The following is a 121,896-nucleotide window of genomic DNA, read 5'->3' on the forward strand; positions in this document are numbered from 1 at the left end:
AAAAGACCAGATTTCACAGGGGGAGACCAGATTTCATGGTCCGGGATGAGTTTTTCAAGGCTGTGAATTTACCTAGGGGGTGTGAGAACAGACAAGGCGCAGCCCCCGCTGGAGAGGTCAGAGCAGGGCCTTGACTGGGACGGACGCCTCGTTCTCCGGCAGGTTGGGAAGGCGAAGGCGAAGGCTCAGCCCCCCACACAGCCGGGGGAGCCAGTGGGCCTTGCCTCGGGCACACAGACTTGCTCCCACTCCACAGGACGTAGGCCGAGCTGAAACAGCCAAAGGGACGGGGGAGAGTCTGGGTAACGGGGCTGAAAGTTCCTTCTTGCCCCGTTTCTTCCCACCGCGGTAGAGATGGGACCGAATCGGCCCCCACCCGTGTAATACGGAGGTGACAGGAGGGGCCCTGTGTATTCGTGGCTGGGTCAGGTCCCACGCTGCAAACGGGGCTATTTTCCAGTCCCGGTCTGGATGCAGCTGCCCCTGCCAGACTGTGGCCCCAGGTGGCGGAATTGTCAAGAGCTTGGCTGTTTTGGGAACGTCTCCACCCCAGCGGATGGTGAGCTGGGCACATGCCATGGGATTTCCTGCGTTCTGTGGCCTTGAAAAAGAACTCGGGGAGTCCAGTGGGTCGGGGATTTCCCATCACAACGGTTTTCCACGTGGAAATTTTGCCAGAAGATTCCAAATGTCCATTGGGGAAGATTGAAAGGACGGCTCCCAGCTTGCAGGCAGAACGAGAAACCACCAAGAGCCTTCCGGGGGCTGCCAGAGGCTGAATTCCCAGGAGGCGGGGTGGAGGGGGGTCAGCCTCCAGCACCCCGCCTGGTAGCCTCTTGTCAATTTCAGTGACAGTAACCGGAAAATTCTGTGTTGGTTCTCCCAAAATGGAATGTTTCTTAGGATCCTTTTCTGTGAAAAATTTGGTGGTTTGGGGGTTTTGTCCCAATTTGGGACTGTCTTCACCCCCGCCCCCACGTGAACATTTTCCCAGGAAGGGACTTCCATGCTTTAGACAGCTCCACTCAGGAGCTTCCAGCAATGCGCGGCCCAAACACCGGATCCAAACTAGAACACCGAACCTAGGGGGACCCTGCTCTGACTCCAGTCTCAGCCCATCCCACTATTAAAGACGATCATTATTTATGCTTAAAGGACACTGGGTTTTTTAAATAATATTTTGGTGCTCTGAGGTTTATAAGCAACTTCTTGGCCCCTTAGTGGGTTGTTTTTGTAGGGTTGTCCAGGAGGACTGGTGTATTACAGCATTGTGCGTGAGCTCTGTGCTGCATACACTGAATTGTTATTGTAGGGATGCTCATAAATCATGGCCCGGTGCACGTTTGCTTCTTATCAGCATGGTTGTGCCGGACTGTGTAGCTGGGTTGTTATTGTAGGGTTGCTCAGAATAGTAGGGAGGGCACGTTGCAAGAGAGCTTGTGTTATCAGAGTCACTCATCAGCGCTGGAATTTGAGTTGGGGGGACAATTTGTGACCTAATAATTTATCCGGCCAATGTAGCAACCCTGCTTGCGAATGAGCCATGGACCAAACAGGACCGGACTGGGACTCAGGAGACCTGGTTCTATTTCTGCCTCTACCATTGGCCTACTGGATGACTTTGGGCAAGTCACACCTGCTCTCTGTGCCTCAGTTCCCCCATCTGTAAAACGGGGATAATGATACTGACTTCCTTTTTAAAGGGCTTGGGGGTCTACAGGGGAACAAGGTCTATATAAGAACTAGGTATTACTCTTATTAGGAGACTGCTCTCCTTTGCCAAGGGCTGTGAGATCTACTGCTGAGGAGGGATCTGCAGAGCTAGCCAGGTGCTGTTTTCCCAGAGTCTCTCTGTTCAGAACTGTTGGGCCAATGTTTTCTGTGCTGCAATCCCAGGCTCTGGGGGATCCAGGAGTATTCGATCTCTGGCCAAGCCCAGACATTCAAAAGTTGTGAGACTGACTGAAAAATCATGAGATTTTTTTTTTAAATGTTGAGTTCTTTTCCTTTGCATTCTCGTTTTCAGCCCTTTATGGTGCCTTTGCTTCATATTTCAGGCTTTTCTCTGCCACCGTGAGAGCTAGAAACTGGCTTTAATGGAAGCTGAAGCTTTTCTGCGATCTCCTGATTCCAGCAGCTGGAGCTTAAGAAAAACACCAACTATCCTGGGAGTCATGAGACAATTGGGAGAGATGGCAGTGTGGGATTGGTCAGCTGAGTCCCATGGTCTTGGTTCTGCTCCCTGATTGGAGGGCCTCACCCTTCTGACCGCCTGGTGCCCAAAACAAGGTTCAGCTCCGCACAAAAGAGAGTTCGTTTCCGAAGCTTCAGTGCGGGGCCCGGGATTCCCGCCACACCGACACTTGTGCAAGCAGAACTTTGCTCGTACCGATGCTTGTGACGAAGGGAGGGCGACCAGACGTCCCGATTTTATAGGGACAGTCCCGATATTTGGGGCTTTTTCTTATATAGGCTCCTATTACCCCCCACCCCACCCCCGTCCCGACTTTTCACACTTGCTCTCTGGTCACCCAGCTTGTGCAGTGGTCTCTTGCGCTTCCCCCAGTTCCAGTCAGGCTGCAACATGCTCCCTTATCAGTGTTGCACGTGCTAGTTTGTTATTGTAGGGTTGCACAGAAGAACCAGGCTGCACGCTTTGATTTATTTCGGGGCTCTCTTTCGGGGGCTAGGCAGCTGTTTCCAAAGACAACTCCCAGCCCCATCTCCCCACTGCTGCCCAGGGCAGTCAGGCGAGCTCCTCCATCAGCCCTGGGCAGAGCTGGGCTCAGCTGGCAGCTGCTTCTTACCGTACTTACCTGGCTCCATGGCCTTCCCCAAGACAGGGGCTAATGCCCCGCTGTGAATCAGCTGGCGACGGGCACCCAACACTGCAGCTCCTGCTGCCCTTGTCCCCCAACTGGGGGACTGATGATCCTCCCACCCACCTGCCCAATCAACAGTGGGTCCCCCCAGCTCCCCAAACTGCCTTCCTGATCTCCGACCTCCCCCTGCGGCACCTTGGAGGACAGAGTCCGTGTGCAGGATGGAGGCCAGAGTGCAGGGCCTGGAGCCCCCCTCCCCAGGCGTGGTGTCCCAGAGGGCCAGCCGATGTGCTGTGGGGCCACATCGTACAATGGGGTTTAGCAATCCAAGGTTTTAACCCTCTGAGCACCGCAGGCAAAGCCCCTCGTCCTCAGTCGCACTCACCTGCAGCTCCTGAGTTCTCCTCCTCCCCTCCCCACCCCCCACTCCTGAAGACTCCTGTTCCTCCAGGGAAATGACCCAGCCCCAAAAGCACCCTGCCCTGCCCAGCCCAGCTGTCCAGGCCTGCCTGCGAGCCCCACCCTGCCTCCCGGTCCCAGGTCCAGTTCCGGCTCCCGGTACCCACTCCCCAAATCCATCCCCCACCACCCCCACCCTCTGATCTGCCAGGAATCCAGCATCCCCCCAACACCCACCCCCAGGACGCTCACTCGGCAGGTGTCATTCCCCTGCACCAGGGCATGCCAGAAACCAGACTGCAGCTCCACCGCGCCCAGCAGGGGATTCCCTGCTCTGCTCACTCCCTCTGGGGCACCTGGCATTGGCCACTGTCGGCAGACAAGACACTGGGCTGGATGGACCTTTGGTCTGACCCAGTCTGGCCATTCTTATGCTCTTAGCAACAAAGAGGCCTGTGGCACCTTATAGACTAACAGACGTATTGGAGCATGAGTTTTCGTGGGTGAATACATGCATGCGTCTGACGAAGCGGATGTTCACCCACGAAAGCTCATGCTCCAATACGTCTGTTAGTCTATAAGGTGCCACAGGCCTCTGTCGCTTTTTAGAGATCCAGGCTAACACGGCTCCCCCTCTGATGGTCTTATAACCCAGGAGTAGGGTTGCCAACTCTCCAGGATTGTCATGTGCTGAAACCTTCAGGAACAGTCCAACCAAAACTGGCCAGCTGGGGACTGTTACAATCCTGGAGTGACTGGTTAGGCTGCCATCTAGTGGTGACTTGCTGTATAGCCAGTTTGGGCTGGGGGGTGTGTGTGTGTGTGTGTGTGTGTGTGTGTGTGTGTGTGTGTGTGTGTGTGTGTGTGTGTGTGTGTGTGTGTGTGTGTGTGTGTAAGCAGCAAAGAATCCTGTGGCATCTTATAGACTAACACGTTTTGCAGCATGAGCTTTCGTGGGTGAATACTGTGTGGCTCTGCCAGCTGTGCAGGTGTACAATCCATTGTCTGAGGGGGGGGTCTCTGCCAGCTGTGCAGGTGTACAATCCATTGTGTGGGGGGGGCTATGCCAGCTGTGCAGGTGTACAATCCATTGTGGGAGGGTCTCTGCCAGCTGTGCAGGTGTACAATCCATTGTCTGAGGGGGGGGTCTCTGCCAGCTGTGCAGGTGTACAATCCATTGTGAGTGGGGGGGGTCTCTGCCAGCTGTGCAGGTGTCCAATCCAATGTGTGAGGGGGGGTCTCTGCCAGCTGTGCAGGTGTACAATCCATTGTGTGAGGGGCTCTGCCAGCTGTGCAGGTGTACAATCCATTGTGTAAGGGGGGGGTCTCTGCCAGCTGTGCAGGTGTACAATCCATTGTGTGTGGGGGGGGCTCTGCCAGCTGTGCAGGTGTACAATCCATTGTGGGAGGGGGGCTCTGCCAGCTGTGCAGGTGTACAATCCATTGTGTGAGGGGCTCTGCCAGCTGTGCAGGTGTACAATCCATTGTGTGAGGGCTCTGCCAGCTGTGCAGGTGTACACGCCAGGGTGTGGGGGGGGGGCTCTGCCAGCTGTGCAGGTGTACAATCCATTGTGGGGCTCTGCCAGCTGTGCAGGTGTACAATCCATTGTGCTCTGCCAGCTGTGCAGGTGTACAATCCATTGTGGGAGGGGGGGCTCTGCTAGCTGTGCCGGTGTACAATCCATTGTGGGGGGGGGCTCTGCTAGCTGTGCCGGTGTACAATCCATTGTGGGGGGGGGCTCTGCTAGCTGTGCCGGTGTACAATCCATTGTGGGAGGGGGGCTCTGCCAGCTGTGCAGGTGTACAATCCATTGTGGGGGGGGGGCTCTGCCAGCTGTGCCGGTGTACAATCCATTGTGGGGGGGGGCTCTGCTAGCTGTGCCGGTGTACAATCCATTTTATTTTCAGACCATACAAGGTCTCAGGGCGGGAAGATGAGAGGCAACAGATCAACAGGGAATCTGCGCTGATCCCGCTGATCCTCCTCAGCATTGTGCTCAGAGCCCCAGGCAGGGCTGTTTTGCAGCCGGGTGGGGCGCCAGGACCCCTCTCTGTGGGCAGGCGGGTGGGTCTTTGATTTGGGCAGGAGGCTTCCTCTGAAAGCCTGGGGCCAGTTTACAAGGTGCCTCCTGGGTCCTCCTGCAACGTACCAGCTACGCGGGAGCCTTCGAGCAGCACCGGGGGGCCAGAGCCCTCTGCTCGGCCCATGAGCCATCGGAGCTGGTCACAGCGCGACTGGGGTCTCTGCTGTCACCCCAAGGGATAAATCTTTTGTTCCCCCCCACAGAGCGACAAGGCTGAGGCCTGCCCCCCTCCCCCCCCAGTTGCTGACCCTCGCCCAGCCGAGTTAGAGAAACACAAACACACACCCCGGCGGGAAGGGAGACGGGGGTAAAGGTGGCAGGTTCCTGCCTGGACGGGGCTGGACGCTAGGCCAGTACAAAGCACCTTTCTGCAGAGGTTTAACACGAAGGGCAGAACCAGGCTCTCGGTAACGCGTCGCCCACAGTCCCGCAAACGCTCTGCGTCCTTCCTCAGCCCTGCAGACCGGCTCCGCCACGCTCAGAGGCCAATAGAAGCGGGTCCAATAACCGCTCGTCACCCCCAGGATCGACACGGTACAGACACCGTGTGCAGCCTGCAGCCGAGCGCCACGCGGCACACCGCCCGTCACACCGAGCCTGGCAAACAAGATCCCTGCGGGACGGACTTTTTCAAACGGATGGGTGAGACTAGCACCCAACGGATGGGGCTGCGGGTCGGGAGTGAGGGGCACCGGCAGAGCCGCGTGGAGCCCAGGGATGGGCTAGCGGGGGGCTGCGCGTCAGGGATGAGGGACGTTGGCAGAGCTGGGGTGGGGGGATCCCAGCACCGGAGCAGCCGGGAACACACTGGAAGAGTCCCGGAGAGCCGCTGATCTCTGCCGTGTCCAGCTCTCCAGTCGTGGGACATTTAAAAAGTCTCACGCCAAAGGAAGCCAAGCAAGGAACCTGGTGCACTGGCCACTGGCAAATTGATGTCGAGCGATGGCTGCCAGGCTGAAGAAAGCCCAGCCGCTGCGCTGACCCTGGCAGGCCAGCCCCAGGCTGCCGGGACTGATAAAGGGCAGGTGGGCGCAGGGTGAGCGGGGCATCGCTGGGACGTGCTCCCAGGGACAAGCCACAGGGGCTAATCCCACCCGTTCCTGACCCGCCGTATCAAAATCCCTGCCCCACAACGGGCACTCACTGCCCCCCACTGGCAGCCTCGGGGTCCCACAGGCCTCGGAGACAGAGATCCCTTCACGCCCGTCCAGGAGATGGGCAGGGGCATAGGATGGGAAGGGAGCTGCTGGGTCCTGGAGAGCTGCCCCCTTCTATCGCAGGTGGGGGGCCCAGCACCCCCTGCCTGCCCCTGCCTGTGCTGGCTGCCCCCCAGGCATCAGCACATTGGGCTTTCGGGCTCCCAGCAGGGCACCTTCTTTTGGCCTGGCTGGAAGCAAAGAGCAAGGATTTCAAAGGTTCACGGGAAAGGGAAAGGCCGGGGAGGGGGGGTCCCCGATCAGGCTGCAGTGGCAGATTAATGAGCCTCGTTTAGGATAACGCATTAAGCCGCTGATCTGCCTGACGGATGGGCCCATCTGTGCCGGGCACTTAGGGGGCGTGACGCTCGCCAGCGCTGGGGGGTGGCACCGTGCCAGCGGGTGCCAGGTATCCAGGCAAAGTCAGACCCCACTCCTGCCTCCAGCCTCTGCCTCCTCGGACAGTAAAACTGCCCCCCCTCCCCCATATGATCTCAGGTGGGCAGGAGTGTGATTGGGGGAGGGCCAGGACTGTGCCATCCCCCGCGACGCCCGCCCCCCTCGCCACCACACAGGGGGCTGCCCATTATCTGGCGTCGTTAAAGAGCAATTAGATGGAAATTAAGCTGAGAACAAGTATTGATTAGCTCATTAAGGCTGGGGGAGCCGGCTCTGTCAATAGGCATTACCCGCCGCTCAGCCCATTATCTGCAAGGTTAAAGTCTGCGGTTGCGGCAGCTCATTAAAAATCCCAGGGCCGTATTGATCCCTCCCCACAAAAGGGGGCTCTTCTTTGGTGCTCGAAAGGGTCAGAGCCTGGCTGCCCCCTCTCAGCCCCGAAGCAGAGCAGAGATCCAGGAGGGGAGGGGAAGAACCAGTCCCCGGGCACTCAGCATCCCCTCTAGGGACACGTCTGTCATTCTACCCGCTTTACAGATGGCAAAACTGAGGCCAGGGCATTCCCCCGAGGGGAACAGAGCCCAGGTCTTGTGACTCCGCTCCCTGCGCTAACCACCGAGCTGCCATCCCACCTTTGCAACCCCGCTCTCAGAAGGCGGCGACCCAGCTGGAGGTGGGGGGAGGATGGGCCTGGTTTGGTTCTGATTCTGGGATGGCTCTCACCCAGATTTTTGCCCCGGGCATGTGCCCCAAGTCCTTCCCTGCTCCCGCTCAAGTTGCCATGCTCCTAGAGACTTTGATGGCACCAGGATCAGGGCCGGCGATCCGGAGTACCTGGGACTTCTGGCCGCAGCAAGCCACGGCACCGCGGTCTCCAGGCACCCGAGCTGGGCCAGCACCTCCAGATTTTGTCCACCGGCCCTGGCTGTGCATGTCCAGCTAGTGAAGCTATTCCAAGCCTCCCCCGGCTATGGGAACAGCAGGGAGCAATTAATAATGTAAGTGGCTCTAATGCAGCAGGGCCAGCTAGGGACCAGAGAAATCGCAGCTCAGACTCTAATCCCCGCCTCTGGGGAGCTTTCACCGCTGGGCCTGCCCTCTGTGTGAGGTTCTCTCTCCATCTGTGGGCTCTACGCTTCTTTCTAAGCATCACGCCCAACCCACCTCTGCCTCCTGGCTCCTGGCAAGGCTCATCTGCTCGGGGGACGCCCCACGGCCCCAGCGGAAATGCACTTAGAGAAAAAAACAGATTCCTGTGACCAAACCAGTGCAGCTGTCCCCAGGCTGGCCAATAAGGGTCTGTCTACACTGCCCACTAAACCGGGCCTAGCTCAGGGTCGAGGCCAAGGCCTGCTTCTGTCCACACACTAATCTGTCTGACTCGGGTCAGCAAGCCCACAGGGCCCTGCTCGGGGGGCTGGGTCAGAGCCCAAGTCCCGTTTGACTTAGGTCCAAGCCCTGTCAGTTTGCAGTGTGGACGCAGCTCGGGCTGCAGTGTGGGGTGGAGGCAGCAGCTGGCCTCACCTAGGAACAGCCACTCAGGGGATCTCTACACTGCGTGTAAACCAGCTCTGTGGGCACTCGGGGTTCCCCAACCTGCGCTTGGGCGTCCACACTGCATTTACAGCCGCTGGGCCCGGGTCCCACGACCATACCAAGGCCTGCACGCTGCACCACGCAGACCTTCTGGCTCGAGGGGAGCCAGACGCCCGCTCCCAAGGCCTGTCTGCGGTGGAGGGAGCCGGGCAGGGCGGACTCCAATTACAATCGCTCTCAGCAGTGACTGGGCAGATGCACGGTTCACCACGGGGAGGAAGCAGGGCCCAGTGGTTAGGGCATGAGCCTCTGGCTTGGGGAAACAGCAGGTCAGTTCCCAGCACTACCCCAGCCTTCCGGGGTGACCGTGAGCCTCTCCGGGGCTCAGTATTGGGGGTGCCTGATGAGAGACAAGGATCACAACGTGTAATGGTCAGAGGGGCTATGCAGGAGCCACCAAAAGACGCCCGGGGGCGGGGTGAACGAATGCCCACAGTGAAGGTGTTTGCCATTTTATTCCGCAGCCCCACCTGCTGCAGGAAATTTCACTTTTCCGTCAAAGCCTCTAGACATCCCCAGCCGGAGCCCTTCTGTGTCAGGCTAAGAGCCAGCTCTTCCTGAGCTCAGTTCCTGGGCTCTGATCTCAGCATACGGAGCCACTTGCTCGACATCCAGGGCGCAAGACACACACTGGGGGACCCGGGAACAGAATCCGGCCCAGCGCAGTTAGGAGAAGCTGATGGAGCGACCAGGATGACACAGCCCGAGGCGTTACCGTTTATCTGGCGCTGCCATGGATGGCGGCATGGTGCGGGCCATGCTAGCAGGAGGGCAGGCCCCTGCTGGTCTTAAATCTACGAATGAAACCCAGGGAAAGCTTTCCATTGAATTCGCTGGCTTGTGCATCTGCGCCTCAGCAAACAAGGTGCCCATAAAAGGCAAAATCCCACGTGCCAAAGATCTTACCGTCTGGTCCATCAGCTTTGACTCATATCACGCAGGGGGTAGATTCAAACTCACGAGCAAGAGGTGACAGGCCCGCGACATTCCCCGTCCCCTCCCCGATCATCTTTTACATTCATGTATCAAACCCCACCGTGGGTCGTCAGCAAAGCCGGAGCTCAGCAGAGCTGAAGGAGTATTTGGCTGGCGGCGGTAGTAGGCTGTTACCCTCCACAGGAACGGGCCACGAGCAGGGGCACTTCCCAAGCCCGTTCTGAAGGGGTCCAGGATCTAGCTCCCCACACTGTGCGTTTGAACTGGAGGGAGATTGCACGTTGCACCGCGGCTAGATCTGCCGTCTAACTCCAGACAGCGGAAGCCAGCGGGAAGAGGACAGGCTCCTTCTTGGTTTTTTCCCCGCCATGGTTTTTCCATCACAAGGGAGCAGCGACCGGGGTCAGCAGCAGCCGCCAGCCCCCTGCCAGCGCAGGAGCAGGCATTGGCAAACCTGAAGGCCCCGCCCAGCTTGGCTAGGAACTTCTAGCTCCAGCCTGCCTTCCGCAGCCCTCGTTTTCCCTGCCCCAGAGCGGTGCAACTATTAATCTTGGCTGACGGTTTCCAAAGTGCTAATTGAGAGGAAAGGTAGAAGCGGCTCCAGCCCTAAAGGTAAAAGCACTTTCCACTTAATGGCCTGCTTAATCATAGCCAAGCGCCAGGGGCCCTGGGAGCAGGAGGAAAGGGGATTGCATAGATTGCTGCAGGTGAGCCAGAGCCGGGCACTAATGAAGCTAGGAAGAGAAAAACACACTCCGGTGCCGGGCCGTCCGCAGCGTGGGGGAGAGCGGGAAAGGCTGGCTTGACCTGCCGACCCTTCAGTATACCTGTCAGGAGGCAGGAGAGGGAATTCTGGGAAATTCCCAGAGGCTCATGGGAGCTTGATGTCTCTTCCCAAAGTTCCCCTGGGCTTGGTGAGGTTGCCACGGAAGCTGTGCTAGGAAACCGGGCCCAGCTACCCAGCAGGCTCTGGGTGAGCAGAGCACCCGTGGGGGCCGAAAGGCCCAGGGTCCCGAGCAGGATTCTTCCCGGCCGGCGGGCGATGCTGGGCCCTTGTGCTTCGGCTCTGCAAAGGGGGCGGTTTCCTAGCGCAGACAAGGCCGGAGTGGGTCTGAGGCCATCTGCTCCCCCACAACACTGCAGCACCGGTGGGCTGGCAAAAGGCAAAATCCAGTCGGCTAGGGGGAGGTGACCTGGGTCTGTCAGGCCTGGAAATCCAGTGTCTCCCCTGCCTCAGTTTCTTTCACTGGGATTCGTTGGGCGGGTTTGGCTTCTTCTTTCTCCACAATAAATGCTTTGATGCTCTTTTGGTGTAGAAGACATCAATATCTAGAGCATGGGCAACCCTACAATAACAAAGCCCCGTGCTGAGCCCAACACCCACTAACAACCCTACAATAACAAAGCCCCGTGCTGAGCCCAACACACACTAACAACCCTACAGAAACAAACCCAGCTCTCCTGAGCAACCCTACAATAACAAACTATCATGTCCAGCCCAGACTCCTGGTCAACCCTACAACAACAAACCCAGCAGTCCTGGGCAACCCTACAATAACACACTAGCATGTGCAGCCCAGACTCCTGGTCAACCCTACAATAACAAACCCAGCACTCCTGGGCAACCCTACAATAACACACTAGCGTGTCCAGCCTGGACTCCTGGTCAACCCTACAATAACAAAGCCACGTGCTGAGCCCAACACCCACTAACAACCCTACAGAAACAAACCCAGCACTCCTGGTCAACCCTACAATAACACACTAGCATGTCCAGCCCGGACTCCAGGTCAACCCTACAATAACAAACCCAGCACTCCTGGGTAACCCTACAATAACACACTATCATGTCCAGTTCAACTCTCTTGAGCAACCCTACAATAACAACGCACTGTGCTGAGCCCAACGCCCACCACCACCACCAAACCAGTGTGTGTATGATGGGGAAATTACAATTCAATGAGGCCACATATCTCAGTTAGACCTTTGTAAGGGTTGTTGAATAAATAACTGCGAGTAAGAAGGAAATAAGTTTGAAGGAAGCTAGTTTGAAGGTGAGGCATCAAGAGCAGGTTAAAGGAGGCTCCTCTGCTGGCTGAGATGTCCCCTGGGCAGCACCACGGGCTTTCTCCTGGTCCCTCCTCAGCTCTGGCACCGCTGGGGGTCAGGCCCTGGCTCGTCCGCAGGGTGCTTCGGGGGTGGGGGTGTGCTACGGCGCTTTTCGTTTCTGGGCTCCCAGGCCACGCTGATCAAACTGCTGTCGTCTGGCGACTGCTTAGTCCTGAGAGATCAGTTGGTCCTAATGCGTCCAAATCGCCCCCCTGTTAGGCTCCAGTCAGCGTCCTCGCTGGGTGTCTCCGTGGCGAAGCGGGAACGGTCTGCAGTGGTTTTATGAGTGACGGGCACGGCAGTGACTTGCTCAGCTAGGCCTGGCTACCCAGCGGGTGCAGAGAGGTTAAATAGCTGCTCTTGGGGCAGACAAGGGGAGGGAGGGTCACGTAGCTGTCGGGGGTGGTACGGCCAGGTCATCTGTCTGAAACCGACCTGTAGCGATGGAGGAGCCAGAGAGACCATGGGAACCCCAGTGGCAGGAGCACGAAGCCAAGAAGGAGAAGATCCCACCCCCCCCACCACTTCTCTGCAGGGCAAGGCCCGAGCAGGAGAACAAAGGGGACAGGTGGGTGAGCTCCCGGAGATCTGGGGCACCCACCCGGGGAACAAAAGACAGCGCAAGGGAGAGAGACTAAGTGGATTGTGCAGCCGCGTGGCTGGGTGGAGCCCTGAGGCTGGCCAGGCTGAACGCTGCCTTCACCTTCGCTAACGTAGGCCCTGCTCCAAGGCACTCGCCAGCCCTGCTGGGCTTTGGGAAGGCGGCCTGGTGTCACCGCAAACACGGGCGGAGGTGCACTGAGCCCCGGCGGGTGGACAAGTCTCTGCCCCGGAGCCCTCGCTGGGCAGAGCTCATGGTGGTGAGCAGCACGCGGGCGCCCGGAGGCTCAGTCGCAAGGCCGTGTAGCCCCCTCAGAGACGAGTGGGATCCTGGGGGTGGGCGTCTGAACCAGGGCAGGGGGACCTCCAGGGGACTGAGTAAGAGCTGGGGCATAGCGCAGACCCCGTGGATCCGAGAGGCCCAGGATGGAACGGCCCATGGAGACTCCCCGGTCTGGAGCTGGTCCAGGTGACTTGTTGGCAGAGTCCCGAGGTGAAGTTTGTTCTGCCACTGCCTGCTCTGCACCATCCAATCCAACTCGGGGGCAGGCGTCTCCCTGTTGCTTTCTTACGGCTGCATCTTGCTTCTCCACCAGCCTCCCACCCCTGGGGTCTCATATAGGCCTTGATGGCCCCCATGGGTGTGTTTCCCCTTCCTCGCTGCTTGGACACGGTCCCCTCCTTCCTTGCGGGTGGGAATCCCGTGCCCAGGCTCCTGGTGCCCACGCGGGATCACACGCGCAAGTGTCCTGGGGGATCAGTGAATTCAAGAGCCAACTGCGTGACCCAGAACAACCCCCCCGCAGCAGACGATGGAGGGCAGACAACCGGGGGCATCATGTCCACCTGCAGAGCGGGCCAGTGAAATGCAGCCCTCACCCCAAAGCCCGTGCAGGCCTGGCTTGCTGCAGCGTGCTGCCGGCTCCCTGGGAAGCCCGCATCCTCCTTCCAGCAGCTCTGCCCGTCAGCCTGACAGCCAGCCCGAGAGAGAGTGGCTCAGTGCCGGCATATAGCCCGGCCCATGCCCAGCTGCTCCGCTTGCACTGCGCCCCGAGACCCCGCCAGCCTGCCGGCTCCCCCCCACCCCACCCGCCACTTGCTCCTCTGGGCAGGCCAGCCAAGGGCTCCTCTCCGCCCCCTGGCCCCACCCACCGGCTCCTCTCTGCCCCCTGGCCAGACCCCAGTGCACCTCCGGCTCCAGGCCGTCTCTGCTTCCCACCCCCTGTGGGGCCCCAGCTGTCCCCCCCGAGCTGAGCTGCCTGGGTGGTGCAGAAGCCTGGCCAGTCTCTGCCAGTTGCGGGGGCAGGGGGCTGACAATGTGGGGGGGGCGCTTGGCTGGGCCCCTCCAGGCAAGTGGGTCCTGAGGGGCCATCCTCATCCACCCCATCTAATCTATCTATCCCTGTACACTCCCTCTATCTATCTATCTATCTATCCCCATTGCCTCCCACTCTCTCTCTGATGGCCCCTAGTAGGATCCGACCCCTCTTCATCTCGCAATCACTCTGGCTCCAGCCCCTCCCCTGCGAGTTGGATAATTCGCCGGCGCTGCCCCCCCCCCCACGCCACACTTGTGGCCCTGCCGCCCAACAGACTCGGGGGCTGTTGTGTGTGCATGTGGATTGTTTTTTTACCTTGAGCTGCGTTCGAAATATATTGTATTCTCAGCTAATCCTGGTCAATTACAGCATAATAAAACACATAATAAAAACATAATTCATTTTTCCCGAGCGTTCCCTCTCCCCGCCGCTTGGCAAGCTATTAAAAATTTGTCTTCATTTTTCTGGCAAGAGCCTTGTACCTTTTCATCTTTCATTTATGAGAGCAGAACAGCAATTGACAAGTCTTATTGCGCAGCAGGCACCTGCATTATTTATCAGCCCCCGATTGATGGTAGGGCATTGAGATACGCAATATGCCAAGGTGGAGGTGGGAGGGGGGACGGGAGGCGAATGGTACCTGCCCCTCTCTCTGCTCCGGCCCTGATCCTGTTCCCAATGAAGTCAGGGGACGTTTTGCCATTGACATCAGGGAGAGGCGGAGTAAGCTAAGCCAAAGCCCATTAGGAGTTGGCCTTCACAAGGAAGCATGTGGCTGGGCAGTTAGGGAGCTAGACTGGGAGTCAGGCTCCGTGGAGGTTAGGTGCAGCTCTGCCACTGACTCACTTTTTAGCCTTGGGCAAGTCCCATTGTCTCTGTTTCTCCACCTGTGAAAAGGCGAGGGTGATATTTAGGGGAGGCTGAACTGCGGTGGATCTCCCAGGCTGTGCCCGGTGAAAGACACCGGTATCAGGGCTACTCGAGTTGCTCCTTGTCAATAATGCTCCTTCCGAATGCAGCCACTTCCTGGATCTCCAGTCTCCCCGGCCTGGCCCTGATTTGCGCCAGCGCAGCCCTTATGCATCAGCACGTGGCTGATAGTTTGAACGGACGGATGCCAGCGCGTCGGTCGCTTGCTGTCAGTTCCTGGCTACTTGTTACCCATTGGCCATGTCGGCCCCCCGGCTGGACGGCTCTCCGTGTGAACAAAGCAAAGTGGTGCAGGAAGGCGCCTTCGAGAGCGGGGACTGGTTTCACAACGCCTCGAAATCAGTGAATCGCGGGAACTCGGCCTGACCGCCGACCTTGTCCTGCAAAACTGCTCATTGGGGCGGGGCTGCACCTGGCCTGAACGGCCCCTCTTGCCTTGACCGGGGGCCCAGCTAGCCGGCTGGCCTGGATGTGTTAAACAATCCCCATGGGGGGGGCGTATTAAGCCTTTGTTTGACAGGGGGGTAATTAAGTCACAGCCACCCGGATGCTGCCTGTGTGAGCCGTGAGGGACAAGCACCCACCTCCCATAACATCCTCCAGCTCCTAGTCTCCTGGGGAACTAGAGACTGCAGCCCCAGGGGGGACGGGAGCAGGACCAGGAGGGGATTAGAACAGGTTGGAATGAGATCAGGACTGGAGTGACGTCAGGATCGGGATCAGCAATGGGATCAGAGCAGGACTGGCTCCAGCTTGGATTGGGATGAGAGCGGGATGAGGTCAGGTTTGGGAAGCGGAGCAGGAATAGGATCAGGAGCTGAAGGGGTCTGAGTGAGATCTAGGGAGGAGGAGAATATGCAGGGTCTTGGACCCTAGGAGGGTCAGGGCTGTCTCGGGGCGGGGGAGCCTGGGCTGAGGGGGGCGGGCTCAACAAGGACAAGTGCAGAGTCCTGCACTTAGGACGGAAGAATCCCAGGCACTGCTACAGACTAGGGACCGAATGGCTGGGCAGCAGTTCTGCAGAAAAGGACCTAGGGGTTACGGTGGACGAAAAGCTGAATATGAGTCAACAGTGTGAACCTTGTTGCCAAGAAGGCTAATGGCATTTGGGGTTGTATAAGTAGGGGCATTTCCAGCAGATCGAGGGACGTGATCATTCCCCTCTATTCAGCACTGGTGAGGCCTCATCTGGAGTACTGTGTCCAGTTTTGGGCCCCACACTACAAGAAGGATGTGGATAAATTGGAAAGAGTCCAGCGGAGGGCAACAAAAATGATTAGGGGGCTGGAGCACATGACTTATGAGGAGAGGCTGAGGGAACTGGGCTTGTTTAGCCTGCAGAAGAGAAGAATGAGAGGGGATTTGATAGCTGCTTTCAACTACCTGAAAGGCGGTTCCAAAGAGGATGGATCTAGACTGTTCTCAGTGGTAGCAGATGACAGAACAAGGAGCAATGGTCTCAAGTTGCAGTGGGGGAGGTTTAGGTTGGATATTAGGAAACACTATTTCACTAGGAGGGTGGTGAAGCACTGGAATGGGTTATCTAGGGAGGTGGTGGAATCTCCATCCTTAGAGGTTTTTAAGGTCAGGCTTGACAAAGCCCTGGCTGGGATGATTTAGTTGGGGTTGGTCCTGCTTTGAGCAGGGGTTGGACTAGATCCCTCCTGAGGTCCCTTCCAACCCTGAGATTCTGTGATTCTAGGATTCAGAGAGCTGTGGCCGCCAGGCAGCCAGGAACCCCTGCGTTCTGACACGGACTGGGCAGCCTAGGCCCTGTGACCTGCAGCAGCCCCCTGTGACTCACAAGGGCAGGGGAAGTTGTCAGCGCTTAGGCGGTCTAAAAGCAGGTCGTCCCTGCCTCAGTTTCCCTTTGTGCAGGAGGGATCACCCCGGCCTGGTGCCTGTGAGGATCAAGGAGTGACAGCTCCTCCCGACCCTCAGCCTGCAGAGGAGAGTCTGGTCGGGGGCAGGGCCTCGGTGCCGAGGGCTGTGGAGATCATAAAACAGAGCCGACAGCCGGCGCTCTGGGCTTTAATGCAGCGGGGAGGCCCAAGGGGACTACAGTTCCCAGCATGCAATGCTTCAGGATCCCTGCTGAGAGACAAGGGATAATGAACTAGCAGCCAGAGAGGCTGGCGGAATCCTCTGTTCCTCACTGGGATCCAGGATTTGGGGTCAGCCCATTGCAGAGTGGCGGGGGGCGGATTGAATGGCGGGTCTGGGTGGACACCTGCCCCCAGGGTCTGTGGCTATTAGCACTGGCGGGTTGGCTGCAGCCTTTTGCACCCTGAGTCATTTTCCCCCTCGAGAGACTGCTACTGCCTGACCCAAACCCCATGGAGAACAGGCGTTTCCCCACTGACTCCCCTGGGCGCTGTTCAGCACTGATCAGGCTGTTGGTGCTGCACGGAGAGAGAACCACCACCCCTGCTCCAAGTGCCGCCCGCTCGCTGGGTCAGCCCAGAACCTCCGGCAGGCTCTGCTGAGCATCCTCCTGCCTCTGGCAGGAATCGGGCCAGGAGGGGCTGCCCCAGATGATCTCTGCTGCCCCAGACCGTATGGGGAAAGTCAGGCCATCGGCCCATGGCTTCCACCAAGGCGGCCTCCAGCTGCTGCTGCTTTTGACACATGCCACCTCCTCACATGCTGTAGGACAGCACCTGGTCTGGCCCCAGCTATATTCCATGGGCTTCAGTCATTTGCGCTCAGCCCGGTTCTCTAAAGCTCTTCCCAGATCTTCTGGCCACAAAGGACCATTAGCTCGTCCAGTCTGAGTCCTGTAGCGCACCGGCCAGGGAACATCGCCCGCTTACTCCTGTCTTGAGCCCAGCGTCTTGTGTGAGCGTAAAAAGTAACATTCTGAAGCATGCCATGTGGCTACGCGTATCCCTGTGAAATGCAACGGGCATGCTTCTTAATCAAGCTGAGAACCCACTGGGGTTCGAGAGTCAAAACTCTAGAACTCTGCTCTAGAAAATTTCCAACTCAATCTGAGATGGAAAAGACTATGTCGGCCTCCCAGCCAGCGCTCCGGGGCTAATGCGAGGTTGTGTCCTTTGGCTTGTTTGCTCAGATTTGGTCCAGTCTAGTTTGAAATGTCTCCAGTCTAGCATCACTCTCTCTGGAGGCCATTCCGTGATCTAGTACAGCTGAAAGGAAGTGATTCCTGATAACAGCCTTGTGTTTTCCCTTCTGTTATGATTTATGGAGCCACAGGCCTTAAACATGAGGTCTTTATTACAGCAAGCCAGCAGCCACAACAGGCATAAACACAGTGTTGCCAGATGCTGTGATGTTCAGTGTGTTTCTTAGAACCCTAGATCCTGGAGTCCTGTGATGCGATGAGAATCTCACCTTTCACTTATTTAAAAAGTACGTTTCCAGCCCTCGTAGTCACAAAGAAAAGCTTGAAAAGGTGGCCCAAGTGCAATCTAACAGTCCAGAAACCGAAGGGCAAATAAAGAAGCCAATATTGATTTATTTTTAATCTCCTGATTTTTAAGACACACTCGTGATTTTTTTTGACCCAACTCGTAGAGTTGCCAATACAGCAAACAAGCTTCCACATGGCTCAAGTTCTACCTTTGTGTCTTTCGTTTACCAGCGTCCACACCCTGCCTGGCACTCCACCCGACCCAGGGAGCCATCGACTGCAAGTCAACATATCCTGCCACCTTCCTTCATTTCATCCCAGGGCTCCTAGTTAACACCCTTCATACCAACGTCCTTGGCTTTTACAACCATTCAAATATTCTCCTGTAGCTGGTTATCACGTCCCCTTCCTCCTTGCTTAGCCTAGCTAGACGCATTCAGGTCTTTGCTCATAAATCAATCCCTCCGGCTCCTTAATCATGGTTATTGCTCTTTGAATTCCTCCCGTCTCTCTGGTACGGAGGCGCGCAGGAAAGGCTACGACCAATTATGTTAACACCAGCTGATGGTAACAATAATCACCATTAAACTGGCAAGTGACGGCCCGTGAGTCCCGCTGGATCTGGAGGGAAACTCTAGTTCGGGCCTAGAGCCTGGAGATTCAAGTCCCAGTGTTCAGACATGTTTGGATCTGGGTTTCTGGGTCAAGCCCATCAGAAAACTCAGGCTCACACCGGTTCGATCCACGTCTGTTCTTTTCCAAAGCCCAGGGTGGCTCGGATCTCGGGTGACCAGATGTCCCGATTTTATAGGGACAGTCCCGATTTTTGGGTCTTTTTCTTATATAGGCTCCTATTACCCAGCACCCCCCTGTCCCGATTTTTTACACTTCCTGTCTGGTCACCCTACTCGGAACTCGGTGCCCTGCTGTGAACCCCTCAAGCTATTGGTGGAGTTCCAGACATGCAGTGGCTCCTGTGCTTCCGATACGGCCCTGAAAGCCTGGGCTGGAGCCCACCCTGGCAGGGGCATCTCCGAGCATGAGAGGGCAGGGGAGCTAAAAGGAAAGCAGACAAATGAAACATTCATATTCTAGTGCCCAGAGGACACAATATCCATTTGAATGCACCGAACGCAATCAGGAGAAGGTCATTAATAGCTATTGCTTTTGCAGCTGGCTAGGATAATAGTTTAAGTGGTCAGAGAAATTCTCATCCAGGGGCTGAAGATGCTTGCAAAACACAAGGAGAGAAAGGGGGTAGGGGGAGTCCGGAACCCGATGACTAAAGCCATCCGTCGCCTCTCCCCATGGCTCCGGCTGCTTTTCCCACCAGGCGGGCACGGCCCTGAAGAAGTGGTGCTGCCCATGGGTGACCTCGTGCGTCAAGCTCGCTCGATGGCTGTTCATTACTTTTTCATTAGGTCCCCGTTATGACACGCATTAGCCCCAAGATGAATGAGGAGGCGGCAGTAGGGTGGGGGGGTGAGTTATTGAACCTATCCGTCATTCACATGGCATCGTCATGCCGCTCTGGTCCTGCCCGGCTGGAAGCAGAACTTTTGGGAGGACGGCTTCAGTGAGAAGAAATCTCACAACGGGGAAACGGGTCAGAAATCACTTGCACCGGTTGCATCAAAGGGGCGCGTGTGAACACAAGGGAGCCCCCAGGCGGAGCAGGAAGCCCACCTTCCACCTGTCCCGGGTTACTTCCTCTCAGGACTTGTGGCTAAAGGCTGCAGCTGTTTCACGTCCATCAAAGAGCCAGAGCTGGATTAGGCGCCAGGGACCCAAACCCAACCGGACGAGCGGGGAAGAGGGTTCTTCCCTTTTCCCTGTCATGTAATGACTTTCCAACAAGCAAACTAGATCTGGGGCTTCCTGGGGATTCGTGTTCTCCTGGCCCTCAGCTCTGGCGTGTGATGGCTGGAACAAAAAGGAAGGGGGGGGGGAATCTAAAAGCAGGAGAGAGGCCCGGCCTGTGCCCAGCTGCGAGAGACCTTCGGTGAAAGACGCACTGCGTCACTGCCGGGCTAATGCGCTGAAATCCCAGCTGCCGGGCCCAGGAGTCGGCTGGGCTTAGCAGGGCCCAGCTGGGTGGGGATCCGTCAGAGCTGCTCTGCAACGTGCGGGATCCGAGGTGGCTGGATGCAGAATAGCGCGGGGTTAGAACTCACAACGAGGGGGGTCAGGAGCCGTTTCCAGTCCCAGGGGAGGCTGGGATTTGTTTGATGGGGTGGGGCTTTCCCCCGCTGCCCCTGCCCCTCCTTTACTCTCTTCCTGCCTCCACCTCTGGGTCTCTGGGCTTGGCCCATCTCCCAGGGGAGCTGGGGTTCGGGGCGAAGGTTCAGGCTGGCAGTGGTTACCGCCCAGCCAGACAGGCACTCGGCCTTGCTGCGATGGGCGCAGACCCCACGGGGATGGCTGGGCCATGGACCCTGTGGTGCTGGGTGGGCACATGGACCCACTGCGCTGGGAAACACCCAGGCCCTGCGGTGACGGGCACGGCACCCACCCTACAGCAACGGGCAGGGCGGAGACCCTGCCGCACCGGGCGAGTGGGGCCCAGACGCTGTGGTGATGGCCAGGCGGGGCGCAGACCCCCATCGAGATGGGCGCAGACCCCGCGGCGACAGGTGGCCGGGTTGTCCCCCTCCCTTGCACCGACTTCAGCGACGTGCCCGGCCAGATGGGGCCCCGTGTGACTGTTTGGTGCCAGGCTGGTGCTGGCACACAGCCCGAAACCCACCGGCACCGGCCCCACGGGTACTCCCACCCCACCCGGCTGGCCTGCACATGGGCGCACACCCCAGCAGGTGCATGTCAGGGCTGACACGCGGTCAGACCCACCAGCAGGAGCCAGCCAGGACATGGGACGCGCTGCCTGATTTCTCTGGGTGCAGCGCGCCCTCTTCTGGGGAGCCCAGCTCCCTGCAGGAGGGAGCGGGGAGGGGCAGAGCTAGGTGTGAGTTCAAGTCACGGTTACACACCCAGGGGTGAGCACTGGATTAGCCCAGGGAAAGCATCGGCCAGGTGGGAGCTCATCAGATAGGGGTGATCAGCCCCCAAGCCCCACACCGAGCCTCAGGCGGACCCAGGTTTGGATGCTGCATGTTGCCACTCGGCTCCTTCTCTCCGTTGTATTTTGCTTGTGGTTCCCGGGCCCTCCCCACTCTGAATTTTCCTTCACGTTTCTAGCTCAAACACCTCCTCCCTCCCCCCAATAAACACGCCAGAGGGTGATCAGGCTGCAGGTGCTGCATACCCAGGGATTTTGATGCAACATGAGGCCCCAAGGCAAATGCAGCGTGAAAGTGCCGCCCGCAGCAACCTCGCTGCCCTGGGACAGCATGTGAGCCTGTGGAACTCCCTGCTGCAGGACCGGGCTGGAGAAAAGCAGCATAGCGAGTTTCAAGCAAAGGGTGAGACTCTCGTGCACGCAGGAGAAGGCACTGGCAGCTTGACCAATAAACACTGCACGGACCACCCGTCCTCTGGCTTCGGGACATCAGCTGAGGCCAGGAAGAAACTTCCCGCTGCTCCTGCCCCAGGGCAAAGAATTAATAATTATTCCATCCTCCCAACCCCAGAGTAAGGGTGGGGAAACTGAGGCACGGCACAGTGCTGTGACTCACTGGAGGGCACCTGGCAGGCGTTCAGGTCTCCGAGCCTCAACTGCTAGACAGGCCAGCACGTGGGGCTGACCCCGTAATGCACAGTGCCTCGTATTCCTGGGATACGGTCTCCCACCCAGCCCAGGTCACTGCTGCGACCAGGACGCTGGGTTTCATAGACCGCTGGGGCTGTGTCAGGCCGAGATGAGCTTGGACCCACAGCCCAGACAGCCCATGCTGCGAGGCCGTTTGGATCTTTGATTCTGCCCATTATAAAAACCAGGGCCATTTGGGATCACATGCCCGGGCGTTGCTGCAGACCCGGCTCTGTAACGGCAATGCTGGAAAATTCATATGGCTGCCCAGCGCCCCCCTGGATTCTCGCCAGCCAGCCATACAGCCCCCAAGTGGCTGGGGAAGGGGGCTGGTGCTCCGCTGCCTCAGGCCGGGTTGAGCCCTGCCACCCCCGGTGTGGGGAACGCGAGCAGGGTCCCGTGACTAGGACCCAGGCCTGCTGGGCACTGCGAGGACAGCACGGACCCGTCGGGGGGAGATTCCAGGGAGGGCAGATCCGGGGGCACGTGCTCTCGGCTGGCAGCCTAGGAAGAGGCTGTGGGAAGCAGACAGGGCAGTTTGATTCAGCCCAGTTCTTTAAGGTACCAAGGCTCAGAGCTTATAGGATAAGGGTGTGACATTGCGCAGTCTACATGGTTTTATTAAAATATGGTGATGAGTGAATATAATGTAACTGGAATATGCTTCATGCAAAAGGTCTCTTGTAAGGTATCATTACAAAGCCTATAATCTACTGAGAGTGGTCATCCTATGTGTATAAACGTAACACGCTTGTGTCTGGGACTAGAAATATGAAATATAACCCCAAGGGCCTATTGTAATTAGGCAAAGTGTGGGCCATTAATGGTGGGTTGGAATCTTAATGGCTCCCATCAGCCAGGACAGTTGCCTGGGGCTCTGTTTGCAGGCAGCCTCCCTGTGAGTCCAGCTGGGAGGAATGAAGGCTTGGGGGCCTCACGGTGACATGTGATCATGTCACCTGAACTGGAATCCACCTTTAACCTGGTGCTTTTCCAGTGAGGGGGTGGGAACCCAGAGCGGGACAAAGGATTCCTGCCTTATGCAAAAGATATATAAAGGGGTGGAGCAGAACAAAGGGAGGAGAGGAGCCATCATGAAGAATCCCCCAGCTACCCCCTGAGCTGGGACAAGAGCTGTACCAGGGGCAAGAATTGTGCCCAGGCCTGGAAGGTCTCCAGTCTGACTTACTGAAGCATCTCTGAGGGTGAGATTATCTGTATTCAGTTTGATTAGACACAGATTTGCGCATTTTGTTTTATTTTGCTTGGTGACTTACTTTGTTCTGTCTGTTACTACTTGGAATCACTTAAATCCGACTTTCTGTATTTAATAAAATCACTTTTTACTTATTAATTAACTCAGAGTGTGTGTTAATGCCTGGGGGAGCAGGCAGCTGTGTATATCTCTCTATCAGTGTTACAGAGGGTGAACAATTTATGAGTTTACCCTGCATAAGCTTTATACAGCGTAAAACGATTTATTTGGGTTTAGACCCCGTTGGGAGTTGGGCATCTGAGTGCTAAAGACAGGAACACTTCTGTGAGCTGCTTTCAGGTAAACCTGCAGCTTTGGGGCAAGTAATTCAGCCCCTGGGTCTGTGTTGGAGCAGACGGGAGTGTCCGGCTCAGCAAGACAGGGTGCTGGGGTCCCAGGCTGGCAGGGAAGGCAGGGGCAGAGTTAGTCTGGGCACATCAGGTGGCAGCTCCCACGGGGGTTCTGTGATCCAACCCGTCACAGGGGGCTTCCCCCCATGCTGCCACCTTGTCAGGTACCAACATGGGGGAGGGGATGAAGGGAGTGAGTGGAGCCGGTGAGGGCCCAGCGGACCAGCCCGAAGAGAAGGGGCGAGCCTACCAAGTCTGGGGTGGAGGGGAGCTCTGGGTAGGGCTGACTTCGTGGTTGGGATTTGATGTAAACGCTGCCTTCCAGTGTGACCCGGGGGGGGGGGGGACGTCCTCTCAGTGATTAACCATGCTGGGAGCCAGAGACCCACTGGAAGGGAAACTGAGGCAGCAGATCGGCCTGAAGCCAGGCTAGATCTGTCCCTGCTTCTGTGAAAGCAGGAGCCAAGACTCCAGAATCATAGCCTGGAGGATGCACAGACGAGAGCTGGAGCAGGGCTAATCCCCGGCTCCAACACCCCAGGGAGCAGCTGCAGCACGGTGGCATGACTGAAGGTCACCACTCCTGTGCGGCGAGATGGGCTCTGAGGCAGCTTAGCTGCGTGAAAAGGGATTAACCGCTGAAGAACGCAGGTGCGCTGGGATTGGAGCTAGCCTCAGTCGGGAACGAGAGAAACAGCAGCAGCTGGTGTTTCTATGCTGCTTTCCGGCCCAAGGCACGTCACAGCCTGCGTCGCTCTGCAGCCACTTCTGGGGTGGAACACGGCCACTGTTCGACCACGTCCTGGTCCAAGAATCTGTGATCTGTATCCAAGTTCCACAGCTCAGTCCCCACTGTGACAAATCCCCGTGCAAGGGAGAAGCTAGCTCACTAACCCGCGCGCATAAAGGGGTCTGGGACGGCAACCCTCCAGAAGCCCAGCACTCTCCCCCTTGAGCTAAAGGAGCACTCCCGCTGCTAGCAGCTATAGTAGGTCTCTCAGCCTCTGTTTCGGCCAGCCACTAGAGGGAGACGTCACACCATTATTTGCACTGGAGAAGAACGCCAGATAGGAGCCAGAACATACCCATCTCATTTTGGACTGGACAAGGACACCAACGAAGCAGCAAAGCCACATGCAAGAGACAGAAAATATCACCTTTATTTTGGAACAATTGCCCTGTTTAAAGCGACAGTGGAGGTCAGCCAGGGGCTCAGTGTCCCGCCGAGAGGGGTCTGAGTTCAGGGTACAGACACCAGCCGAGCGAGCAGCACGCGCAGCGCCAGGCCTTCCACCAAGGGACCTGCGGCAGGAAGGGATCGGTCGTAGCCCTGTGCTGCGACTCGCGCCCTGCCCCTGGGGAAGGGGCGACGCCCACAGACACTGAGCGCCCGGGCCGTATTGCACAAGGATTGTTAAAGCTTTCTGCTCTCAAGCAGGTGCCTTTGATCGGCAGGAGGCCGGGCCCCCCCGGGAGAGCACCAGAACATCCTGCAGTTGGGGCAAACCCACCATCCTGCAGCGTCCCCCTGCCCCCAAATCCTTCCCCAAAGGCAAGAGCCAAAGCTCTTTGTGTACCACTCCCCCAGTTCCTCCTGCTCACGGGGCTCTCCCAGCCCCGCCGCGCCACACACCGCACCGAGATCCTTACAAAGCAACAGCGTTCGTTTCAGCGCCGCCGCCCGTCAGAGCCGCCGTCTCCTTATCTAAGCCCCGGCCTCAGAGACGTGCCCGCGCCCTTTCTGAGCAGACCTGGCTTACCAGGGAGGTTACAAACAGCACATAACAAGGGAATTTGCCAAACTCACTCCCACTGGAAGTCCATCCATCCTGTAGCACCTATTCCCACACGCTGCCAGCACAGGCCCCCTTTGTGTCACCAGAAAGCAACAACACACTTTTTGTAGGACCTACATATAAACGCTGCATTGCATAACACCCCTGCTGGGAGCGTCCAGGGTGCCCTTTTTTTTTTTTCTCCTTGGATTGTTTGATTTTAAACGTCCTGCCCTTCCAAAGATCTGATTTCTGTGCAGGCCCCTGCTGGAAATGAATCCAGCGCAGAGGAGAAATGACACCCAGTTACTTTTACAGACAAGAGTACCGGGATTTGCCTTGTTTCCTTGGCCCTGTCAAAACTTGGAGTTTCTCATATTTTCTTTCGTTTACACCCAGTTTCCATTGTTGTCCCCCCAGTGCTCAAGCCGAGTGACTCTTAGGGCTACACTTGGGGGGCATCGATCTAAGTTATAAAACTTCAGCTACACTATTCGCCTCACGGCGGCGAGTCGACCACCGCGGCTCCCCCGTCGCCTTCGCTTACTCCTCCTGCCGAGGTGGAGCACAGGCGTCCATTCGGGAATCCATTTATTGCGTCTAGACGATAGATTGATCCCCCGCTAGATCGATTACCACCCGCCGATCCGGCGGGTAGCGTAGACGTGGCCTTAGGTGGGGCTGAAGTGATCAGGGGCCACGGAAGCTCCTTGGCTGGAGGTTTTCGAAAGGAGACTGGAGCCATCTGTCTTGGATGATTTAGACCCAACAACTCCTGCTGCTCGGCCGGGGGTTAGACCAGACGACCTTCGCGCCCCCATTCCCCTCACCTGGGAAAAGCGAGGTGTGGCCGGGGGAAACGGCTTTCCCACAGGCACACAGCAAACCGATGGCCAAACCAAGACGGGGACCCAGGAGTCCTGACTCCCAGGGCCCTGCTCAAACCACTTGGACCAAGCTGCCTCCAGCCTCCCTCAAAACCGTTGGAAAGGATTGTCCCCCAGTGGACATGACGACTAAAGTCAGCCCGTCCCTGGAATCTGATGTCCCACCTAGCCCCGTGCAATGCCCGCTGCTGTACCACACACTTCAGAGGGAAGTGTGAAACCCCCACAGTGCACCGTTTCTGCCTGACTCCAGCTGCTGATCACTCTGTGCCCTGAAGCATGAGGATGGAGGGTCCTTATCACTGCCCTCCCAGCCAGTGCAATCTGGGCAAATTACAGACAAGCGCTGAGCCTGATTCTGTCAGGGCTATTCTAGGGGACGACTTGATCAGCTGGCAAGCGCAAACGGGCCAAATGCCCACTTTTGTCAAAAAAACGAGGTGCAGAGGAACATGCGATGGGGGGGGGCTGCGATGCCAGCCCTGCGCAGGGGGCAGGCAGGGCTCAGGCGAGCAGCAACCCCAGCCCTGTGCAGGGGGCAGGCAGGACTCAGGCGAGCAGCAATCCCAGCCCGTGCAGGGGGCAGGCAGGGATCGGGCAAACAACTCGGGCCAGCCCTGGGGGGGGGGGGAGGGGGCCTCAGGCCAGCCCTGCGCAGTGTCCTGTTTTCCCTTTGGGAACTAGAATCACCCCAGGCATCTGGGAGGAGCAACAAGCCACCTTCTGCAGCAGATCTGAACGCAGCAGATCTGAGCTCTCTCTGCGTCTCTTGTAGGATGGGGCTGATTCTCCCTCCAGGACACAATCAAAGGCCGCTCTTACTGGGACACCCGCTCCGGCTAGTTCTACTTTGCAATATCCAATTCCCTTTCTGCCCCAGAGCCGGGTTGTTTGCTCTGTGCCCCTCACTCAGCTGGGCCGGCAAACAGGGGGTCAGTTTCACCTCTTGAGTCTACTCAGTTTCCTTTCTGGCAGGAGCAGAGGGCCAGTCCCCAGCACAGCAGGGGAAGGTTTATATCCAGGCCAGGACTAAACGCGTTTTCATTAATGTCACAGAAACATTTCTGTCCGGTTTAGACGTTGTAAAACATCCAATTTTTATCTGTCTGTAGCTACACACCCACCCACGCCACAAAGCCCAGGGACCTTAAAGCAGTGTGACGCGATCCCTTCAAACGTCACCTGTTCAAAGGGCGTCTAGCAGCCCCAGGATGCGACTTGAGCCTGGAACAAAGGCGACATTAAATAACACCCCCCTCCCGGGCTGGTTTTCGGAGATTAGAATGTGTCATTTGCTCTGGAGATCAAAGCAGCGGAAAACCGGATTAAATTGCTGACCTGGAGTAGCCTTGGGCCCCTTGTGCTTAGCTGTGACATTCCCCAGCCCTTTCCATTAGAGCTCAGGCATTTCCGAGCCGTCAGATCTACGTTAGCTGCCTTGATTAGGCTAGTTTTAAAAAGATGCATTCAGACCCCTGCTCCTGCACCCACTGAAGCCAACGGTGCAGCTCCTGCAGATTTCAGCGGGGCAGGATCAGCCCTGAACGAGGATGATTTTGAGCTCGATGGTGCAGGCTGCGACAGAGCTGTGATTACTGGAAGAGTCTCCCTACCCCTGTAGCGTTGGTTCTTTCCGATCACAGAAGAGGGGCGGGTTTCCTCTTTTTGTGCTTTATTGATCAGTGATCTCTTGCGCCCAGCGATTGTCTTTCGCATCCTAAAACGATTGTGATGCATTTTCCCCTGCACCGTACGTGTATTGAGTCAATATTCACAATAAAACGGGGGGGCCCTGACTTTCCTTCACGCCTAGGGTGACCAGATGTACAGATTTTATAGGGACAGTCCCAATTTCTGGGTCTTTTTCTTATATAGGCTCCTGTTACCCCCCGACCCCTTCCTGATTTTTCACACTTGCTGTCCGGTCGCCCTACTCACACCTCCCAGAGTGCGTTTAAAAGGGGCAATGCAACGGGCAGCGGGTTAGATCTGTGCAGACAGGCAGGGGAATTTCCTCACGGACAGTTTAACTCTCCCCCATGGAAATTCCATTATTCTGCATGTGCAAGGTCTCAGAACTGGTCCCTGCAGAGACAACGGTTAGGAATGAGCCCGGACATGCACAGGCATTGAGCGTGCAAAAATACACACACACGAGTGAAAGCTGGTTCCAAACACCAGGTTCCAACAGCAGCGATCAGCCCAAGTGCAAAGCTGAGTTACAGATCTGGGTCCGGGCATTCAGACACTGCAGCTAATTCTCCTCTGGTAGGCAGAGAAACCCCAGATCAGGACACCCCAAAACACTCCGGAGTCCATCTCTGCACCAAGCTCCCTTGTATAGTCGTCTCTTTCCCCCCTCAATCTTTTTCTGAGCGACTCTGCTGTATAAGTACGTAGCTTTCCCCAGCAGTCAGTCCACCTCATCGCAATCGAGTGTCTAGAAAGACTGCAACCGCATCCCATGGAAGCATTACTCTCCAGACATGTGAGCCACTCTGGGACCACGCACAGCAGGAGGGTGGAGTGGAGGGAGGGTTACTGAGGGGCCCTGGCCGCTCTCGACCTGCCACCGGAGAGGATCAGCTCTGCCTGTTTCTGTTTTGTTCAGGAAAGACAATCTATACCACAGCAGCATATATCACTACCTATTGCTATGGGTCATCTGAGTGCAAGGAACCTACATCGTACACACAGGACCTACTGAGACATGACAGCCAGAAATAAAGCAGCAGCTCAAAGGCGTTATTCTAGTTCAACATTTAACATTCTCCCCGGACACCTGGGTTCCGATCCGTTCCCTGATCTCTTCTCCCGGCAGCTGGGGGGGTGGAGGAGAGCCTGGCTTAAAGCCCTTTGTTGAAGTAGACAGTCTCCACGTGGGGGTTCTTCTCCCGGACCAGAGCTTGGACTTCAGGCTCCAGGCGACTCACTCGCATCGAGCTGCGGAAGGGAGACAAACCCATTCAGAGAGGAGGCAGGGAGGGCAAGGAACGTGTGACTACCGGTTGGAGAGGTGTCAGGACGTCTCCCCTTCCGTACGGGTGGGAGAATGCTCCAGTCAATCCATCCTCACCCAGCGACTTTAGTCTGCACACAGATTCGGATTTGACTGGATCTCTCGGTTACGCAGAAGCTCCCGGTAAATGCACTATTACACAGCAAGTCTCAGCCTACGGGCTGGCTCGCAAGCTAGCTGCAGCCCGCGAGTGGCCGCCTCCGGCACGTGGGAGCGTTTCTGCCCTCCCAGGGGCTGGCTGAGCCGGTTATCAAGAAGAAGAGGCAGCAGCAGAGCAAAGAGAATCCAAGACGGTGGCACAAATGTTTCCTGTGCTAACGGCCCTGCAGAGACCAGCTGCCCAGAATGCCCTTCTGCCTCTCTTAGCAAGAACTGGGTCAAGCGCAGGATGGGGCTGTGCATCCAGAACCACAGGGACCCTGAGAGGTCCTCAAGCCCTGTGCGCTGAGGCAGGACCAAGTAAACCTAGACCGGCCCTGACAGGGGTTTGTCCAATCTGCTCTTAAAGAGTCATGGACGATCAGGGTTGGAAGGGAGCTCAGGAGGTATCTAGTCCCACTCCCTGCTCAAAACGGGACCAATCCCCAACTAAATCATCCAGTGACAACCCACAACCCGCCTTGGAAGCCTGTCCCACAGCTTAACTCCCCTAGGGTTAGCGAGATGTTCCCAAAATCCAACCTAAATCTCCCTCGCTGCAGATGAAGCCCGTTCCTTCTTGTCCTACCTTCAGTGAACATAAAGAATAAGTGATCACAGCTTCCCGCTTCTCTAACTGGTGCAAAAGTGTCTCCAGGGCTTGAGGGAGCAAAGATGTCTTAAGCCAGTGGTTCTCAACCAGGGGTACGCCTGGGACAATTTAGTTGGGGATTGGTCTTGCTTTGAGCAGGGGGTCCCTTCCAATCCTGATCTTCTATGATTCTAGGAGTACCCTGGGGGTACACAGAGGTCCTCCAGGGGGTGCAGCAATTTGCCTGGTTTCACAACAGGCTACAGAAAAAGCACCAGCGAAGTCAGTACGAACTAAAATTTCATCCAGACCATGACTTGTTTCTCCTACGCTGAAATGTAAGTACAATATTTACATTCCAATCGGTTTATTTGATAATTATATGGTAAAAAGGAGACAGTCGGCCATTTGTCAGTAATGGTGTGTGGGGCCACTTTTGGGTTTTTAGGTCTGATTTTGGAAGCAAGTCGTTTTTAAGTGAGGGGAAACTTGGAGAACACAAGACAAATCAGACCCCGAAAGGGGGACAGTCGTCTGGAAAGGTTGAGAGACACTGTCTTAAACCACCTTGGTGCATCCGTACACACACAAACCCCCACCCCAACTCCTAGGCCGTGTGGGACATCGCTCACAGCTGGGCCCAGGCGCACAGAGGGCCCGGCAAAGACCGGCCAACCCCTACCTTTTCTGTGGGAAGAGCGCGCAGCACAGCGGGGTCGCGAACACCAAGCTGCAAAAGGAGAGACACCGAGAGCAGAGCTGATTTCTAACGCCTCCACCCAGGGATTGCTGCAAAGGCCGAGAACGGCGGGAACGAAGCAGCATCCCATGGAACGAGAGGCTAGGACTGGGGAAGCACTGGCATGAGGGCCAGGAAGCCCCCCCTGCCCAAACACGCCCGCTGCAGGGAGGCAGGACGGACCAGTGGTCAGGGCTCCAGGCTGGTACTCAGAGTCCATCTGTAAGGCGGGGCTGTTACACCTCCTGCCTGGGGTGTCTCGAGGATAAACACCCCAACAAAAGCAAGATGCCAACGGACCCCCAGTAATTAGGGCTGGATGAGACAGAGAGAGACACTGCCCCAAAGGAAATTCCATTCATCTTCCTCTGCCTTCCCCAGATGAACCTCCCAGCCAGCTTCCCTTCCCCTCCCCAAATTACTCTAACAGGGCAGTTGGCTGCTGATCTGAACTATCCAGACCCCTTGTCTCTGCTCCGCTGAGCTGGAAACCTCACCAGACACACACACTCCGGTGAGTTTTATCCCTTCCTGCTGCCAGGAGGGTGGGAAATACAATCAGGGTCTCTTGGCACTCCTGCTTCTGGCCCGACCTAGGAAGCCTCATGCCTGACAACATCCTGCAGCAGGGAGTTCCGCAGGGTGTGTACACATCAGGCAACACAGCCAGGGCCGCCCAGAGGATTCAGGGGGCCTGGGGCAAAGCAATTTTGGGGGCCGCTTCCATTAAAAAAGATGCAATACTATAGAATTACTATATTTTTGTGGGGGCCCCTGCAGGGCCCGGGGCAAATTGCCCCACTTTGCCCCCATCCACCCCCCGGGTGGCCCTGAAAGCAGCAGTCTGACCACTGACTTGGTCTGAATTTCCTGGCCATGAATTTAACTGCAAAATGAACGACGACGGGGAGTGGGTGGGGAAGGAGCCTCCGAAGGGGCTGGCTTCACTTCGAAGGCTCACAGTGGTTCCAGTTTGATCCCACCCGGTTTGAAGCAAATGGTGCTTCCAACGCCGAGACCAGGCTAGTGAACCCTGGGGAAAGTTGCCCCCGAGTGGCCTCTTCCCTTCAGCTGGGCTGGGCGAGTTTCCCCGATTTGCAGCCATCACTTACCAGAACCCCACCAGTCCGACCTGCAAGGGAGCGTTCAGCCAGGGGTATCGCTACACGGAAAGACAAGGGGGCTTTGGATTAGCAAGAGGGTTATATTGGGGGGGGTCTCTTATACATCAAGGCCAAGGGGACAGGTCAGAGGGGTCGGCACTATACACTGCGGGGCACTAGCGGGTGATCCACGCAGAGCTGCCTGCTCCTTTCCCGGTTCCCAGCTGGCTCGGAAAGGCGCTAAAGGTCCTTCCTAGGGTTACCTCTCCCCAGCGGCACTGGCGGGAGTTGCCCGGGGGTTGGTGCCCCACCACGAACGGGGCGGGGGGGCCAGGAGACGATCACTGTCGGAACCCGGTCCAGACCGTGACAATCCCCGGATCTCTGTGCACACACGGGGCTCGGCCCTGCACACAGCTGGCAGGTAGGACCGGGGTCTGCCACTTCTCCCCAGAGCCACGGTCCATCTCCTGTCTCCGCTCAATCTCACACTTAAGGGTCTGTCTACACCGCGCCCCGACTCTGACTCAGGTTTGAGCCCTTTCCGTCCACACACAAATCAGCCTGATTCGGGTCAGCGAGCGCTCAGGGCCCGGGTCCTAGAACCCCGCTGGGAGTGTGGGTAAAAGCCACTCAGGTCCAAGCCCTGTCAGTGTGCAGTGTGGACGCAGCTCAAGCCACATCTCTGTGGATGCAGTAGCACGGCTGGGAGAGCCAGGCCCAGCAGTTGTAAGCCCAGGATTACAATGCAATGTGGATCCTTAAGCCCGGGTTTGAAAACACCAAGTGGACAAGCCAGGTCCCCCAGCCCTGGGTTTACAATGCAGTGCAGCCATATCCTCAGAGGAGCTTTATACCGTCCCCATCAGCCGGACCGACATTAACCCTCCTGCCCCACTGCACCGGCAGGGGCGGGCTGGAATCCTGATCCTCCCAGGGAGGTGGGCAGATCTCGGGGCGCTCCCATGAACCCCAGGGCACATGGAGAAATGATGCCCTGTGTGCACACAGGCGCCAGCCGTAATGAGAGGGGACCCCCCAAGCCACGTAGACGGGGTGTCATCCAGCCCCATGGAGAGGCTGCTGGGGTGTGGCTGGGCAGGGAAAGCCCCGGTGGCCCCGTGCCGGGGACTTACCTTCAGGAAGGCTCTCTTCTCCAGGGCGTTCATGATCACAGGAGGGATGGCTAGGAGGGGCGAAGGAGAAGGAAATTAACAGGCGCCGCTAACTGCAATGGGCGTCGCTGGCAGGAAGCGAGGCAGGAGTTTGTGGTGCCCGAGCACAGGGGGGGCCCCGGATCCGGCCCACGCGCAGTGCAGATCTGCCAGGGAAGTGACTCACCCATGGCGGGGGCAGCCATGCCGATCCGGGACACCACCACCTGAGCAATGGCTTGCTGGGCCGCTGCCCTCGACTCCCCCAGCCGGTTCCCGTCCTCATCCGTGACGGGGATCCCAAACTTCAGCTCCCTGCGAAAGAGACAGAGCGGGGTCCCTTACCGCTACCTGCGCGCCAGGACACAGATGGACTACAGTTAGGGAGCCTGCCTGGGGCAGAGGGCTGGGTAACGGGGCACAGAGCCATTGCCCTCCACGGGCTGTGTCTGCAAACCGTGTGAATGGGTGAGGGGGTTCTCAGCCCAGCTCCTAGGGGTCAGCTCCCTCGTTAGCGCTCTCAGCAGAGTGTCCAAGGACTGAATTCCGCCATGGCAGGCGTGAGGTTCAAACTGGCATGAGGCTCACCATGACGCCGCCTGTGCCATACTGGGTCTGTGGTTGGCGAGAGGCTTTCAGACCATGGCTAATCTCTGGGAAATGACCATCATTGCAGTTCTATAAACTAAAATGAATCTCATGCTTCAAGGCATGTGCTGACCAGCTGCGGGGGTCAGGAAGGAATTCCACCTGTCACAGCACTGCACTGCTGACCCAGTGCAGTATGAGGAGGGTCTCGCCCCCCCACAGCATCAGATTGTGGTTACTGCCCGAAGCAAGGTACCCGGCTAGACGGAGCCATGTCCTTCAACAGCATCTATTTCCCCCGTTTGCAGAGCTGCTCTGTTAGGGTGAAGGCCGCTTACCTCTGCCGCATTAAAGGAATGTTGATGCAGTTAGCAGCTGCCACGGCAGCAAAAGGCACGTAGCGGCCAATAATCGATGGTAAATGCTGCAGAGGGAGAGAAGGGAGAATCACACGCCCGGGAATGAGACTACAGGAGGGTAGAAGGAAGAACAGTCTAGTGGTTAGAGCACAAGGCTCCGTTCCATTCCTGGCTCTGCCTGGGCCGGTCATTTCATCTCTCTAGGCCTCATTTCCCCATCTGCAAAGCAGGAATAACGACTTGTCCTACCTCTGTCTTGTGTGGTTAGACTCCTAGCGTGTCAGGGCAGGGGCGATCTGTCACTGTGTGTCGATCAGTGCAGCACCTGGCGCCCTGATCTTGGCTGGGGCCCCGAGGGGGGTTGGAAGCAGCTGCTCCATTCTCCAGTGGATTCCAGTTGGATCCCGGGGCTCGTCTTAGAGCCGTCAGCCCTGCTCTCCCTAACCCTGCGGGGCACAACTCTGGGGAGGCTTGTGGACTTACACCCAGCAGGAGATCAGAATCGGGTCTGTTATTGTCTGCCTACGGCGCTGGGTCAGCTGGGGCAGACACACGACATGGGGCATTAAACACCCGACGCAGGGGGACGGGTGAGAGCAACATGCTTGGGCTTTCCCCAAGCAAAACCCCATCCTCCAACCCCAGAGCTCCTCCCAGGGCTAGGAGAGCCCCTGGGTCGCTCCTGGGGGGCCGGGCGTGGATGCAGAGCGGCCGGGACCCACTGTCTGTCCCTGCTGCCTGCCAGAGTACGAGTCCTGCAGCGTAGGGCCCGGGCGGCCCCTCTCCCTGGACCCCGGGCCAGGCGTGCTCCGACCCGAAGCGGGGCTGGGCCCCCTACCTTGGTGAGAGATTTGAGTCCCAGCGCCGTCACGACCGCCCCGGTGGTGGCGCTGACGTAGGCCGTCCCCAGCTGGCTGCAAAGGAAGCAGGCAAGTCCAGTGAGGCCGGGAACTCGCTGGGCAGCCTGGGCACAGGGCAGCAGGACGGGGCCTTGTCCTGCCAGGCTGCCTGTCCCGCGGTGAGCCTTTCCCTCCAGGCATGGAGGGCGCCCCCCGGTGGCCTGCCCCGGTTCTGTGTAGCCGGGGACCAGCCCATCACCCCAGCAGGGAGCCCGCAGCGCTGCCTTCCAGCCCGACCGGCCCGGGCAGGCAGCCAGGGTGAAGGCAGCTCAAGCTACAGGCCGAGGCTGTTCTTAAAGCAGCCGCCTTCGCGCAGCACACGGCAGTGCCAGGGGGAAGGCACCGGCCCTGCCCTGTGGCATCAGTGCCCCGTACTGTGCGGCTCCGGCTCTGCCGCTCCCTTACCCGACCGTGATGGGGGCGTCTCCGCTCCGGTTAGTGTAGTTCACAATCGCGTTGAACGACTGGTTCACCCACTGCCAGAATAACACCGCGGGGGTCGTCCTGGGGGGAGGAGGGAGGAGCACGTCGGAGGAGGGAGAGGCGAGGTCCCGAGCGGACGGGAGACAGGAAGTGTGGCTGGTGGAGTTAGCGCGGATCAGCCCTCCCCACCCACACCATGGACCCCTCCGCCTGGGATTCTCCCCCGCCTGACCCCTTGCTCGTCGCTCACGCCTCAGACCCCTACCCCAGGGCTTGTGCCTAGCAGAGTCCCCTGCCCTTCGCTGCAGCACTGTGCCCCAGGGAACCTACCGGGAATGTTAACCTGGTGGCACCCTACCAAGGGTCACTGCCCATCCTCCACCAGGGCTGGTGTGGTCCAAAGTGCAACAGGTGTGGTGATGCGCTGCCCCTGATCAGGCTGCGCTGCTGCCACAGGCTTAAGGCCGGCCGGGGGCGCTGGAGGGCATGGGGAAGGGCTCCCTGCCCCGGGCCAGCACGGGGTGGTGGAAAGGTCAGGAAGGTCCCTGCCCCGGGTCAGCAGGGGGTGCTGAAGGGCACAGGGTGGGGGTCCCCGCCCCGGGTCAGCAGGGGGTGGTGGAGAGGTCAGGAAGGTTCCCACCCTGGGCCAGCAGAGGGTTCTGGAGAGGTCAGGAAGGCCCCTGCCCCGGGCCAGCAGGGGGCGCTGAAGGGCACAGGGTGGGGGTCCCCGCCCCGGGCCAGCAGGGGGCGCTGAAGGGCACAGGGTGGGGGTCCCCGCCCCGGGTCAGCAGGGGGCGCTGAAGGGCACAGGGTGGGGGGCCCCGCCCCGGGTCAGCAGGGGGCGCTGAAGGGCACAGGGTGGGGGTCCCTGCCCCGGCCAGCAGGGGGCGCTGCAGGGCACAGGGTGGGGGGTCCCCGTCCCAGCCAGCAGGGGGCACTGAAGGGCACGGGGGGGGTCCCCGCCCCGCAGGGCTCACGTGCCTGTAGAAGGTGAGCATGCAGCCGGTGATGGTCATGTTCATGGGCACCTGGGCCGACATGCGCCCGATCAGGATCATCTTCTCCCCGGTGTCGGGGTGGAAGGCCGAGTCGTAGATGTATTTTGCCCGCCAGAGCTGGTCCTCCGTCAGGTCCGGTGATACCGTCCCCGACCTGCGGGTGGTGCCAGGCAGAGGGAGCCATGACTCCCCCGTTCGCACCGGGGCGCCTCCCCCCCACCCTGTGTGCCGCCTGCCCTCACTTCCAGGGCAGATCACCCCCAACCCGCTGCTCCCGTGTGCTCCTTACTGGGAGCCTCAGCAGCCGGGAAAGAGCTGGCGGCTCCAGCCAGCACCCCTGGCCGAGCCGGAGCGAAAGCCCCACCGTGGGCTCCTTGGTGGGGGTCTCTGCTCTGGATGCCCGGCTCCCCCTGCCACCACAGGTTACTTCTTCCCTTGGGGAGAAGGCTGGTGCCACCTGGCGTCCTCCTGCATCTCCCCTCCCCACGGTGCCAGCTCCACAGGCTGCCGCTGGGATTCCCTCCCACCCTCTGCCGTGCCAAGCCTCCCTCTGGCCTTAAACCCCCAAAGCCACCTGTGCCCCTTCACGCCACTGCGCTCTGGCTCAGGCAGCAGAAGATCCCCCTCCTCTCCTGCCAGCTACTGCCCAACCCTGCAGAGGGGACACCCGCCTCGTCGCCCCCTTCCCGGGAGGGAGCCAGGACAGCTTGCTTGAGCCAATGGCACAGACCAGCTCCCGGCCCCGCTGCATTCAGGGCGTCGCCCCCAACCCCACCACTAGGGGGTCACCATGGCATAGCAGCTGGATTGCAGAGCCTCCCTCAGATAATGTGTCCTCCCCGCACCCCCCACCGCTCCCCAACCACGGGAGGGGAAACTCAGTCCAGACTTCACAGCCAACCTGTAATTCTCAACCACCCTCCGGGCGTCTTCCAGCGTCGCCGCAGACAGCAGGAGGTTGCGGGGGTCGGTCACCATGAAGAAGTGCTTGGCTCGCCCCTGGAAAGTGCTCTGGTCCCATCGCGGCTCCCGGAGGTTGATGTGCAAGGGCAGTTCCTCCGACATCCTCTGGGGGGAGACGGCGAGCGGGGAGGTTATGAGCAAGGATGCCGTGCAACCAGCCCAGGGGCGGCCCTCCCTCCATCAGAGACCCCCAGACACACACGTGGCTGGAGGGGCGGTGGGTTCCCAGCTCTATTGGGGCGGGGTCCTTCCTCCACTCTGGGGGCAATTCGTTCCCATGTGTCCTGAGCCGGGGGGGCCCAGAGGAGGCTGTTCAATCGCTCTGCTGCATTGTCCCAGCACAGGGCACTGTCTCCTTCCTGCCGGGGATGTCATGGGATCCCTCGCTCACCCGGAGAGGCCCTGGGCCTCTGTGATCAAAGAGCTCTGCCTCCGTCCCCCTCCCCCCCCCCCCCCCAGCACGCACCCGCAGCGAAAACCTCCAGCAGCCAGCTAGGGCCAGCCTGGATCCACCCAGCAAACAGGAAATCTCAAAGCATGTGCACACGGACCGTCCCCTTACCCTGCCCTTGGCGCTGACGCCCAGAGCTGGGGACGCAGGACTCCTGGGTTCTATCCCCAGCACCGCCCCAGAGTCGTCATGTGCCCACGGGCAAGTCCCTTCACCTCCCCGGGCCTTGGTCCCTCCCCCTGGGAAACGAGGCTAACGCTCCCCTACCCCAGGGGGACAAAATTCAACGCTGCCTGAAAAGCGCCTTGAGGCGCCAGAGCTGAAAGTGCAGCAGACAAGCAAAGGGTTAATACGGGGAGCAGATTCTTCGGCCAGGGAGAGCAGGATGCTTGATTCCCCCCACCCCCCTTCAGCGGGACCCACCCCCACTCCGGGCAGCACTCGGTCCCCCTCTAGTGGGGGCTGGGCTCCTGCAAGAGGGAGTCTGAACCCCACACTGGCAGCGACGGGGTTACGGGGAGCCCAGCCAGTTCTGTGGCACCTGGGGGGATGCAGGCAGCTGAGGATTAGACCCGGCTGGGGAGAACCAGGCTGGGTGGGTCCCATGCAGGAAGCACGGCGGGGTCGCTGCGGGTGAGTCAGAGAGGAGCGCTGCCGTAAGGAGCTTAGCCTGGGGACTGGACCAGTGGGCAAAGAGCAGCTGGCATGAGGGGGTGCCAGGCAGCCGACAGAGACGCTAAGGAACCACCGAGAGCAGGAGCCTTCAGCTGCCGGCTGGCGAGAGGCTGCCCAGGAAGCCAGGACTACGGGGTGAGCCTACCCCGCGAGTGGGCCATGCAAGGAGGGAAACTGAGGCTGTCACCCAATTGCAAGGGAGCACACAGAGGTTGCTACAGCCTTGGATACCAGAGCGTGCTTGGCCTTAAGAGCCAGAGGGCTCCGGTTCAACCCCGGCGGCTGCTGACCCACCCAGGGGTGCAGGGTGACTCCAGGCTGTGCTGGCAAGGGGGGCTGCGTGGGGGCTGCGCGGGGGGGTCCCTGGGGCACTGAGAGACCCTCAGAGGTTCAGACTGGTTCCATAAGCATATCCAGTCTGGGGGGGAGGGGTCTTCTCCCAGCCAAGCCCCGAGTTGGGGTGACGGACATAAGCAGGGGAGCGCAAGCTCAGGGCGTGGAACAGCCCTGTGGCTGGAGCAGAGGAACAGGAATCCTGCCCCCTGCTGGTGAGTGCTGACCCCCCAGCTGCCACGTTCCAACCCCAACTTCCTCCAAAGTTACTTGCAGGCGCTGGCGGAGGCCCCGTCTCCCCAAGCGATAAAGGGCAGAACCCATTAAAGTTGCGTCTCCAGAGAACCGGGCCCGACTCAGACCTCACACACCCTGTTGTCAATCCAGAGTGACTCCTCTGCAGTCAGCGGTGTGCCAGGGGCGTATCCCTGGGGTGAGCAAGAGTCAGGTCCTGGCGCCCTCCCGCTCTTTCCGTTCCTCTTTTGCCATCTGGCTCCCAGCTAAAGTCTGTGCATTTCCCCCTAGCAACCAGAAAAACCACCGGCCTCCAACTCCCTGCATCTCGGAAATGTCAGCCCTCCCTGGCAGCTCGCCCCGGATTTACTCCAATGCTTCTAATGCTCTCCAGCAGGAATAATCCCTGCACAGGAGGAGGGGACGGCCGGTTGTCATGAAACGAATTGGATGCAGGAGCCTGCCGTGGCTGAGCTGCTAAAGCCCTTATCCCCGGGTTGTTTTGTTCTGTTGTTTTTAATTCTTGTGTTTCCCCAAAGCAGGCGAGTGCCGTGCAGAGAAGCGACTCTTTCACCCCGAGCCGGTGGCCAGAGGGCATGAGGCAGCCCCAAATGGCGAGCGCTGGGGAGAAGGGACTGCAAGGTGTGAAATCAGGGCCCACAGTCCATTCTGAGGGGTGAGCAAACCCACCAAGAGAGGTGCTGCGTCTGCTACCTCCATCCCCCCTCCCCCCCATTCGCTAGGCTGCCCAGGAGCATCTGGGACGTCGGGCCGGATCCTGAACTCGCTGACATCAGGGAGTCGCTCCTGCAAAGTCACTTTGCCGTCTGTGTGAGCGAGGTCAGATGCTGGCCCACCGCCCCATACCTACTGTGGGCGCAGCCTGCCCCCCCAGGCAAAACCTGGCTCCCTGAAACAGGCCTCAGCCAGCAGCCCGACCCCCAGACAGGAGGAGGATTTGAACTCCAGGCCCTACTCTGCAAACAGCTCCGATTTCTACCGCCTCGTGCCAGGCCCCACAACACAGGGCCACATGCTAGCCAGCGACTCAGCTCCCTCAAAGTCAGTGGGGCTTCCCTGGGCCGTCGGGTGCCAAGTCTGTCTCTTGCTCAGACAGCAAGATGAAGAAACTAGCACTAGAAAGGAACGATTGGAGCATCCAGTCCCCCCCGCCCTCCGGGCAGGCTTGTGCCCTACGCTATGTATCCTAGGTTGCCCAGACGTCCCGATGTTTCGGTGTTTGTCCCGATATTTCGCTCCGCCGGCAGCACTTGACTTTTTTTTTTTGCTCCGCTGGCAGACCCCACCCCCAATGTGTCCCGATATTTCCTTCCTCTCATCTGGTCACCCTAACATATGCCCAGGGCCTTTTCCCAGCTGCGTGTAAATGACCCAAGGGGGCTGGCTCCAGCACTCCCCAGAGAAGACTCTTTCCTTGGGGAACGGGGTGGAGAGACCAACAGAGGCTGCTGCAGACAGCAGAAGATGCAGAGAAGGCTCCCGCGCCCGTGGCCGTGAGATTGCCAGGAAGGGAGTGGAGCGAGGCAAGGACCAGAGGCAGGCCAGGGCTGAGGTTGGTCTCCCAAGGTCTCCTCTCTGCCCACCCGCAGGGGACTGGCCGCTGCTCTTAGCACCATCTGCCTGGGAGCTGCAGCATGGCGAGGGAGAGGTGGACGAGGTTCGCGTGCTATGATGCACCAAGCCCTCAGCACCCAGGACCCACAGTTACTCCAAACCTAGGAGGATGTCGGGCGAGTGATTCTGGCCTAGCCCTGGCAGCCAGCACGTTCGCTAGCCCCTAGGCCAATGCACTAGCCACCAGCCCCACTCTGCCGCTCGCCCCTTGCCTGTGTTGTGCCAGGCACCTGCTGTGAAATCCCGCTGGGTCACAGCTCCCTGGGATGCTCCAGCTAACCCGGGCTGGCTGCCAGGGGCGCGAACCCCCGGCCCCTGGGGGCGCTGCGCTGAACCCACTCGTGCTCCGCGGCGTCACGGCAAAGCCCGGCAGGTTTAACGCGGGAGGGGCCCAAACCAACCCCCACTTCAGCGGCCAATGCCCCTGGGGCCCTGCCTAAGTCCTGGAGCCCAGCCCCGCACCGCCAAGGGCGCAAACCCAGCCCCGGAGCCTGGAGCTGACACTCCGGGCGGGGCACAAGCCCAGGCAGATGGAACAAGGTTGCGCTGGCCGGCTGCTGCCACCGGCGGGGAGGGTGGAAGTGGAAGGGGAAGGGGAAGCGACCCCCCCTCCGCCAGCAGCGCCCGTGGGGGGAGGGCTCCGGGGACGCGTGGGCTCCCGCTGGGCACCCGTGGATCCCGGACACCCCCGCCCGGGCGCCTCCTCCCCGCGCCCAGGCAGCCGCACGCACCCCCGGGGTGCGGGGCTGGATCCCCGGGCGGCTCCGACTCACCGGCTCGCTGACAGCTCCGGCCCCCGCCCGTCGTCCGGCCCCCGGCCCCAGCCCAGTGCGCAGCGGCGCCGCGCCCAGGGCGCGCAGGCCGGAGGGCGGGGAGCGCAGCTGGAAGGGGCCGGGCACCGGCGGGGCGGAGCCAGGCGGCTCCCCGCGCTCCAGGCTCCGGGCGCACGGGCCGTGCCCCGCCGAGGGGGCCGCGCGGGCTGTGAGGCCGGGGCTGGATGCCCGGGCGGGGGGGGACGGACCAATCCTGTTCCCATGGCCCCCGGCGAGGGCAGGATCGGGCCCGACGTGATCCGGGCCGCGGATCTCTCATGCCCCGGGCTCCCGTCCCCGCGCTGGGGCAGTTTGGCACCAAGGGGGCATTTGCCCCCAGGAGAGGGCTGGCAGGGCGGCCGCCTTCCCCTGCCCGGGGCTGCCCCAGGGGGCTGCCCAGGAGCTCCACCGACAGCCTGAATGGGGGGGTGCCAAATCTGTGCCACACTTAGGGTGACCAGACAGCAAGTGTGAAAAAGCGGGATAATTTTAGGTGGTGTCTAGAACGGATCCAAGTCCTCCTCCCGCCCTGCCTTTTAAGCCAATCTATATTTTTAAAATAATATAAAAATGGACTGGAAACAGTAAGTGTTGCCCTATATTACACAATATCACTATTGTAAGAAAACTGTATTTAACTAGTAGTCTGGTTCTGTGGAGGCAGCCGTTGTAGTTATGTTTATTATATAGGTGCACACAAGTTTGTTTCAGGCTATTTAAGCAGAAGCCTTATTGGCAGGTGTGTATGTATAAGCAAGCAAGAGCGCAAGCAGCAGAATAGATGAGGTTAGATCAATCAGGGAGAGCAGAGTTAACGAGAGGTGTGGAAACCAGGAGGGAGGGAAACCTGAACTGTAATGAAAATCATTGAAAGTCTTCACAGTCTGTATTAAACAGAAAACTGATGAGCTTAAATTCTGAGCAGAACTGCAAAGATGAGCTGTTCATTAACAGTCAATTTTCCAGTTCATCTGCAATTTAAAAACAACAACTGAGAAAATGGCAGAAGAACTAACCACCCAGTTTTCACCTCTTGGTTTTCACACTCAGCTGGCACAGGGAACATCCTCCTGATTGAACTAAAACCTACTAACCTAGCTTGCTTTGCTTATATATATATGCCACTTGCCCTGCTTCCTTTGCACTGCTTGCTCTGAAGAAGGAAGTCACCACTCAAAGCTCATGCTACAAAACATCTGTTAGTCTATAAGGTGCCACAGGATTCTTTGCTGTATTTAACTAAGAATATAAAAATGTATTAATACTCTTTTGACTATGGAAACAACCCAACACTCTTGGGTCAAGGGAGGAATAGCTCAGTGGTTTGAGCACTGGCCTGCTAAACCCAGAGTTGTGAGTTCAACCCTTGAGGGGGCCATTTAGGGATCTGGGGCAAAATCAGTACTTGGTCCTGCTAGTGAAGGCAGGGGCTGGACTTAATGACCTTTCAAGGTCCCTTCCAGTTCTAGGAGATTGGTATATCTCCTATTATTATTAAATTAACCCTCAAACGCAAATACTTTCTAAAATGAAAACAAAATGTAGCCTCTTCTTTTGCGACGTCGTTCCGTGGGGGGGGGCTGCCCCTTGCCCAGCCTGGGGCAGGAGTGGTGACTGCGGGCTGGGGGTGTCACGAATCCAACACTCACCCAAGCCCCAGCTGCTCAGGTCCAGATTCCAGGAAACTCCATCGGCGTCGGCTCCCGGTGGGTGCCCGGGGGGGGTGGGGGGAGGAGCTGCCATCACATGTGCGCCTCCTCCCCTCCTCCCTCCGCAGGTGCAGCAGCTGCCTCAGCCTGCCAGGGGCACCACTGCCTTTGCTGCAGCCCGCAGTGGCCAGTGAGGGAGCGCAGCACAGAGCAGCAGGGCAGCCACCCGCTGTCCAGGGTGCAGGCAGGGACGCTCCAGGGCAGGCAGGCAGGGCCACGGGAGAGACCCGGCCCCGAACATTGGTGGAGCCGGGCTGCTGGGCCCTGAATATTGCTGGAGCGCTCACCGCCCCTGGTACGCCTGCATTTCATGCTTAGCCTGTTGGTTTCTTTTGTTCTCTGCTTGTACAGCACCTAGCACTGTGGGGGCCTGGCACATGACTGCAGGCTTCTGGGTTCTGTCCACAGTTCAAGATGACAAAATAATAATCAGTTAACGAGCTAGTGTTAATTTAGTAAGTCACTACGCTGCGATTAGCTGCCTGATGTGTGTGGCTGTGTTTATGCGGGTGCATGCTTGCACCCCCACCCTCTACGGGATGGAATCCAACTGTGCACTGTGTGGCCGACACCCTGTACTGCTAAGAGGTACTGAGGATTCTCCGCCAGCTGCGACCCTGTGGTTTCAGAACAGCAGAGTCCACATTCTCTCCTCGCAGTCGTTCCTGGATTTGCCCCGCTGAGGGGACAGGTGCTGTGCTGGGTGCACTTCCCTAGTGATCGGAGAAACAAGCTGATCTTTCTTTCTGGACACAGAGAGATGTAAATAACCAACATTTCCCTGCTTCCACCCGCCCCCCCCAAATCAAGCAATTTCTGATTTCTCCTTCCTCTACCCTTGGATTTTCGGCACCGGGTCTCCCCGATGGCCTTTGGCAGCAGAGAGCTGCTGCTACAATCACTTCAGAAACGCTCCGGTTATTAAACTCCAATCTGCCGTGAAAGGGCGAGTGGCCAGGGAGGGGCAGCTCTCCTCTCTGTGTGCAGCGGGGAGGGGGCTGCCTGTGGCAACCCCTCCAGCCCCGATTACTCTAGTGGGAGGTGCCAGGCTGGCAGAGGAACGATCCACCCCCTGGAATATTAAGGCGTCCCCTGGGCAGAGTGCCCCACACAGCTGGCCAGGACAGAGGGTGGCATGAGAGACGCTCCTGAGTCGCCAGCGTGACCGGTGGCACCGTGTAAGTGTGGGGCAGATGCAAGGACCCATCCCAAGGGTGTCTAGGGCCATCTCTGCCCAGGGCTGGACGTCTCGGGCGAGACGCTGGCATGATCCGCTCCAGGCAGGTTTGTGTGGATGGAGAGGGAGGAGGCATCTGTCTGTCTGTCTGGCGTGGCACCAGAGATCCTAGCGAAGCTGGGAGGGAAGCCTATCTGGCACAACCAGCCCCTCCTCCCATGGGAGCAGGATGGGGCCCTGCAGCCCTCACTCTGGGAGTCTGGCTCAGCACCAGTTAAAGGTCCTAGCCCGCTGACTCCCCACCTTCACCCATCCAGCACCCCACAACCCCTCACCTGTCCAGCCAGAAAGACAAGGGTGGGCACGGCCCCCTGGACTTGGGCACGGCCCCGTGAATGCCGGACACGACCCCCTCGACCTGGGCACGGCCCCGTGAATGCCGGACACGACCCCCTGGACCGGGGCACAGCCCGCTGGACCCTTGGCATGATCCTCTGGACCCAGGCACAGCCCAAGGAAGTCTAGGAGATGGTCCCACTGGCCGCGTGGAGAGTACAGAGCTCGGCGTCTGCCCCCGTCCTGCTGTTGCTCTGAGTCACATCTGGGAGTGTGTGTGTGTCCGTCTCTGGGGCCGGGGGGCGTGTGTGGAAAGAGGAGGTGGGGCAGTGCTCACATACCCCCGCATGGTTGGGTGGGGAAGGGCGGTGGGCTGCAGGCCTCCTTCTCCATGCCCAGGGCAGAGGCTGCCATGGGGACACCTGAGAGGCCCTCGGCCCTGGGCTGCTCCCAGCTCGCTCGGCCCAACAAAAGCCATTTGTGGAACGGCCGTTCCCCGCCGCCCAGAGACCCCCGCAAGCCAGGAGTGGGCGGCCGGAGTGACTTCGATCCCCCTCCTTCCGCTGGCTCCTGGGGGCCGGATCCTGCCCCACCCAGCACCATGCCCCAGCGTCTACGCCCAGGGAAAGGGCTGGTGCCAGGAGGATGCGGATGAAAGCTGGAGGGGGGGAGTCGGAGCCAGATGGGCTGATGGGTGTATGGGGACATGTGGGGGTGCGAGGGGAGGTGCATGCCTGGGAGTAGGTGTGAGGGGAGCAGTGTAACCCCTCCCTTAGGTCTCCCTTCTGGGGGTGACCCGCAGGGAATATCCCCCCTCCCCTGTCCCACCTCTGCACTGGGCCCCAGGCCGCCCCCTCCCTGATGGTTCCCTGTCCCCTCCCCTCACAGCCATGATCCCCGGGGCGATGAGCAATGTGCTGCAGCGGTGCCCCCCCTTGGGCTCCCCTCACCCCCCTGCGGGGCAGGGCCAGGGAGCCCCGGACTCCCCCGCCGACCCAGAGGGCGCAGGCTGGCAGGACTTGGCCAACGCCCGGGCGGGCTCGCTGCTGTCCCTGCTCTACCTCATGCTGCTCACCTTCCTGGGCAGCGCCGTCCTGCTGGCCGAGATTCACCAGCGCAGCCCCCAGAGCCGCAACGTCCACGGCTTCCTGGCCACGCTCATGCTCACGTCCTGCGCGTGGATGCTGTGGTTCGGCTGGCGCTCCTCCCAGAACAAGCGCCGGAAGCTGCACCAGGACCACCACGCCGGCGCCAGCTGGCTGAAAGGTACCGTCTGCTCCCCGGGAACCCCCCTGGCCCCGCGGCAGCCTCTGCACGGCACCGGGGTTCGGTGACTCGCCTGCGGGTGGGGGGGCCTGTGCTGCTGGGGCGACAACAATCACGGGGATCGGTCCATCGCCCCACAGCAGCTCCGCTGGTGCCCCTCAATCCCGACCCACCCACCTGCTGTCCCTGCCCAGGGCGAGAATCAGGAACAAGAACACAGTGAGAGCGAACGGGCTCGAGGCTCCAGGAGAGAGCGCGGTGGGGGCATCTCTGCTGTGCCATGTTGCATCTGCGCGGCCATCACCTCTCCCCACCCAGCACACATGCTCCTTAGATCTCCGCAGGTGCTGCAGACCGAAAGCAAAACCACTGCAGCCCATGGCTACAGAGGCCCCAGGCTGTCCCCTTCACTGGCCCCACAGCACCCAGCCTGGCCCTTGCCCCGTGGCCGGCAGGGCTGCGGTGATGAAGTTCTCTTGGCCCGGCAGGCGGGCTCTCGCTCTTCGCCCTGGCCACGCTGGTGCTGGATTGCCTGTCCTTGGGGTATTACTACGAGCTGCAGCACTGCACCTCCGTCCTCATCACCGCCTTCCCCGTCGTGCAAGCCGTCTTCACCATCATCCAGGTGAGGGGCCTCGCACGCTCAGAGCACTAGCAGCCAGGAGGGAGGAGTCAGACCCACCTGAGTGACACTAACTCCACAGCGCAGGCCACATGAGCTCAAGGAGTGACTCCACTAGTGGGTAGCTGTAGTAGGCTGTTACCCTAGTGTAGGCTGTTAGCATGGGAGGGCTCTGTGTGGACTCGACCAGGCTTGGTGTCCCCAGGGCCATGTGGGACAGGCCGGGTGGAGAAGGAGGGAAAGTACGAAGCAAGAAAGAACCAACATCAGGTCCCCAGGAGGGAGCCCCGCCTCTCAAGATGGCCGCTGCAGTTAAAGGTGCAGCATGAAAGGGGCTTTCAGCCATTCCTGCGCAGCGGCTAGTCCTTTCCCTCTGCGTATCACTGCTCTTTGACCCTGTCTTCTGCCTTCGCTCCCCCCCTCGGCACAGGTGTCTCTGCTGTCCTTCCACGCCAAGGTCTGCATCCAGGAGCAGCAGCATCTCAACAGGTACCTGTCTTCCCGGTGTGTGCGCCGGGATGGGGGCGGGGGCCGGTTGTTTCGCTGGCAGCCCCTTGGGGCCAGGCCGGGCCGTGAGCTCCCCCTGCCCTCTCCCCCATCCCAGGTTTGGCCTGATGCACACGCTGGCCACCAATGTGCTGATGTGGATGAGCGTGGTGCTGGACGAGTCCATGAAGCAGCTGCAGGAGATCTACAATGCCCACGAGACGGAGAGCCCCTGGCCCGTGCATGGTGAGGCCCCCGGGGTGGGGGGCTGGACCCGTGGCAGGGGGGTCACACCCCTTTCCCCCACATAGACCCACCACAGTGTGTGCCATGGAGATTCACTGGGACCAGCCGAGCCAGGGGTCCCTGGGACGGGGCTTATACGCCCACCCGCAGCAGTGGTGAGATGGGGCTGGAGGGCCACTAAGGAGCCAGACCCTGCCCCTGGACTGGATGGGAGGGGACTGGGAGAGGAGAGGCTGCCTGGCCCTCTGGCTGGAGGGTGCCAACCTGCCCCATGCCCAGCTCAGAGGCCCCCTGCCTGGATCCCACCCTTATCCGCCCCTCGGCCTTCCCGGGGATGGGCCTTCCCACGGGCAGATCCCGACCCCACCCGCTGCCTGCACTGGCCCTCGCGCGGCCCTCGCTCCCCGCGCACCCTGCTTGCTAGGCCAGGCTGTCTCCTGTCCCCCCTCCCCTAGCCACAGCCTTCCCTGCCCCCCCTGGCACAGCCCCTCCCCCCCGCACAGCCCTGTCCCCCCTCCCCTAGCCACAGCCTTCCCTGCCCCCCCCGGCACAGCCCCTCCCCCCCGCACAGCCCTGTCCCCCCTCCCCTAGCCACAGCCTCCCCACCCCACCCTGGCACAGCCCCTCCCCGCACAGCCCTGTCCCCTCCCCTAGCCACAGCCTTCCCTGCCCCCGGCACAGCCCCTCCCCGCACAGCCCTGTCCCCTCCCCTAGCCACAGCCTCCCCACCCCACCCTGGCACAGCCCCTCCCCGCACAGCCCCGTCCCCTCCCCTAGCCACAGCCTCCCCACCGCACCCTGGCACAGCCCTCCCGCACAGCCCAGCCTCCCCCAGCTCAGCCCCTCCCCACACACAGCCTTGTCCCCTCCCCTAGCCACAGCCTCCCCACACACAGCCCCTCCCCACACACAGCCCTGTCCCCTCCCCTAGCCACTCCCCACCCTGTCCCTCCCCTAGCCAGAGCCCCGTCCCCACAGCCCCGTCCCCACCCCTAGGCACAGCCCCCCACAGATAGCCTTGCCCTCCAATCCCTATGCACAGCCCTGCCCCCATCCCGTCCCTCTCCCTCCCATGCTGCCCCACTCCCAGGCTGGCGCTGAGTGACCCCCTCCCCCCCCCGCAGGGAGTTCACCCACCAACAGCTGCTCGTGCGCCACCAGCCTGTGTCACATCTTCTCCGAGGGCGCCGCCTACCTGCACCCCTTCAACATCGAGTTCAGCCTCTTCTCCTCCACCATGCTCTACGTGGTGTGGAAGAACACGGGGCAGGCGGCCTGCCCCCGGCAGCCCCGCCCGCGCCCCCGGGGCCGCTTCCACCTCAGCGGGGCCTTCGTGGGGCTGGTGCTGGGGGCGCTGGCCATCTCGGCCACCTTCGGGGTGATGATCTCCTTCGGGGTGCTGGCCAAGGCCCCCGAGACGGTCCCCGAGGCCCTGCGGACCTACTACATCTTCAACTCGGTGCTGCTCTCCGCCATGTTCCTGGCCTCGCTGGTCGGCATCGCCGCCTACCGGCTCCAGAGAGACCCGGCCTCCACCGACTGCTCCAAGAGCGTGGTGCGGAGCCTGGATGTCACCCTCTTGCTGGGCAGCTCCTGCGGGCCCCTGATGGTCTCCGTCTTCTCCCTGGTGGCCATCTTCTTCCTGCACATCAATGGCAGCCTCCACCTCCTGGACCTCTGCTTCTCCCTCTGCAAGACCATCCAAGTGCTGGGCCAGAACCTCTTCATCACCGAAGCCCTTTACTCCAGGCCCACGCACCGGCCAGACGCCCCCGACAGCCCCCCGGGCAACGAATGGGTCTTCTCCATCTCCGGAGGCCCCGCCGAAGAGCCGGTCCTGCAGGACGTGGCTGCCCGCCGTGAGAGTGACTGCGCCATCTGCCCGGCCGGCTGCCACACGCCAGCCAGGATGGTGGCCCAGCTGGAGGAGCAGGTGCCGGGGTGCTGGCTGGCCTGCAGCGGCAGCAATGACTCCCTTGCCAAGATCTCCGCCGGGGGCCGGCAGTCTCGGCCCAGAGGGGAGCCGGAACGCGTCAGCATCCGGAGGAAGATCCTGCAGAACATCTCCATCCTCCTCATCTTCTACAACATCTCGGTGAGCTGGCTCATGGCGCCTGATTGTCCGGCCCCGGGGCTCTAGCTTCCCACGGGGAGCTCTGGAGGCAGACGGACGCTCCCCCGGCTGGTGTCAATCACCGTCACTCCAACGAGCCATCACCAGCTGAGGCTCTGAGCTCAGGTCTTCGGTCTATCTTCCGAGTAGTTGCTGTGCTGTCAGCTCCAGAGCGAGCTTCGTCCGTACAGCCCTGCTGGGAGGACCCTGGCCGGGGACGAGACGGGGGCTCCGTCTCTCAACCCCATTCAGCCCTTTTGAGGCTGCCAGCACGGGACATTAGGAGACAGAAGAGTTGTCGGTAGTGTGAATATTTGTCCACTAGAAACTACCCTGAGAACCACCACGTTGTTTCGCAGCGGTCACCAAAGAGAGGAATGCGGCCCTTGGCCACAGGGTGGGGGTGTCAGGGTCATACAGGTCAGAAATCAGTGACACCTAGTCTGGTTATTGTCTGGTGTGAGTTGTTTCTCTGCAGAATGTACCCTGGGCTGGCTTTGCTGGACAGCGAGATCACAGATCGAGGTGGGCAAATAATAGGTTTTTTGGTTCTCTGACAGTCCTGAAAAATCAAGGGGGGGGAAATCGTTTTAGATTGACCCCAAACCAACCTTTTTCAGACTTTCCGGTGAATCGAAAAGTCAAAACACGTTTCTTGTTCGACCCGAAACCAAAAAACCCCCAAACCTTCGTTTCCATTTTGAGCGTTTTTCAAAAGGATTTTCTAGTTGCTTTAGCCAAATCGCAGGAAACGGCACCACAAAAAGGTGCCAGGCATCGAAACGTTGAAGCGTTTCTTTTTGAAAATGTCCGAGTAGAACATCTGGATTCTTTTCAAGGTTTTTTCCCAACTGAAATATTGACACACGTTTGCAAAAGCTTTCAGTCGACCCAAAGCTGCGTTTTTTTGCTGAAAAAGTTTCAGTGGTAAAATTTTGCCCGGCTCTCGTCACATGGGCCCAGATCCACAAATAGATCTGAGCCAAACGGCTCGCGTAATGCTCCCTCTGTCCGCAGACCCCCACCTGTCTCTCCCGGGGCCCCCAGCTTCACACTCCCTCCCCAAAGTCAGCCCCAGGGCTCTTCACTAGAGACAGCTGGGATTTGTTTGAGCAAAAAGTTTCAGTTTTGGGTTTTCATCAAAAAAAAATCCAAAAGAATTGATTTAGGGGGGAAAAATCTTCAAAATTTCCAGTGAAAAATAATTGCCCAGCTCTGCTGTCGCCCCAGTGAAAGCTGTTCTCCTGGGCCCGTGTGATCCACTGGCCACTAGCCCTCCTTTGACACAAAGGAGCTTCCAGAAAGGTTTGACTTCCCATCTAGAGACAGCTGTAATGCAGACACTCTCCTCATCCGTCAGGGGGGCGCGGCACAGGGCCCCTTTAACTCCGCCGGGGGAAGCGGTAGCCGTGGTATATCTTGACTTTAGTAAAGCTTCTGGTACTGTCTCGCGTGATCGTCTCGGAAACAAACTAGGGAAATGCAACCTAGATGGAGCTACTATAAGGTGGGTGCAGAACTGGTTGGAAAACCGCTCCCAGAGAGCAGTTATCAGTGGTTCACAGTCGTGCTGGAAGGGCATAACGAGCGGGGTCCCGCAGGGATCAGTTCTGGGTCCGGTTCTCTTCAATATCTTCATCAATGATTAGATAATGGCATAGCGAGGACACTTATAAAGTTTGCAGACGATACCAAGCTGGGAGGGTTGCAAGCGCTTGGGCGGATAGAATTAAAATTCAGACTGATTTGGACAAACTGGAGAAATGGTCTGAAGTCAATAGGATGAAATTCAATCAGGACAAATGCCAAGTGCTCCACGTAGGAAGGAACAATCCATTGCACACATACAGAATGGGCCGTGACTGCCCAGGAAGGAGTCCTGTGGAAAGGGGCCTGATCCTCAGCTGGTGCGAACCCATGGATGCCTATGGCGCTGAGCTGATTTGCACCGGCTGAGGATCTGGCCCTGGGACAGTGGTTTGAGGTGCTGCAGGTCTCCTAGTCAGTTTCTCTCAGGCGAGGCCGGTGGAGCTGGGAGGTGCCAGCTTCCCTCTCCCTGCACTGCCCGTGCCTGGTAAGGGCCCCCCGGCCTGTGCGGAGATCAGATATTCCCAGGCGTTTCCCCCCTGACGCTCTGCCCGGTGAATAAGACTCCGTGTGGGGGAGGGTTTAGGGGATGGTGTGAGCCTTTTGTCTGCTGGGTCGAAGAGCCAGGTCTCCAATCCGGATTCGCCCTGTCGGTGTGTACAGGCTGTGATCAGTCACCCCTTCCCCTGCTCGGTGTTCAGCTGAATAGACGGGGCTCCATGCGGCTCTCGCTCTAAGGATGGACGGACTCAGCCCACGCAGATCAGAGATCGCTGTGTCCAGGGCGATGGCAGCAGTGCCTGATGGTACCCGCCCCGGCTCTGCCCTTCATCCCCGCATGGTGCCTGGGAGGGACAACCCAGCTGCACCCAGCACCCTGCCCACCCCTCCTCTCACACACTGCCGCCCTGAGCGCGCTCGCCACCCATCCGCCTCCTGGGCTGGGCGCAGGAGAGGGGCGAATGAGACTGGTGGTCAGCAAACAGTGCTGTGGAGAGACCCCCGTGTGGGGAGTCCTGGGGCCTGCCCGTGTGCCCAGCCAGACCTGTGGGCACTGCGCCAATACAAATCTCTCATTATGCTCACTGGGCAAAGCCCAAGGCCCCCCCCCCCCGTCATGTAATGGAGTCCGTCCTCTGGCCCAATGCAGGATTGTTCCTGGCAGGGTCCCAGCAGGGAGCGTGGCCCAGCAGGGACCGAAAGGCGTTACTGCTGGGCTGGTGCTCGGTGGCTGATGATGTGCAATGAGCTGGTGGTTCTCAGCCCCGTTCCCAATGGTTGGACACACCCTAGGGGAATGCACGAGGCCTGGCCCTGCCGTGGTGACAGGTTCAACGGGGCAGGGGGGGCCCAGGAGCGAATGGGTTCGCTAGGCATCAGGCCGGCCCCTGCCCCGTTGGGGCTGACGCCTGACCCCTTTGCTTTGCTAGGTGTGGATCCTCTACGCCTACGGGACGCGCCCGCACCTGGTGAGCCAGATCGAGCAGGCCTTCTACGGCTTCACCCTCTGGGTCATCATCGTCAAGATCTCCCTGCCGCTGGGCATCTTCTACCGCATGCACTCCGTGGCCAGCCTCTTCGAGGTGTACTGCAGAGCGTGCTGAGCGCCAGCCGGGGGCGGACCCAGCTCTGCTGGGCAGAGGCAGCGCTGGCGGGGGCTGCCCGGGGCAGGCGGGAACGACCGCCGCACAGAGAGTCGGTGTGGCACCTACACACACGCACTAACACCCTCTGCTTTACACACACGCTACGCAGACTCACACCCCGTGCGTCGCACAGATCTGTGGGCACACACACACACAGACGCACCCCCTGTCCTTCAGACATTGCACACACACCCCCACTCAAACCCTACCATTTATACACATGAACCCCCATGCGTACACACAAACTAACACACGGTGCCATGTGCGCACACACCCGCTGACTCGTGCGCACAGACACACAGTCTGATACGTGTGCCCCTAACCTGACCCACCTGCACAGTTCTGCGTGTGAACCCATCACATTGCAAGGTACACGTACCCCCGACACTCTCCCATATACACACTGTAGTGTGCACCCGTCCCTCCCACGCACACGCTTCGCACTATCAATAGTGATTAATCACACTGCTCATCTAGAGAACTTTCCATCTGCAGATTTCAACACACTTTCAAATCTGCCAGGAATTTAGCCTCACAACTCCCGTGCAGCATGGCTTTATGTTATACCCTCCTTAGACAGACAGGGAAACCGAGTCACGTCATGTGACTTGCGGCAGAGAGGGGTGTAGCGTCAGCCTCACTAACTCACCCCCTTTATATTGACTGCAGCTGAGACTCAGTTCTCCTATGGCATGAGAGACACCGCTGTTATACTAAGCACCTGCTGTGTTTGTAGTCTGGCTCTCTACAATCTTCTGGGTTATTTTAAGGGGTGCATAATAGTGACTTTATGTCTCTCCAGCTCTCTGCATCCTGAGCGTTAGGAGTTGCACTAGACTGGAACCTGAAGGAGCTGGCCTGATTAATCTCACACTGGAAATGCAGCTGCCTCTGGGGTGGAACACAGCAGCCACTTCTGTACCTGCAGCTCCAAGCAACAGGCTTTAGGAGACAAAGAACACGCCAGATTAATCCCTGATCTAACTCCCCAGAGGTTAATGATTTAGACCGGGGCCCCTAATTATTTTTTAATCAATATTTGTAGTGAGCATCATTCAGAGGAAAATACCGAAAAATATCCCCTGGGAGGGGACTTAAGGGAAACGTCATGATTTTATTTGAATTACTTGGTTATAGTGCACGTGTTAGACCAAGGCACCAGAGCCCTGGGGGGAATCTGTCTTTTCTTAGTAGCAAATTCAGCTGATGATTATATTAAAGTCTATTTTAAAAGAATCGTCCACTTGTGATTGTTGCAGAAACACAATTAGAAGCACATCCAGGCCGTCTTGATAGCTCATGGCTCAGTAACAGGCCCTTTGACCAGGCCTCATTTTCACACTTTTGGAAATAGCGGTTTTGTTTGCCTTGCTGTTTTATAATCGCCCTGAGGAAAGTTGTCACTGAAATGTACCTGGACACCCCAGTTATTACCTTCTATTGCTTTCCAGTGCTGCTTTGTTACTGTAATGTCGCTCGGGTCAATGCTAAGCTGTGCACGCTGGTTAGTTATTGTACGGCTCGCGAGTGTCAGGCTGAGGAGGCTGCTTTGTTATTGTAGGGTTGCTCACAAACGTGCTCAGCTGCACATGCGCGTTTGCTCCCCTGGCACGGCGCTGCTTGTGAGTGCCACGCTGGCAAGACAGCTTTGTTATTGCAGGGCTGCTGACCGTTATCTAGGTGTTAAGAAGGGGGGAAAGGCAATGCCCCCGGCGACGCCTTGAGAAAACCTCGTCCTTGTAATTCTGGGAACTTTGCAAACAGTTGGAAGGAGCAAAAGGACAAATAGTGCGAAGGTCCTGCCCTGCCCCCTTTACTTCCATTGACATGGAAAGCAGAATTACGAGAACCAAGGCTGCTCGGTTCAGAGATGGCAACACGGGTTTCAAATCAGGCTGGTTCCATTCAAGACTTTCTCCCTGTACTGTGCCAAGGAACTAGCCCCGGGATTTCCTGCGCTCTTGGAAGGAAATTGCTGCGCCATCTCGATTGCATGATAAGAAGTCTGTGATCATGAAGGATTGTATGGTTGTCACTCGCGTTTGTTCTCGAGCAGCGGCTCTCAACAGGGGTATGCAGAGGTCTTCCGGGGGGACATCAACTCATCATGATATTTGCCTAGTTTTACAACAGGCTACAGAAAAAGCACCAGCAAAGTCCAGATCATGACTTGTTTATCCTGCTCCATATACATTATACACTGAACTGTAAGTACAATATTTATATTTCAATTCATTTATTTTATAATGATATGGGAGGAATGGAAAAGTCAGCAATTTGTCAGCAGTCGTGAGCTGTTTCACTTGTGTATTTTTATGGCTGGTTTTGTAAGCAAGTCGTTTTTAAGTGAGGTGAAACTTGGGGGTACACAAGACAAATCAGACTCCTGGAAGGGGGACAGTAGACTGGAAAAGGTGAGAGCCGCTGCTCTAGAGAAATGATGATATATTATTTATTTGTATTTGATGGAAGGCAAGATAGCCTTACAGTTAAAGCACAGGCCTGGAGATCTGGATATAATTCCTGCTTCTGTTCTGATGTGTTACTTTAGGCAGGTTGCATAACTTCTTGGTGCCTCAGTTTTCCCATCTGTACAAAGGGGGTAATGCTACTTCCCTACCTCCCAGGGGAGTTGGGAAGATAAAATCCATTCATGACTGTGAGATGCTCAGTCACTGTGGTGACTGGGGCCATATTGATCGGACACATTTTTGATAGAAAGTAAAATTTTAGGTTCAAGTTTTCAGTGGATCATTATAAATAAGGGGGACGAAAAAACTTATGAGAAACTGATTAAGTAAAGTGGGTTCTCAATCTTCATGCTTCATGGTACACACCAGCTGTGGTCAGGAAGAAATTGCCCCATGGGCTATTACTTAGACAGGCGTGTTGGTTTTAGGCTTTTCTCCAAAGCACCAGTCTGAGACAGGGTCCCAAACTCCCTGCCCTGAGTACAGCAAGCCCTGTGACAACGTCCTTGAGGCTATAACAACAGACAGCCATGACTCCAGCTCAGCCCCGCATCTTGAAGGGCATTTGCTTTGCTTGTATGTGAATTAAGTTTCCACCTGACTCCTTTGCTCCTTGGCAGAGTTTGGCGCAAAAGGAGCCGATTCTGCCAGCCTGGGTAGGGGGTGCTCTGCTACTCCTGAATCAGTGGGGCTACATGAGGACCCAGGCACCTTTCCATGGGAGTGGGGCAGGGGGGCAGGTTTCCGATGGCTTTACCAAGAGCCTGGCTGTTCCAAACAGCGCAGATCAGCTCTGCTCCAGGCAGACCTTTCACCCGTCATCCCCCACCCGGCAGCTCCTCTCCCCAGGGTATCCAATACCTGGCAGGTGCGTATCACCTGAAACCGGCCTGGTATCAAATTCGCCTCCTGGCGACAGTCACGGCCATCCCAGCAGTGAGGGAACCGCACCAACCGATGGGCAGACACCGCTTCCCCGGGCGAGAGGAGTGTCAAGGCCTCGGGCTGGGAGGTGAGGGGGCCCAGGACACCTAGTGGTGCCCTTGGCACCTTGGGGGGAGGGGTGGAATATGCCCAGTTCTCTGCATGGGAGGGACCCAGCCCCAGCTCCCTCCTCTACGCTGTTTCTTTGAGAGAGGGGGTAGAACCGAACCACTGAGTTCAAACAGTCTCCTCTTGACTTCGCCAGACCATGGCCTAGGGCGAGCGGGGAGGAGGGAATCGCTGGGAGAGAGCCCCTGGCCCAGTTCTGTGCTCCTTCCACTAGGACCTCAGGCTTTACCCCAGTCATAATTAGGAGCAGTAGGAGTGGGAACCAGGACGCGTGGGTTCTCTTCCTGGCTCTGGAGTGGGGGCTGGTGGGTGAGAGCAGGGCCAGGGGAGAGTCAGGACTCCTGTGTTCTTTTTCCCAGCTCCGGAAGGGGAGCGGTGTCCAGTGGTTGGAAGAGGGGGGACTGGGAACCAGGACTCATGGGTTGTGTCCCCAACTCTGCCACTGAGGTGCTGTGTGATTTGGGGCGAGTCACCTGCCCAGTTCAGCAAGGCACTTGGGCACGTGTCCCTTTGAACACGCAAGCCCAGATGGGCTTACAGTGCCACACGTGTTTCACGGCCGTGCCGTGCCGCCTCAGTTTCCCCACTTGTCCAACGGGGCTCACACCCCCGCGTGCCCTTTGGAAAGCAGGTTGCGATCTCGTAGGAGCGCTCGGCCTCCTTATTAAGAACAGCGGGATCGGATTTAGACGGCCGAGCTCGCCCAAGTGTGCCGGACGCCCTGCGACAAAACGCAGCCAAATTCTACCGCCCTGGGGACAGCGGAAGGAGGAGCCGGTGGGGGTTCCCAAAGGGGGGCCGGGAGGGTTTGGGGGATGGGGGCAGCTCTGTGCCCCAGGGGGCGCCCCAGCACCTGCTGCCTTCGGCCCCCAGCCCCAGGTGAGCGATGGAGTGTGACTGTCAGAGCCAGCCCGGGCTGCGGGACCCGGGGCAGAGCCGCCCTCGCTCCGCTGCCCACCTGGCCGGGGCAGGGATCCCGACTCACCTGTCCGGCCTCTGTGCAGCCACCAGGCAGGAGCTGGCACTGACTGACGGCCAGGCTGGCCTATGGGGGAGCCGGGCCCCGGCTGGGCCGGCCTATCGGCGGGGCTGAGGGGAGGGGGGCGGGGCAGCCTCAGCCCGGTGGCTCTGCCAGGTGAGGGGGCTGGCACGCTGCAGAGCAACATGGAGACAGGTGAGGGGGTGTCAGACTCTCCTCCCCCCCCCATCAACCCCTTCGGTCCTTTACCTGGGCCCCCGCTGCTGCTGCCCCCTCTGGCGCAAGGGGAGCGGGGAGGGACCCAGCCGGGGGTCACCTGCAGACATCTGGGGGGGGGGGGAGCCTGGGGTCCAAGGCCCCCCCCGGGATCGGGGGGCTGGGTGTGTCCTGGGTGCAGAGCCCCCCCCCTCCCCACGCTCCGATCCACGGGGGGCGCCGGGTGGAGGAAAGTTGCGCGCGGGGATGGGGGACGCGTCCTGCCCCGGCCCACGCGTGTTTCCCCGGCCGGCTTCGTCCCTTCCCCCGCGCCCGGTGCCTCCCGGGCCAGGCCGCTCGGGGCTCGCCTTGCGCCCGGCCCGGCCCCGATCCGCTCCCTCCCCTCGGGGAGCTTGGCCTGGACCCAGGCCCCCGGGCGGGAAAGGTGCCGGGTTGTTTGTAAACCCGCGCAGGGGCGAACCGAGAGGCGCTCCAGCAAAACCAACGGGCTTGTTGCTGGACTGTGATCTCCCTCCCCACAGGGATTCCTTTTAAATCAGCCAGGTGGGGGCCGGAAGCTGATCTCACACCATCCAGTGTAAATCCGGATTAACTCCGGTGTAGTGAATGGGGCCGGGGCTGGATTCTGATCCCTGCTGGGTGTAAATCTGGAGTAACTCCCCCTATGTAAACAGAGCTGTTTCCAATGTGATTGAGCCCCTTTTGGTCTAGGGTGACCAGATGTCCCAATTTTATAGGGACAGTCCCCTTTTTGGGGTCTTTTTCTTATATAGGCTCCTATCACCCCACCCCAATTTTCCCCACCACACTTGCTGTCTGGTCACCCTATTTTGGTCTAACTGTCCTATTTATCTCACAGAGCTGGAAGGGAGCCTGAAAGGTTGAGTCCAGCCCCTTGGCTTCACTAGCAGGACCGATTTTGCCTGAGGTCTCCCTAAGCAGCCTGCTCAAGGATTGAACTCACCACCCTGGGTTGAGCAGGTCAATGTGCAAACCCCTGAGCTCTCCCTCTGTCCCTTGCTTACTAGCCTGCTAGGAATTAGCAGGTGAATGTTGGTGTCTTGTGTTACGTAGCTCAGGCCAGGCAGTCGATCGACATGGGCCCATATGGCCTAAAAGTCTGTGGCTCTCTGGCTGCAGAGCTGTTCCTCCCGCTGGGCCCGGCCTGCTTGCCCTGGGTCTGAGTGCCCCCCGGGGATCTAACTGAGGTGCCAGCACTGATTCCAATTCCCTCCTGCGCTGGTGGAAATCCGGAGTCACTCCACTGGCGGCCAGTGTAAATGACTGGATCGGAGAGCTCCTCTCCGGACTTGGCCTGGGAGCTTTTCCTGGGCATGGGGGTGTCAGGCGCTGGCGGGCTGTTCCTAATGCTCGTTGTCGTTCACTGGTGGAGCCCTGGAGCGAGCGGTGGGGAGAGCTGTGGGGCTGACGCGGGTCCGTTTGGATTTGATGCTGCAGGCACAGGAACGGCGCCGTCACGTGAGGCCCCCGGCCGGAGCTGAGACCCGACGGGAAACGGGGCCCCGGCCCCTTTGCACGCGCACCCGGAGGAACATGTCCCTGGCCTGCGTCAGGCGCCCACTTCCATTGACGGGACGAAACCTGAGCAGCCAAAATGTAACAATCCGCCCCGCCCGCCCGACGGAATCCGGCTTCCCCAGGGCAGGGGGCAGGGTCCCTCCCTGCTCCCCCGCTGAAGACGTCCCCCGAACGCCGGGGTCTCTCCATGACTAGCGGCCGCCCCGCCCCGCCCCGCCATGGCACACGGTTCAGACTCCGTGCTGAGGGACGCGGCCTGCCCCACCCACTCCCGCAGCTCGGGCAGCGACGCCAGCGCAGCCACCCGCTACCTGCTGAGGAAGCAGAACCGGCTGGTGAACGGGCACCCACGGGGCATCCGCACCTCGTCGCCCATGGGACGCGTCATTCTCATCAACTCGCCCATCGAAGGTACGGCAGCCGGGGCCTCTCTCTGCTTCCATTGCCGGGGAGGGGCGGGTTCTTTTGGGGTCACCCTTCATCACCCAGATACCGATTCCCAGCCCCCGTCTCAAGCCGTGGCTCGGGCAAGGCAGTGCCGCAAGGGACAACTTTGGCCCTGACGAAAGCAGGAGAGAGCCCCTGAAGTTGGCTCTTGTGTCTCCCCATCTGCTCGACCCAGGCCCCCCTTTTTATTTGACCTGGTCCCCCGAGTCTCCCCATCCTGGCTGGATGCAAGGGAGGTCGGGGGGTGGGGAGGTACCAGTCTGGAAAAAGCTGAGATCCACTGCAGGGAACTTGTCTTCATTCCTTGCACGTGCTCCATTGGTCTGAGCAGGAGCAAAACTCTTAGCAGTAAATTCATCTCCGGGGTAACGCCATTGGCTGCAGCGTGGCCCGGAGGCCAGCCCCAGCCTCCCGGCCGCAGGGATTGGGCGCAATTTTGTTTTTCGTTGATTATCAATGAGCAGGAATTCTGCAGCGGAGGGAACTCCCCACGCGACGCACGTCACCCCGAGCGCTCGCTCTGCTCCTGCCGCTCTAAGCGCTTGGGCCCAGGCAGTTACACCAGGGAAGAATGTGGCCCTTTGCATTCAAATCCAAGCAGGGTAGGAGCCGGAGATGGGGAGCCAGGACACCTGGGTTCTTTACCTAACAAGGAAGGATGGTTTTGTAGCCGAAGCACTGGCCTGAGTGCCAGGACACCTGGGTTCTATCACTGGGCGAGCCACTCTCCCGCTCCCCCGTGCCTCAGTTTCCCTATTGTGAAATGGGAGTGATAATCTCACCTGCTGCTGTGCGGGAGGGGAGCAGGGTGTGGCGCAGTTAGTTGATCTTTGGAAAGCTCTTTGCGATCCCTGGCTGTTAATGTTCCTAACGGGCTTGGTGAGGACTTGACTCTGGGCACGTGTCGCGTATGGGAGCAGGGCAGTAGCCTTGTAAATGCTGTGTGAGCCCTCCAGCGGCGCTCCAGCGGCCACCAGAAAGCAGCGCTGTGCCCGTAACACAGCCTGGCATGTTCACGTGCCTAGCTAGGCCTGGCGCGGCTCCTGGGGAAGCAGGCTGCGGTGTGGGGCCGGGCGGCTGCGGAAACCACCCCGTTCTCTCCCACGTGTTCGGGCCCTGTCCCCACAGCCACCGGCGACGAGAGCGACGTGATCAACGCCATCACGGTGGAGAAGAGCGCGGACGGGAAGCTGGGCTTCAGCGTGCGGGGCGGCTCGGAGCACGGGCTGGGCATCTTCGTCAGCAAAGTGGAGGAGGGCAGCAGCGCCGGTGAGCGGAGCTCGTCGAGGGGCACCGTGCCAGGGCCGCGCCCGAGGGGCCGCCTGCCGCCTCTGCCGGCCGTCATGGGGAGACCACAAGTCCCAGCATGCAATGCTCCACTTTGACCCGGGCAGCCTTCGGCTTGGCTAAAGATGGAGCCTTGCCCCCGTGGTTCTGCAACTGCCCTGGGGACTGTCAACGCTCCCAAGAGGCGGCGCTCCGTCTCGGGTCCAAGCACAGGGCTGCTCAGGGAGGCGCCGAACGAGGCATGCTGGGATTTGTAGTCTCCAAGGGGCTGCACCTCCTGGGAGAAGAAACTGTGCAGCTCCCGTGTCCGGGTGGAGAGCAGGAGGCCGTGCGGGGAGCGCTGACGCCGAGTCCCGGCCTGTGGGCTCTCCTTGCACGGCAGAGGCCGGTGGGCAGGTGGGGAAGGAGCAGGGGTGAGCCGGGGCAGGTGCACATGCAGGTCTGGGCAGGGATGCATCGGGGCACAGGAGGCTGTTTCAGGCAAGGAGGCAGAAGAAGCCTGTGTGGCCTGGCCCCGTGCCCTACAGCTGCCCCCCGCCCGGCTCAGCTTCCCAGGCTGGGCGCTGTCCCACCGGTTTGTTTACTGGAGGGCTGGGAGGGTCGTGGGCTCCGTGACACCTCGGGAAGGCTGCCCGGTCTGGGATTCGTGCGAGGTTTCCCCCTCGCTGCAATCAGCCCTGCAGTGGGAGTCGGTGCCCAGGGGGGTTCCCGGGCCCAGCTTCCAGGATTGCCAGGGGAATCGGGGTTCCACAGAGGTCAGAGGTCGTGCCCGGCTGGAGACGGACAGACCCCACATTTCCAAAGTGCTGAGTTCTCTCCTGGATCTAGAGCCCGGGGGTGGGGAGTGGAGTCCTAGGGCTGGCAGAACAGGTGGGGGGAAGCAGATTGAGGGGCCCGCGGGCACGAGGAGACCCTGGCCTGGCGGGAGGAGAGAGGGGCCGCGCTCTGCCAGGCGCGGAACGTGTGGGAGGCGCGGCTGGAGCGATGGCAGAGCGCCCGACGCCATGGGAGACCAAAGGGCCTGATGCAGCTTTGCAGTAACTCGTACCTGCCTGGCTGCTCGCAAGGCTACCAAGCCCTGGCTTACCCTGCGGTTGCCCTGCCTAGCGCCGAGAGCCCCCAGCAGACCCTGGCGCTGGCCCATGATGGAGCCAGTTTTGCCATGATGCCATAGGAGCTGCCATGGGGAACCCCACCTCCGATCGGCTGCCTGCCCCACCCCCTGCCTCCAGGGGAAGAGCCCCCAACCCGGGCTGCAGCAGGAGGAAGCAAATGGCTCCCCAGCCCCCCTCCCCCGAGGAGTTTTGGGGGAGGGGACGGAGCATGGACCCTACATCCAATCTTTTTACCTTGTGCACCCCCTTTCCCCTGTCTGCACACACACATCTCCGAGCCAGGACCGGGGCCGCGGCTGCGGGAGTGGGGGGCCCACAGCTGGGGGCAGGACCAAGAGTAGAGCTCCTGCCCCGCCCCCCATGAAGGCTGGCCCAGGCCCCAGCCCTGCTACCCCCCACAATGTTCTTCCTTGCCCCACAGTTTGGGGACCTCGGCTTAAGTCAAACACAAGTGATTGGCCTCAAACCGGGGCAGCTGGAGGGTCTGTGGTCTGTGCTGTGCAGATCTCCCGGTCCCCTCTGGCCTTGAACGCGTGTCGGGTTGGTTGCACTGGGGTGGGAAGTGAGGGGGTCTAGGTATCTCTGTGGGGCGTGAGGAGCCTCCTCTGTTAACCCTTTACGGGAGGGGCGGGATTTATTTGGCCGTCCCCTGCAATTGTGCAAGCAGCGGAGCAATTCAACGCGGGCAGAGACTGTCCGAATAACACGCTGTCGTCAGAAATAACAACACCCGGGCGGGCTCTGTTCCAGGTCCTGGCGGGTTCGGGTTCGGTGCTCGTTAATGGGAATTAGCGCGTAGTGGGAATTAGCTTGAGGAAAGGTGATGAAAATCTTAGTCAAAACGTGACGTCCAAATAGCCTGGAGGAGCTTGTGTGTCCGGTCTCAGCAGTGGGCCAGGGCCAGGCCAGCTCCTTATGGCCAGAGCCTTTTCCTGGGACCCTGAAGGAAGCCTGGCCCAATGGTCAGAGCGCCAGCCTGGGAGATAGACGCTGCGGGTTCAGTTTCCTGGTGTCTGCCACAGGCTAGCTGCATGGCCTTGGCCAAGTCACTTCGCCTCTGTCTGGCCAGTGACGGCGGGGGTGCTTTCTACCTCGCTGGCCCGTAGGGAGGCTAAACGCATTAGAGGTGGTGATACTGCAGGTAAGTACCTGAGACCCGTGGCCGTGGTCATTACTGGTGGAAATTCGGTGCGCAGCTGCACATGAGGGAAGCGGGGAGCGCGACATCAAGGAAACTGCTCTCCCCCAAGCCACACGGCCGTGACCGTCCACTCCCAGGGTTGGAGAGCGAGTTCCCACCTGATCGTTCCAGGTCGAGGTGTTTGCTACAACACACCAGGCGAGAGCCGGCTGCTGCTGAGCTGAGAACTTCCCGTCTCGGGGAACATCTGGCTGGACCAGGCAGCTGTCCCCCAGCTTTTAGCTCCCCCGTCCCGCGCAGCCCAGCCTGATCTCAGGGGTCTCCGTTTAACGTTGCAGACCTGGCCGGCCTGTGCATCGGGGACAAAATCACGGAGGTGAACGGCGTGAGCTTGGAGAGCATCACCATGGGCAGTGCCGTCAAGGTCTTGACTGGGAACAACCGGCTGCGGATGATGGTGAGGCGGATGGGAAAGGTGCCCGGGATTAAATTCTCCCGAGAAAAGACCACGTGGTAAGCAGTGGCGCGCTCGCTACCTCCACCTTGCCGCTATCCTCGGCCCGGCCCAGGTGTCCGACAGTGTCTGATGCGGGTGGGCCAAAGCCAGACTCCTGAGCAGAGAGGGAGCTCTCAGGTTCCCCAGGAGCCAGGCGAGTGCATTGGAGTGAACCCGGGACTCGGTGCCCCCTGGGGTTAGTGCGCTGAGCGGTCGCCTCCGGAGGGCGGGTTCGAATCCTGCATTGGGCCACAGGGAACTGGGCGTCCCAGGGTCACGTGCTAGATCTCGCGGTCCCCTCTGGCCTTGAACACGTGTCGGGCTGGTTGCACTGGGGTTTGTGCGCATCACACAGATCTGCCGGCGGGGGAAGGGTTGAGGAACGCTGGCAGGGGGCCGGGGGAGATAGAGGGAGGCTGTGAGCTGGGACTGAGGGGCGCCGGCAGAGACGTGCAGGGACAGCCCAGACTGGGTTAGCAGAGCGGCGTGGCGGGCTGGGCCTGAGGTGGGCTTCAGTCCGACTCGGTGTAAGAGCCCAAGGCTGGCGTTCAGGGGCAGCGAGACACGAGGGCTAAAGGGTTGAGAGGTTGGTTTGTCCATTATTGGGGTTTTTCCAGAGCTCACCCCCAATGAACCCCCAGTTCTAGGGCGGAATCAGTCTGCAGAGCCTGGCTGCCTCAGCTCATGCTGTAAAGGTGCCTGTTTCTTGATCGCGGGGGCGTTGTGAGCAGAGGAACGCTGGATTCCTGCCAGATTCCTCTGCTGGGCCCGTCTCAGGAGCTGCGGGTGACTCTGCCCCAGCTGCCCGGTGAGCTGTTGGGAAGCAGGGCAGGCTCCAGGAGCTGTGCCAGGGCAGAATCTTAGGGGGTTTGGAGACTGGGGGGGGATTTGCTCCTGGAAGTTTGGATTCTGATCCTAAACTTCCCTGATCTAGCAGAGTCCCCTGGCCTGGAAACTCCTGGTCAGGCTCTCCCAGGAGAGGCGTCTGGTCAAACCTCCAGGACAGCCTCTCTCATGGTGTCCCATCTACTGGCCAGAAGGGGGATGGGGTCCCACCGTGGGAATGAAAAGTTCCTCCACCTTTTCCAAACCTCCCAATATTTGCAGTTCAGGCTCCAGGCAGTTGAGATTTCCCTCTATACGTAGCATCAAAGCTAGAGAGAGGTCAAAACTGGACCTGGACCCACAGATCCATGCCCCCTGCAAATCCCAGGGGGAGTCTGATTTGAACCACCAGCTCCCACCCTGCCTCTGTGGGTCTGGGGGGAGATTTTCAAAGCTGGCAGCCAGGCCCCACAGGCGTTCATTTGGAGTTGGGCACTTTTGACCATCCCGGCTTTGGGTCTGTCTCCAAATGACCGTTTTCCAGTTCGGATGCAGCCAGAACCTCGGCAGGGGCCCAAAAGTGGCTGGAGAAAGAGCCAATCTCATGAGATTTCTGCCGTTCCCACGGTGGAAGTTCCAGCAGGTTGTCTGATGGCATGAGATTGCCGCCCTGGGGGAGCAGCTCCGTGAGACTGAGGGGGCTGGGCTGGGCTGCACTGGAGATTGACCCAGCCACGTGCGGAAAATCCACCCCCCGAGAGACGTAGTTAAGCCAACGTACGTCCCTGTGTAGACAGCGCTAGGTAAAGGGAAGAATTCTTCTGTCAACCCAGCAACTCGGGCAGGAGGATTCACTCCAGTGAGCGGAGAACCCGTCCCGTCTGTAGCGTCTGCTGCAGCTGGGCTGCTGTAGGGTTCTCCATGTAGACGCAGCCTGGGGCCCGAGTCATGCCAGAGCCAGGCCCAGGATTTCGGCCCCCTGTTTGAATCCTGCCGCGGTCGCAGGGTGGATGTCGTGAACAGGCGCCTGATCGTGGAGAAGGGCGGGTCGACCCCGTCGGACAGCAGCTCCGAGGGCGGCGTGAGACGCATGGTCCATCTCTACACCACCTCCGACGACTACTGCCTGGGCTTCAACATCCGCGGGGGGAAGGAGTTCGGCCTCGGCATCTACGTCTCCAGGTACGTTGGCTCCCAGCAGCTTCGCCCGGCGCCCGGCACCCGCTAGCCACACCGTGTCCTGGGCACCCGGCGGAGTGTCCTCTGGGGCCTCCCCGGGCTTCCATGTCTGAGAGAGAAGCCACTTACTGCTTACAGAGCCCTGGGAGTGGGGGGCAGCTGGAAATCTAATTCACTCCATTACAAAGCCGCTTAGGGTAGGTACAGCCAGGGCGTGTGTGGGGTGGGTGGCCCTTTAAGACCAAGGTTTGCTGGGAATTGTAGTCTCCAGACTACGTGATAGCAAGGAGCCAGCTGACCACTGGGACTGCTGGATCCAGGCCTAAGAATGCTCCACCAATCAGATCACTGGATGGTGCATATCCCTGTGAAGGGGGTGGAGTTAAGGCTGGGGATGGATCCCAGGACAGCTCTGCCCAGCATGCGAGAAGCCCCATCCCATGTGTTTGGGGGAACAAGCTCTTATGTAGGAGCCTGCAGGATTTTCTGGGTCCTGCTACCACCCCTAGCGTGGATCCCCCTGGGGATTCGTTTTCACCTGCAGTTCTCAGCCGGGTTTGCCCTGCCCCGTCCCTAAGAATAATTCAGCAGGTTCCTCGCTCAAACGTCTCCGCCTTTCCAAAGCAAAGAACGAAGGGACACGTGGGATCTCCAGGGCTCCTTCTGTCCGGGCGATATGTCAAATGTTTACAGTCCCTCCGTCCCTTCCCCGGCAAAGCGCCGCCCGGGGCCAGATTCCCAGCAGCGGCCTCTGAAATGCCAGGCGACAGTTCCCACGCCGGGGGGGTGCGCGCCCGGCTTCTCTCTGAGCTTGGCAAAAATCGCCCGTGTCCGAAGGATGGTGGGCAAAGCTTTGGGGGTGAAGGGAGACCCCCGTGGAGGTTTGTTCCTGCTGTGCCAGAGACCCCCTCCAGCCAGGGTCAGAGACCGTCCCCCTCCTCCATCCAAGGGCAGACACAGCCCCATCCGAGTCAGGGAGCATGGGGCAAGGAGCAGCCGGAGCCAGGCACCCAGCTAGTGCCCAGCAGCTCAGCCAGAGCATCCCCCAGCTGCTGGCAAGAAACAGCTGGACCCGCACCCGGCTGAGTCGGTTCAGGTGTGGGGATCGGGGGTGTCACGTGGCCTTGTCTGGGGACAGTGCTTGGCTAGAGCAGGCTTTCTCCTGGCCCTGGATCTAGCAGGCTGGGCAGCCCGTCCAGGCTGGGATCAGGCCCTTGACTTGATTGCCCAAGTGGTGGGTCGTGCGTCCCTTCGGGAGAGGAACTGGCCTCGGGGGGCTCCCCGTCCCGGGGACTGAGAGCCACTGGCCGCCTGCCGTGGGCTGTCGTTCCAGCGTCGACCCCGGCGGGCTGGCGGAGCAGAACGGGATCAGAGTGGGAGATCAAGTCCTTGCAGCCAACGGAGTCAAGTTCGACGCCATCAGCCATAGCAAGGCAGTGGAAGTGCTAAAGGGGCAGACGCACATCATGCTGACCATCCGGGTAGGACCCGCCGCCCGGGACGCTGGGCTGGGCTCATGCCTCAGGCCAGGATCGGCCCGGGGAGGGGGAGGCGGGACCGCGCCATCCTGGGAAAGGCTGGAGAAGCCCATCGTGGCCTGGGCACTTGGCGCGTTGCTGTGAGAGGGACTCCGGGGACTCCCAGCCCGAGGGCCCTTCCTGGGGCACGGAGCAGTCGCTCTCTGCCTCTCCCCCGCCCTGGCGCTGGTGGCTGAAATGCCCTGGGTGCCGCGGCGGCGTTCCCCTGACGTAGGCAGCTCTGGGGAGCTCCTGGCTGGTGCCCGGGCCGGGGCAGGGGCCTCGCTCTGGGGCAGATCCAGTTTCAGCCCAGCTGGGCGCAGGCAGGCGGCTGCATTATTCATGGCAGGCTCCGGCGCGCAGATCGGGTTCATGTCGACGACGCTGCCCAGGGCAGCCGGTTACACGCTAACCCTTGTCCTTCCCTCGGCGTCTAGGAGACGGGCCGCTTCCCCGCCTACAAGGAGATGGTGGCCGAGTACTGCTGGCTCAGTCGGTGTAAGAGAGCCCCCCTCGCCCCCTTCCCCCCGGGACATCCCTGCCTAGAGCGGGTCGGCTGGGGGCTGGGGGCAAGTTCCCCGGGGGACCGTCCGCCGCTGGGAATCATAATGAGACGCCAGCGCTGTGCTCTCTGGCTGAGCGAGCGTAGGGCTGGGAGCCAGGACGCCTGGCTCCTGTTCCGGTGTCTGATCCTGCCTCGCCCCATGGCCTTGGGAGCTGCCTGCTGAGGGCTCCGTGACCCAGCTGCCTTCAGACGACAGCAGCCCCCGGTCGCTCCTGGAACGGGCCTTGAGATTCACGGGCACAGGCGCAGTGTTGGTGCCAGGGGGTGCCACTAATCTTTGGCCAGCTGTCACTTCCTAGGGGTCGCTGTGCTGCACTCCACGGCCACCCAGACCCGGCTGCTCCCAAGAGCATGAGCTCCTGGCCATGAGAGCTCAAGGGGAATCTCCATTACCTACCAGCAGTATAGGGCCTCTGACACATAGCTGGGTAGTAGGTGCGCACAGACACATACGCAGCTAGCGTCTCTGGCAGTTCTCCTGCAGCTCCCAGTGCAGGGCCTGGGTTCCACGCCCACCGGGCCATGAAGTTCCCCGGGGCCTGGACAGTGACGCTGTGAGATCCCAGGGGCCGAGGCTGGGGGTGGCTCCTGCCCTCCCCACGGATTCTCACCCCTCCATCTCTTCCCAGTGACCAATGGCCAACTGCAGCAGCTCTCGCAGGCCTCGGAGACCAGCTCCTCCGTCTCCTCCTACTCCTCGGGGACCCTGGACGGGCGGCCCCCGGCCCTGCTCTCCAGCCCCGCCCCGGCCCACATGGTGGACGTCTCCAGCTCCACAGAGGACCCTCCGGCGCGCAGCTGCTCCCTGGAGCGAGTGGAGACGGCCATGCAGACGGACCTGCCCCCCGAGACCCGGCGCACCGTGCACCCGCCGGAGATCCTGAGGGACTCGGCCATCCGGGCCGAGAGCCTCCGGGACCCGCTCCCCAGCAAGAAGCACAGGCCCTTCTCCGGCTCGCCCCGGACGGCCCTGCTCCTGGCACTGAGCCGGCCCCGGCAGCCCCTCAAGAGATCCCAGAGCTACCTCACCGTGGGCGGTAGGTGCTGGCGCCAGGACAGGCCGAGCATGAGCTGAATGGGCTCCCCTGTGTATACATCCTGGTGCCCCTCACTCCCGACCCGCAGCCCCCTGCCAGCCCAGCCCTGGGCCCCCCATTCCCCAGGTCTGCCAGTGCCCCTCACTCCCGACCCGCAGCCCCCTGTTATCCCAGCCCTGGGCTCCCCCCCAGCTCTGCTGAGGCCCCTCACTCCCGACCCGCAGCCCCCTGTTATCCCAGCCCTGGGCTCCCCCCCAGCTCTGCTGAGGCCCCTCACTCCCAACCTGCAGCCCCCTGCCAGCCCAGCCCTGTGATCCACCCCCCCACACACACCCAGAGCTCTACTTATGCCCAACCTTAAATGCACCTTAAATGCCCCCACGCTGGGCTCTGCTCTCCTGCTCTCCCCACGCTCCCAGCTCCTCGTCCAGTGCTGGAGCCTCGACTCTGCCAGGGGAGCCGCCAGCACCCTGTGTTCGGAGGTGCAACTCCGCCTCAGAGGGGGAATCAGCCCAGCCAGGGGAGCAGATGCCCGCTGCCTGCCTGGCGCGAGAGCAGCATCCTCCCTGCCGTGTATCCCAGGCAGGTTCCTCTCCTTTCCAACGGCCCTGCCCCTGGGGCGGCGGGGGGGGGGGATTAGCTGGTCCCAGCTCCCCACTTTCAGATGGTGACATCCCAGGAGTCTGAACTGAGCTGCCGTCTCCCTGCCCCCCAGCCAGGGGGGCCTCGAGCTGTCTGGGGGTCTGACCTGGCACTGTCCCCTGTGTCCAGGCACAGGGGAGAATGTGTATCAGGGTGTTTGACCCCTGACTCCTGCCCAGGGCCACCCAGAGGATTCAGGGCCCCCCCCGGGTGGCCCTGCTCCTGCAGCCGCCCAGGGCAGGGGGGAGAAGGCAGCTCGGAGGTGGGTGGGAGATGGGGCTGGGCCCGGCCAGGAGAGGACGAGGATGGGGGGTGCTGGGGAGGCAGGGGGTCAGCACAGTGGTGCTGGCTGCGCTCTCTGGTGCTTGCCTGGCAAACCCAGGCTGGGATCGGGGCCCGGGGCCGATGCCCAGCGGTGCCTGAGGGGGCCGGGTGAGACGTGCTTGGCTCCAAGCCGCGGCTCCCACCTGGCCCCGGGTCCGATCGGTGACTCTCTTCCCGGCGCCAGAGGAGAAGAGGCAGGAGCCGCCAGCGCCCGCCGGGGACAAGGCCGGACTGCGGCGCTCCAAGACCCTCGTCAACCTCTTCTTCCGAGGCAGCCGGACGAAGCAGAGCTGGGCGCCGGGCAGCGAGGGGCACAGGAGACGGGCCCGGGCCCCGGCCAGCCCAGAGCGGGAGAAAGGTAACAGGCGCCGGGACACATGGGGGGGCGAGGCTGTGTCTGAGGGGGGGGAGAATGACCCCGGGGCCGTGTGGGAGGGACGTGTCCAGCTCTGCTCCTGGGGTGGGGGCGGGCAGGGGGATTCCCTGCTCCTCGAGGGGGTGGTCTGGCCCCATGGTGATTCCCCCAGGGAATTTATTATTTTAAATCACATGAATTTTGATTGCTTGGGGTTGCCCTGCCCGGCGCCCAGGGAGAGATGGCCCTGCCCCCGCCCATGCCCAGGGAGAAAGGGCCCCTGCTCCCCCACACACCCAGGGAGATGGGCCCTGCCCCCAGAGCTGCCAGCCTGTGCAGCCCCCGCCCCCCTTGCAGCTGGGATTGTCGAGGCCCAGAAAGGTGAAGTGACTTGCCCAGGGTCGCCGGTGGCCTGTGGCGGAGTCAGGGGTCGACTCCGGGTCTCCTGATTCCCAGCCCCTTAACCGCAAAGCGCTGTCCTGCTTGGCACGCCGCCCGCCCGCCCGCCGAGCTGGGGGAGCCAGTCGCAGCCTCGAGGCCCCTGGCGCCAGCTCACCCACTGGGCCCCAGGGGAGACGGCCCAGCCCCCGCCCGCGGGGCATTAACCCCTGGCTGCCTGGGGCTGCTGGCGAATCACCTGGTGTGCTGGTTTCACCCTCTGCTTTCCGCCTGCAGCCAGCGCCCTGCAGAAATTTGTCAGCCGGAGCCTGAAGCGGGGTAACTGCGGTGCACGTGTGTGCACGTGTGTGATGGTGTCTGCAGGCATCTGCATGTGTGTTCTGGTGTCTACAGGCATGTGCTGGTGTCTGCAGGCATGTGCTGGCATGCATGTATGTGCAGGCATGTGCTGGCGTGTGCTGGTGTCTGCAGGCATGTGCTGGCATGCATGTATGTGCAGGCATGTGCTGGCGTGTGCTGGTGCACATGTGCTGGCATGCATTGTGTGTGCAGGCATGTGCTGGTGCATGTGCCATTTGCCTCCCCACTTGCTGTCCCGGAGAGACCCGGCTCCTTTCTTTCCCTGGTGCCGGTGGCGGGAGGAGATTGGAGCCCCAAGGGGATTTGGGGGAGGGGCCGTTAGGCCCCCCTGATTTGAAGGTGGGGGCATCTCAGCTGTACTGTGGCCAGTCCGGGGCCGCCGCGCTGGGCTGCTCCCTGTAGATCCCCCCGCCCCCGGCACTGGGGCCGTGGGGCGCGGTGGCTGATTATCCTGTGGGGCCCTCGCCGGACGCCGCGCGAAGCCGCTGCTCTTTGGCTCTGGCTTTAGCCATCTTGGGCCATCGCCATGTGGGCTGGGCTCCGGGGGCCTGGTTCCGAGCCCCCCTGCGACCCGGGCCCCCCTGGGCATTTGGAGGGAGCCCCCCCGGGTCTGCAGTCTCTCCATTCCCAGCGCTGCACCTGTTTGGAGTCTGCCCCGGCCAGGCCCCTGGGGGGGGGCGGGGGGAGAATGGGGGAGTTCGGGGGGGGGACTGGCTGATGAATCAGGAGCAGGGGTCGAAAAGCGTGTGCACAACTGTGTGTGCAAAGGGGGCCCCCGCGGCTGGCCAGGGTCCGACCCGGGAGCTGTACGCGGGCGCAGCGACCTGGAGAAGCCCCTCGCTGAGCGTGCCGCAGCCCCCTCCCCGCAGGAGAACAGCCTACTACTGCTCCCGGCCAGTGGAGTCTCTCCTGGCTGTGCGGTGGGAGGGGCTGGTCCCAGCCCTGCTTCTCAGCCCCTGGGCGGGGAGGGGACCGACACGCCAGCGGGCTGCAGCCCTGGCTCAGGTGGGAGCCTCCTCTCTGAGCTCCAGTCTCTGCACCAGCGGCCCCACACTCACCCCGCTTTGCTGCTCCCCAGACAAAGGCCGCCCTGTCAGCTTCCTGGGCTCCCCGGGGCGCGCCGGCCGCGAGCCCAGCCCAGCCGCTGAGAGCTGCCTCCCGCTCCTCCGGGACATGGCCGGGAAGCTGCTGACGGAGGACGAGGTGACGGCCGTGCTGCGCCACTGCACCCGGGTAAGGAGCGCGGGCACCGCAGCCAGGAGCCCAGGGGGGGTGACCGGTGCCCAAAGCAGAGAGCAATGAGGGGGCAGGGCAAAGGGGAGCCAGGCTGCCCTGTCCTATGGGATCTCGGGAAGGGCTCCCCGGCCTGGCCAGCTGGTTCCTTCGGCCTGTGCTTCTCCCGGCCTGGCGGGGGCTCGGGACTCTGTTGCAGGGCCTGTTTCCTCAGCTCACCACCCTGTGCTCCCCCCCCCCCCGGCCCACCATGGGGCAGGAGAGCTGAGTTGTTCTCCCAGATCCGTCCCTGCCTCTGCGTTCATGTGTCACCCCCTCTGTGCCTCAGTTTCCCCACCTGGGTCTCTCCTTGGGACGGTGCCTGGCTTTGCTCATGGCTGCATGCAGGGGCGAAAGTGCTAGAGAAGAGCAGCCTTCTCCCTCCGTGCCCTGGCAGCCTTCCCCCTGCAGCCCCCCCAAGACCCAGCCCTGACCCCGGGGCCTGCCAGCTGCGGGTGTCTCTAGTGAACACTAGGTGGCGCTCGGAGCCTGCCCGTTGGACGCTCCTGTGGCTGATTTGTGTGTCACCCCCCCCCCCGCCCCATTGCTCACCCCAACTCCATTGCCCCCTCCCCCCTTCACAGTCAGGACAAGGGCTGGACCCAGGCAGAATCCAGATTAACCCCTCGCAACCCCCACTCCTGGGCATCTCCACTAGGCCGCCCAGGAGGGGGGCTCTTGTGCCATGGGCAGAGACCCCCCTTTTCGGCAGGGTCACCCGCCAGCTGGCAGGGAGAGGGTAAAAGTGAGGCCAGGCTCCGGCTCAGCCAGGCCCGACCGGTGCCGCGGGGAGGAGAGCAGGCGTCATCAGCCCCATCGGACGGCGGGGGAAACTGAGGCACGGGGGGCCTGGCGCCAGGTCGCAAGCAGAGCCCTGGGTTCCTGTCTCCCAGGCCCCAGTTCGAGCCCCTAGACCCCAATCTCCCGCACCGTGCTGGTAACAAGGGTTCAAATCTGGGTCATAAGCCAAACCAGCTCTGCTGCGTCACTTCTCCCCCCCCCCCATCGGGGCCCCCTGCCCCTCCTGGCCCCCCAGTGCCCCCTGTGGGGCAGGTTCCTGGCCAGGAAACCGTTTCCCAGGGGCCCCTCGTAACAAAGCCCCCTGGGTCTCTGGTGGCAACCCCCTGCCGGGGCGTCACAGCCAGACCCAAGCCTGGGGCAGCTGCCAGCTGTCACCCTCCAGTGCCTGAGCGCTGGCCCGGGGGTCTAATCCTGACCCCTGGGCAATGGGGTGATGGGGGGGGGAGTCCTGGCAGCCTCCCCAGCTGTGATGGGTAGAACTAGCCCGTTGCACTGGAGCTGCCGGCTCCTCCCCAGGCCCCTCGCTGCCCAGCCCCCAGTTTGCCCCACGCCCCGGCCCTGGGGTCTCCCGGGCTAAGCCAGTGACCCAGCCAGCGGCGCTGCCCCCCGGCGTCAGTCCCGAACCGCAGCGCCAGCAGGCGCCGCCCCTTGTGCTCACTGCTCGACCTGGGGCCGGATCCTGTTCTCACTGACGCTGGTGTCAATCTGGATTGAGGGCAGGGAAGGGATTTAAAGTGGAGGGAGTAACTCATTGCCCCACACGAAAGCCCGAGGGTCCTGGGCAAATGCCAGCGGGGGGTGATCGGGTTCTGCCTCCCTCCCACCCCCAGGAGAAATCATGATTCCCTCTTCAGAGCTGTTCCGGCTTGTTGCTGCGTGCTGTGAAACCCTGCCTGCATCCCACCCCAGAGGTGGCTGCATTTTGGCGCTGGCTAAGTGCTGCCTGGTGCTCCGGGCTCTGGCCAGCAAAGGGGCCTGTCTGACACTGCCTGTCCTTTGCCCGCAGTATGTCCATGAAGGGGGGGTGGAGGACTTGGTGAGGCCGCTCCTGGCCATCCTGGACCGGCCTGAGAAACTCCTGCTTCTGAGGGATGTCAGGTGGGTGAACGATGCTGGGGTGGAGGGTTCCCTCTGTGCTGCTTTCCATGGGGCATGTCCCAGGGGACAGAGAGAAAAGCTCCTGTGCCTGGGGGGTATAAGAACATAAGAACGGCCAGACTGGGTCAGACCAAAGGTCCATCCATCCCAGTATCCTGTCTGCCGACAGTGCCCAGTGCCAGGTGCCCCAGAGGGAGTGAACAGAACAGGGAATCATCAAGTGACCCATCCCCTGTCGCTCATTCCCAGCTTCTGGCAAACAGCCTAGGGACACCATCCCTGCCCAGCCTGGCTAATAGCCATTGAGGGACCTGCCCTCCAGGAACTGATCTAGTTCTTTCTGAACCATTATAGTCTTGGCTTTCACAACATCCTCTGGCAGGGAGTTCCACAGGTTGACTGTGCGTTGTATGAAGAAATACTGCCTTGGGTTTGTTTTTAACCTACTGCCTAGTAATTTCATTTTGTGACCCCTAGTTCTTGTGTTATGAGAAGGCGTAAATAACACTTCCTGATTTACTTCCTCCACACCAGTCATGATTTTATAGACCTCTATCCCAGGGATCGGCAACCTCTGGCACGCGGCTCGCCGGGGTAAGCACTCTGGTGAGCCGGGCCGGTTTGTTTACCTGCCGCGTCCGCAGGTTCTGCCAGTCACGGCTCCCACTGGCCGCGGTTTGCCGTTCCAGGCCAATGGGGGCGGCGGGAAGTGGCGGCCAGCACATCCCTGGAGCAGCGAACTGCGGCCAGGGGGAGTCGCGATCGAACCTGTGGACGCGGCAGGTAAACAAATTGGCCTGTCCCACGAGGGTGCTTACCCTGGTGGGCTGCATGCCAGAGGTTGCCGATCCCTGCTCTGTCATATCCCCCTTAGTCGTCTCTTTTCCAAGCTGAAAGGTCCCAGTCTTTTTAATCTCTCCTCATACGGCAGCCGATCCATCCCCCTCATCATTTCTGTTGCCTTTTTCTGAACCTTTTCCAAGTCCAATCGATCTGTTTTGAGATGGGGAGGCCACATCTGCACCCAGTGCTCAAGCTGTGAATTTATATAGAGGCAACACAATATTTTCTGTCTCGTTATCTGTCCCTTTCCTGATGATTCCCAACATTCTGGTCGCTTTGACTGCGGCTGCACATTGAGTGGATGATTTCCGAGAACTGTCCACAGTGACTCCAAGATCTTTCTCCAGTGGGAACAGCTCATTTAGACCCCATCGTTTTATATGTATAGTTGGGATGATGTTTTCCAATGTGCATCACTTTGCATTTATCAACATTGAATTTCATCTGCCAGTTTGTTGCCCAGTCACCCAGTTCTGTGAGATTCCTTTGTAGCTCTTCGCAGTCTGCCTGGGACTTAACGATCCTGAGTAGTTTTGTGTCATCTGCACATTTTGCCACCTCACTGTTTACCCCTTTTCCCAGATCAGTTATGAATATGTTGACTAGGGCTGGGCCCAGTACAGACCCCTGGGGGGCACCACTATTGACCTCTCTCCATTCTGAGAACTGACCATGGATTCCTACCCTGTGTTTTCTGTCTTTTAACCAGTTACTGACCCATGAGAGACCCTCCCCTCTGATCCCAGGACAGCTCACTTTGCGTAAGAGCCTTTGGTGAGGGACCTAGTCAGAGGCTTTCTGAAAGTCCAAGTGCACTATACCCACTGGATCCCCCTTGGCCACATGCTTGGTGACCCTCTCAAAGAATTCGAGTAGATTGGTGAGGCCTGAGTTCCCTTTACAAAAGCCACAATGACTCGTCCCCAACAAATCCTGTTCATCTCTGTGTCTGACAGTTTTGTTCTTTACGATAATTTCAACCACTTTGCCCAGTGCTGAAGTCAGGCTCGCCGGCCTGTAATTGCCGGGGTCACCTCTGGAGCCCTTTTTAAAAATTGGCATCACATTAGCGATCACCAGTCATCTGGCCCAGAAGCTGGTTTAAATGACAGACGACAGTTAGTAGTTCTGCAATCTCACAGCTGGGTTCCTTCAGAACTCCTGGGTGACACCGTCTGTCTTGGTGACTTATTGCTGTTTCGTTTTTCAAGTTGTTCCAAAACCTCTTCTAATGACACCTCAGTCTGGGACAGTTCCTCAGATGTGTCACCTAAGAAGAACGGCTCAGGTTTGGGAATCTCCCTCACATCCTCAGCTGTGAAGACCGATGCAAAGAATTCATTTAGTTTCTCCGCAACGGCCTTATCGTCCTTGACTGCTCCCTTAGCATCTCGATCGTCCAGTGGCCCCACTGGTTGTTTAGCAGCTTCCTGCTTCTGATGTGCTTCAAAAAAAAAAATTGCTATTGCTTTGTGAGTCTTTGGCTGGCTGTTCCTCAAATTCTTTTTTGTCCTTCCTAATTCTGTTTGTACACTTCACTTGCCAGAGTTCATGCTCCTTTCTACTTTCCTCACTGAGATTTAACATTCCACTTTTTAACGGACACCTTTTCGCCTCTCACTGCTTCTTTCACTTCGTTGTTTAGCCACGGGGGCATCTTTTTGGGTTCTCTTACTGGTTTTTAATTTGGGGGATACATTTAAGTTGAGCCTCTATTACGGTGTCTTTGAAAAGTTTCCATGCAGCTTGCAGGGATTTCACTGTTGCCGCTGTACCCTTTAATTTCTGTTCCACTAACCTCCTCATTTCTATGTAGTTCCCCTTTCTGCAATTAAATGCTGCCGTGTTGGGCTGTTGTGGTGGTTTTTCCACCACAGGGATGTTACATTTAATTATATTATGGTCACTATTACCAAGCAGTCCAGTTACATTCATCTCTTGGACCGGATCCTGTGCTCCACTTAGGACTACTCAAGAATTGTTACTCCGCTGGTGGGCTCCAGGACTAGCTGCTCCAAGAAGCAGCCATTTAAGGTGTCAAGAAGCATGAGGCTGGTGATGGGGAGCGCTGGGGTCCCAGGTCCAGTGGTTGCCTGCGGTGCCATCTGGGTCCTGTCTCAGCCGGGGCGTTTATTCTGCAATCAGACAGCACCACACGTGCTGCGAGGGAGAAGGCTCTTGCGGCAGGTTGCAAGACGGGACAGGGAGTCTGCATGGCCCAGATTCTGAACTTGGCCCTGAGCGGCCGGTAGCTCCTTCAACTCCCCGGGGTCCCTGCAGGTTCCCCCAGCCTCGGGAGCAGGATTTGGCTCATGATCCCGGCCCTTAGCTCCTCTTCCCTCTGTGCCCCGGGACGGTGAACGGCCCCCAACACTTGCTCTGCGCTCCCGGCCTCCCTAGGCTCTCGGGTCCAGCTCGGCCTGGCTCCTCACTCTGCCTCACACCGTGCCCTGCCTCCCCAGTCTGTCCTGCACAGCCAGGGCTGCTGGTTTCACCAGCGCTGGATTTTCTCCCACTGAGCCCCCGTGGCCCCGTGGCCCCAGCTCGGGGTCCATGCATTTCCAGGGGGCTTGAGGGCATGATGCGGGCAGGTCCCTAGGGGGCGCTCTTGCCTCTGAAGAGGTACTGAGGCATTGCCCGCACAAGGTGCTAGGGGGCGCTGTGCTGCTCTGGGCTGGGTCCAAGCCGCTGACCCCTCGTGCCCCTCCATTCGTGGCAGTTTTCACAGTGAGCGTAGAGGTGACGCCCTGGGCAGATCCTGGCCGGGTAAGTACATTGGGCTCCCTAGAATCACCCCCACTATTGCAATTGAATGTGGGATGCTTCTGCCCTCAGCTGTCACCTCATGTTGCTGTGCGCTGTTAGGCCGCTGCCGCGTTCCGCCCCAGAGGTGGCTGCATTTCAGTGGTGGTCACTTGGCTGCACTAACAGCTTGCCCCTTGCAGGAGCCTGGTCAGCTCCACCGACCTGGGCCGCTTCGACAGCATGGTCGTGCCGCTGGAGCTGGAGGCGTACGACACCCTGAAGAGCAGAGCAGGTAGGGGGAGCCCCCGCGAGGGCCAGGCCCAGCTGGCTCCCAACTCCTCTCCTCTTGGGGGTCGGCTTCGGGGATCCTGGGCTGCCAGTCTTGCCTTTCCCCTGGTGATGAACGAGACCCTGCCCCTTCCTCAAGCCCCTGGGTCCTGGCACAAACCCCCTTTATCCTGGGCACCAGGAAACCCTGGGTCCAGCGGGTGAGGCCCCAACCCCTCCAGCCTCCCCAAGCCTGGGTGGGAACCTTGCAACCTCGCCCCCATCGCTGTGTCCCACGGGGGTGGGCTCAGCCCATCACCCCGGCAGCAGGCCTGCGATCGGCTCGGAGCAGCCCCCACTGAAGCCGGGCGCTCCATGGGCCAGGCCGCAGCCTAGCGGGCGGAGGGGGGGGTGTCAGTGCCCTGCCAGCGGGTGCCAGCCGGGCAGGGCGCAGCTGGCAGAGCTGGGGGGGACACAGCTGCAGTCAGCACTGGGCTGGTGGCAGAAGCCCCAAACTTTCCAGCGAGGCTTGGCCTGGAAGGAGGTGGCGGCCTGGCGCCGCGTGGGCAGCCGGGCTGGTTGGGGGGAGGCGCTGTGCCAGCAGCCAGAGCCTCGGGCACCAGGAACCGGAGCGAAGGACCCGGCCTGTCTCTCATGCGCTTCTCCGCCCGCCTGCAGGGAAATCGCCCGCGCTCCGCCCGGCGGAGAAGAAAATGCCTCCCCGGAGACACCTCATCACACCCGTGCCTGGTCAGTACTGGCCCCCTCCCCCCGCCAGATCCCCCCACTGCCCCCTGCCCACCCCCCGCACGGCTGGCCTCCCCCTGTCGCACCCCCACCCCTTGGCTGCACGTTGGGCTGGCACCGCTGCACTGTGGCTCTGTCCACTATTGGGCGACACAGTCACTGGCCGCCGGCTGAGTCGGGTGGTTCCCGCGTGTCCCAGCCGGCCCCAAGCGCCCACGGGAGGCCGGGGACAGGGCGGGGCTAGGAGGAGGGGGTCTCGGAGGCTGGGATGGGGGGGTCTCGGAGGCCAGGGACAGGCCGCGGGCCGGGGGGTCTCGGCGGCTGGGATGGGGGGGTCTCGGCGGCCGGGGACAGGGCGGGGCTGGGAGAAGGGGGTCTCGGCGGCTGGGGACAGGCCGAGGGCCGGGGGATCTTGGAGGCCAGTGGGTCTTGGAGGCCGGGATTGGGGGGTCTCGGAGGCCAGGGACAGGGTAGGGCTAGGAGGAGGGGGTCTCGGAGGCCGGGGACAGGGCGGGGCTAGGAGGAGGGGGTCTCGGAGGCTAGAATTGGGGGGGGTCTCGGCGGCCGGGGACAGGGCGGGGCTAGGAGAAGGGGGTCTCGGAGGCTAGGATTGGGGGTCTCGGAGGCCGGGACAGGGCAGGGCTAGGAGGAGGGGTCTCGGAGGGCAGGGGAGGGGTCGTGGAGGCTGGGATTGGGGGGGGTCTCAGAGCCCGGGGACAGGGCAGGGCTCGGAGAAGGGGGTCTCGGAGGCTGGGAGTGGGGGGGTCTCGGCGGCCGGGGACAGGGCAGGGCTAGGCGGAGGGGGTCTCGGAGGCTGGGATTGGGGGGTCTCGGCGGCTGGGGACAGGCCGAGGGCCGGGAGGTCTGGGAGGCCAGGTGGGTGGGGGATAGGGCTGGGGGCTCCCCGGCGCGTTGCTAATGGCCCGTCCCTCCCTTGCAGACCGCCGGGGAGGGTTCCTGCTGCGGCCGCTCCAGGCCCCGGAGCCGGGGGGCGCCGAGGAGGAGGTGGGGCTGGCGCCGAGGGCAGGGCCGGAGCGGCTGAAGGGCTCCCCCAGACGGACTGACCCGTGCGGCTACACGCCCCTGCCCGACGTGCCCGTGGACGCCTGCGCTGCCCCCCCCACCCCCCCTGCAGCTCCGGCTGCCAGTGGGCCCAGCTGGCTGCTGGCGGAGCCTGCCCAGAGCCCGGCACTCGTGCCATGGCCCGACCCCTCCGCAGAGGCGTTGGCACAGCCGGCAGGGCAGGGCGCCGAGCGGCCGCGTGCCCCCAGCTCCCGCGCTGGGCAGGGGGAGGCCGAGCTCTGCGTGGGGCTCAGCAAGCCCCGGCGGGCCCGGCCACAGCTCTGCCAGCTCTTCGCGGGCAGCTCGGCGCCCAGCCACGGGGCCCAGGGGGCAGAGGGGCTGGCCCACAACGGCCCGGCCCAGGAGGAGTACGAGCTGCTGAGCGTCCGCCTCTCCAAGCTCAGGCAGTCCTTGGGTGAGTGGCCCCCGCCGAGCCCCGCCGTGCCTCCTCTCCCCGTGCACCCCTGTGCCCCCATGGCTGGGCTCCCTGCAGCGCCTCCCTGCCCCCTGTGCACCCCACCCAGCCCCCCGCCGCTGGGCTCCCTGCAGCGCCTCCCTGCCCCCTGTGCACCCCACCCAGCCCCCCACCACTGGGCTCCCTGCAGCACCTCCCTGCCCCTGTGCACCCTGCTGAGCCCCCACCACTGGGCTCCTGCAGCGCCTCCCTGCCCCCGTGCACCCGAGCCCCTCACCGCTGGGCTCGCTCCTGCCCCTCCTTGCCCCCTGTGCACCCCCAGAGTCCCCCGCCTCTGGGCTCCCTGCAGCCACCCCCTGTGTGCCACTGAGCCCCCCCAGCCCCTCCCTGCCCCCCGTGTACCCTCTGTGCCCCCCACTGCCGTGCCTCCTGTGCATCCCCGGAGCCCCCCCCAGCTCTGGGCTCCCTGCACCCTGTCCCCATCAGCCCAGGCCGTCCCGCTGCTCCTGCTCCCGGGCCAGGCTTTTCCCAGGTGGCAGCTGAAATCCGGGCTGTGGCAGGGCGGCTCCAGGTGGGCTGGGGCAGGGTGGGCACCGCGCAGGGGCTGGAGACGGGCGCGGTCACGGGGCGGCCGAGTCCCCCCCAGGGCCGGGCTCACAGACCCCAGTGCCGGGGCCGGCCATGGAGCCGAATCTCAGGGACACGGGAGCCCGTCACGTGGGAGCTGGAAAACCAGCCTGGCCCAAGCCCGGGAGGGGTCACTGGGGAGCCTGATCTGCGGGGGGGCTCCCTTAAATACAGATCCCAGCCCCCCACACACACACACAACTCCCCTGAGTCTCCGGTGCTAGAAGCGGGTGTGAGTACCGGAGCCTGCCACCGTGTCCGGCTCGGGTCACTAGCCCTCGGCCCCCCCACCCCACCCATCCCAGCTATAGGGCCGGGGGTGCCTGAAGCAGGTCAGGCGTGGGGGGGGGACTGCCCACAGGTGCCAGGGCCCGGCCAGACTGAGCAGGCTGAGGCTGGTCCACCGCTGCCTCGTTGCCTTCCAGGGCTCAGCATCTCGGGCGGGCTCGAGTGCAAGGTGCAGCCCATGGTGAGGATCGAGACGATCTTTCCCGGAGGGGCGGCGTTCCTGAGCGGGAGCCTGCAGGTACGGGGGCCGGGGGGGGCACCCTGCTGCGGCTGGGGCTGCCCCCGGGGCGGTTATCTGGTCTCTCTGCGGGACGGAGCAGGTATGTGATCAGACACTGGGCAGAGGCAGGGTCCTGGGGGTGCCGGGGGGGTGGGGGGACGTACAACCACGGTGCTGGCCAGGGCTGAGTCGGACATGCACCGTGAAAGACAGACTCCCAGCTGCTCTCCTGTGCTAGACTCAGCCACCAGCACGGCCCTCTCTGCCCCTGCCCCCCTCCACACCCCTCCTCATGAGATGGCAAAGCGCATGGCGGGTGGCACAGCTCTGCATAGCAGGAGCATCACGCTCCCTTGTGTGCTTTGCTCAGGTGCCTTTTGCCATCAGTAGGGTTCAGAGTTAACAGTCAGTTGGAATCAGAAGGGGCAGTTCAGGCCACTCAGAGCCATTGATTCAGGCTGGCTACAGCCACAGGCAGGCACCCTCGGCGTCAGGTACCCTTTGGGTCACGTTTGGAAGGGTTCTTTGTAAGCGCAAGGCTGCAGCCTGGAGCTTGATGGTTTCCAGATGTAGGGAAGCAGCTGGCAGGCTTGGCCCCTGCAGTCCCGGATTTAAAGCAGTCTCAGCCATTCTCCCTGCTGCCCAGGGTCACTGTCCCCCCGCTAGCGGCCCCCCCATCATTGTGTAGGGTTGCTACGTGCTGTTGCCACAGCTGCCATGTCCCACCCCAGAGGAGGCTGCATGCCAGTGGCTGGCGACCGATCCCTGTAGGCTCCCAACCCTGTCTCTCGGCGTTGCCAGGCTGGGGCCGAGCTGGTGTCGGTGGACGGGGCGAGCCTGCAGAACGTCACCCACCAGCGGGCGGTGGACCTCATCCGCCAGGCCTACAGGACCAACCGGGAGGTGCCCATGGAGCTGGTGGTGAAGGTGCCCAAGGCGGGACACAGCCCAGCCAGGGACGGCGCCAGGCCGGCAGCGACGGGCTGAGCGAACAGACGTCTTCCAGGCCCACGGCAGGACAAGCAGCGCCTCAAGGGCGACGGGCATCCAGCCCCACGAGCCCGACTGCAGCCTGGCAGGAGTGGGGAATGAGCCCCCCGGCTCCGTGCGCTGCCCGAGAGCACCGGGTGGCCTCAGCCAGGCCTGGGACGAGGCCCTGGCACAGGCTGCTCTTGGGTGCATGGGCGAGACTCAGCCCCAGGGGCAGGGGGGAGCAGCAGGGGGCTGCCACGCCATGGGGCTGCAACCCCGGCCTGCCCCAGCTGAGCCAGGCTGCCCCCACGTGTCGCCTCCTGCAGGTGACGGGTCACCGTGTTTTCCTGGCCCCCTCTGCCTGCCCCTGCTGGGCTAGTGAGGGGCCAGGCCGGCCCCCAGGGCGACCACGTGGCACCAGCGAGGGCACAGGGTGGCTGCTCAGCTCCTGCAGGAGGGGTCCCGGGGCTGGCACTGGCCTTGCTCCAGCAGCCCCCAAGGCCCCATGTGCCACAGTCCAGCTGGCACCTTGCAGCCCGCAGGCCAGGGCAGCTCCCAGCCACAGCCCCACAATCCTTCTCTGAGCTGGGGGGCGAGAGAGAGGCTAAAGGCCCGAGCTGGGGGGCCTGGGAGAGGCTAAAGGCCCTACTACTGCTGCCAGGGGCTGCTGGGGGACCCTTCCACTCCCCCGGCACAGCCTGGCTTGGGGGGCGCATTACTTCTAGCAGGCTGCTTGTGCAATGACCCCCCCCCATGCCCCACCCCCCAGGGAGCGCTCCACTAGCCGGCTCCCACTGTAGGTTGTTAACCTGTGTGGGGCACCCCATGCACTTTACAGGTACCCGGGCTCAGCCAGCCCCTGGCATCCCACAGCAGAGGGTGAGGGGCAGCAGGGCCATGGCCCGTGGGTGGTGCTCACACCCCCCCCCCCCCCAGAGACACACACGTCTCTTAAAAACAGAGGGGTGGGTTTTATTAGCACTTTCCTCTCAGTTTGTACAAGAAATTTACACAGCCCGAGAACCAGACAAGGTCAGAAATAAAGTAAAACACCCCGACCCCACGCTGGCTGGCGCTGCCCGGGGAAGGGGGGGATGGGTAACGAGGGGATGGACACAGCCCACATGTCCCTTTGGTCTGGTGCCAACCCTGCCCTTCGTGCCAGGGCAGCCAGGCCCCACGGGGTGGGGGGCTGTTTTTAAATCATTTGATCTAATCCTGTATTGTAGGGCTCCCCCCTCCCCCAGGCACACGCACCCCCTCAGGGGGGTGCACCGACCTCCCGGCCGAGGGATGGGGAGCAGAATCACGCAGCTAATGAACTGCTCCTGCACCCAGGGACCCCAGAGCCCTTTCTGTAGGGCCTACAAAAATGGAGTCCATTTGCATGGCACAGAAAGGAAACCCTGCAAAGCCGGGTGTTCAGCTCACAGAGGGGCAGCCTGCCCGGGCGGGATCCCCCAGAGCCGAGGGCTGGGCGCAGGGAACACCGAGCTGTGGGCAGAGGATGCCAGGCACGGGGATGGCACACAGAGAGCAGAGCAGCCCTGCTCGCTCCTTGCTGGGTAGCCCCTGCCAGGTGAGTCCAGGCGCAAGGCGCGTCCCCCACTCGGCTTCTGCCCTGTGCCCTGCCCACTGATACAGCCTCTGCAGGGAGCAGGCCCACAAAAGGAGGAAACGTGGAGATCCCAAGCCCTGGGCTGGACCCTGCACTGACTGGGCAAATCGCCAGCCTGCAAGCCCGGGGGGGGCAGCCCTGGGGCAGGGCGCTGCTCTCACAGCTGGCACCGCAGACCACCCTGGGGGAGCGCCCCCGACAGCAGGCTGGCTCAGCCAGCGAGCCTGGCAGCCACAGAGGGACCTGCTCTCCCCAGCACAGGGGGGCCTCTCTCCCCCGGCCCAGTCCCATTCCCACAGCTCGATGGAGGCTCTGGGGCAGGGGTGACAGGGCCCATACGGCAGAGGGCTGATCCTGGCACCCCCCCCAGCCGGCTACAAGCAGGTGCCGCTAATCCCCTCCCAAGCGCTAAAGGGATCAGCTGTTAATCGGCTCTTCCCACGCTCAGGCTACAGCAGCCAGAGGCCCAGCTCCCCTTCCCCCATGAACCAGCCATGGGCCCCTCTGCCAGCTGCCCCCATCTGGCTCGGGGGGCAGCGGGCACTGCCCCGGCTCAGATCTCGGTGGCGGTGATCTCTTCAAAGCAGATCTCGGCCCCGTGCAGGCCGCACTCGTCCAGCCGGTGGCCCTGCAGCTCCAGGCTGAGCCGGTGCAGGTGGTGCTCCAGCTCCCGGTTGCGCCGGTACATCTGGATGTAGTTGTGCTGCAGCTGCTTCTGGTAGCCAATCACCTGGTCCTTCTCGCCCTGCCAGGTGAGCCGCTCGGCCTCGAAGGCGGCCCGCTGCTCCTGGCCGCGCCGGCGCTCCTGGAGCAGCTCAGCCCGCAGGCCCTGCAGCGTCTCGGCCGCCTGCCGCTGGGCCTTGGCCTCGTCGCTGGCCCACAGCAGGCTGGGCTCGGGCGGCTCCGGGCAGCGGGGCTGGCGCCGCGCCCCCCGCAGCCCCGCCACCTCCTGCTCCAGCCGGCCCAGCTTCTCCCGCAGCAGCTCGGCCTCGCTCTTGCGGCGCTGCAGCTCGTTCTCGCACACCTCCAGCTCCAGCGCCCGGGTGCGCGCCGCCTCCTGCAGCCCCAGCGCCTGCTCCTCGCCCGCCTGCCGCTCCGCCCGCGCCTCCCGCAGCTGGGCCCGGAGCAGCAGCATCTCGGTGCCCCGCTGCGCCAGCTCCGCCTGCGACTCCTTCAGCTGCTGCTTCAGCAGGGAGATCTCGCCCGACTTCTGGCACACCTGGGGGGGGGGGGGGGCGGGGTTAGACCCCCGAGCCATTGGGCAGCCTCCTGACGCTCCCACCCATCCAGCCACCCGTGGGGCTGCCTGAGCCAGGCCCCGCCCCTTCCCCCCCATGGGGTGGCCCCCCGAACTCCGCCCCCACCTCCCCATCACCAATGGGGCTGCTAGAGCCAGGCCCCGCCCCTTCCCCCCATAGGGTGGCCCCCCAAACTCCACCCCCACCTCCCCATCACCACTGGGGCTGCTAGAGCCAGGCCCCGCCCCTTCCCCCCATAGGGTGGCCCCCCAGAACTCCGCCCCCACCTCCCCATCACCAATGGGGCTGCTAGAGCCAGGCCCTGGCCCTTCCCCCATGGGGTGGCCCCTGAACTCCACCCCCCCCTCCCCCCCACCAATGGGGCTGCCAGAGCCAGGCCCCGCCCCTTCCCCCCATAGGGTGGCCCCCCAGAACTCCGCCCCCACCTCCCCATCACCAATGGGGCTGCTAGAGCCAGGCCCTGGCCCTTCGCCCCATGGGGTGCCCCCAAACTCCACCCCCACCTCCCCCTCACCAATGGGGCTGCCAGAGCCAGGCCCCGCCCCTTCCCCCCATAGGGTGGCTCCCAGAACCAGGATCCTGCCCCTAAGCTACGCTCGTTAATGGCACGTGGCCTAAGCAAGCCCTCCCGCCCCACCGCCCTCCAAGACGGCAACCCCCAGAACCGGAGTTGCCTTAGGGGGCAGCCTGGCTTTTGGAACCAGCACCAGACGGGGCAGCCGCTGAACCCGAAGCCCCCCCCCGCCCCCGCGACAGCCTTCCCAGGCGGGGGAGGCGAGTAGGTCTCTCCCCCTCCACCGGGGAGGGGGACCATGAGGCAGCCTTCGGAACCAAGCCCCACCGGACCAGCCCCACTCCACCCCGACGGGCGAGGCCGAGCCGCAGAACCAGAGCACGACCCAGAGCAGCCAGGCACCTGCTTGGAGAGCCCTCGAGTCTGAGCTCCCCGGGGCGGGGTCCCAGCCGGATGCCAACAGGTCTGGCCTGGGCGCCTCCCTTTACACTGGCCTGGCCCCTGCCATGCCTGGAGGGTCCCCCAGCCCTGAGGTCTCTCCTAGGGCAGATCTCACAGTCAGAGACAATCATTCAAACCTGCCGGGGTGGAGAATCCGGCACAGCCCTGGGGGAATGGCTCCGACGGTGAACTCCCCTCCCCGTGCAAACATCCGCCTTGGCTGGCTAGCATCACCTGCCAGCCGTCGAAGGGTGTCACGCCCCGACGGGCCACTATCGGGTACCTGTTCCCCAGGTGGGGGTTTCGAGACCGAGATCGAGTCCCCCCTCGACCTTCTCTTGGCGGAGCCCCGCAAGTCTCACCATCAGGGCTCCAAGGGCCCCGGCCAGCTGTGATTGGAGCCAGGGGCCCCATCCCACCTGGTCCCGGCTCACCTCCCACTTGGTCTCCTCCAGCCGCGGCCCCAGCTCCGTCTGCTCACGCTCGAAGGAGGCGCACCTCTTCTCCAGCAGCTCGCGCTCCTGCAGCAGCTGGGCAAAGTCCTCCTGCAGCTTCTTCTTCTCCTGCTGCAGCTGGAAGATCTGCAGCTGCAGCACCTGCTGCGTGCGCTGGGCCTTCTGCGCCGCCTGCTTGACCTGGGAGGCGTAGCCCTGCCGCAGCTCCTCCATCTCCTGCTCACAGCGCTTCTGCTTCTCCTCGTACACCTGGGGCGGGGGAGGAGCGTCACCCGGGGGGCCCCGCGTGGCCACAGCCTCCAAGTTCTGCCCCGCAGACCCAGCGCAGCTCATGGGCTGCACCTGATCGCAACCGTCCTCCGCTAACACTGCACCCACTACAACTCCCAGCATGCATTGCATTGCCCAGGCCTGAGCACATGTGGCGATGCAGTTCACATAGACTACAGCTCCCATCATGCATTGCACCACACAGGCCTGAGCACATGTGGAGATGCAGTTCACATAGACTACAGCTCCCATCATGCATTGCGTCACACAGGCCTGAGCACATGTGGAGATGCAGTTCACATAGACTACAGCTCCCATCATGCATTGCGTCACACAGGCCTGAGCACATGTGGAGCTGCAGTTCACATAGACTACAACTCCCATCATGCATTGCGTCACACAGGCCTGAGCACATGTGGTTCAGGAGACTACAGCTCCCAGCATACATTGCACCACCAAGGCCTGAGGGCATGTAGAGATGGCGCATCAAGACTACAGCTCCCATCATGCATTGCATCGCCCAGGCCTGAGCATATGTGGAGATGTGATTCAGAGACTACAGCTCCCATCAAGCATTGTGTCGCCCAGGCCTGAGCGCATGTAGAGACATAGCTCATCAAAACTACAATTTCCAGCATGCATTGCATCTCCTGGGCCGGTGCACATGCAAAAGTGCGATTCACAGAGACTACAGCTCCCAGCATGCATTGCAGTGCCCAGACCTGAGTGAATGTGGAGGTGCAGCTCCCCGAGACTACAGCTCCCAGCATGCATTGCATCTCCCAGGCCTGATCACATGCAGAGACATGGCCCACCAAGTCTACAGCTCCCAACATGCATTGCATCCCCAGGGCCTGAGCACATGTGGAGATGTGGCTCACCAAGACTACAGCTCCCAGCATGCATTGCAGTGCCATGGCTACGCCGCAGGAGGTTGCGCTGGGCATGCTGGGTGTTGTAGGCTTCACGGGCTGCCTGTTCACACTGAGACCATGGGGCCCCACGGACAACCCTGAGACCTGCACCGTGCCTGCCTTTGCCCCCCGAGGAGCCCACACTCAGCACTGGCATTCTCAGGCCAGGCCTGCGGTGCCCCTGCCCACCTGCACCCCGGTGCGGCCGGGAAGCCAGCACAGCTCTGCCGAGGTTACAGCAGCTCCAGCAGGGGGAGCTCCAGAGCGGGGAAAGCATTTACTGCCTGCACCCCTAGGGGGCGCTCACAGCGACTGCCACCTGCCCCTCCCCCAGTTCAGCCCTTCAAACACCAACCCCCCTCCCCCGGTTATTGGGCACCTCTCCCCAAGCCCCTCATGCACCCCATCCCCACCTCCGCTCCCTCCCCATGTCCCCTTCTCTCTGCTCCCCCAACTGGCCCGTCCATCCTTCCCAATCGCCCCCACATGCACCGGCCTGCCCCCCAGAAAACACCTCCTAGTGTCCAATTGCCACCCACATGCCCAGCCCCCCGCAGACACACCCAGCGCCTCCGGCTGCCCACGGCGGCAGGACTCGGAGTCGCCGGGCTCTCCCGCCGGCCCACCGAGCCGGGTACCTGGCAGATGGCCACCTCGTTCTCGTCTAGGCTCTGGCGCAGGTGCTGCAGCTCCGCCTCCCGCTCCCGCAGCTTCTCCTCCAGCTCGCGGACGAGCAGAGCCTCGTCGCCCTCGACGGGCGAGCGGGCGCAGGAGCTGCCGTCGGAGGAGGGGGGGCCCCGCCCGCTGAGGGACCCCGTGCTCTTGCTGGAGGAGGAACGCCCGCTGTCCGAGTTGGAGGGGCCAGCCAGGCCCCGGGAGCCCCGCTCCGGGTACCCGCCGTGACTGTCCAGGCTGAGGTGGCCCATGGAGATGCTGCCCGGCTCCGGCGGCTGGCTGCAGCCCGTGCTGTAGGTGGGCAGGCTGGAGAGGGAATTGCGCCCCGAGTCCGACAGGGTGCCCGAGTGGGCGCTGTGACGGCAGCTCAGGGAGTGGTGCTTCTCGGCGCTGGCCGCGGCGGTGCCACCTAGCAGGTGGGCAAGGCTGGCCTGGCTCTCGGGGACCGCCGACGCCCCGGGCCGCGGCACCATGGAGCCCGGCAGCGAGGAGTTCCTGCCCTTGGGCACGACCGGCTTGAAAGCCGTCGGGCGGATCAGGGTCTTCTCGACGTTCTGAAAGGCACAGAGAAGAGACCGTGGGGCTACCTGCTGGCACCACCAATACCAAGTAAGGAGGGGAAAGCACCGTGGTGCGTCAGGGTGGAAGCCCACGGCCGGGGGAAAGGAAGTAACTAGCCCTCCCCGCCCCATGGACGATTGAACAGGTCAGGTGTATCGCTGGGGAGAGGGGCCATTTCTCCAGAGCCTTGGTGACTGCTGGAGGCGGGACGCCCAACCCAGATGCCCCAACGGCCTGGCCCAGAAGGGGAAGGGGATGAACTCAGCCCAGCCACATGTGCCCCCCTCTCCACCCCCATCTTCACCTTCTCCAGCTGCCCGGAGACGGGGACCAGCCTCGGGGGCGGCCCCTGGATGTTGCTGCTCCGAGCCCGATCATCCCGCGGCTCCTCGGCGTCGCTGCAGGGGCTGACGGGGGACACGGCCTCAGCCCAGAAGTCCTCGCTGGCGTAGGCGCCGCCCCCGGGCGCTGGGCCGGAGCAGGGCTTGGCGGGGGGCAGCCCCTGGAGGGGGGCAGCCTGGAGCAGCCCGTCCTGCTGGCGGAAGGGGCCGGGCGCGGCCTTGCACGGCCGCTCGTGGCAGGGGCGGCCGGAGATGAGGCTGCTAACGCTGCCCATGGCGCCGCGGGCAGAGGCGGGCGAGCGGGCGCCGGCGCGGAGCTGGGTGGCCGCCTCAGAAGCAGGCTCGATGGAGACGGGCCGGGTCTGCACTATGGCCATGGTGTGAGGGGCTCAGACGGGGGGGACCACGCAGGCAGCCTGCAGGGAGAGAGGGAAACCAGCACTGAGCCCCTCTGGGATGGAGACCGTGGGCATCGCTGCCCCCCTCACCCACCGCCCTCACACAGGGGCACCGCTCCCCACCCACCTGCAGGGGCACCGCTGCCCCCCTCACCCACCGCCCTCACACAGGGGCACCGCTCCCCACCCACCTGCAGGGGCACTGTCCCCCCCCCACCCACCGCCCTCCTGCAGGGGCACCGCTCCCCACCCCCATATCGCCCACTTGCCAGGGACTCCACCCCACCATCTGCCTGGGGGGGTCACTGTTCCCATCCCCCTACCTGTGGGGACACCACCACTGGCACTTACTCCCCACCCCCAATATCGCCAGCCCCCCACTGCCCAACTGCCAGGGAAACTGCCCACCCACTGCCCCATCACTGGAAGAGCTGGGGGGAAGCCCAGGATGGGCTCACAGCGGGCTGCGGGTCGGGAGTGAGGGGCACCGGCAGAGTTGGGGGATGGGGGGGCCAGGGCTGGGCTAGCAGGGGGCTGCGGGTCGGGAGTGAGGGGCACCGGCAGAGCTGGGGGGGGCCAGGGCTGGGCTTGCCGGGGGCTGCGGGTCCGGAGTGAGGGGCACCGGCAGAGCTGGGGGATGGGGGGGCCAGGGCTGGGCTAGCAGGGGGCTGCGGGTCGGGAGTGAGGGGCACCAGCAGAGCTGAGCGAAACGGGGTTACACTGAGAAAGGGGAAACGCAACAGACTCTCCCAGAGAAGCTCCCGGGTGGGGGGATCCCCCAGGGAAAGGGGGGCAGGGGCCTTTGCTCGGGTATCTAGTCCTGGTGGCAAACAATCCAGCCCTGACCGGGGGGGCGGGGGATGGGCTAGATGGGGGGGGGCGCCTCCTGGGACCAATTTTGGCCTGGCCTGGCTGATCTAACAGGCAAGGACCATGGCAGCTCCCCCGTCCCCCCTCGGGGCCCCCCAGGGCAGGCCCGGCCCCGCCGAGCCGCTCTCTGTGACGCGCGGAGCGGAGCTGACGTGGGGCATCGCAGGTGGGTGCCCCCGAACCCCTCTCTCTGCCCTGGGCTCGCCAAGCGCCGGCGCCAGGAGAGAGTCGGGACGCGCTTGGCACAACTTCCTCCCGCTCCAGCCGGGTCCCCACCAGCCGCGGTGCCACGTGTGCCTGCTGGGTGGGGGGAGCTCCTCCCTGTGCCCCCGAGGCGACCGCTCCACCCCAGCACCCTGCCCCCCCGCCTCTGCATAGCCCCGTCCTGCACTGCTCCCCCGCCCCGCCTCCCACCAGCTCTCTGCAGAGCTCAGGCTCTGCCCCACGCCCCAGGGGCACAAACCAGCCTCCCTGCCTGGCCAATTGAGGCGGCCCCCGCCGCTGCCTGCTCTCCCCACCCTGCCAGCCATGGGTCAGGGTCCCCCCATGCTGGGACTGGCTCCCTGCACCAGCGCCGGGTCTGAGGCCTGGACACATCCAGAGCAGAGCCCGACTCCTCCTCGCCCAGCCCAGCCCCCGGGCACGGAGCAGCTCTTTAAACCAGCCCCACGCCCTCCCCCACTGCCACGGGCGTTTGCACGGAAGCCGGATCTTCGGCCCTGGCCCGGCTCCTGCTGCCGCATTCCCCCTCTGATGTCAGGGTCCTCCTGTTCCCGGCATAACCAGCATCGCCCGGCAACCGGCCCGGGCCGGGCGCGGATTAGGGAGCAAGAATCCAGCCGCAGCCAGTCAACTCGGAGGAGACAAAAGAGCCGGTTTTCCTGGAAATGCCCCTGGCAGAGCCACGCCTGAACCAACAGCCCAGAAACTGGGGGGCGCCCGGATCCCAACTCACGGCTGGGCCGAACCGAGCGCCCCAGAACCTCCGCTCGCAGGCCCAGCCCGAGACCGGCCCCGGGGGAGGACAGTCTCAGCAGGAAGGGTTTTCATCGGCGGGGGGGGGGGAGTTAAGGGAACCCGTGAGCTGATCCCCCCCACAGCCAAGCGCACAGGGGGCAGCAGCTGCTCGTGAATCTCTTCAGTCACATTTATAACGCCCCCTCCCCGCCCCATTCTGTGTGTCAAAGCCCCAGGGAGGGCGAGGAGACAGGACACCGTCGCCCAGGGACCACGTGGGGCAGGACGCGCCCCGGAGTCCAGCCGGCCATTTACAAATCAGCGAGCTGGGACTCAGGAGACTTTGGGTCAAGTCCCGTCTCTGCCACTGACTCATCATGTGACCTCGGGTGAGTCACTGAATCATTCTGTGCCTCAGTTTCCCCACCTGCAAAATGGGATCACCACTCCCTCCCTCGCAACGGGGCTGTGTGGGTGGGAGGGTAAATCCAGGCCCTACAAGGAGCTAGACAGACGAAAAGGCCAATCAGGAAACAACAAGGCCAGAGAAATGAGTTTGAGGAATCCCTGGAGACCAGCCAGTGGCCCAGCTGGGCAGGGCCTGTCCCTTTAAGAGCCATTCCTGTCTCCCCAAGCACTAGGGCCCATGAGGAACACACAGAGTTAACCAGGGATGATCATGGACCCAGAGCACCCCCCGCCCCCCCCACTCCTATAGCAGGTGCTGGCTCAGCAGGGAAGCAAGGGATTGAGACAGATGCCAAGTGCTGGACAAGGGTCCCCCTCCTCCCCCCCAGCTCTGCGAGTACCCCCCAATCCCAACCCTCTGCCCCCCGCTGCCTCCAGCTGCACCTGCCTGTCCTTCCCCCCTGCAGGGCCTGCGCTCTGCCGTAACCCCCACACACACACTGACCGGCCATGCCGTCGAATGGTCCCCGCCATGCCCCACGAGGGGGCCCCACGATGCCGCTTGGTAGAGTTAGGGAGCACCCCAGCCCTGCCAGGAGACCCAGGGGTGCTGCACCCAGAGCCAATGCCTTGGGGCCCTGCCCACTGGCATTATTCAATTCGGGTCACTGTACCGGCAGGACGCAGCCATCCCAGGCAGGGAGGGGCTAGTGGTCTGAGCACATGGCTTAGGACCCTCCCACGCTCTGTGCCTCAGTTTCCCACCTGTAAAAGGGGCTGCCAGGCCCAGCGCTGGGAGACTGAACACTGCCCCCACCCCATCAGCCCGGGCCGGTCAGTCCCTGCGCTGGGCTCCCCACCCGTCCCCCAGGAGACAATCCCCCAGGCTCACAACCCCCGCACCCCGGCCTGCATCTCCCATGCCCCCCCCGGCCCCTATCAAACTCACCCCAGCCCAGCGTGCTTTGCTCCCGGCTGCGTTTGTCTGGCAGTTGGGGTCTCCTGCATTAGCTCCGGGCCAACGGCTCCCCTGACCCCCAGCCCAGCCAGGGTCCCCTCCAGCAAGGGAGGGGGATGGGTGAGACCTCCCCTCCCCCACCCGTCTCATCTCCCTCCAGGGCAGGGGAGGCATCGGCTGAAGCTATCAAGGTAGAAGCCCATCGGCCTGGAACAGACTCAGTGACGCTGACACGACGCGAGCAGCTGGGCCCGTTCCCATTTCACGGGCCTGTGGAGCAGAGCCAGAGACGCCTGCCAAGAGACAACCCCCAGCTGCCCCGGCTGGCGTGGGAGCCTGTGTCACCTCTCGCCCCCAGCTCTGCCGGTGCCCCTCACTCCCGACCCGCAGCCCCCTGATGGCCCAGCACTGAGCTCCCCTCCACCCTCCAGATCTGCCGGTGTCCCTCACTCCCGACCCGCAGCCCCCTGATGGCCCAGCACGGGGGTCCCCTCCCCTGAGCTCTGCCAGTGCCCCTCACTCCCGACCCGCAGCCCCCTGCTAGCCCAGCCCTGGGGTCCCACCCCCAGCTCTGCCGGTGCCCCTCACTCCCGACCCGCAGCCCCCTGGGCCTCTCTTGCGCAGAGGTGTCCATGGTGCCTGCCAGGTGGTCGCTGGGAAGGGCACAGTCGGCAGGTGAGTTACTAGCAGAGACCCACCGAGCTCATTGCACGTGTGAGCTTGCCGGGGTCTGGGGCCAGGCTGCTGAGGGGCCGAGTGCAGAGCGGCCCGCTGGGTTCTCTGCTCTGCGGGCCGGGCCGGGATCCGGCCCAGAGCTTCCCAAGCCAGGCTCCGAACCATGCAGACACCCCGGGCCCTGAGCCTCCCCCAGGAGCACGTGGGCTGGTGGGAGGCTGAATCCAGCCACGGAGCAGCCTGGCCCCCCCACCCCCAGCCCACGTGCCCCTCCCCTGCGCGGCCTATTTCCCCAGGCTGGGAGGACAAAGCCCAGTGCAGCTCGGCTGCTGCGTCTCTGCACGAGGAGTCCCCGGGGGTCCACGTGGGGGGGGGGGGGGCTAGTCAGGCCAGGCTCCTCAGGAACCTCTCCCCTAGCGTCCCCTCTCCTACCCCGCGGGGGTCAAGGCCTGTGAAGAAAGTCACAAGGGCGCTGAGCCCAAGCACGGCGGGGGTGAGGGGGGGGAGACGGGGGGAGGGTCTCCCCAATGTGCCCAGCCCCTCGGTCCCCAACATATCCGACCCCCAACCACTGCCCGTCTGCACCAAGGGAACCCTGCAGAGCTGCCCTCCCATGGGGCCCATCAGTGGGGAGAGGGGCCTGGCACCAGTGCTCCAGTCACTGCCCCCCACACACACCGTGGGCACCCTGCTCTGCAGGGCAGGCGGACAGTCCGGCCCGGCCCGGCCAGCTGCCCAGGGGATGGCCCAGGAACCATGTCCCCAACCAGCCAGACCTACCGGTGCCCATCACAGGGCCCCCCACAGCCCAGCCAGACCTACCGGTGCCCATCACAGGGCCCCCCACAGCCCAGCCAGACCTACCGGTGCCCATCACAGGGCCCCCCACAGCCCAGCCAGACCTACCGGGCCCCCCACAGCCCAGCCAGACCTACCGGTGCCGACTTCACCCCCCCCAGCCTGACTCCCCGACATCAGTAACGGGAGCTGGGGGGTCTGGCCCAGCCCCACCTCCCAAACTCAGCCTCTCCCGCGCTGCCCCCTTGCCAGGGCTTTGCTCAGCCTGGGGCTCTGCGGCCCAGCTGACAGGCTCCTCCCGTGCTCCGCGGCCACCCCGGGCTCAGGCCCTGCCCATCGCTGGGGTCGGCCCCCGGCCCAGCCCGATCCCAGCACCTGGAGCCTCTCCCGGGTCTCCCCCAGCTCCCAGGCCCCTGCTCCACTTGGAGCCGCCCGGCCCAGTGCAGCCCTCGGGTGCCGAGCGGCCCAGGCTGGGCAGGCCGGGGGTGGACAGCGAGAGACTATGGGCCCTTCCCTCTGGGGCCAGGGGTGACCCGTCGGCTCCACCCCCACCAGCACCCTCCCCCTGCAGGCGTGGGGGGCTCCGCGGCCGGCCGGCCCCGGGGGGCCCAGAGGAGCCTCTGGCACGGAGCCCCCACTTGCCGCTCGGTGCCGGCAGCTTTCCCAGGCCTGGCACGTGGCGCGATTCCAGGCTGCGTCAGGGGAACCACACGGGCGGCTCCGGGGGGCTGCGCTGTGCCAGGGGGATGCCCCAGCCCCACTGGGAGCCTCGCAGAGCATGGCTGGCCGCAGCCCCCAGGACAGAGACAGGCACACGGGCCTGCCCCCAGGCTGGGCTCCCCACGGCCACCTGGCACCAACTCCACAGATAAACAGCATCTAACAGCACACTGCCAGCCCGGGCATCCCGGGGCAATCCGGTGCCCCCACGGCGCACGGACCAGCCCCGCGCCTCAGCCCCGCACCCACGGCGCACGGACCAGCCTCGCGCCCCACCGCGCACGGACCAGCCCCGCGCCTCCAGCCCCCCGCGCCCCCCACCGCGCACGGACCAGCCTCGCACCTCCAGCCCCGCGCCCCCACGGCGCACGGACCAGCCTCGCACCTCCAGCCCCGCGCCCCACGCGCCACGGACCAGCCCAGCGCATCCGGTATTAAGGCGGCACTCCCGCAGCCCCGCCCCCCCGCACGGGGCCCCGCGCGGGTGCAATGGGGCAGCCGGCCCCGGGGGAGGGGGAAAAGCGGGCTGAGGCCGCGGGGGGGGGGGGGCTTGGGACAGGAGGAGGAGGGAAGATGACGCCGGGGGCTTGGGGCAGGAGGGCAAAGGACATGGGGACTGGGGGCAGGAGGGGGAGCAGAGAAGACGGGGGCAGGAGGGGACAGAGTTCGCGGGGGCTGGGGCAGGAGGGGAGCAGAGTTCGCGGGGGCTGGGGGCAGGAGGAGCAGAGAAGGCGGGGGCAGGCGCGGGGGCAGAGTTCGCGGGGGCTTGGGGCAGGAGGGGAGCAGAGTTCGGGGGCTGGGGGCAGGAGGAGCAGAGTTCGCGGGGCTGGGGGCAGGAGGGAGCAGAGAAGGCGGGGGCAGGCGCGGGGGCAGAGTTCGCGGGGGCTTGGGGCAGGAGGGGAGCAGAGAAGGCGGGGACAGGCGGGAGGGTAGAGTTCGCGGGGGCTGGGGGCAGGAGGAGCAGAGAAGGCGGGGGCAGGCGCGGGGGCAGAGTTCGTGGGGGCTTGGGGCAGGAGGGGAGCAGAGAAGGCGGGGGCAGGCGCGGGGACAGAGGATGCGGGGGCTGGGGGCAGGTAAGGCAGGGGGCAGGCAGGGGCAGAGTTCGCGGGGAGCTTGGGGCAGGAGGGGAGCAGAGAAGACAGGGGGCAGGAGGGGGCAGAGGACGCGGGGGCTGGGGGCAGGAGGGGAGCAGAGAAGGCGGGGGCAGGCGCAGGGGCAGAGTTCGCGGGGAGCTTGGGGCAGGAGGGGAGCAGAGAAGGCGGGGCAGGAGGGGCAGAGGATGCAGGGGGCCGGGGCAGGCAAGGCGGGGGCAGGCGGGGGCAGAGTTCATGGGGGAGCTTGGGGCAGGAGGGAGCAGAGAAGACGGGGGCAGGAGGGGGCAGAGGACGCGGGGGCTGGGGGCAGGAGGGGAGCAGAGAAGACGGGGGCAGGCGCGGGGGGGGCAGAGTTCGCGGGGGGGGCAGGGCCTGGCTCCCGGCCCCTTGGCGCTCAGGCCGCCCCACCTGCTGCTCCCCGCGCCGGGATCGGTCCCCCCCGCACCCACCTTCGCCGGCCGCCTCCATGTCGCGACGCCGGGCGGCCCCGCGGCCCCGCCCGCTCGGCTCCCCTGGCTCGGCCCGGCCCGTCCGCCGGCTGGAATCGGCCCCGCCCCCAGCGCGGCCCGGCCCCGCCCCAGACCAGACCAGACCAGCCCCAGCCCCGCTCGGCCACGCCCCCGTCCTGTTAGGCACCGCCCCCTACCCGGACTGGCCCCTCCCCCAGCCCCGCTCGGCCACGCCCCCTGCACCCCACACCACGCTGCCCTACCCCCACTGCCCCATGAACGCCACTGCGGCCCCCCCACGGCCCCGCACCCTCCCTGGCTCTTCCTGCTCCCCCACAGGGAGCAACACCCTCTAGCAGGCAGGGCAGGCCTATTGTCCCCATGGTACAGATAGGGAAACTGAGGCACGGAGAGGCTAAGCGACTTGCCCAAGGACACGCACAAAGCACCTCACACACCTGGAACTCCACTGGGAGCCTCCCCATCCCTAGCCCACTGCCATACCCTCTGGCTGAGACTGACCACACTCGTGTCACCCCACGGGGTGCTGCCCTGCATCAGAGGGGAAACCCCAGCGCCTGTCACACAGCACCCCTCTCACAGCAGGCGCCTGGAGCGCACAGCACGGGTTTGAGGGAAAGGGGGAGTCACTGCAACCAGGAACACCCAGCGCCAGGCAAGACGGGTGCTGTCAGGCACCCATGGGCTGAGCCTGCACCCTAGGGGAGGAGAGGCACCGTAGCCTAGAAGTTAGAGTTATGGGATGGGACGTCAGGGTTTTATTTGTGCCTGTCACAAGACCCACCTAGAGCTGGATTTTTCGGGGTGCTGAGCACCTCCCTCCTAGCTGGAATCAGTGGGAGCTACAGGTGCCAGTCAGGCACCCAGAAATCAGAGGCACTACTGCCATTTTTGGCCTTAGACTCTTTGTGCTTTTGGTCTCTATCTGTGCGCTAGGAGCAAAGGGCCCAGCACCCCCTGGGGAACGCAGTCTGAGCCTGGGGCCTCGTGGCAGGGTCGTGTCGGAGGAGGCAGTCGCTGGAATCTCATTCCCCAGGAAATCTGAATAGTTCCATGGCTGATCGTGGGCTGCTGGGTGGGAAGTCCGAGGAAAATCCCTGTACAGGTTTGTGAGTTACTAGAGATTGTGCACCACTTCGATGTAAGGTGGAGCAGAGACTGTCTTTTTGATCTGTGTCTGTACAGCCCCTAGCGCACTGGGACCCGACCCGAGCAGCTACGCACTGTGATAATACACACAGTACATGATAAGGACAAGCAAGAGAGACGCTTAGACAATGGCTGTGCGGTTTAAGACGGACTTTTCTCCCCAGGAGCTTGAAAACAGCTGGGAAACCCCCCAAGGCTGGACGTGTGAACAACCCAGCTACCACCACCCTAAAACCACTAGGGAAGAGATTGAATTTTGCTGTTGAAAATGGAAACGTCACAAGATGAAGGAGGAGGAAGCCAGGCTAAACAGCGATATCGACTTCCTGAGCAAAAGCAAGAAACAAAACATCATGCCCAGAGGACTCGCCAGTTACCACCCTCTGATCACTACGCACAACTCCAGATACGGCGAACAGCTCTGCAGACAGACTTCAGAGACACTGGGAACCATCTCCTGCACCCCACGTGCTCCAGAAGGGACCATCTCAAAGCAGAAATCATCCCTTGCAGGCAGCCCCTGACTGGAACTATCTGCACTCTTCAAAGGACTGAACCAACCTGATACCATCCTCACGTGCGGAGAGCCAGAAGAATTCTTCCGCCACCTCCAAGAATTCCTTCGCCTCCCTGCCCACAGTCATCAGCCAACTGGACGCTCCCAGCAGGCGAAACCACACACTGGATCGTTACCTCAATTGCTTCAGGGGGAAAAAACCTCCACTGTGAAATCCGTAACAAACATCACGGCCCCCGCTACGGCCTGGGCTACGTTGCAAAGGTAGACGGACATCAGCAGCCTTGCCTGGATCTGGTTACCTGTGTCAACCCTCAATGTCCTCCAGCAGCTGTCCCACAATGCCGGACACTGACCGCTCTGGTCACAGTTGGGAACTCCACTGCTCAGGGGTCACAGGGACCCCCTCCCTTCTTTAAAACCCCACACATATTTTAAATCCCTTTTCCTGATTGCCCAGCGCGCTCTCCACTGTGTGCAACTGCCCAGCTGGCCAGGCCGGCTCCACACTCCAGTCACACTCTGGCACGGAGCAGACAGGAGATACTGGAGATCAGAAGGCCAGGGAGGCCAATACTCGACCCACAGCAGAGCCACCGACCTGCCGCTTTTACAAAGAGCTGCATGTCATACTTGGTGGAGACCTCATCATATCCCACAGAGCATCGGAGATACCTCCAATGAGAACAGCGAGGACGAAAATAGGTGACATGAGCCCAGGGGATCCAGCTATGACACGAGCCAGGACCTCTGAGACTCCACCACAATCCAGTCAGCCCTGGCAGCCAAGCAGGTGTGAGCCCGATAAGGGGAAGGAACCATGGGCAAGTGTGCAAATGTATTTCCCATCACATGTATTGAGTCGCACTAGAAGAGGCAGTGCTACAACAAAAAGAGGTAGAGTTATCCGCTTTTCGTTCCCCTATACAGTTAAATGGGGGTGGAGGAGCAGTTTGTTTATATACACAGGGATGTCCTTTTAATCCTCCTGAGAGATCTTGAGGAAACTTTCAGGGAGGTTCTCTGCAATCCTCTCCCAAAGGTTTCTAGGGATGGCAGTTTTATTTCTTCCTCCACGGTAGGACACTTTCCCATGCCAACCGGTGATAACTTCAGCAGGCACCATTGCAGTAAACAAGTTAACGGCATACAGGCCTGGACAGCTCCAGGTCTCCAGCAGCAGAGGTGCTCTCTGTGCCCTCGTTCCCCTGGAGTGATATATCGGCTAAAATCACCATCACCTGTGGAAAACAAGGCCAGTATCCAGTGCCATTGCTTGACACTCTTCACGACTTGCAAGACGTGAAATTCCCCCCTCATTCCCCTCGCCTCTGGTGGACCATACTCACCATGGCCAGTACTGCGAGTGGTGCCATGCACAAGCCCTCTGAAGCAGAAGCGTCAATAAGCAGGTCTTGTTTAAAACTTAAGGGGAGTAAGAGAAAGCAGTTCTGAACCCTAACTTTCACTTTCCCTTGTGACTATAGTGACAATGGTACCTCTGGGTGTTTTATCTATAGCTGCTGCCGTTGCAGCCTTGAGTGGTTCCTTCTCCACACCCATGGAACACCTGAGCCAGATGATGAGAAGAAAGAAGAGGACTTGAGGTGACACATTAAGTGAGATCCTACAAGCCGGTGCTGCACCAGAGCATGAACAAAGAGCAGGAGGGTGAATATTGCAGACAGCCTGGGGAAGGAATTAGTGGACAGAAGAAAGGCCCAGGAGTCCCAGCAGGACAAGGAGAGGGAAATGCACCAGGACACAACGGGGCTTCTCCGCCAGCAAACGCAGATGCTTCAGACTCTTGGGATCTCCAGATTCAACAATCCTGGGCTCGACTCCTATTGCAGTCCCTACACCCCTCTCCCCCCTCAGCATTCCATATGGCCTCAGGGCCCACACACCTACCCCTACCAACCTACACCAGGAGAAAGCACAGACAGCCACAGCTTGACCTACACTGATCTGTGACAGCCATGGGTGCTGTATGTGTAGATTAAATGGACATGAATGTTCTTTCCCCATTTCCTTACTTCATTACTTTTTTATGTATTTGTTTGTAAATTGCACCAGATTTTTCTTTGCCCTGGTTTTGTTACCCAAAATTCTATTGTTTGGAAAATAATTCTTCTTTATTCGTTCCCAGCCTATGCTGCAAAGAGCAATGAAAGCACCCACTTCAGTACTTGTTACTGTGCAGTGTGACAACTCAGAGTATTAGTGACAGTAATAATCATAAATGTACAGCAAGAACAACAAAATTATGTGATGCATCAACAGTGTTATATTCATACATGTACACCAAGCACCACACAATTCTTAACACGCCCCAAAACATCAGCCCCAGGTAGAGCAGAGTCCATCACAATGTATTACTGTGACTCACTGTTAAAGTGCTCTTGCAAAGCCTCCCTGAACTTACGTCTGACTGTTCCAACTCAGCCGATAGCCACTCTCCCCTTCCCTTTCCCCCAGGGGTAGAGTGTTCAGTCCTTTGAAGAGTGCAGATAGTTTCCCCCTTTGCTTCACAGATATTATGCAGGACACAGCAAGCAGCTATAACCATTGGGATTTTTTTCCCACTGCGATCCAATCTTGTGAGTATACAACGCCAGCGTCCCTTCAATCTACCAAAAGCACATTCAGCTGCTGGGAGCTGAATCTTTCCTCGATGCTGTTGAGGTGGCCAGTATGCAGTTCCATGAGCCAGGGGAGAAAGGGATTGGCTGCGTCCCCCAGGACCATTATTGGCAGTTCAACATCGCCAATGGTGATCCGCCGGTCGGGACGGAAGGTCTCGGCTTGTAGCATTCTGAACAGTCCTGTGTTCTTAAAGATGCAAGTGTCATGCACCCTCCCTGATCAGCCAAGGTTCGTGTCAGTGAAGCATCCCTGGTGATCCACCAGTGCCTGCACAACCATGGAAAAGTAGCCCTTTCTGTTGACATACTCTGTGCAAGGTGGACTAGTTCTAAAATAGGCATGTGAATGCCATCTATTGCTCCACAGCAGTGCAGGAACCCCATTGCTGCAAATCCATCCACTATGTCCGACACGTTGCTGAGACTCTCAGTCTGGCATAACAGGTGGTGATTAATGGCCCCATGTGCTTGCATGACAATGGCCCCCATAGTGGATTTTCCAACTTCAAAACGATTCCCACTGACCGGTAGCAATCCAACGTTGTAAGTTTCCACAGTACGATTGCCCCTTGCTTCTCCACTGTCAGTACAGCTCTCATTCTCATGCCCCTGTGCTGGAGGGCTGAAGCGAACTTGGGACACAGATCCAGGAACGTGGCCTCCCACTGCCAAAAGTTCTGTGGCCACCGTTCATCATCCCAAGCCTACATTACGGTGCAATCCCGGTCAGTGCTCATTTCTCCGGCCTAGAAGTGGTGGCCCACCGTGTGCTGCTGATCTGTGAATGCCGTCAGAAACCTTGAATAGGTTCTCAGTCTGTCCCCCAGCAATCTGTCCTCTAAGCAATCATGTTCCGCGCTGATTCGGTTCTTCTTGCGGCTCTGCAAATACCAGAGGATTGTGTGTCCTGTGCTTGCAATGCCCATGACAATAATGCAGAGCTGTGCAGGTTCCATGCTTCTGTCACAAGCCCACATCAAAGGGACCTTCTACGTGCTCCCCAAGATACACAAACAAGGGAACCCAGTGGACCCATCGTATCTGGTCGCAGCACTCTGACTGAAGGAGTATCAGGACTCACGGAAACCAGCCTCAAACCACTCACCGCACAAAGGGCCAGCTTCCTCCAGGACAGCTGACGTCCTCCAGAAACTTCGCACCATTAACAACCGCCCTCAGAACCCATCCTCACCACCATGGGTGTCACCTCTCTATACTCCAACATCCCTCACCAGATGGCATCGCCGCCTGCCTCAAGTATCTGAAAGATAACGCACGACGCTCAGAAATCCACCCGAAACACAATGCCAAACCCATCCTCAGCCACAGCAGCTTCACGGGAAAGCAAAGGGAGCATGAAGGAGACACACCCACTCGAGCACGCTGCACACGGAGACGCTTCCATGCCCTGGCTGGGGGGAAGCCCTCACCCTTTGTGTCTGGAAACGTGCCAAGCTTGACACAGGCGAGGAGGTCCCCACTGGCGCCAAAGGGGCGAGCCGGCTTTGGGTCAGGAGCAATGTCTTTTATTGGCTCCACAGCTGGTGGTGGAGGGGACACGCTTTCGAGCGCCACAGAGCCCTTCTTCAGGTCTGGGGAAGGTCACCCGAGAGCGCAGAGCTCCCCCACCCCAACAGCTCTCCTGGGACAGAGGAAACTGACCAGCATGAGGGCTGAACTCGTTAAAGCCCAGGAGAGGGATCTAGACCCAGCCCCACTGAAATCAGCGAAACTGGGGTCTCTTGTCGACGTTCCACCTCGATTTAAAGCCAAACCCGGGCAGCTCCACTGACAAGGCCAGACTCCTCCTCGGCTTCGAAAACGGCTGAGCGAGGCACAAAGAGAAAAGTTGTTCTTTCTCCAGTCGCTCTATTTATTCCGTAGAGTCATAACAGCCAAGAGGCGCCTCCCCCGGCATTCCCTGCCCACACACTGCAAAACGATCGACGGAGCCAAGAGCAGCTCCCAGCGCGGGAGAATCCGAGAAACCAGGCAGCCCCAAACCCTCCAAATTCCCCATTTTCCTCTCCCCGCCCCAACCACTCGCTTCTCCAACGCTCTCCTCCACCGAGGCACCTTGCTGCGCACGCGGCAGATTCGCAAATTTGGACTATTTCAGGCAGGAGGGAGCTGGCTGGGGTGTCTGAGCAAAGCCGCCCTCTCCTGGATGGAATCGGAACTGATCCAGTGTGTCATAGGCCCTGTACTGCTGACACCTCAGGGGGATTCTCCTTTAGCTCGAATGGATCAGCAGGATGCCAGCTCTATCCCTGGTCGTGATGCCCAGCACAGGGAGATTATAATGTTATTCCTGCTGCCCTTCGCCTGCCTCCCAGAGCCCTACCCCCTGCATGGCAAGGGACCCTCCCAGGACTCAGCAGTTCTCCAGAGCCCAGACCCTGGACAACAGTCCCAGACCAACGGCCTGGCCAGACGGGCCCCCTTCAGCCGGTAGGTAGCTGTGGCCTGCAGGAGCCCAGGGCTGGGCTAGCAGGGGCTGCAGGTCAGGAGTGAGGAGCACTAGCTCTCTTTTGCTTTGATCAGGTGTGTGTGCAGCACCCCAGCCCCCGCACTGGGGCTCAGGGGGGTAGTGACCTGTGCCTCCTGCCCCCAGGAGATGCCCCATGACCCAGCTGCCCCGACACACAGCAGAGGGGAGAAGGGAGCAGCCCTGACAGCTTGGCCAGCTCCCACCCGGCCGGCCCCACTCACAGGCAGGGCTGGGGACCCGGCTCACCCCCCTCCAGTCACAGCCCCTTCCCTGAGAGCCGCCAGGCCTGGCCAGGGAGCCCAAGGGTGCAGGAGAGGAGTGGGGGTGTTAATGGGGTGGGACGACCAGTGGGGGCAGTGGTGGGTCAATGGGGGATGGATGCTCCGGTGCAGGAGTGAAGGGGGGGCGTAGGCTGGGACTGGGGGGGGATTTCACAAACGCCCCCCCTCCCGACGCCTGAACACATTCCTAACTGGGCACACGCATCCCCCACCCCATAGCCCACGCCAGGAGCCCGGCGTGTGACATGCGCCAGCTGAGGGGTCAGACCACCCCCCCCCCACACACACACACACTCGGCTGCCTGCTCTCACGCCGCACGGCGGCTGCGGAGGTGCCCGCAGCCAGGGCTGCAGCTGGCACGGGCCTGGCAGCACAGAGCCCGGCGCCCCGCTGCCACCTCCAATCAATCCACCCACGCGCAGGGAGAGGAGTGACACTGGCCAGAGGCACATGGGACATGCAGGGCCCCCAGCCCCTCCCCACCAGGGCCCCACCCCCACCACCCCACCTGCATCCCCAGTGCCCCCACCAGGGCCCCCAGCCCCACCCCACCAGCACCCTCAGTGCCCCCTGCCAGGGCCCCAGCCCACACCACCCCACCTGCACCCTCAGTGCCCCCTGCCAGGGCCCTCAGTGACCCCCCCGCCAGGGCCCCAGCCCCACCACCCCACCTGCACCCTCAGTGCCCCCTGCCAGGGCCCCAGCCCCACCACCCCACCTGCATCCCCAGTGCCCCCACCAGGGCCCCAACCCCACCACCCCACCTGCATCCCTCAGTGCCCCCCACCAGGGCCCCAGGGACCCCATCACCCCACCAGCACCCCCAGTACCCCTCACCAGGGACCCCAGAGACCTCCCATCAGGGCTCCAAGCCCCTGCCAGCATCCCCAATACCCCCCTGCCAGAGTCCCCAGCCCCCACCACCCTGCCCGCACCCGCAAACCCCCCCCACCCAGCCAGTACCCCACCACCAGGTCCTCTGCGCCCCACCCTGGCAGCACCCTCAGTGACCCCTGCCAGGGCCCCAGTGTCCCCACCAGGACCCCCAGCCCCAACCACCCCACCAGCACCCTCAGTGCCCCCTGCCAGCACCCCCAAACCCCCGCCACCCTGCCAGTACCCCAGTGCCTCCCACCAGGGACCCCACCGTCTCCCCTCCCTGTGCCCCTGGGATTCCCAGTCAGCCCCAGGGCTGCACATGGCGCTGCGGCACCATCCAGCAGGGGGCAGCGCTGCTCATCCACCCCCACCCACAGAATTCCTCCCGCCAGCGTTAACCCCGCGTGGGCCGGGCCCAGACGCCCTGGGAGCCACATGGGAACCGGGCACCGGGAGGGGGAGGGTGGATGGCCCTGTCCATCCCACAGAGCCTGGCCGAGAGGCGGGGGAACCTCAGGGGAACCGGGTCAGGGGATCGCTGGGGCTGGGGCCAACGGCTGCTCTGCAGTGGGACAGCCTGGGGCCAGGCTGCAGCCCCAGACCCGTGGGACACCCCCACCCCCACAGCCGAGGGTCCCAGGGGGCTGCAGCCCCGACTCACCAACAGCGCTGGCTGCCCATCCGCCCCGGCCAGCTCAGATCCAGGTCACCCCAGCGCAGCTCAACGGCCTCCTGCAAGGGGGGAGGGCAGAAGATCACCCAGGGAGGGGGCAACCCAGGGATCCCGAGCCCAGCACACGGCAGGGGGGTGAAGGTGGGGGGTCTGGGGATCCCCCTTGTCCATCAGCCCACCCACGAGATCAGCTCACCCTGGTCACTGCGCTGCTCAGGGCAGGGAGCTTCGTCCAGGGGGGAACTGGGAGCTCATGAGAGACCCCTCACCCTGCTGCCCCCCAGCCCTGGGCTGCCCCCCAGCTCTGCCGGTGCCCCTCACTCCCGACCCGCAGCCCCATGACTCACCCTGTCATGCCCAGCTCAGGTGGGGCCAGAGCCGCTGCTCTTCCTCCTGCCCCCCGTGGCAGAGCTCCCCTGGCACACCTGGCACCCAACCAGGGGGCATTAGGTCCTGGAGGGGCTGCTCCCTAAACAGCCCCCTCTAGCCCCACCCCAGCTATCCCTGGGCCTTGCCACCAAGCTGCCAGACAGAGGCAGCCACGGCTGGGTCCAGTGACCACCAGCCCGTGAGGACCAGGGCTGAGACCTGTCACACTCGCTGCACTCGGGAAGAATTAGCTTGAGCCAAGGCAGCAGGTTAGGTTCAATCCCCAGTTCTGCCACACTCCTTGTGACCCTGCCCTACATGTGCCTCAGTTTCCCCTCTGTAGAACAGGGATTCAGTCAGGGCATGCTGGGAGAACTGCCCCGGGCACAGAGATGGAGGCTCCAGCGACCTCTCCGCTGCTTGCAACGGCTCCCCCCCAAGAGCCAGCCTCAAACACTCCCCTGGTGCAGCCCCACCCCAGGGCCACGGGCGAGAGGCCTGCAGCACGCAGGGCCCCGCACACGCTCTATTCACACCCCGACACCCCCGCTCCCACAGCCCAACGGCCCTGGCACCCCCAGCACCTCGGCACTCCGCCAGTCGGCCCAATGCAGAGCTGGAGGGTTCCTCTCCTCCAGCCAAACGCTCGCCCCTGCCCTGGGCACACACCCCCAGAAGCCCCACCGCACTACAATGGGGGGGGGGCAGGAAGGGCCATGAGGATGGGGGGAGACTGGCCCTGGAGGTGACCACTCGCCCAGCCAGCCCAGAACCTTGTTCTACCCAGCACAGACCTGGGTGCAAATCCTGGGTAGGATCACAAGGGACAAGGAGCTGCATTGGGGGGAGTGAGGTGTCAGAGCCCAGGGCTGGGCTAGCAGGGGGCTGCGGGTCAGGAGTGAGGGGCACCGGCAGAGCTGTGGGGGGCAGGGCTGGGCTAGCAGGGGGCTGCGGGTCAGGAGTGAGGGGCACCGGCAGAGCTGTGGGGGGCAGGGCTGGGCTAGCAGGGGCTGCAGGTTGGGAGTGAGGGGCCCCAGCAGAGCTGTGCAGGGGGAGCCCAGGGCTGGGCTAGCAGGGGGCTGCAGGTCGGGAGTGAGGGGCACCAGCAGAGCTGTCGGGGGGAGGGCAGCCCAGGGCTGGGCTAGCAGGGGGCTGTGGGTCAGGAGGGGCCCCAGCAGAGCTGTGGGGAGAGGAGCCCAGCCCCCACCACCCTACCCTATTTCACCAGTTCACTGGCCCTGACATTGGCTCCCGACCCGCGTGGGAGCGACGGGGGCTCCTGGCCACACTCTGGCTCCGGGAGGGGGGGATCTACCCACCGTGCCAAGCCCCCGCCCCCCCATCACGTGCCCAGGGAGCGCTGCTCAGGCAGCCGTGGGCCTGGGCCTTCATTTGCTCTTTGCTTCTTTACCCGGCAGCCCCGAGCCCGGGGCGGCACCTCGCTGGCGCCGGCTGACAAACCCGCGCTGCGTCCTACAGGCTCTGCGCCGTTCCGGCCCGAGCAAACCTCCCGACACACCTCATCAAACCCCGACTGGCCTGGCGTTTCCCCGGCCTCTTTCTGCCCCAAAGACCCCTTTGCAAGTGACTACGGCACCCGCCACTGGAATGCAGCCACCTCTGGAGCGGAGCACAGCAGCTGTTTAACAGCCCACCGCAATGTTGCTTAACAGAGCGGGAGAGGACGCAAAGTCCCTGCCCCGGGCATTTGGTACTGGGCAGGGGGAGCTCAGAGCTGCCATGGGAACAGGGCCACCCAGGCTCACACCCTTGGAGGGAAGAGCACCTCCTGCTGAATCACACTCACAGGGCACGCAGCACTGAGCGCCCGCATTTCCAGCCCATTTCTGGGACAGTTCGGCGGCTCCCCTTGCTCCATGCACACAGGGCTCAGCAGCCCCATCGCCACACAAGCACTAACCTCCCCATCCTCCCAACCCCCTCCAGGCTACAGATGGGGAAACTGAGGCACAGAGCTGGGCGGTGCCCCAGAGGGAGGCAATGGCAGAAGCGGATTGGAATCCTGAGGGCCCCCAGACAGCTCTGGGGCAGGGGTTCCCCCATTGTGCCTTTCCACCCCGATCCCCAGCTTGAGACAACAACTCCAGTGTCCCCAGCCAGCCGCAAGGGGGTCACTGAATGTCCTGCCGGCCAGTGCTCCCAGCTGTGCCATGCCAAGGAAACCACCTCAGGCTGGCCCCACACAGCCACCGCGCCCCATGCCCACCCCGCCGGGCACCTGGGCACCAGCTGACGGATCCGTTTGGAGCAGCGCCCGCTGGAGGGGGGCAGGGGGCTAGGGGCAGGCCAGGATTCTGGGGTACCCGTGGGAAGCACGTTCCTCTCACTGGCAGCTGGGGATTAGCCGTGGGGCGAGCCCTGGTGGCAGGCGGGTTAGGAGGAGGAGGAAGGAAGGAGGAGGAAGAAGCAGAGCGTCTCACAGGAGCCCCAGCCCAGTTGTGCCCGGTCAGTCGCCAGCCGCACTCATTAGAACGGGGTCCCCGTCTCCCCACCTGCCACACGCCGAGCCTGAGGCCTGCCCACGTGGAGCGGGGGATCGGGCCCGAGGAGACCGTTGCTCCCCCAGTTCAGCCGGTCGCTGTGACCCGTGGGTGCAGGGACCCTGCCCAGGACAGACGCCCGCTCCCTCCGCCGCCCCGGCCAGGCTGCCAGGACCCACCGCGCGCGTTTGTTTCCCGAGATTACGTGGGTTGAATGGCCGCTGAGGCCAGGCGCCGGGGGAGGAAGCCCTGGGACAAAGGGCTGCTAGTTTCTCCCAGGCCGGTCGCTGTCCCCGCCCACCCCCATTTTCCACCCCACCCAGGAGCTCCTCAAGCAAAACCTTCAGCAACCAAGGCCCCAGGCTGGGGGAGGGGCTGCAAGTGCCAGCAGCCCCCACCCAGGCAGGGCAGGGCGTGGGCAGCGCGTGGAGGGGGGACCCCAGGCCCCAGCTGTTCGGCTGGCGGCGCTCCCCCCCCCCCGGTTGGCATTGGGCGAATACCTCATGGGTTGCCCGGGCCACGGTGGCACCACGCCCCAGGGAAATGCTGCCTGGCACAAGAGGCAGGGTGAGTGCCAGCTTCCCCTCCGGGCAGGGCACCGGGCAGGGCTGACATGGCAGAGCTGCGGTGAAGGGCAGCGTGGCCTCAACATGCTGGGACCCTGCTCTGAGCCTCGGTTTCCCCATCTGTAAATTGGGGCGCAGGCTAATCCCCCCAGAGAGGGGTAATGGTGATCTGCATTGACAGAGGGCTGCGAAGGGGTCACGAGCCCAGAGCCTGCAGGGCAGAGATGAGGTCTCATAACCCTACGTCCTCGCCGAACGGCCCCTTATCAGCCAAGCTCAGAGCAGTTTCCAGATGAGGTCGGGACGGTGATCTGCATTTTACAGCTGGGGAAACCGAGGCACGGAGCAGTGCCGCGACTTGCCCAAGGTCACGCAGCAGGGCCAGGAACAGAACCCAGTTTCCCGAGTCCTGAGCCAGTGTCCCGACCCACGGGACCCTTCTGCCCCCCAAACATCCCCCCCACCCCAGCGGCCAGGCCTGCAGTGGGTTGGGAGGACTCAGCAGAGAGCTGGCCCCTCGGGACCGGATGCAATTCCTCCACATCCCGGCCTGCAGGTGAGGACTGGAGGCTGCCGGGTGGCACAGGGACCCCGCGGCTGCTGGGCAGCCACTCGTGGCATTTCAGAGGGGCACCAGCAGAGGGGGCAGCACAGGCGGCAAAAGCAGGAGCCACCTGGCACAGATGCCGCAGGCCGCTCCCCGCGGGGGAAGGTAGCGTCCCGCCATTCCCGTGCCAAGGGAGTGGGCACAGGGCTGTGCCCGGCCCCCCACAATCAGCCTTCCAAGCCGCTCAGCTGGCGTGTGGCTGGCTTCTCCGCCGGAGCGCCCCGTGCCCGCGGGTGCTGCTCTGCCCTCGGCCGAAGGCGCCTGGGCCCTGCCAGAGCGAGGACGGCAGAGGCAGGCCCGAGGCAGAGAAAGGTGCTTTGCCGGCGCTCCTGTACCTGGTAGCCGAGGATGGGCAAGCAGCCCATCCAGTTCCTGCCGCGGGTGGAGCCCCGGAGCCCACACGCTTGCTCAGCTGGTCTGGCACTAAAATAGCTGCCGGGCGTGGAGAAAAACAAACTTTCCTTAAAGGGGCAGGCAGCAGGGAACTGCCCAGGCCGGCCGGGGACACGGGCAGCCTCCGGGTTGGTCTGGCAGCAGGGCATCGCCCAGGCTGGCTGGGGGCATGGCCTGGCCCTGTGCAATCAACAGCATGGGCCTGGGAGACCAGCTCTGCCGCCGGCCTGCTGGGGGGCTGCTCCCCTCTCTCGGGTCCCAGGCCCGGCTCTCGGACGGACCAAGGGACAGAATGACCCCGCTGCGCAGCCCGCCGCACAGGGACCCGCAGGGAAGGGCCTCGGGTGCCAGGAGCCGGTGGGTCCCCTGCGCCCGTCTCCCAGCAGCTCCCCAGGCGGCGGATCCCCCTCCCTGGCAGCAGGGCCCCGGGGTGGGGCTGGAGGGTGGGGGGAAGGGCCCCCCCAGGGTTCTAGACACGCAGCGGGTTGCGCACGGGAACCGTCCCCGGTCAGGGCTGGGACGCTGCGGCTCTGCCCTTGCCACAGCCAGGGGGGACCCAGCCTCAGCACCCAGTCCCAGCCCCCTGCGGAGCCAGGGTGCCCTGAGTGCAGCCCCTCGGGGACTGGTCCTGCCCCTCACCCCACAGTTGGGGGGGCACAGCCAGGGCAGTTCTGCTGGGCGGGGGGAGAGGCAGGATTTGATTCCAAACCCCGTCTCACGGGCCCCTGGGGTTCCCCTCCAGCACCTCAGTCACTGGCTGGGCACTCGCCAGGCCCCAGGCCCAGCACCCGGCGGGCCAGAAACACACCCAGAAATGAGACAAGCCGCCAGTCACCCCAGGGTCCCACCAAGTCACCCAACGCCAGCAGAAAACCCCCAGCCCCCCCCAGGTGAAGGACGACCCCTGGGCCTGGCAGGCTACCCACCTCCAGCTGCTCCGGCCCCACGGCTCCCCAGGCCGTGTCCAGCTGCCCCCCTCTGAGTCCCCTCCATCCTGGCCACATGGCCTGGCTCGCACAGCCCCTGGGGCAGCCTAGGAGAGGCTAATTAACACCGTCCTGCCCCTTCCCTGAAGGCCCAAAGAGTTCCCACCGCCAGCGATGCTGCCTCCTGTTCAGAGCGCGAAGCCACCAGCCGCCCCGTTCCTCCTCCCTCGAACAGCCACGAGCGCCAGGCCTGAGGGGACAGGGTGCGCTGCAAACCCCCCTCCGCTCTCCCCGCTCCTCCCCACACAGGACAGAGAGCTCGACGGCCCCGGCTGCGCCTCTGGAGCACGGCCCCTCGTCCGCCCGGGCTCCCAGCGCAGGGCGCATGGCAGGGGGCCGCACCACGCTGCTGAGAGCCAGCAAACTCATTTCCTGTGTGACTGGCACCCACGGCTCCAGGGGGGCCACTGCTGGACCAGCCCCGCTGGGCCACACGCCCCTTCCCCCCAGACGTGTTTTCAGTCCTTCCCCCCGGGCCCTGCACAGAACAGCACAGCCAGCCTACGACACGGGAGCCGGACACTAACTGTCCGGCACGTTACCGCCGGGAAACTCATTCAAACCAGCAGGACCCAGTCAGCCCCAATCCATTTCACAAGGTTATGCCTCAATCTACCCTATCTCTGGCCCACCCGCCGGCCGCCTGGGCACCCGCTGAGCGGCGCTGGCTCTGCCCGGCGTGCCAAGCACCCGGTGCTAAATGCTGCTCCATGAGCCAGGGGATCAAACAGCGTCCAGAGACATCAGCAGAAGAAGGCAAATGCGGAGGGGCCAGTAGCCCATTCAAGTCTCTTGGCGCCTGCTCCCCTTGATCAGACCCACAACCAAGCCCTTGTGGCGGTGAGCTCAGCCCCACGGCGCCTCTCCCCCCCAGGAGCTCTGGGCACGTCTGCCGAGCAGCTATTTACATTCAGGAGAAAACCCCAAAAGAAAAGCAGCTGAGCTGATCCATCACCCGCTTGGCTGAGCGGCCCTTTCAGCAGCCAGGCTCCGCCCTCTGAAAAGCCACACCCCCTTCTGCAGAGAGGCTCCGCCCACAGGGGCCGGTGCCAAAGGAAGGGCAGTGGGGCCCCCCCAAGCTGAACCGCTGCAATGGGAGGATTCATGGAGCCGCTAAATGACTAACCGCCGAGGGGAACGAAAGCTCCGGGGAACGGCTGCTCCACTCAACCACCTCGGAGAGACACACACTTGGGCCAGGTTAACGAGCCCCATCGCATGGAGCGTGGGAGGGTGGGGGACATACAGGCCTGGGCAGAAGGGACAGTTTAATCCTATTGTGAATAAATCACAAGCACGGCTATGCTCGCCGAGGCCGGGAGGGCTGGACGGCAGATACAGGCTACTCCCTGCTGGCCTTTGGGGGACGCAGGACTCTAGCAGAGCAGGGGAGGGCTGGGTTTTCCACCAGAAAGCGTAACTATTTCAAGCTAGTTCCCCTAGAAACCACTTCCAATTCCTGCCCCGTGTGTCCTCCCCAATCCACCCCCCAGCCTCTGAGAGAGGCCCGCAGGGAGCCCTCCGCTGCCAGGGGAAAGCGATCGCTTCATTTGCCACCGTCCTAGGCACGGGCACCGCTCGGGCACGGGTCAGTGAGAAACCAACATGCCCGACTCAAGGTTTCTTCACACTGCCGGGGACGGCCTGCGGGAGTACTGCCGGCCCGCGGCCCGGAGCTGCCCTCCTCTTTGTTACGGGCTCACCCCCGGCTGTAAAACCCCGAGCGCTTCTCCATCGCCATGTGACCAGTCTCCCCCGGGATCCGGAGGCGGGACATCCGAGCTGAGCTTTTGGGGGGCAGGGATTGTCTTTTGTGCTGTTTGTGCAGCATCTAGCGCAGAAGGGTCCTGCTCCCGGCACCGCCACCAGACACATCACAATAGCTGCATTCATGCAGAGGGGGGCTATGACTGGGGCAGGACTCTGGAGTCGCCCTCTGGCTCCTGAGAAGTTGCCAATGGGGCCAGCAGGTGGTTAGGGCCACTGAGCTGGGCCACTGCCTGAAATGGGCACGTGGGGGAACCCGACCAGCAAAGCCCTTCCCAAGTACGCCTCTCTGGCCTCATCTTTAACCAAAACCAGAGTGTGGGGCATCCCAACGCTGTAGGCAGGAATTATTGCGCCCGCCACCAAAATGCAGCCACCTCTGGGTTGTGTAATGTCACACAGCAACGCGAGGGGACTGTTTAGATGAGGAAGTGAAAAGGGACCCCTGGTCCAGTTGAAAGTCCATGGGGAATTTTAGGTTAGAAGCCTGTAATTGCTCTTGGGGAAAGGGACAGGAGACCTTTAATGACTGGGTCCTTGGAATTACATTTCTTTTGAAAGATGGTCTCTCCAGCAGCACAGCACGGTTGTGGGGGAGGGCGCCTCCCAGGAAATAAGCAACTTCACTTCCTACTGAACTTGGGTTTTGTTTGGTGATTTGCCATCCAGGTACTGAGCAGACCCACCCTGCTTAGCCTGAGATGCCCGGCACCTGCCAGCATGCAGTTATACCACGGCGATGCTCAGGAGAGCAGCAATCTGCAGACACTGCCAGACACCCAAGAGAAGATGCCAGACCCGTGGCCGTCCGGATCTTCCCTCTCCGCTGCACGCAGATTAACTTTCATTGCTCTGCATTCATCCTTACTTCCTCTGCCTGGAAGCGGGAACTGCCAGCATGTGGGTAAATGGATTAGAAGGTCATCTAGTTTCACTGGAGCCTCTGTCCCAGCGCTTCCTTGGCCTCCGCAGAAATGCTGTTTTGTAACTTGCTCCACAGTCATTCCCCCTCGGGGAATCACAACAGATGTCCTCCCTCCTAAGCGCCCGCCTAATGGGGCCGTGAGATGGTGAAGGGTGATTATAGTTTCCATCTTTCCTCAGTGTACACAAGTACATCAGTGTCACGGGACGTCTTGAGAGTTAGAATGGGGTGGGGAGGGCTTGGGGGGGCAAAGAATCCATCAATCTCGGTAGAATCGTATAGATTCCAAGGCCAGAAGCAACTAGTCTGAGCCCCTGTGTAGCAGAGGCCAGAGATCTGCCCCCACTGAACTCCTACAGCAGATCTTTTTGGAAAACATCCACTCTTGGTTTAAAACCGGGTAGTGAGAGAGAACCCACGTCTTGCTCCAATGGTTACTCACGCTGACCATTCAAAACGTCCATCTTATTTCCAGTTGGAATTTGTCTAGCTACAACGCTCAGCCGCTGGATGGTTTTATACCTTTCTCTGCTGGATTGCACAGCCATATTCGAGATTTCTTCCTCGTTTGGTACTTTATAGACTATAATCAAACCACCCCTTAGCCTCCTCTTTGTTAAATTACATAGACTGAGCTCCTTGAGTCTGTCATTACCAGGCAGGGTTTCTAACCCTTCCCGTGACTCTGCTCTGACCCCTCTCCAACTGATCAACATCCTTCTTGAACTGCGGGCCCCAGAACTGGCCACAGGATCCCAGCAGCGGTCGCAGTACGGAGGTAAAGTACGGAGGTAAAATAACCTCTCTGCTCCTTCCTGAGCTTCCCCCGTTTGTAGGGTGACCAGACAGCAAGTGTGAAAAATCGGGACAGGGGGTTGGGGGTTATAGGAGCCTATATAAGAAAAAGCCCCAAATATTGGGACTGTCCCTATAAAATCAGGACATCTGGTCGCCCTACCTGTGTGTGCATCCCAGGATCACATTCATTCCGCTGATTATTCACCACAGCCCAAAATCTTTTTCAGAGTCACTGCTTCCCAAGATAGAATCTCCCACCCTATAAGTATGGTCAGCGTTCTTTGTCCCCAGATGGCTACATTTACATTTAGCTGCATTAAAATGCATACTGTTTCCTTGCGCCCAGTTTCCAGATCACACGCTCTGAATCAGTGACCTGTCCACTTCATTATTCACCACTCACCCAAGTTGTGTGTCATCTGCAAACTTTATCAGTGATGATTGTAAGTTCTCTCTCAACTCATTGATAAAGATGTTAAATAGCGTAGGACCAAGAACTGACCCCTGCAGAACCCCAGTGGAAACGGACCCAGTCAATGACAATTCCCTGTTGCATTTTGAGACCTATCAGTTAGTCAGTTTTTAATGTGTGCTGTGTGAATGAATTTGGAACATGTGAGTTTCTAACCCTTTTGGCTGCAAAGGAAGCCTTCCAAGCATCCCAGTGAACCCTGAGTCTGCAGACAGACAGCTCTCCTCTGCAGCTGCTCAGAAGTTTCTGAAGCAGCAGCAGTGTGAAACTCACAAGACTCTGGTCAGTATCACAACAGCTATTCAGAAGGCCAGGGCAGAAGGGAAACTGACAAAAATCATGTCAATTTCACTCTGAAACTGCTTAGGAAAGCTTTTTCCTGCTGGTTTTTCTTCTCTGCCCAGGGCTACTAGGGTTATTGCTCAGGCTCAGAGGTGCCTGGTCAATGTTCATAACCCTGCTGATACTAGAATCGACAATTCAAGCATAGGAGCAATGCACACACACACGTGTACATACCCCCCCCACACACACTATTTTCTACCTTCAGGTTTTCCACACAGCTGATGAGATGCCAGTTCTCCCACACAGCACTGATCCTCACTACACCTCCCGCTGTTCCGAGTTTGAATTCCCCACCCGAGCCGTCAGACTTGGAGTCCAAAGTACAACACAAGCAATTAATGTAACAGCCGCCAAACAGTGGGTGTCGTTTTCCCTAGTGAAATTTATGCTGCTGGGAGCAGGGCAGGGCCGAGGTTTCCTCTAGGCATCGTCACACGCTCCTGCCAACAAAGCCGAAAGCTGGCCGAGCTGCGTGCCCACATCCAGCCCGGGGTGCTGCTGTGCATGCCTCAGCGACGTGACCCCGCTGGAGGGAAGGGAGGCGGTGGGGGAAAGAAAGACACACACAGGAGAAATTAAAAGGGGAAAGCAGCCAGCCTTCAGAAAGGAATGACACCCCGCTGGAGAAGCTTGTCTGCACAGGAGAAAGTCAGATGAGATCAGCTCACAGGCCCTGCAATAACAAACCATTTGCCATTTCAAGTCGACGCAGATGGCTCCAACGTCACACCAAAACATCCTCCCCAGCTAATCAGAACGCACCGGGGAGGGGGGCGGGGGGCTGCCTCTCGCTGCATGTCTCTCTCATGCTCCTGACTTGGATCCCATGTGCACCTTCCGGTCACGTTTACCCCCTCCCATACTGCCCGCCCCACGGGCCGCACCGAACTTCACGGCCACCATTCCGGTGGCCTCAGCGGGCTCTGGATCAGGCCCTAATGCAGCAACTGGGTGGGGAAGAGGGTGCTTGTTTCCTTGCTGGGCAGCAAAGCACGAAGCCAGAGGAAGGACTGTGAGATTTCCCTCCTTCCAGCTGGCATCATCAGGAGCAGGTCACAGCTCTCCCCCCTCCCCCGCCAGCCTTCCCAATCCAAGAATCACATTACAGCTCCCTTCAGACCTTCCAGCTCCGGCCGCAAACAGGCATATTATGCTGGGCTCAAGGAACAGCTCATGGCGCAGCTGGCGTCGGCTTGAAATCCGGGGCTGGCTGCAATAACCACACGTTCTCGCGGCAGCCAAAGCTAGCCGGCGAGGAGAGGGCTCGCCCGCCCATCCTGCAGAGGTGAAAGCCAGGTCCTCCAAAACCAGATCAGGGTGTATTTGACGCATCCCCCTACACTCGCTTTTCCTAGCCTTCTCCGGGCACCCTGCCAGCCCCCCCCTCCTGGCGTTCTCCCATCGTGACTCCTCAGACGAAGCTTCCGGACGATGCTCCCTGGAATGAGACTCTCTGCTCTAGAGGACTCACTTTCCATCCCGGCCGTTACATTCCACCGAGGTACCGAGCGAGAGGATCCAACCCCTACCCGAGCAAATGGAAGGACTCCAGTCCGGCCTTAAACAACTCGCCCGAGAACCAGGAGCTGAGGCCAGATTCTCCGCAGTCCAAATCCAGGGTCTTAACCACAGAACCGCCTGTCACGCTGCACCGCAGGAGTTTGCATAGGGCAGCAACGGTGACAGGAGAGGCAGCCCTATGGGAAGGGGGCAGAGACAGAGGACATCTCCCCTAACCCTCACACCTGCGCTTTGCCAAACAGGACAGAGATCCATATGCCACAGCAGCCGCCAGCCTGGCCAGCCCCTGCCCAGGCTAGAAGGGCAGGCGGGGGCTGGGCGAAGAGAGGCCTGGCTGGCCCGGGTCACACAGAAGGGGTCGGTCCCTTGCGGCTTTTAACCCAAAGGGAGAGCAGGCAGGGGCTGCTTCCGCTGTAAATCACCCTCCTGAGCCCAGCCGAGCGAGGGGCCAGAGGGAGCGAGACACTTTCCCAGCACTCTGGGGACGGGGCCTCCCCACTGGGGATCGGGGACACGGTGCAATCAGGGCAGCAGGGCAGTGTCCCAGCTGCGGCCTGCCGGGCCTGGTGTGAACCATCCCCACTGCCCCCCACTGCCGCCTCCCCAAACACCCAACAACCCTCCACTTCTCCCAAGAGTCCCCCCACTGCCCAGTAACCCCATAAACACCCCACTCACCGCAGTCCCCAGCCCTCACCCCAACATCCCAGCCTCCAACCCCACTGCCCCCCACTGCCGCCTCCCCCAAACACCCAACAACCCTCCACTTCTCCCAAGAGTCCCCCCACTGCCCAGTGACCCCATAAACACCCCACTCACTGCAGTCCCCAGCCCTCACCCCAACATCCCAGCCTCCAACCCCACTGCCCCCCACTGCCGGCTCCCCCAAACACCCAACAACCCTCCACGTCTCCCAAGAGTCCCCCCACTGCCCAGTGACCCCATAAACACCCCACTCACTGCAGTCCCCAGCCCTCACCCCAACATCCCAGCCTCCAACCCCTCTGCCCCCCAACATGCCCCATCCCCCCACAACTCACCTCCCACCTCCTCACCCCACCCTTCCATGGCCCCAAACCCCACCACCCCCATCCCCACAATGCCCCTAAACTCATCACCCCCCCCATTGCCCCCAAACTCCTCCTCACACCACCCCATCTCCCCACAACTCCAAAGTCCTTCCCACCCCCATACTCCCCAACATCCCCAAACTCCTCCCCGCCGCCCCCTGCATCCCCCCAAACTCCTCCCCACAACTCCCCAAAGTCCTTCCTCCGGCCATCCCCAACTCCCCAAACTCCTCCCCACCACCCCAACATCTCCCACAACTCCTCCAAAGTCCTTCCCCACCCCAGCATCCCCAAACTCCCCCCAACATCCTCCAAACTCCTCCTCCGCCGCCCCTGCATCCCCAAAACTCCTCCCCCCAACTCCCCAAAGTCCTTCCTCCGGCCATCCCCAACAACTCCCCACAACTCCCCTCATCCCCACCGCCCCCAACATCTCCCCACAACTCCCCAAAGTCCTTTCCCCACCCCCAGCATCCCCAAACTCCTCCCGCCACTTCCCCAGCATCCCCACAACTCCTCCAAACTCCTCCCCGCTGCCCCCCAAACTCCTCCCGCTGCCCCCGGGACCTTCCCCGCCACTCACCGGCGCCCCGCGGCTCCGCGCTCCGCTCCCGTCCCGGGCCAGGGCGGCTCCGCTCGCTCCCATCGCCCGCCCCGCGCTCCCCCGCACGGCGGCTCCTACCCCCGCCGGAGCCCCCAGCGCCTGGCTCCGCCCGGCCGCCTCCACCCCCCTAGAGCCCCCCCAGCGGGGAAGGCACCGACAAGGAGCCGCAGCTGGGGAGGGGCCCGACTCGGGGGGGTCCCTACAGACGGAGCCCGGCCCCAGCGACAGCCCCGCCCCACCCCCAGACTAGCCCTCCCCTGGGGGCCCTTTAGGGGCAGGAGACCCTAGGATCCTGCTATGGGGATGGGGACCCTGGACCCCCCAGATCAACCCTCCAGTGGGAGCCCTTATGGGCAGGAGACCCTAGGATCCTGCTATGGGGATGGGTACCCCAACCCCCCAGATCAGTGCTCCCCTGGGGGCCCTTACAGGCAGGAGACCATGGGATGGTCGGGGGCAGGATTTTGTCAGTACCCTTTATTGTATATATTATGGTAGCATTTAGCCCCCCCCCCGTCATGTACCAGGCTGAACCCATTGTGCCAGGTGCTGTACAAAGCTGCCCTGCTGCCCCAGTGGCCTTTCCCCACCAAGGCGGGTGTCACAGCCCCACGGCATCTGGGCGGCCTTGCTTTGCCACATAGGGACCAGGGCCTGGCCTGGAAACCCCATCGGGTGGGGCTGAGCTGCACCCCTCGGGAGCAAACCAGGGGGCAGAAGAAGGGAAGAGGAATCCCAGACCCAGTGGAAGCTGCACCGGGCAGGGAGCATTGAGGAGCAGGGTCAGCATGTGGGTCTCAGGCAAAATGCCACTGGGTCTTTGCCTTGTTCGAAAGGCAGCAGCCCCCTATACATCAGGGGTCAGGACTCACTGGGAGAGCAGAGTGCCCCCTACTGACTCACCCCTGCAGCACAGCTCCCCCTAGGCATGGGGTGTGTTACTGGGAGGGGAAAGCACCCCAAGGGAACAGGACCTTCTACTGAGTCACCCACCCCCAAATACCCTAGGTCAGCATCCACTCTTGACTTATCATCAAGGCCTGACCTATCTCCCATCCACCAGTAACCCAGTCTGACCCTGCTTAGCTTATGAGGGCTGGCAGCCTCCCAGCACAAGGGAGCACCAGGGCATGCTATAGCAGCATGGTTCCCAGTAGAAAAATAATGGCTTGTCAGTGCCTGCTGCCAATCAGCCCAAGGCCAAAGCCACATCAATTTTGGGTGGGGGGGGTGAGGAAGCAAAGCTAACTTGACCGGCTGCAGGGTGCACCACGGTGTCCTCCATGACTGCGGCTCCTGGAGCAGGCCAGGTTAACCGGAGCATGAGGCTGGGCGGGTCATTAATTAACTAGGATTTCCAATGGAATTGGCATTGGGCGCTTCCGAACGTTGCAGCTAACTCTGCTGATTTCTTCTCCATTGCACGTTGCAAGATTGCGTATGGCTCTGGGGCAGGGAGGGTGGGTGCTACAGAAGTTTTGCCGCCTCGTAACGCTGCTGACTCAGGCCCCAGGTCTTTGCATGTGCAGAGCTCAGCACAATTGGGCCCAGATTCTGAGGGCGGCCTCTGGGAAGCAGGGCAAGAACAGTACGAGCTTACAAGATATCGGAACCGATTGCTGGGCCCAGCGAGACGCGTGGCTGCTGCTGAAGGAGATGGGATAGGAAGCCCCTGCTGTCGGTGACTCTCACGGGTTGTGGGGCAAGGAAGCCGGTGTGGCCAGGTACGCCGTGCCTGCCATTCGGATATTTATTGCCGGTACGCTGTACCAGAGAGCCACATTTTCAGAACCACAGGGCTCTCCCAGGAGCCACAGAGGCGAAAGGAGCAGAACATGAGGCCGCCAGCAGCTCCTCCGATGCACTTGTAGCACCCCAGCCCCGCTGCCAGCCCTTCCATGCGGCTGCATCTCCTGTCTGGGGTCTGTACAGCTCCGCCGCAGGACAGGGCTGGCGGCACTACAGCTACGCCGGAGGAGCTGCCGGCGGGCCGTGTTCTGCTCCTTTCACCTCTGCGGTTCCCGGGAGAGCCCTGTGGTTCAGAAATCTGTATCCAGTGCAGTGGGAGAACAGAGCCTCCCCCTCCCGCCCAGTAGCATGGGATGGGGAAGGGATGGGGAGAGCGTGGGGCCCCCGGGCAGGGAGGAGTCCCATGGGGGGGGTCATGCGGGGAGGCCGTGTGCCCCCCCTTTAGCTGGTGCTCCCCTTTGTGTCCCTCCCACAAGTCACCTCTGCGTACCAGTAAGAATTCAAATCTGCTTGCACCACTGCTCACTGGTGACATGAATGTAATGAGCTGCAAGTGCTTTGGGGCAGAGATCGTGTCTCTGGGCAGCAAAGAAGCCCCTGTCCCAGTCTAGCATTGCATGTGATGGTCTGAACCTTGAACACTAAGAATATTCAGAATTTATTCCACACTTTGCCAACACCAGAGGAAAACTTCAGTCCACACCCCACACCGGTGAAATAGATACGGCCTGACCTGCATGTATTAGTCCTACTGCCCTCTGCGGGACAGAATCAGAACTGCTCACCTGGGTGGCACAAGCCCTACACTGCACACAGCGAATGGAGAGCCTCCACTATCTGGAGTGGTAGAGAGCTGCTTTTTTGGATGTCTGTTACCTACCAGTAGCCATGCTGTGCACAGCCCTATAAACAGTGACCACTTTCGACTCCCCAGATATTCATTTGAGTTCAGAAGTGAATCTTGTTTCAATCGTCCGTGCGATGCTGCTGCGTTCACTCCCTGGAAAGAGCGAACGCTTGAGCTCTGCTTCCACTGAGCCATTTTTAATCTTGACTATTCTCAGAAGGTGAATTTCCAAGTCGACATTCAGTTGTCACATTCCCACTGGGTTTCACAAATCACGTGTCCTTGTTTGCATTCGCTGGCGGGAGGCCTTATGTAACTAACCGACGCAGCGTGAAATACAAATTTGTGAATATTACAATCAAGGCTGTAATTGGACATGCCGGCTGCTGTGGTGAGTTACCTAAACCACACGGGATTGTTTGTCTTAGAGATTAGCGCTGCGCATCACCCAGTCCGCCCAATGGGAATGTCAAATGGTATGTGCAGTTGTCATATTTGCAATCTGCATTTCACATGGGGGTGGCGGATTACACAAGCCAACACAAACAGGACTCTGCTGTTGACTCAAAGCCTGGCCTTCAGCAAATCCTTTTGCCTCTTTGTGTCTCAGTTTCCTCCATCTGTGAAATGGGGGTAATGGGATCTACCCTTTTCTATCCAGTACTTTGAGCTCCAGGCAGGAAGAGCGTAAAGCGCTGCGATTTGTTATCCCGTAATTAACTCACACAATCCAATTAACAAACCTCTGCAATTGGCAATTTGGGACCAGTCTGCCAAAATTATCGGCCGGAGACATTTGAATAATTTTGAACAATAAATAAATTAACGAATTTCACAGTCTCTTCACACACAGTCCACTAATAGGGGAACCAAAGGTGAAATGAATTGAACAAATGATTTGCTTCAAATTAGCCGCACACTCTCAAGTCTGAATTAATTAGAGGGCCGGATCCTCAGCTGGTATAAATCCGCAGCGCTGGCTTCGCACCAGCCAAGAATGAAGACACTAGCAGGAGTTCAGCTACTTAGAAAGAAACAAATACAAATTCAGGGTTTATTGAAAGTCGTTTTAAAAGCCTCCATCACCTTCATATCCAGACGCTATGTGCAGCTGCTAAAGAACACAGACAATCATAGGTAGAACTATCCCAAGAACAAGGTAGCCGCTGCAGCCAATGCAGGGCCATCAGAGCCAGGATTTGGGGGAGCGCCCCCAGGAGGCAGATCCATAGCTCCCCCTGGAAGCAGGCCCCACCCTGGGAAAGTCGAGCTGTGGGACTAACAGCAAGAGCCTCCCAGCTGATCTGTGGGTAGGGGCTGGAAAGGAGAGACAGGAGAATGTAAATAACGGGTGGGTAAAAATAAGAGCGGGGGGAGTTTGGAACCCTGCGGGGAGCGGAAGGCGTTTGGAGCTGGCTCAGCAGCCAAGAACCCACCCGTTAGTCAGCGAGTTTCCCCTGCGAGGTTTTATTCCTGGAGCGGTTTAAGCAACAGCAGTGAGAGAAACCCGGCTTTGCAGGCCCCGGCTGCAACGCATCCATTAAAGAGCAAACCAACCGGAAAACTCGGCCTGGGTTCTAGCCCAGCCCTGGAAAATGCCAGGCGATGCCACTCCACAGACCTTCCCCCTCCACATGCCCAGGTAACTGGGGCTGTTTCTCTGTTCCCTCCTAAGGGCCCAAGGAAGGAGTTAAGTTAACCCCCAGCGTGCTGAAGGAAACAAGCCGCGCTTAAGACATAAGTTCCTTGGTGGTTTGGCGTTCCTTCGGGGATGCCCACCTGGGCGCGGCAAGTAACTCATTACCCCCTAGTTGTGCCAATCTGTCCCACAATAGGGGTGGCCGTGGGGCACTGGGTGGGCAAGGCTAACCACTTTCTTTCACTAATATCTAATGGCATCCCCTGGCACTACCAGCTCCCCCCGCCCAAGGCAATCAAAGGGCCTGAGTGGGGCCCATTGCTCCGGCTTCTAGAGTTGGGCAGCCCCTTGCTTTCCTGACA

The 121,896-nt window shown here is 61.3% G+C and overlaps 4 protein-coding genes across 8 annotated transcripts; 2 read left to right on the forward strand and 2 right to left on the reverse strand.

The window, feature by feature from the left end:
* Nucleotides 1–25,054: 25,054 nt before the first annotated feature.
* Nucleotides 25,055–40,953, reverse strand: SFXN3 (sideroflexin 3). 3 transcript variants are annotated; one of them, XM_039482160.1, is made up of 11 exons: nt 40,813–40,953; nt 36,650–36,816; nt 35,732–35,902; nt 34,733–34,831; nt 34,267–34,342; nt 33,408–33,493; nt 32,669–32,796; nt 32,464–32,513; nt 31,337–31,386; nt 30,168–30,215; nt 25,055–28,679 (listed from the first exon to the last, which is right to left on the reverse strand). In XM_039482160.1, the coding sequence occupies exons 2-11, from the start codon at nt 36,811–36,813 to the stop codon at nt 28,583–28,585; spliced, it is 969 nt and encodes a 322-aa protein (XP_039338094.1). In that variant the 5' UTR covers nt 36,814–36,816; nt 40,813–40,953; the 3' UTR covers nt 25,055–28,582. The 3 variants fall into 3 exon arrangements, with proteins under 3 accessions (XP_039338094.1, XP_039338095.1, XP_039338093.1); XM_039482161.1 differs by having other exon boundaries at nt 40,771–40,953; XM_039482159.1 differs by lacking the exon at nt 40,813–40,953 and adding an exon at nt 38,441–38,561.
* Nucleotides 40,954–44,978: 4,025 nt separating this feature from the next.
* On the forward strand, nt 44,979–53,227 carry LOC120409443 (proton channel OTOP3-like). Its single transcript, XM_039547551.1, has 6 exons — nt 44,979–45,339; nt 45,828–45,964; nt 46,392–46,450; nt 46,566–46,693; nt 47,818–48,788; nt 51,824–53,227. Exons 1-6 carry the CDS (start codon nt 44,979–44,981, stop codon nt 51,995–51,997), a joined length of 1,830 nt encoding a protein of 609 aa, XP_039403485.1. The 3' UTR covers nt 51,998–53,227.
* A 3,447-nt stretch (nt 53,228–56,674) lies between these two features.
* Nucleotides 56,675–81,490, forward strand: PDZD7 (PDZ domain containing 7). Its single transcript, XM_039547552.1, has 17 exons — nt 56,675–56,737; nt 58,217–58,708; nt 59,873–60,013; nt 62,626–62,800; nt 64,614–64,790; nt 66,121–66,268; nt 66,742–66,802; nt 67,499–67,906; nt 69,057–69,230; nt 71,065–71,219; nt 73,066–73,157; nt 76,946–77,037; nt 77,691–77,762; nt 78,700–78,857; nt 79,047–79,236; nt 80,289–80,389; nt 81,173–81,490. Exons 2-17 carry the CDS (start codon nt 58,516–58,518, stop codon nt 81,356–81,358), a joined length of 2,523 nt encoding a protein of 840 aa, XP_039403486.1. The 5' UTR covers nt 56,675–56,737; nt 58,217–58,515; the 3' UTR covers nt 81,359–81,490.
* An 804-nt stretch (nt 81,491–82,294) lies between these two features.
* On the reverse strand, nt 82,295–117,371 carry LZTS2 (leucine zipper tumor suppressor 2). 3 transcript variants are annotated; one of them, XM_039482136.1, is made up of 6 exons: nt 117,279–117,339; nt 104,364–104,434; nt 88,355–88,807; nt 87,453–88,043; nt 85,610–85,879; nt 82,295–84,180 (listed from the first exon to the last, which is right to left on the reverse strand). In XM_039482136.1, the coding sequence occupies exons 3-6, from the start codon at nt 88,766–88,768 to the stop codon at nt 83,515–83,517; spliced, it is 1,941 nt and encodes a 646-aa protein (XP_039338070.1). In that variant the 5' UTR covers nt 88,769–88,807; nt 104,364–104,434; nt 117,279–117,339; the 3' UTR covers nt 82,295–83,514. The 3 variants fall into 3 exon arrangements, with proteins under 3 accessions (XP_039338070.1, XP_039338071.1, XP_039338068.1); XM_039482137.1 differs by lacking the exon at nt 104,364–104,434 and having other exon boundaries at nt 117,279–117,371; XM_039482134.1 differs by lacking the exons at nt 104,364–104,434; nt 117,279–117,339 and adding an exon at nt 95,719–95,830.
* Between the last annotated feature and the right edge of the window lie 4,525 nt (nt 117,372–121,896).

This window comes from Mauremys reevesii, linkage group 7 (genome assembly GCF_016161935.1).
Source record: "Mauremys reevesii isolate NIE-2019 linkage group 7, ASM1616193v1, whole genome shotgun sequence".
In the NCBI taxonomy this organism is placed as follows: domain Eukaryota; kingdom Metazoa; phylum Chordata; order Testudines; family Geoemydidae; genus Mauremys; species Mauremys reevesii.

Excerpts from the sequence above, each read along its gene's own strand:
- SFXN3 (XM_039482159.1), bottom strand. The coding sequence starts at position 38,494 with ATGGGTTCTGCCCTTTATCGCTTGGGGAGACGGGGCCTCCGCCAGCGC. Across the intron at positions 33,494-34,266 it reads GACTCAAATCTCTCACCAAG|CATTTACCATCGATTATTGG; the intron begins GTAGGGGGCCCA and ends CTCCCTCTGCAG. Across the intron at positions 30,216-31,336 it reads GTCGGACTGGTGGGGTTCTG|CTTGGTGTTCGCGACCCCGC; the intron begins GTAAGTGATGGC and ends CTCCTTTTGCAG.
- LOC120409443 (XM_039547551.1), top strand. The coding sequence starts at position 44,979 with ATGAGCAATGTGCTGCAGCGGTGCCCCCCCTTGGGCTCCCCTCACCCC. Across the intron at positions 45,965-46,391 it reads CCGTCTTCACCATCATCCAG|GTGTCTCTGCTGTCCTTCCA; the intron begins GTGAGGGGCCTC and ends CCCTCGGCACAG. Across the intron at positions 46,451-46,565 it reads GAGCAGCAGCATCTCAACAG|GTTTGGCCTGATGCACACGC; the intron begins GTACCTGTCTTC and ends CCCCCATCCCAG.
- PDZD7 (XM_039547552.1), top strand. The coding sequence starts at position 58,516 with ATGGCACACGGTTCAGACTCCGTGCTGAGGGACGCGGCCTGCCCCACC. Across the intron at positions 58,709-59,872 it reads CATCAACTCGCCCATCGAAG|CCACCGGCGACGAGAGCGAC; the intron begins GTACGGCAGCCG and ends CTGTCCCCACAG. Across the intron at positions 69,231-71,064 it reads CAGCCCAGAGCGGGAGAAAG|ACAAAGGCCGCCCTGTCAGC; the intron begins GTAACAGGCGCC and ends GCTGCTCCCCAG.
- LZTS2 (XM_039482137.1), bottom strand. The coding sequence starts at position 88,768 with ATGGCCATAGTGCAGACCCGGCCCGTCTCCATCGAGCCTGCTTCTGAG. Across the intron at positions 85,880-87,452 it reads ACGAGGTGGCCATCTGCCAG|GTGTACGAGGAGAAGCAGAA; the intron begins GTACCCGGCTCG and ends CCCCCGCCCCAG. Across the intron at positions 84,181-85,609 it reads TGGAGGAGACCAAGTGGGAG|GTGTGCCAGAAGTCGGGCGA; the intron begins GTGAGCCGGGAC and ends CCCCCCCCCCAG.